Raw genomic sequence first — 144,179 nt, forward strand, 5'->3', positions numbered from 1 at the left:
GTGTCAGAATTCTTAGAAATGAATAGATACACTGATTTAACAAATTTATTTTTAGGAATATATCCTAAGGAAGTTGGCCAACTCACAAAAATGTTTTTTCCCCCCCAAATGGCTTATTTCAATGTTGTTTGTAATGGCTAAACAAAATACAAAAAGAAAAAACAAAAACAAAAACAAAACCCCAAACAACAACAAAAACCCACAAAACAATGTAAATGCCTAACCCTGAAACAAAGGATTGGTTAAAAAACACAAAGGCACTGCCACCCACTCAGATGCTATGTAGCCATTAAAAAGAATATGAATCTATACTTACTGACATGGAGATTTTCCCATAATATATTGTTAACAAAGAATAAGAGATTACAGAGAATTATAGCAGGATATCATTTTTGAAAATACTTATTTTATGTACATAAAAAATCCAGTAGGAAAGATAAAATATTGTATCATTTTTCTGATTATAGTTTGTAGTTTTTTTCATTCTGCTCATTTTTATTTTCTCAGTGTTTTACATCAAACATGGATTAATATAAAAATAATTCAATATTATAGCACATTAAGGTGATTAGCCTCAGGCACAAAAGATGAAGGGCATTCAGGAGGCATTTGCCATAAACTAGGTAAGAAGTGAGAAAGGCTTGTGCTGGACTCCAGTGGTTTCCAGTCCTAGCTATACTTTAGAAACAACTAGGGAGGTATTAAAAAGTACTCATTTCAGGCACAACGCAGAATAATTAATTTAGAGTCTCTGGGATGGGACCTTGACACTGGTATGTTTTAGTGTCTGCCCCCTGTCTCACCCCAGGTGACTAAAATTCGCAGCTGGAGATAAGTCCACTACTCCAAGGCAGTGGCAGTTAGAAAGGAGAAGAGGATTTGGACCTGAATTATGTTCTAGGGGTGGGATCTCTAAAAAGGGTATAAATCTTAAGACATGAAGTTGGCTTTAGTGGGTTTCCTTTCATTCTATATAGCTCTCAAGGTCAAGTGCATTGCTGAGGAATGGACAATAGCCTCTGCTGATTCCTCTGGTCTAAGCTGCAGCTGGCATGGCAGCATCGGAGGCTGCATCCATTCTCAGCACATTTGGAGTGCAATGATGCTGCAGGAACAAATCGCCCACCTTCCAAATGCCCTGTGAGTGAGTCAGTGCTCAGCAGAATTGGCAAGGTAGAGCGCTATAACTGCAGAGAAAGGATGACATCTCATATACATGTGTGAACAGGACTGTTTACTCATCGGATGGTTTTTTTTTTTTTTTTTTTTTTAAAGGAGAGGTTTGGTTTTCTAAGGTCCGTCAAGTTTGTTTCATCACTAATCGCAGTGGGTGTAGGTGTTAGCTGACATACCGGTAACTGAATGTTCTTAGCAATACTGCAATAGCTTCCCTTAAGGTTTAAAAATTATGATTTAATTGCTACCTCTCTTAATAGGTGTTACTCAAACAGGAAGGAAAATGCCACATACTCTCACTGGTTCTTGATGCCAGAGATTACTAAAGCAATTTGGAGAGATATTGAAAAGGTGTCGAGAAAATACAGGTGAATTTTAACACATGATGTGTATTGACATTTTTACTCTAGGTAGCAACAGAGAGACTTCTGTATTGCTGGAGAGGAATTATATGAGATTTTTGGCTCTGGAGACAGGATTTCTCACTTCTTATTGGCTGAAAAAAAATAAATGAAGCCATTATAAGCAGTATTGAAATATTAATCATACCTTCCAAAATTAAACACCCTTTTAAAAATAAAAGTTACACAATCTGTCTTTCACTTCATCTTTGACTTTCATCCCAACACTGGTGGGAGGAAATAAGCTCTGGTTAAAATCAAGACTGAAAGTGACTCTGACTTCGCAGAGAACCACTAGTGTCAAGGCGAAGAACTTGACTGTATCTTCTCTCCCACTTGGGGTCAGTGTTTAGGCAGATGACAGAAGATGAGGAACCAGGACAGGAAATGGCAGCGTTTCCACCAAAGGTCAAGGGGAACATTAAGATAATGGGCTACATTCCAGACCCAAGGCTGATGATCCTCTTCAAAGGAGTCAGTGGTGGAAACAGACACAGAACCACTCCCAAAAGGTACGATGAGGTCAGGAGCATTGAAGAGAGGCAGTGCACAGGGGGAGGTTGGGTGAGCATCTCTGAAGTTACCTTTCCGGTTGGTCTTTGACATCAAAGTGCATATGTCTGCCTTTCATGGGCAGGTAGAAATGCTGTGCAGGTGACAACAGGCCTCTGGCAAGATAAGAACAGAAATTTTTGAGCTTCAAATTATAGATCTTTATGCTTCACTGAAGCTGGTCTTTACAGGCGTGTCATTCCCCACTGTGACTGACCACAAAACCCTGCAGGGAAGAGGCTGTGGGGTTCCCTGTGTGGTCTCCAGACCCTAATATGGCCTTGTGGCTGCCGAATATACATCTCTATTTAAAATGTTCAGAATCTGTGTACGTGGTAAGTAAATTTCAAACAATACCCTCTCTCTCTTCTGCTCCCTGTCTCCAGACCCCCATTTTCCCTCCCTGGAGATAACCACTGCTAGTGCATTTTTAGGTTTCCTACCAGTGATAGATATTCTTGTACCGTTTCTCTGTCCCCGACACCCCACACGCACGTAAATGCATACGCACACATAAACATAACATATACATATTTTTACATAGAACTTCACACACCATTCTGTACCTTGTCGTGTTCCCTTACGTTCACTTATCAATAAATTCTGGAGATCATTCCACACCATTCCATACAGGACTGATTCAATGTGTGCATGAATGCATAGCACTCCACTACAGAGGTGAACTACAGTCTGTTCAACCAGGCCTCTCTAACTGATGGAATTTAGAGTTTTTCCAATTTTTGTCAACATTGCAATAAATGTCTTTGTATAACTATTTTTATGTCTGTGGAAGTATTTCTGAAAGATTAATTCCTGGATATTAAATTTCTGAGTACATGCACTTTAAGTTCTGATTGATATTGACACATTTTCTTCAAATATCAAGCCAATTTATACTCTATCAAGAATATACGAGGCCTTGAGAATATTAAGGGAAAGAAGGCCACAAAAGACCACAGAATATATATGATTCCTATATAATGAAACATCTAGCATAGGCAAATCCATACAGAAATAGATTAATGGTCACCAGGGGTTGGGGGAAGGAAGGAGCTAAAGAGTAACTGGTATTGGGTGCAGGATTTCATTTTGGTGTGATGAAAATGTTCTGAATTCAGATAGTGGTGATGCTCCTACAACTACAAATATGTTAAACCCTACTGAATTTTATATTTTAAAAGGATTAATTTATGATATGTGAATTCTATCTCAATAAAGCTCTTATTTTATAAAATGTACGAGAGTGCCTGTGCCTTCCACACCCCTATTGACAGTGTATGTTCACACTTTTTCATCATCACCATTCTAATTACAACATCTTGCTTCATTCCTTCTAAAGGAGGACTAAGCAGGAAATAGATTGAATGGGCCAACTAGGGATTTTAGGATTTGGGCTGTCAACTTTATAGTCTAACAATGGAAATGTCTAAGATGGAAACAATCAAAACAGTCAAGTTGTCAACAATTGCCAATGAGTTCAGCAGCCTAAACGAAACAAGCAAGGAATGAGACTTAAGAATTAAAAACGGGATGAAGGACCCAGTTCTTCCAGCCTAAAGGATTTTGCAATCTGTTTGCTTAACCACGGACATTAATGCCACTTCTCCTGAATGCAGAACTTAATCCAGCAGCCTGCCTTCAGTAGAAAATATGCTGAAGCTCTATGTAGGTGAAGAAGGTATGCGAGCTGAGTAAGACATTATTTTTGTACACCATTCTAGAGCTACTGATAGGCTGAAAAAATTAACCATTGCTTGCCCCTCTTAAAACTCATATTTTCATTGAGATGGGTTTCCTTTGGATTCCATTTCACCCCTTTTCACCTCTCACCTCTAGATTAACCCTGCTAAATACTTCTTTTTCTATGATGTCTTATATTTCAAACTGCTTGTGCCTTGTGGGATTAAAAGCTAAATACTCTTTAACAAGAGTAATCCCCTAAGTGGACATGTTTCTGAGATTGTTAGGCATTTGATCACAAGTGAAAGATGAGAATGCAGAGTGAAGGTATGAAAGCGCAGAGAGTAGAGAGGTTCAGGATTTTCACCTTAGTAATAATTGATTGCAAAGGGGCTCTCTAAGCCAATATTTGCATGAAAATAGGCCCATTCTTAATTCAAGAATAAGCTCATTTTTCTCCTTTCCATTGAGAAGCAATATGACCCCAAGGAACTACACCCCAGCAAGGGAGGCCTTGACACACTTGACCTTTCCCAGTTTTTGACTCAGCTTATGTGGCTTTAATAATTAACAGCTAGCACTTACAAATAGTGCATTTAATATGTGGCAGGCACTGTTCCAGGCACGCTATATATACTGGCTCATTTAAGACTCAACAATCTTATGAGGAAAACACTATTTGTCCTGCTGCTATGGACTGAATTGTGCCTCCCCACCCCTGTAGAAATCATTATGTTGATGTCTTAACACCCAGTGTAGTGATATTTGGGGATGGGCTTTGGGAAGGCAATTAGGTTTATATAAAGCCATGAGGGTGGGGTCCTCATAATGGGATTAGGGCCCCTGTAAGAAGAGGCTCCAGACAACTTGCTTCCCTCTCCTGTCTCTGCCATGTGAGGACACAGGGAAAAGCCAGCCATCTGAAAGTCAGAAGAATTTCTCACTGGGGGATCAAGTTGGTGATCACCTTGATTTTGAACTTCCCAGTCTCCAGAACAGTGAGATATAATTATTCATTATTTAAGGCATTCAGTCTATGGTATATTGTTGTGGTAGCCCAAGTTGACTAATGTAAACCAAAATTAAAATTCTAAGGCCCCCCAAACATCTGAATGAACTCTTCCTCTTGGCCAAGGGCGTTCCAAAGTTAACCTGAAGAACAAGTTCAGGCTATGATGGGAAACGGGAGCTGGACATGCCTCATTATGCCCTCCTCCCTTTTGGAATTACTGGTAGAACAGACTCTAAGTTTGATAAGAAACATTTACAGTTTATTCTCTCTGAAGCCTGCTACCTGGAAGTTTCATCTGTGTGACAAAACCTTGGTCTCCATGACCTCTTATTGTACCCAGATATTCTTTTCTATTGTTAATAACTCTTTCAACCAATTGCCAGTTAGAAACTCTTTAAATCTACCTATGACCTGGAAGCTCCCACTTCAAACTGTGCTGCCTTTCTGGACTTAACCAATGTACATCTTACATGTATGGATTGATGTCTCATATCTCCTTAAAATGTGTAGAACCAAGCTGTACGGACCCCACCACCTTGGGCACATGTCAGGACCTCCTAAGGATGTGTCATGAGTGTGTCCTTAACTTTGGCAAAATCAACTTTCTAAACGGATTGAGACCTGTCTCAGGTACTTTTGGTTTACATAAATATAACTGCTATCTTATAGAGGAGCAAATTGAGACCCACAGAGGCTGTCATATCTTACCTAGGGAGAAGTAGAAGATGATGAAGGCAGGATTCAAACTCACATAGTCTCGCTCCGGGGTCTGTATTGCTCATTACTATGGTCAAATGCCTGCAGTGAAGGCAATAGTTTGTGTATTCTGGCCTCTTCTTCTGCCATCTTGAAACTCCAAATTTGTGAGTCGTGTGGACTCACAAAAGATTGTGTTCAGGCTTCCACTGTATGTCTCATGTGTTTTGGAGTTCGTGCCATATACTCCATCAGGGAGCCTGGTAAGGGCTGGTACTTTTTTTCATTTCCACTCCCTCGATTCTTAGTACAGTGCCTGGGTAGGTGTTTACTAAATCTTGTTAAGTGAATATGTGTAAAGATGAAACAGCCTAATCTCACAAAGTTTTACAAATAAGAATAAATCATGTGAGTTCTTTGAAAATAAGAATATTGCAGTATGAGAGGCTGATTTGGTAATAACTCAGCTAAGAGACCTGCTTAAGCAGTTACCCAAGCCCGAGAGGGAGTACTTTTGTGCTGTCTTATGATAGTCTGAATGGACTTAGGGGGACACCAGTTTTCTATTTTGCCCTTGGCCCGTTGCTCATAAAAAGTACTACTGCAGGTTGGGCTGCCACAGAAGTAGGCTCTGAGATAGAATCTAGTGTGCAGGATATTTATAAGGAGGGTCCTTGGGATCTATGCCTGCTGCAGGAAGAGACTAAGGCAGAACTGGGTAGAGGAAGAAGTTGAAATGTGGTCCAGGCCCAGTGACAGCCTGGCCGAGCTCATGAGAGCTCTTGAGCTAGAATAGTCTTGCCAGAGTTGAGCCAGATGGCAAGGTCTTCTTACTCCAAAGCTACCTAGTCACTAGATATGGGCTGCCCAGGAGGGGCTTGATAGTGAGCAAGGCAGCTTGCCTGAAGGGGTGGCAGCTGAAGGCTGTCCGTTGACAGACTCCCAGCAGCTGGGACAACAAGCTCTTATTTCAGGGAGGTCTGGGTGGTGTATCTCAGGGTCCCACACATGAACATTACTTTGGATGGAATGAGTGTTTCCACAGCACAGGAGCCCAGCATGGTGAGTATTCTCATTATTACAGAATGTTACTTTCATCTCTTGAGCCAGATTTTCTTTTATGACTCTTGGCAGATGCCCAAAGATCCTATGTCTGTGTAGCATCTTTTTGAAAGGTTTTTCATACATAATATCTCTTGTATGAGATTCCTTTCTAAGAACACTTCACCTCCCAGAGTCTGGCTTTAAATTTGTTTTCTCATCTTTCCTTCATAGCCCAGAAGAAAAAGTTCCCTCCCCCTTTCTCAGGTTAATTTTTCTTCTATAACTTTGACTTGACCCTTCTTGGCCTCCTACAAAACTTAGTTCTTTCAGTGAGTCTCAAGTCCCCTCAAAGCCTTTCCTCTCCTACGCAGGGTAAGGCCCTAGAATATTATTGTATAGGAAATTGGGTCTTAGTAAGGGAGTAAACACAGTGATGTCTGGCCCTAGAAGCAGGGAGGCCAGGAATGAGATGCAGTTCTGCTAATGAAATACAGTGTAACACACTATAAGCAGGGGTTCTTCTAGGAAGTTTTGATGAATAATTCTTAGTTGCTTGTTCCTCTGAGGAGTCCCTGAGGGTTGTATCAGTGCAAGGTCTCATGGTGAAGTAGAAGGAATGTGGTTTTTGGAGTTATTCAGGGCTGATTTTGACTTATAGCCAAGCCACTTGCTAGCTGTGTAACCCCCTCAGTTTACTTACCTTCTCTTAGCTTTAGTTTCCTCACCTGGAACACATGGCTTACAAAGTCCTCCCTCAAAGCGTTGCTGTGAAGGGGACACTCAATGAGATGACACAGGGGAAGACTTGCATAGCATCTGGCACATAGTATACCCTGTCACGCACACGCTGCTTCCCCACTGAGGCAGTTGCACTGGGAATCCAGTTGGCCAGATGCCAACTCTCCTCTGGCTCATTCACACACGTGGGCCCCACTACTTTTTGATTTTACATTTAAACCCCATGCTCTGAATTCCTGTCTTGCCTTTATTGGTGAGACATCTCCATCTCACTTACAGCTGAGCAGGTGCATTATGAGCTGAGTGAATGCAAGATTGAACAAATAAAAAATACAACATGTAAGTAAACTCAAAAAATGCTTTTGGAGTACCCTGAGTTCAAATGGTTTGTGCCTATTCCATTCACAGATGACACATTCTATCTGCAGTGACTACCAAGCTGAGTATGGCAAGATGGTTTCTTAGCATGATAAGAGACTAACAGGACCTACTTCTCATTTGTTAACCCCTCACAGTGTACCAATATTAAACAAGGTATTTTAAAAAGATCTGTTCCTGCCTTTGTGGTTAATTTTTAAGAGTTAAACTTCTTTTTGTTCTGTGAGCCCCTGAAAATTCATTTTAAATCAACAGGCAAAGAGCCAGCTACAAGGAAGGGCAGAGCAAAAATAAACTTTATCCTGCAGTCATGTCTTAGGGAAAGAATTGGACAAACCTGTTCCTTGTTTCAGTAGAAACTTCAATCCATGCAGCAGAATTAAGGAACAGCTAGACTGGTGCTTGTAGAGGCAAAAAGATAGAGAGTAAATATATTTAGTCAGGCTAATCAAGCACACATCTGTAAGTGAATTTTAAAAATGACTTTGCTTTGAGGAAGTTGACTCTCATTTTGGTTTATTTCGTGATTGACTGAATTGTTCTGTCTTGCATGTCACCTTATTTGACTTGACACTAATCTGACAGAGGGATGTAGAGGAAAATCTATAGGCCTGGGTGTCAGCCCTGAGTCAGGACTCTGACTCTGTTGCTTCTTAGCTATGGCACCATGGGTAAGTTACTCAATCCTCTGACCTTCAGTTCCTTCAAATAGTAAAATGAGGTTTTAATACTTACTTCTTTCTACTATAGTGTGTATAAAATGTAATATACACAAAGTGCCTGGAGTGAAGTAGGTATTAAAAATGCGATAGTTCCTCTCTCCTTGCCTCCTAATTTCCAAAATATCCAATGGCTTTTAGTCATGTGATAAATTTTGGTTGCTACCATTTTTCCCTATTAGGCACTATTTACTGATACAGAATATTCTATACTTAGTGCTGTTGTCATAAGCAAGTCTCTAGACAAAGAGATGAAATTGCTGAGGCAGTTTAGCTCGATGGCTTTGAATCCAGGCTCTGGCACTTGTCAAATGTTTGACCTTGGTCAATTAAACATTTTGTGCCTCAGTTTCCTCATCTGTAATATGTGGATATTAAACCTCATTTCCTAGGGTTGTGTTGAGGATTAAATGAGTTAATCTATTTGAAGCCATTAGCATGGTGCCTAGCAATTGCAGGAACAATGTTGATGTCAGCTATTGAAACTGCTGTCCCTCGTTGCTATGTTTGTGGCTGCCTTCCTACTCACAGCTCTCATCTTCAGGAACTGCTTCCACCCACGAATCACCTCCCTCAGTGTTGTCTGTGTTACATAAATGGTGTTCCCATCCAAGCCCCAACTATTTAGATCAGGAGTGGACATCTTATCTGAGCTGGAAAAAATCAGAACCCTCTCTTTGGTTTGGGAACAGTGAGTAATTGAGAACAGCCAGCTGTGGGCTGTGGAATTGGAAGGTTGTATAGACTCAGGACTGAGGCCATCATCTGGGTCTTGATGGATGAATGGAGAAAGCTTTCTGCTAAAAGAATCAGGAAAGTGGGGACAGATATAAGAGAAAACCAGAGAGGAGAAAGTTTATTGCCCATAAGAAATGATGAGAGGCCTGGGAAGATGAATTTTCCAATTCCTGAGACCAGGCTGTGCTGAGCACTCTGTGCTTACACTCTTGAGATGCCCACATTCTTACATGATCACATTCCAATTCCCAACCCCTTCTCGACACGCTTAGGCAACTCTGTCTTCTGTGCAGGCAAAGAAGCTGTGATGAGAACACTGAACTTCAACAGGAAGTGATCTACATCCTTGGTCTACAAATGTTTTTGCTCACATAGTTGCAGAATTTTTAAGAACTATGTACCCCTATACATTTTCAAATAGATATCTAAAATTTATATCTTAAGTTTAAATGCCACAGCCCATAGAATAGTCCATTGATTGCAAGATACTATATTTCTTTCATAGTATTATGAACAGCTAAGAAAAAATAAATGCTTACCATTTTTGTAAGATACACCCCAACTTAACAGATGTTAAAATGAAAAATATTATGTCCCTTAGAATCATTGAAATGTGAACATTAAGGATATAATCCTTATACATGATAAATACTGACATTAAAAAAGCCTGCTACGTTCTTCTTTTAACTGTGTCCAAAGAATCTAAATACTATAAAGATTTAATATTCACATGATCCAGTTAGTAAACAGATGAGCATGATCTACTCTGACATTTGGAAAATTTAAATCTTTTTTCTCCCTTGAATCTAGATTTTCATCCTATTACCCATACAAGATTTAATGTAAATGTATATAATGTATTTTTATGTAAAAATATAGTAGTCTTTAAACTCTTTTACCAATTCCCCTATCATACATTTTGCATACATACAAGAAAAATATGCATATGAACTGGAGATTTGCTTTATTCTCTGTATTCATAAGGCTGTAATCTGCACTATCCCAATATGGTAGGTAGCCTCTAGCACCTGTTGCTATCTAAATTTAAATAAACTAAAATGAAATAAAGTTAAAAATTTAGTTTCCCCATATTAGCCACAAGTGCCTGATAGCCACAGTGGCTCGTCAGTAGTTGATGTATTGATACAGATAGAAAACATTAGTATTGATGCAGGACATTCTACTGAACAGAGCTGCTCTAGAGGTTAAAAATGCCTTTCAGGTTCACTTTTTATTATACTTATTATAAGTATTCAATTGATCAAAACAACCTAAACATATAACATAGTTTTATAGATAATTTAATTGACACAAAGAGAAAACATTTTAAGCATTTGTGGCTTCTAATCAAATAAATGGAGCAGAACTTTTGGTTTTTAAGTAGTTTCATGTGTTCTGTGACTTATTTCTATTTTTTAGTTTTATAAATGGAAACATTGAGAAATTTTCTTTTCTTTTTTTTTTTTTTTTTTTTTTTTGGAGATGGAGTCTTTCTCTGTCGCCCAGGCTGGAGTACAATGGCTCCATCTTGGCTCACTGCAACCTCCGCCTCCCAGGTTCAAGCGATTCTCCTGCCTCAGCCTCCCTAGTAGCTGGGATTACAGGCTTGCATCATCATGCCCGGCTAATTTTTGTATTTTCAGTAGAGACGAGGTTTCACCATGTTGGCCAGGCTGGTCTTGAACTCCTTATCTAAGGTGATCTGTCTGCCTCGGCCTCCCAAAGTGCTGGGATTACAGGCATGAGCCACTGCGCCTGAGAAGTTTTCTTCATGAAGAACTTCATCGCATTTCACTTCTTTGAACTTTTCCTGAGCAAAAAAAAAAAAAAATCACATAATGATCTATCATCAAAATTTATATTTAAGGATAATTTAGCTGACAACTTTGTTAGGTACTCCTTTCCTTCAGTTCTGTTCAAATCAAGGAATTGGAAACCACTTTGCTTGCAAAATAGTTTGGCATTATAGCCATCTGCTGTCTCAATTTCTGCTAAGTCCTGTATATCAAAAACATACCAGGATTTATTAAATGATCATCAGTTGAACTTTTTGAGACAGGTCCTCCCCTCTGTTGCCTAGGCTGAAGTGCAGTGGCATAGTTATAATTCACTGCAGCCTTGAATTCCTGGGGTCAAGTGATCCTTTCCCCTCAACTTTCCAAGTAGCTAGGACTTTCCAAGCAAGCTAGGTGCATGCCACCACACCCAGATAATTTTGTTTTAAATTTATATTTTTAGTAGAGATGAGTTCTCACTATGTTGCCCAGCTGGTCTCGAACTCCTGGACTCAAGCTATCCTCTTTCCTTGGCCTCCCAAAGTGCTGGGATTACAAGTGTGAGCCCTCGAGCCATTATACCTGGCCTAAACTTTTATTCTTTCACTTATGGGCACTCTACTTAACTATATATATATATATATATATATATATATATATATATATATATTAAGTTAGGAATATATTACTGATTTTGTTATATTTTTGCCAATACTATCTTTTTCTGCTAAATGTTCTTTTCTTATGCTTTAAATACATATTTTTTTCCCAGAAGCTGAAGATACAACTCATTTAATTATGGGAAATGTTGGTCATGAACTCTAACTGGCAAAGTCCAAATTAACATTCAAACAAATTAGCCAAATTAGAATTACTTCCTGTCAAAAAAATGACTTCAATTTTCAATAAACATATTAATATGTTTTATCAAATATTATAAGATCTAAAGAGAAATAAATTATGAAATGCATCTTGTAAGACAAGTCAGCTCAAGGTTAAAATGATGACAAATATAATTAGCTCATTTTTATAATGTAAATACAGAATGATAAATGATAAATATGCTTTTTTTTTTCTTTAAAGATGGAATCTCGCTTTGTCGCCCAGGCTAGAGTGCAGTGGCGCAATCTCAGTTCACCGCAACCTCCACCTCCTGGGTTCAAGCGATTCTCCTGCCTCCGCCTCCTGAATAGCTGGGATTACAGGGGCCCACCACCACACATGGCTGATTTTTGTATTTTTAGTAGAGACGGGGTTTCACCATATTGGCCAGGCTGGTCTTGAACTCCTGACCTTGTGATCTGCCCACCTCGGCCTCCCAAAGTGCTGGGATTACAGGCATGAGCCACCGCGCCCAGCCTTATGCTGTTCTAATTGATAATAATGCGAGGTAATTTGTAAGATAATAAGTTATACATGACACAAGGAGTTCCAAAAATTTATTGGTAATTGTCATACTTTTTGGTAAACGTATGTGCATGTATGTCTTAAACTCTGATTTTTAGTTTTGGGAGAAAAGGTAGAATCATGTATCAAAAAATAGCTATATTAATTTCATTAGACATTCACCCTTATATTTAATGAAAGAGAAAAGTATATACTAATAAAAGCTAATTATTTGGCAGCTAGCATATAATTACTTTTTTGGAATATGAGATAGAAAATATTTAACATTAGATGAAATAAGACAAAAATTGACCACAGTTGGGATATATAGCTCATGATATAATTTGATAAAATATATTTTAGATATCTTATTAACCACATACATCCAATGTGAAAAAATTAAAATTATCCAAGAGTTTTCTAGTGTATTTTGAAAATCATAGTAATGCAGAAGAAAGAATAAACGCAGAAGTCTATACTATTTTGACTATTAGTGTTTTTCTTTCTAGGGTCGTGACATTCCAGGGAAGACTTTGAGAATAGCTGAACATTATAACTTTTATTTAAACATGGGGTGGGGGAAAAGCTGTTTCTGGAGTTCAGTATTTTTCTGTGCTTTTTGGTTTGGGGTCCTGGGACTCTTCCTTGGGAGTGAAGCATTCTGACCATAGCTGGGGGGCAGAAGAAGAAAAGTAGTAAAAACAGTCATTATTCTATCAAACTGTTCCACCATAGATCTGAATTTAGAACATCCAGGTGTGGGCCAAAATGCCCCTACAGCTGGGAAGACTGCAGTCCTAGGGGTTTCCGGTGCCCGAAGAATACATCCCCTTTGTTTGTTGCTCTGGGAAAGCCTTACCACTGCTGCTAGGATCCAGAGTAAGATTCAAGATGTGTGAGCAGTTGGCCTTTCTTTTATATAGACCAGAGAAGGGCTTTGGGAGATACAGGCATGTTCTCTTTCTTGGAGCAAGTTAAATTTTTGGAAAAAGTACAGGCAGAAGTTGAAGATCTGGAAAAACAAATTCTCTAAGAACTACATGTGATCACCTTGCTTTTGGGAAGTGTATCTGTCTGAAAATACTAGTCCACATGTACATTTCTTAAAAAATATATTTTTCTTTTTCACAAACTATATTGTTAAAACTCTTAGGACAGCATGAAAGGGACTTCCAAAAAAGGAAAAAAATCACAACTTCACAGGCCTTAAATAACTACCCACATTTTCTCCTAGGCTTCCATCATTCATGTACACATTTCTGATTAACAGTCTTAGAAATCTGAGATTTTTGTGTTCTGATTATTTTCCTGTTGTCTTTTTTGACATAATGCTAAGAAATATTCCAAGTTGTACTCAGAGCACATAAAACCACTATCAATGATAGTCCATATGTCTATGCTAATAAGACCTTGTATTCCTTTTGTATTGTAGCTATAACAAATTATCACAAAATTAGTGGTTTAAAACACCACACATTTTTTATCTTATAGTTCTGAAGATCAGAAGTCCTAAAATCAAGGTGTCAGCAGGACTGTGTTCCTTCTGGAGGCTCTAGGGGATAATCGTTTTTCAGCTTCTAGAAGCCACTTGCATTCCTTAGCTCATGACACCTCCTTTCATTGTCAAAGCCAGTAGGGCACCATTTTCAAATCTCTCTTCGATCCGTCTGATTCTTCTATCTGTATCTTTTTTATTCATAGAACCCTTGTGACTGCATTGATTCCACCTAGATAGTCCAGGCTCCTCTTCCCATCTCAAAGCCAGCTGATTAGCAAACTTCATTCCATCTACAGTCCTGTAGCCTAACATACTTAAAGGCTCCAAGGATTAGAACACAGACATCTTTGGGAAGCCATTATCTACCTCCGACAAACCCTAAAATCAGCTTAAGTGTCACTAAATTCCCCTTTTATTTCTGGAAAAATAAAAGAGGACCATTTGGTGTTGTTATCATTCCATGTTGTTTGCCGGCCAACAATACACTGAGCTGTCCACAGAAACATATTTAGGAGCAGTCTCCGCTCAATGTGCTCAAAAAATATGATATTGTTAATATTGTCATTATTTAACATTTATTGAGCACCAACCATGCACTAAGTACTCTTCAAAAGATACAATTAGTCATGGTTGATGCCCAAAGGGCTTACTACTTAAAATTAGAAAGACACATCTAATATTAGACAAATGCTAACATCTACAAATAGCAATGCTTTGTGAAAGAACTCAATATCCCAGACAATTCAAATGTAGTGCTTCATATTATGTGTTCTCCAAACTCATCTGTATTCGCATGAGACCTAGAAATGTATACTCACCAGAAACTTTATGTAGACAGGAAAGAAATTATTGTATACATGCTACTTACAAGCAATGTTTTAAAAGTTTGGGACAGCTGCATTGTGTTCTTATTTCAGATCTTGTGAGGGATAAAGTCTTTTTGTGTTCTATGGTTAATAGGATTCAGCTACAAGCAGAAAATATCTCATAAAAGTTGCATAGTATAAAATTTAATTGCTACTGGAGAAATAAATTTTCAAAAACTGCTGTTATAAACGACAAGCCAAGCTCCTACAGACCCATAATCATTTGGGAGACTGTTTCACACTGTACCTCAAGAGCCAGGAAGCCATTTCTACAGTTTAGAAACTTGACCCAACCTTCATGTTAATGCCTTATGTTGGCTGGTTGAAGTATAAACATGTATGTACTACTTGCTCTGAGTTTATACTGCTTCTAATGTGTTTCCTGGCAGTAACATGTTCCATGTACTATTCACAGGAAAGAGGATTAGCAGGGGGCAATTCAGTTTATGCACTTGCCCTTTTTTTAGAAAATGGAAATATGTTTACAATAGCATTTACTATGCCATTGTAGTTTCTTTGATGAATTCTAGGGACAAAATCACCTCATTAATCTAATGATGAACAACACACTCTGAGGTAAGGTGAATTAAGGTCATAAAACTAATTGACATCAGAGCCGGAACTAGAATCATATCACCTGTGACCCTCAATGGACGTTTTACCATTTCACCTGATGCTCACTGTCTGCCTCTTACCCTGACCCTCCCTAGGTCTCCTTCTCCCTCCACCACTACACACCCTTTGCCTCTAACTCTTTAGAAGAGAGTTTCAGTAATGCCATGTGTCTGTTATCATTGTTTTTTTCACCAGATGTCCTGTTGCAAGTTGTCAAGTAGACCGTGGAAATATCAACCCACAGCTGCAAGAAACAGCTCAAGTCATAATGTTCCCCAAGAACAATGAATGACATGACTCTCCCCAGTCACAGTGATTAAGATTTGAGCTTGCCTGGATGAGCCGGCCAGTTAGCACTCTGGGCACAGGCATAGGTGGAGGCCTCAGCCTGTTCTCACTCCAGAGGATGGGGCTGCCATGTTAAGCAGCTGCACCAGAACAGGCCATATACATGTGTTTTTGGTGTGTGGATGTGTGGGACAGATTGTTATCTACATTAAATAACTTAGTGTTCACCCAACCATTTTTCCAGAATGAGAGTAGCAGATGGAAAGGCTGGAACATGGCTCTTTATTTCTAGGGACCAGTGCTCTTATTGAAAGGAGTCTCCAGGACCAGTTTCACCCTTTCTATGCTTTCACCACAGGCTGAGCATGGAACTCCACCTTATCAAGTCAACCTTTAAACTGCTTAATGCCACCTCCCCCTGCCCACCCCCACACCATGCTGATTATATAAGGAGAATTGCCTGGATTTTAATCCAGCTGTATTACTTGCTACCTGTGTGAGAACTGGTAAGTTTTATTGTCTATCTATGCCTATTTCCTCAAATGTAAAATATAGGTGATTTTGTATCTACCTGATAGTTCCATGAGAGAATACAGGGAAAGCATCTGTAAAAATGATCAGACGTATATTAGTGTTCAATAAATGATCCTATTATTATCCTTATTATTCCTTTGATAGATATAAATTGAGCAACTCATTAAGTGCCTGGTCCTTAGAGGGAGCAACACAGGGCAATGATTAAGCTATAGGCTTTGTCTTCAAGAAGTTCGCAGTCAAGCTGCAGAGGCTCTGTTATAAAAGATAAAGATCATTTGGAGAGACATTAGAAGAAGCTGTCAAAGTAGGTGGTAAATATCCGGGGAGGTAGGAGGAAAGAAAGGATCAAGCAAGGAAAAGAACCAATGGCCTACAGAGAGATGGTATCTCGTATGCATCTCCAATGCCTAAAATAGCTCCTGATCCTATAAGAGTTTAGTGGCATGTAGATTCCCAATTACATAATTTTTTTTTTAAAACTGTGAGCCAAGTGGAACAGTTAGGTCTAGTTTTAGTAACTTACTATGTCATGGAGAATGAAGGAAAATCACTTTGTACCACATCCCCATTGCCTGTAGGTCAGGTCTAAAATAGGTTTTTAAAGAAGGTAGGTAGTTCCAGGCAGTCACTAAACATTTTTTGCTGGATCCTCTAAGGAAATGTTAACTGACAAAAATATAATTTGGGTCACATAGACAATTCCACATTTTCTACTAGCCACATCAAGAAAAGGAAAAAGCAGGTGAAATAAAATCTAATACATTTTATTTAACTCAATACATTAAGAATATTATAATTTTAACTCATAATCAATACAAAAACTATCAATGAGATTTTACTTTTTTTGTACTAAGTCTTTGAAATCCAGTGAGCCAACTATACCTTACAGCATCTCTCAGTTTATTCTAACCATATTTTAAGTGTTCAATAACCATATGTAACTAGTGGCTACCATATTGGACAGTGCAAATCTAAAAGTTTTAGTGAAATTAGAGATTAAAAGAAAAGCATACTTGAAAACATTTCAGAAAATAAATTCAAATACACGTGTTGGAGGATGCTGTACAGTACAGTTTTCTGATGGCAGAGTGCGCTGAGATTGTTTCAGTAACCTCTGCTCCAACAACTTTTAAAGAATAAGGGCAAACAAATCCAGTCTGAGGACTTGCTTGACGTGGTGATTAATTAAGACATATGGGTGAGCATAAAGCAAGATTTCCTCCTACAATCCGTCTTCTACTGACTTTCATTAAGGACAAAGAACATTTTAATGGATGAAGCCTTCACCTTTAATAAGCCTTTACTCTGTTATTTCCTATGGAACCATGCATTAGATTAACAAAACAATGGTAGCTGGCTAATGACAGAGCTGTGGTCAGAACCCCAGGGATAGCCTATGTCACTATTAGCGCCTCAAGGCAAAATGTCACTTGGGCCACCTCTTCCAATCCAATCAAGAAGACTTTGACCTATAATTGCATTCAGAGAGTTCAAGAGCTCAAGAGGTTACAGATGGGGTGAGTGGGCCCATGCTTTGCATCATCAGATCAGCTTGAGGAAAGAATATATGAGAGCATAAACGGGGACTGATATGGGTAAGGGGGAGGCATATTTGTCTCCTGTTTCCAAATGATATTTGGAAACAGAACAAACATTCCTGTTTATCATTGACTACTTAGGAGAGGTATATTTGTTTATTGTTTATATACATTTTTATTTTGGAATAATTTTAGATTTACAAAAAAGTTGCAAAGCTAACGCAGAGAAACACTGTACCTTTCATCCAATTTCCCTTTACATAAGGACGTGTGGTACATACGTCGAAACCAAGAAGTCAACATTGGTAACATTACTACTAACTAAATTCCAGCTTTTATATTGCATTTTTTTCAATCTGCAGCTTTAAATTTCAGTCGGAAGAAATGTGTAAAACAATAAGATATCAAATCAATTTTAAAGAACAGATAACCCCTATCTTGTAGAGACTAGGGATAGAGATGAAAGATAGCATGAGGCAAAGTGGTGATATTAATCCAGCAACTTACTTTTCTTATCATGGATATTTTAGATGAACTTTGATCATTCTGATGCAGATCAAAGGGTACCTCCTCTGCGAAGCCTTCCCTGGTCTGACATCAAAAATGATATTGGAGTTTCCAGCCGAAAGAAAGGGACCAGAATATTCTCAATGAGCAGTTATTAAAGCTTCCCCTCCCCTACTTCTTGCTACCTTCCAACTCATGTTACCGGATGTGCTTCCAGAAAGCATCTCTGAAGGTTTTATGCATGAAGAGTTTTTGCTGGGTCTTTTGTCTTTTAAATGATAGGAATTGCTGAAGCTATATATCCCTGAAAATGTCCAGTTCAGGAATCATCACGAATAACACATCTTAGCACATTTAGGTAATAGGTAAAGCTATTCACATTCAAATGTGAGTTTGGGGGGAATTGGGCTTACTCAGTTTACCTCTGACCAAATTTAACAAATAGGAGGAACTGCCACGAATTTTTGGCACTGAGCTCGCTATGGCTTCACTGAGGATCACTCCTTTCTGAACAGACACTCTAAATGATACTGTAGATATTTCTCTCTACTAAACTAAGTTCCTGATGATAGGGACTGTGAGAAATGTGTCCCAGTCTTTAACCTTGGATCCTCATTGCCTGAAACAATCCCTAGTATTTAACAGATGCTCAATAAATGTTTTTGGGCCAAAAATGGACAAATAACTATTGCATGGATAGATGGTTGAATGAATGCATAACCGATGAGTAATTCCTCATCTCTGCCTTTAGGAGCTTACTCTCTGGAAAGAGACATAGAGAAACACCAGATGATTATAATGCATGGTGGAATGAGGTAGTAAGTGCTGAGAGAGGTGAACATGCTAAAGAAAATGCTGTTTAGGTTCCTAGAAGGTGGGAACTACAGCCCCTTGGAAAATAAGCAGAGGTAAGCCATACTTGAGATTGTCCAGGAGGAGATGCATAGGATGGGATCAGGGGTGGGATAGGAAATAAGAACATTTCTGTAGGAGGGAACAGAGCACACTAACCCAGCAAGGTGGGAAATCAGGAACGATTAGCATTTAGTTTAGAAAGCTTATGTGGCATGTGGAAGTAAGGGAAAATAAATGAAATTCATACACTGAATTTCCACATTATGCGTGTCCTTGAATGCCTGTTTGCCAATTTGGAAGCAATGATAGACAGATAAATCATGAAGAGAAGCTGGCTTGGGGTGGAGGTAAGTTTGTTCATGTACATCTTCCAAAAACATGTTAGGTCTGAGAAAAATATTAGAACTGCAGGGAAGAAAAAAGTATTGTGATAATATGATGATACCATTTAGTCATTAAGTTCTATGGTGACAAACCAGAATTTTCCTATGTTTGTAATGTAGAAGGCTATGCTGTGTTTAAATTATCTGTCCAGCCAATAAAATGCAAAGAAAATCAGTAAAGCAATTTTGTTAAAGAAGCAATTGAAGGGCTGGGCACGGTGGCTCAAGCCTGTAATCCCAGCATTTTGGGAGGCCGAGGTGGGCGATTGCCTGAGCTCAGGAGTTCAAGACCAGCCTGGACAACACGGTGAAACCCTGTCTCTACTAAAATACAAAAATATTAGCCAGGCATGGCAGCATGTGCCTGTAATCCCAGCTACTCAGGAGGCTGAGGCAGGAGAATCACTTGACCCTGGGAGGCGGAGGTTGCATTGAGCCGGAATCGCACCACTGCCCTTCAGATTGGGTGACACAGCAAGACTCGATCTCCAAACAACAACAAGCAATTGAAATAGCAGTTTTTGAACTTAATACTTTTTCTTTCCATGTTCCATTAACAGTTGCATGATCAAGCTGATTTGAGGGTTCTGAACAGAAGCTGACCAGTCTACTGCACATTGTGAAGAAGTTAAAAACCTGGATTGAAGTGCAAAATGTACTACTCAAGGAGTCCAAAGAATAAAATATGAGCAGCTTGTGGGGGTAAAGCATTTGTAGGTAAAGAAAAGGCCCATGAGCATCATGTCAGTGTCTTTTAACTTTCTGTTGCAGTGGAATAATCCTGTATGCATTTATGAAAATCTTTGGAAAAGAAGCCACGTCACTGGGTGGTTCCTATTTATTTTCCTCTCCAGGGGCCTTTGCTGCTCTTGCTGGGTGCCTCAGTTGCTAGCTGCATGAGCAGTAACACCCCACTGCTCCCAGCTCCTTGCTTGCTGGGTGTGAGGACAGAGGCTATCATAGCAATAATTGCTGGATGTGCTGTGTTTGCACATCTGTGGTGGCCTTCTGAATTGAGTTTCGTGCCAGAGCCAGGCAGCGCCCCCCACCCCACCCTCCCACCGCCCCTTTATTTTCTGTGTCACACCATTAAAGGAAATGAGATTATGGCACAAATCATCATTCACGTGACTCTAGCATAGAAGGTTAGCGAGATATTGCAGAGATAATTCCATAGCCACCATGGCCCCTGACAATAATTACAATGTGGCCACAGGGGATCACCTTCTAATAGGCTTTTGTTCACTCAATTCAGAGTCTGTTGTGTGCTAGAGTTTGGATAATTAAAGTTGTGTCTCAGAAGCCACATGTGGTAGCTCATAATTATGTAGTCGAGTCTAACAGAAAACTGAGGTGACTGACACCAGGCCAGAGTAAGGAACAGGGGTCCTGGTGACAAGGAAGAAAGAAACCAGTCCTCTCATTTGGGGACAGGGGATTGGTGTTCACTCCATAGCATCAACTGCTTTATTTATTTTAAACAAAAATGACTAATTGTAGCCCTTTCTGGTCCAATCCCTCACTCTCCACAGGGACTTTTCCTAACCCTTTCCTATTGCTGCAACAAAAGAGTGGTAGCTGGTCTGAGCAATGAAGAAAATATACATGGCTTATTTAAACAGCATAATGGTTTAATTATTTAATCATTTGCATGTTGAGTGATTTGCATAACAGCAGGGAAAGGCCCATGTTGGAATTTGGCCTGTTCCTCACTAGAGAAAAGATTCTGAAACTTGGCCTCGTTGAAGCCCTTGAATTTTAGAAAAAAAAAATGTGAACTTTGAAAAACTTAGATTTGTTATTTCAAGGATGCAATATTTGAAAAGAAAACAAATCCAAAGACTATATCCCATTGAGCCATATTTCTCAAGTCAGTCTATAGCTGTCAAATAAGCAGAGTAGCTAATTTTCCCTATAAAGTATGCACTTGAAAAGCTATCGTCCTAAGTATAGGCAGAATGCTTTGCTAAGTGGGTGCCTTTTCAGCATTCTAAGACTGGGTCCCACATTTTCTAACAATTCAATGTGAAAGAGATGGCTATTTTACCATTCTGCTTAAAATCTGAAACTTTAGTCCAGCACATCTCTTATCTTAAATCTTTAGAATGTTTAGAAGATTCTTGGAATGCACTTCTAAAAGGCTCTGAATTTCTGAGCCTTAAAAGTAAAATTCTGCTTTGTTCTAACGTAAGACATCTTTTCCTCCAAGTTTTGCCAGGTAGAGAACAAACCCCTTCATTTTGTTTCAACATCATGGTCTCTTTTGAAGCACAGCAAGTTTATTCTTCACCCAATGTGGAAACAACAATTGATATTCAAAACGCTACCCTTTCCTAAGGCTTTGCCTTCATGAAAATGAAACATATTTCATACTGAGCACCATATGGTGTTTGTGAAGAGTGGACACGCAGATGCCTCCTAATTAAAGCATTAAAGTTTGTCATGAGAAATGGCAGCACAGATGATTTTGGCTGGGTGTGTGTGTGGGAGGGGGTAGGCAGGAAGGGGTCCCAGAGAGTGGATGAAGTGGTAGGCTGACTCCCAGTTTTTTCAAACACACACTCTGATTGGTCCTCAGGGAGCAGATAATGGCAAGAGGCAGTTAATTTGAAGATAATTGAGAGATCTCTTTCCTGTCTTCACACAATAAAAAAAGGTGTCGGGCCTCAGCTGGCACTTGCACTCTGGCAGGAAGAAAAGGGCTCGAATTGGTCTGCAAAAAGCTGCCACCTCCTTTTCACTTCACACAAAGCTGGGAAACCCCTTTCGTATCCTACACCCCTCCTTCCCCCACGCTCCCAGCCGTGCAACCATGTTTATTGTTTCAACACATCAGACCATAAATAAGAGTTTCCAGAGGGAGAGCATATTGGAGGATGAGGGAAGATCTATTCTTCTGGAAAACATGAGCTGTGCCTCTAAAAACACTACCTCCCGGACAGGCTGAAGGGAAGCATCCCCTCAGATGGGGGTTTACTGGGAGACGGCGAACTGGTTCTTTGAACCATTTTTTCCTCTTTCTCAGCATCTCTGGTACTATGTGCTAAGCTGTTCTCAAACCCGTGCAGTCTAGAAACCCGGAGGGACTTTCCAACGTTAAGGGAACACTCATCTGCCCACCTGTGTGTAGATGGCAGATAGAAGCTCTTGAGGTGTCGTGCGGTAGGAACGGTCTCAAGCTGGGCTTCACACTTGCCTCAGCAAGTCACACTGCAAAAGGGAAGAGGCAATCACATGTGAGGGGCTGTTTGTTTGTTTTTTAAGGAAACTCTCCCTCTGGCCTGCCAAACTTCGCAGCTCCTTTTTATATTATAGCGCAGCTTGCTTATAAATTCTAGGAAAATCTTAAGTCGGCACTTAAAATAATCTTTTTTAAAAAACACACCCACGTGAAGAATTACTGGAAATTAGGATTACGTAAGTGTGAAGAAGAACATTGCTTTTTCCCTCAGAACGGGGAAACTGAACGTTGACAGGCCTATGGGAATGACAGTGCTAAGGGAGACTTTAAAACGTGAGAAGAGCTACAGTCACCAGTTTGTTCCTTGTCAGTAAAGCCCCAAGAAAATGGATTTGATGGAGTGGCAGAAAGGCAAGAAAAAGAGTGGCAGGGGCAATGCTGAATGAGAAAGCCAGTCCAGGAAGCTAAATCAGCTGATGAACAGGATGGTTTTGGGGGGTCATTAAAAGGTAGCTACACAACTGGCTTTGCTAATCTGATTGAAAAAAAAGTTTTCTGAAGTAAAGTGTATTTTTCGGTCATTCTGGTAAGCTGGTCAAGTCAAGTTTTTCTTCTCTCTGAGCAGTGAGACTGTGATGGCCTCTCCACCAGAGGGCTGCCTTCCAGTTTGTTCCTGGGGAGTACCTTGGAGGTATGAGTCTTGGTCTGTGTTGGCATTTCCGTGTTGTAATTATACAGAATGGGCAGAATGGGAAAACCTAATAAAGGGCTGGGACCATTCAAATAAAGAATAATAAGACTAAAGTTAGAAACTTCTGTTTATCTAATGATATCATAAAGAAAGCAGAGAAACAAACTCCAAACTTGGAAAAGAGATTTCCAATACATAAACCAACAAGAGTTTAGTGTGAAGAATAAAGAATAAAAGGTAGGAAATCAATGAGAGAAAAATAGCTCAGGAAAAAATTTGTGTAAATGACAGAAATAGACATCTTAGGGTAAAGGAAATGCAAATGATTAATATATACTTAAAAAATGTATATATAACTGATTAGTAGGCAGGAAATGCAAATTAAAACCCAAATGAGATCCTATTTTACATCTAAAAGATTGGGAAACAATTGGGAAGTTTGATAATATCCAGTGCTGATGAGGACACAGACAAAGGAATTTCTTATATGCTCTGGAGCATGTTTATTCTTTGGTTCTACAACACTGGGAAATGATTTTTAACTAACCCATAACTGTATTGTCGGACATATCCCCTAGGTAACTTCTGGCACATCTACAATAATGGTCATAACACACTGTAAGACCCAAAATACTATATCTGAACAGTTCAAAGGCCATTAATAAGCAAGTATGCAAATACATTGTGACAGTGGAGTACTATACAGCAGGAAAAATGAATGAATTAGGACTATGCACATTTTGTAGAATCTCACAAATAATACTGTGGGAAAATTTTTTTTACAAGGTTTCATACAGTATGATGCAATGTTTCTAAAGCGTAAATTAAACAACTTAAATAATATCTTAAAGATTGAGTAGATTCTCATTTGTAGTGGTTATGTTCTATGAAGTTGGTGCAAATACTGAATTAGCAAATACTGAGCCATTTCTCTCAGGGGAAACCTACAATATCTCTGTCTGTATTTATAAATACACACAATATAGAGTTGACCCTCTGTATCCATGGGTTTCGCATCCCCACGTTCTGCATCTACAGATTCAACCGAGGATTGAAAATATTTTTAAAAAGTAAAAAATACAACATAAAAGTACATATTTTAAAATACAACTATTTATATAGCAATTACGTTGTATTAGGTATTATAAGTAACCTAGAGATGATTTAAAGTATACAAAAGCACATGCATAGGTTATATGTAACTACACCATTTTTATACTAGGGACTTAGTCATCTGCGGGGAAGTCCTGGAACCTATCCTCCATGGATACGGGGAACGAGGGATGACTATACGTGCTCGTATATATCTCACATAGATTATAATCTTAAATCTTAAAAACAGCTCTTCCTGGTAGGTTCTATTTTCCTTATTTCACAAAAAAGATGAGGTTCAGAAGTGAGTTACCTGAGGCCCCCACTAACATGTGCGCACCATGCACTTGCCCCAGAATTGAAGCCCTCTTACACAGCACTGCACTGCCCCCGATCTCTGTCCTTGTCCGCTCTGCATGGGAGCTGAAACAAGAAGCCAGAGCATCCCCTTTTTTGAACCCAGCTGGAAATGGGAGCCTCACTGGAAACCAGTGAGTGACTCAAATTTTTCATCACTCTGTGCATGTCTGCAAATGACCGCAAGTGTGCTGTATTGATTTAGGGGTTACAAATACATTTTAGCTAGTAAGTGAATTTACAAATACAGAATCTATGAGTAATGAGGATCAACTGTACACAAATAGGTGCTAAAACAAAGGTCTGGCTTGGAGGTTAGATGGTGGATCAGAGGCTTACTCCTGTTTCACAATCCCAACGCTCTATTCTTCTCTCTATATAATGCATGCATATGTATTTGAGTATATTATACATAATTGTATATAGATTGTGTATATATTATACATACTTATGAATGTGTGTGTTTGTGTGTGTATTGGAGAGAAGCGACTCTTTGAAGTCCAGTCACAGTATGTACATTTTACCATTTTAAAACCGAGGTGGCTGTCAGCCTGCCAGGGCTGAGGAATGTAAAGATGGTGTAAAATGAGCCCCCTCAGATTCAAGAATCCTCCTTTCTGGCAAGATAATAAATATTGGGATTATTCCCATTTAAAAATAATTTTTTAAATTCGCAGGATATCCACTAGAAGTTAAAGAACCTTGCTTTGCAAATTTCACTTTTAAGAGCCTGATATAGTTAGAATTTTGTCAAAATTCTGGAGTACATTTCATTACCTATTGAGGTAACTTTCAAAATTGGACAACCAATAAAGTGGTTCTAAGTATTTTGAAATAAAGTGTTCCTTCAATATTTTATTTTTAATTTTTTTGAGATGGAGTCTTGCTCTGTCAACAAGGCTGGAGTGCAGTGGCACAATTTTGGCTCACTGCAACCTCTGTTTCCTGGGTTCAAGCAATTCTCCTGCCTCAGCCTCCTGAGTAGCTGGAACTACAGGCGTGTGCCACCACACCCGGCTAATTTTTGTATTTTTAGTAGAGACAGAGTTTCACCATGTTGGTCAGGCTAGTCTTGAACTCCTGACCTCAGCCAATCCACCCACCTCGGCCTCCCAAACTGCTGGGATTAGAGGCATGAGCCACTGTGCCAGGTCTCCTTCAATCTTTATGTATTTGTAGAATATTTTTTAAAATGGGTTAGTGCATCAAAATGTAAAGTATGATCCAAATTCTAGGGTAAAAACAAATATATATACGCAAGTTATCCAAGACTTCTCAGGCCTCACACGAATATTAAAAACTCAGATTGCACCGGCTCTTTTCCCTACTACTCACCTAGGATACCCAGGTTTCCCCAATATTGCCTACATGCCACTTGGAATCCCCAAGGTGTGTCCCACAGGTGCTCACACTCTTGGAGGAGGCTGATGGCCTGCAGGCATCACTGTAGCTCAGGGAGCTCCCCTTGGAGTCCTGTGTGGTCATAGGTGGCAGGCAGGGAGAACACTGCGCTTCTCTGGGATTGTCCCCCGCTAGAGCCTCTGAGCCATGTTTCTGGTGCCCACATCCTACAGAGTTGTTGGGAAATATGTTGCTTTTTCTCTTCATAGGACCTAAAGGTGCACGCAGGGACTTGGGCTGGGGACAGATTTGGGCGACTGACATGATTCTGGACTCTGGATCACCCAGGTTCCACTAAGGTTTTGTTACCAGATGAATTAGTCACATCTGGCTCCTTTGTCCCTAAGAGATCTCCCTTAAGATCCAAGAAAACTCTTCAAGACTGGTCTTTCAAACTACCTCAGTAAACAGACACAATATTACATGTTTTGACCGTCTATCAGACTGCTGGATATGTCTAGTTATACCTAAAACTTAGTTGTGAGAACTTTCCAGACATAAGCCATCTCCTAATAAGTAGAGGTGTGTGTGTGTGTGTGTGTTCACACAAAAATACAGAGGATATCACTCAGTACTGTAACGCCCCTCTCTCAACCTTCTAAATTTCCCTCTGGTTTCCACCATGTATTACATTTATGAGAAAAATAAAATGGCCATATACTCCAAGAAAATTACACAAAGCTTCAAATACAAGTTTTCCCTCTCATTACTGTGAAAAGAAAGTAGATTATAATTTTCACTTGTTTCTGAGAGGATTTTTTAAAACCCATTTCCCATTATCATTAGAATTTGTAGATGATGTGGAGCCACTGAATAGTCAACGTGCCTGCAAATATCAATAGACTTTTCTAGAGATCAGCCATTATTAGATATAAAATAAAACGGAAATAGATCCCACAGTCAATACCAGTAAAAGACACAAAATAACTAGAAACTCTCAACAAGAAATGTGTGAAACCTAAATGAAATAATGCTTTATTGAGAGATAAAATAATTGAATATCCCAGGTACTTGATGGCTGAATGGCAATATTGCCTGTCAAAATTGTGTCAGTTATTCACAAATTAACGTGTAGTCATAAGGCAAGTATGACTAACACCCTAGTGAGGATTTTTGGAAGAAACTGACAAAGTTATTTTAAACTGTCAGGTATAAAGAACAAACATAGCTTAAAAATGTGGAAAATGAAGAACATTTCTGGCTCTTGTTAAGATGGTGGATTCGCATGGCCTGCTGCCACCATGCCCAGTAGCAACCCGAGAGAAACTATTGGAAGAGAGAAGAAAGCAAGGAGCTAAACAAAAGTGAGACCCCTGTCGGGAGTGAAACCTATATGTGTGTGTGTCTTTGTGTGTGTGTCTCTGTCTCCGCATGTGTCTGAATGTGTGTGTCCTTGTGTGTGTCTGTGTCTATGTGTGTGTTTCTATATGTGTCTGTATCTCTGCATGTGTGTCTGTATGTCTGTGTGTGTCTCTTTCTACGTGCTTCTTTGTATCTCTGTGTCTGTGTGCGTCTTTGTATCTGTCTGTACGTGTCTATGTGCTTCTTTGTGTCTCTGAATGCGTGCGTCTTTGTGTGTCTGTCTGACTGGGTGTCACATAGTGTGTCTAAATGTCTGAATGTGTGTCTGTGTGTCTTTGGTGAGTCTGTATGTGTCTGTGTGTGTGTGTGCCTCTCTGTGTATGTGTGTCTGTGTAGGGCTGGGGTAGGTGAGACGGCTGCAGGTTGGACACAGAGCAACCAGTGGCAATTGATAGAAGACAGATTGGAGAAAGAAAATTCTGCTTTCCCACGTGGCCTCTGTATAAATCTCCCTACCCTAACGCCCTAGAAACAACCTCCACAGCTCAGGGCACTGACGTCCTGGTTATATCAGGGCAGCCACAACACTACTGGGAGGAGCACTTGATGAAGGACATTCATGCCTCTCTCCTTTTTTCATATCTCAAAATTTGGTGAATTTCTATATAAAAAACTTTGCCTTCTAACAATGTTACTTCTTTCCAAGAGTTTAAAGGAACACAGATAAAGCAGGTCATTGTATACACAGCTTAAAATACATTTATTGGAAAATAAAAATGGTTAAAAGCAACACTTAGCTAAGGATTTATCTCACAAGGTGCACAGAAAGCAACAGAACATTCAAAGAAACAAGAAACAAAGAAATAAAGATAAATATATAATGTGTAAAATAGTGCATGTATCTATACCCACACCTGCAAATGACAGAGGTTAACTAAGTCCAAAGTTAATCTCTTTAAAAATATTCACAATATAGACAGGTTTCTAGAGTGAATAAATCAAGAAAAAATATGCAAGTAAACCAAGTATGGAATGAAAAGGGAGAAATTTCTACAGAAAACACAAGTTTTTATAAAAAGAAACAAAATGACTAAATTTGAACTTAGTGAAATGTATACATTTTTGAAAATATAATATTGCCAAAATCAGTATAATAGAAAACTCGCATGAACCAGTAAGTATGAAAGAATGAAATATTAAAGTATTAAGAAATGACAGTAAAGCACTTTTCTTTCAGAATCTCCAGTCCAGAGAGCTATACAGTTGGGTTGCTATTTTTAAAAGCTCAGTTAATTGATGATTTACATAAGTCGTTCCAGCAAGTATTTGCAAAGTACGAAAAGAGCAAAAGTTTTCTAATCTAAACAAAGGTATATATTAATCGTAAATTTTTTCTTTTGCAATCTTTAATTGAATTTTTATATTGAAATAATTTTAGACACAGAAAGTTTACAAAAACAGAACTGCTTATATTCTTTAGCTAGCTTTCTCAAATGTTAAAAATCTTGCATAATCATAGCACAATTATAGAAACTAAAGCATCCATACAATGCCGCTAACTAACCTACAGATGAATGGGGACATTATGTTTATATGTCTTGTTACTGATGTTAACCTTAATCTTTTGGCGATGTCTACCACGTGTCTCCGCTGTAAAGCTCTATCTTTCCCTTTGTAATTAGTAAAGATTTGGGGGAAGATATTTTGAGGTTGTGCAAATACTGTTTCTCCTTAAAGTTTTGCCCACTCGTTTTAGCATTCATTGGTTGATGTTGCCTGCAGTAATGATTACTGTGGTATTCTAATGGTGATATTCTATTTCCCTCATTTTTTCTAAATGTATTAGAATTCTATTTTTTTAAAAAGCCATCCTTTTTCTTCCATGAATTAACTACTTAATATCAGCATGGCCCCATGGACATTTATCTTATTCTATGGGTTATAATCCAATACTGCTGTTAAATATTTTGTTGCTCAAGTTGTTTCAGTTTTGGCCACTGGGATCTCTTTCAATTTGGCTCCTGCGCCCTTTGCAACAATGTCCCCCCCCCCCCATCCTTTCTCAAGAACTTTCTTATTTTCTGTCATTACAAGATGCTGAAGGCTTTTCTTACATTTTTCCCTACTCTAGCTTGTTTTATAAGCCTAATGTAATCTTGGTTCCAACAGCAGATAAGAACAACGTGGAAAAAGAAACACAGGCCTATTTAACTTGTGAATATAGAAACAAAAAATTCTAAATAAGATAGAAATCCAGCTATGCATAAAAAGTAACATTGTAATCAAGTGTTGTTAATACAAGGAATGCAAGGATGCTTGGCATGAAAAACTCAAATAGTGGTATCATGTGATCCAGCAATCCCACTTCTGGATATGTATCCAAAAGAAGTGAAATCAGGATCTCAATCTGTTCTCCCATCATCATGGTGGCACTATTCACAATAGCCAAGATGCAGAAACAACCTGAGTGTCCACAGACGGATGAATGGATAAAGAAAACATGGTGTATACATATAAGGGGAATATTATTCAGTCTTAAAAAAAGAAAGTAATCCTGAATTTGTGATGATATGAATGAATCTGGGGGACATTATGCTAAGTGAAATGAACCAGTCACAGAAGGAAAAATACTGCCTAGTTCCACTCACATGAGTTATCTGAGATAGACACACTCATAGATGCAAAGAATACAATTTGTATGACCAGGAATTACATAGGAAAGTGTTTAATGTCATTAATCATAGGGAAATGCAAGATAAAACCACAATGACATACCATACACCCACTAGAATGTCTACAGTTTTAAAGGACTGACAATGCCAAATGTCAACAAGGCTGTGGAATGCCCCACACTTTTATACAACGCTGATGGCAGCGATGAATCTAGGGTGAGGGGGAGGAAGTGGTCATCCGGAGCAAAGGTTGTTGGGAGGTGGGTACGTTGCCTTCAGAGAATTTTAAAACAATAATAAACCCAATTATAAGTCAGTCTGCTTTTTATTATCAACATATGCTGGCAATTCTAAACAATATTCGTGATAAAATACTTCTCCCTGAAAAATATCTTTTTGTTGGTCTAAGGAAAACCTAAACAGTTGTTGAGGTTGCTCTTGAATTTTAATAATGTATATGTAAGCATCAGATTAGCACATTTTATTATCTGTCCTTTAATAAACACTGCATATTGCACGGAAGTCCAGTTACTCCCAGTTATACAGCCAGTCCCTACACATTCAGATTCAGCTACATATGTTTAGAGAATGAGCCTCTTAAGGTTTGGAATCTTTTCAGCTGCCTTCAGAGCACAATTTTAGTCTGCAGCCCGCTACATATATGCCTGCATGTAAACAGTAGATTGAAATAAACAATGAAAGCACAGTGAGTACAAAGTCAAAATAACAGAACTTTAGTTACTTTAATTCTGTCGTTCTATGTGACCACTTGGAATTTTCATTTGTGTTTAAAATTTAAAACAGAAATAGAGTGCAAACTGCAAGGTATTATGTTTCTGCTTAGATATGTGAAAATTTTAATTCCTGCATGAACTATATATTAGAATAACACTTTAAAAATTGAACTTTGTTTTTTCAATGAACTGATCATTTAAAACTTAAGAATGAATCAATAAAATAATGATTACCACTGATTACTACATGAATGTTACTGAAAATAATTTTGTTATATAGAAGAAAATGCTAAAAATTATCTACTTCAGGTGTCAAATACTCTAGATATACCACTATCCAGTGGGTATATAAAATGATATGCTCACTTTTAAAAAGGTTTGAAAATTTCTTTAAACATACATCTACCTACCCTTGGCCCAGTAATTCTATTCCTAGGTTTTTATCCAAGAGAAATGAAAACAGGTCTACAAAAGTTTGTGCAAGAATGAACATAGCAGCTTTACTCACAATAGCAAAAAACTGGAAGCAGCCCAAATATTCAATAAATGGAGAATGGCTAAACAAATTGTAGTAACCATAATTGAAATGCTTTTCATCAATAAAAGAATAAACCACTGAAATATGCAATGTGGCTAAATCTCAGACGTTATTAGGCTGAGTGAAAGAATATAGAAAAAAGAGATAAGTACAGGGGTATTTATTATTCATTAAGCTATTCTGTTTTCTTTGTATATTTTTTAAAATTTCCCATATTGAAAAGTAAAACATATATAAAACAGTGCATAAATATGTGTTTTACAAGAGCACATATAAAGAAAATTATAGATATCAAGCATGTTAGAATTATTGCTTATGGAGGAAGTAGGAGATTTCAGTGTGGGAAGGTGGAGGTACTACGGAACAAAGAAGTAAAACGAGATTCTTCCGAAACGAAACAATAGTGTGTTATGAACTGTGGAGGAAGATGATCCCAGTCCTCTAACCCAATGTCTCTCCTCCTGCCCACCCCCTGCAAAAAAAATAGTGGGGTATTTATCTTAAATATATATCATAGAACTATAACTATTAAAGCAGTATGGCATTGATGCAGAATTAGAGCTATAGATCAATGACTGACAAGAGATAGTTCAAAAACAGGCCCCAGTATACTCCAGAATTTAATATTGGACAAAGGTGCCATCTTAAATCGATTGGGAAGAAAGTGGTCCTGGAATAACTGAATGGCTATTGTGGGGAGGGTGGCCATATTTAGAGAATCAGCTCATATGAAATGCAAATAAATATATTATACTTTTCAAACATCTGGATTGCTACATTTAAAAGTGATAAGAAAAAGAAAACATTAGAGATTTTCTTGCAAAAGAGGTTAAAATATCTTCATATCGAAAATAGCATAAAGAAAACCAATATAAATACAATAAACTGAAAGAAATATTTGGAGCTTTAAATAAATTTAGAGGGGTCATACAATTTGATAGTCAAAACACCAACTTTCCAAAAACCAATAGGTAAAGGAAATGAACAGAAAACTTAGAGGAGGAAAAACAATTGGCAAACTCAGTAGTAATAAAATAAACGGAACTTAATCAAGTGTTACCATTTTTCAGTTTATTAAATTCACTTTTATAAGAATATTAAAATAGCACAGTAAGATGGGTATTTCCATGCCCCACTCTAAGTGAAAATCAGCAGCCCAATTTTTATAAAACAATTTTACATATAAGAAATAAAAGGAAATACATAAGTAAAACAACATCTTACCATGCTGTCTTCTTTTTCTCATTATTCAACTTGTAGCAACTCTAAGGAAATAACCCAAACTGTAGTAAAGTTTCTATGTGTAACAAATACAGTGTAGTTACAACCTAAATATCTGTCAATAAAGAAATATGGATATAAATTAGTTCACCCTATAAGATATTATCTAGCTGTTAAACTTTATGAATACTTTTTAAATTTTAAAATTTAATACACATATTTTAAAAATTCAATTGCATTCAAAGTCTCATAGCAACCCCCAGCAGCTTCCTGCTCCATCCTTCCTCCCTCCCAGTTTATCCCACCCCCAGAGGCAGACACTTACAACTCTCCTGAGTCTCTACTATCATAAACATTCGTATTTCTAAAACCAAGAGTGCTGTCTCTTGGTTTATTAATCTGAGGCTTAATTCTTGTCTTCCTATTGTGCTAGACAAAGATTTAGGTCTCTTTAATCTTTTTTCCCATGACATCCCCTTCCTTAATTCTCTGAATAATTATGTCACAATTATTCATTTAAGTAAAAGACAATGTTTATATTATTACTATGTAAATATTGTTTGTTAGTAAACCAAATAAGAAACTATGTTTACATTTCCTTATTTGTGGAACATTTGTTTTTCTGAGTTAATTATTACATTGACATTATTTTGCTAAATTTGCCATGTGTCTGTTGATGAACTTAAAAATTAAATTCTAGGCCGAGCCTGGTAGCTCATGCCTGTAATGCCAGCACTTTGGGAGGCCAAGATGGGAGGATCCCTTGAGGTCAGGAGTTGGAGACTAGCCTGGGCAACATAGTGAGACCACATCTTTACATAAAATCGTTAAAAACTAGTCAGGCATGGTGGTGTGTGCCTGTAGTCTTAGCTGCTTGGAGCACTAGGGCTAGAGGAGTGCTGGAGCCCAGGAGTTCAAGGCTGCAGTGTGTCATGATTGTGCCACTGCACTTCACCTTGGGTGACAGAGCAAGACCTCATCTCTTAAAAAACAACAAAAAACCCCACATCTTTCAATTATTTTCCAAACACCCCGAATATTAGATACCAGTTCATTTTTCCCTGGGAGACCCCTTCCCTGTCTCCCTGTTCTTCATCCGCCTGCTCTGTACCCAGGGCCCTCTCAGCCTGAGGGGCAGCTGTCCACCTGGCACTTCCCTTTGCCAGGGACTTGTGTTGGGTCTCTTAGATCACATTTTCTTTTTTCTCGATTAGTCCTTCATATTGGTAAAGAGCAACCTCTAGCAGTTCCTAAGAAAGGGTGCATGGAAGGTAAGTATTTGGAAGCAATGCATGTCTAAATGTTTATTCCATTCTCATGGTTATAGAATATGTAGAAAATAATTTCCTCTCAGAATTTTGAAATCCTTCAATATAGTCTACCTCCAGATATTGATGTTGTGAAGTCTGATGTAAATATCATTCCTGATCTGTTCCCTTTCTCCATGGGTGCTTTTTTCTTTTCATTCCCAGTGTTCTCAAGTTTCATAACAATGTTTTTGGCCTGGGTATGTTTGCCTTCATTGTGCTGGAAATTTTATGATCCTCTTAAATCTGTTGACTCATTTTTTCATTATTTCTTTAAAAATTTTCTCCCATTTTCCTGGAAGTGTGCTTAATTAAGCATTGGACTTATTTGATGCTCTAACTTTCTTGTCTTTTCTCTGTCCTCTATTTGCCTTTTAATTCTACTTTCTGGGAGAGTCTCCTGACTTCATGGTAGAATGCTTCTGTTGAATTTCGCATTCAGCCCTCATTTTTCTGATTTCCAAGACCTTCTGTTCTTGATTGTTCTTATCCCTTACTTCCTTGTACTTTACTTCCTATTTGTGTTTGCAGATGCCATATCTTCTCAAAGTGAAAGAAGTACATTTGCATTTAAACTGCTAGGCCAGGAAGTGACACCAATGACTCTGCTCACATTCCATTGGGAAGAACCAGCATTATGGCCTCACCTACATGTAAGGGGCTGGACAATGTACTCTAGTGGAGTGTCCAGGAAGAGAGAAGAACATTAGCAGCGTCTTCCACAGAGGATTTCCCTGGTTCGATTATCTCTGGTTTTCTGTTCATTTTTAAGAGTTAACTACTAAAAACCTTGTTGGAAGCCCTGTGTGTATATGCTAGACACGTCATTCCTTAACTGGAGATTATGTGGTAACAAGATGGCTTCTTTTTTTGTTGTTGTTGGGAGACCATCAAATATCAGTATCTGAAGTTTTCTCCAGGGACATTTTTTATTTGTTTTTGCAGGGGGCGGGGAGTACAGATTTAGTCATTAGCATTCTGAAGCAGAAGGAAAAGAGCTAGGGAGGGTTCTTCTAATTCATACCTAGAATTTCACTTAATTCTCCTGAATTTATGTCCAGATTTCTTTCTCCTCCTCCCCTTCTGTGTTTGGTTTCTCTGAGTCCAGATTTTCTCTGGTTCAATTTATTTAGAGACTAAACTTCAGGTTTCCTGCGCAAGAGGAGGGGGCTGAGAATCCAGCTTGTTTCACGATAAGACATGAACCAAGTCCTCCTGCATTTGGTTCTGCATCTTATTGCAACCCTCAGTAATACCTGCTGCCACCAAGTCCTGGGCCTTCCTGAGTTCAGTAGGGTGAAATAGTCATTCTTGGGCTGTCTACCACTGCAGACCTTGGGGTTGTACCCTCTGCTCTGAAAAATCATAACATCGCTTCTCCATGAGCTCCTAAAAATGTATGCAGAGTCTTACTTGCTGTTGTCCATCTCTAATTCTTTGTCCCTATAATTGTATGTTTTAAACTCCTTTATTCTCATTTTAAATGGATTTTAGAAGGGAGAGGATATGAACAAATGTGGTCAATATGTCATATCTAATGAGAAGCTTATAATTTCATAATCCTCTGTACAAAGAAGACCTACAAACTATATAAATAGTGTGATCCCAAGCAGGTTAAAATGTATAGAATATAGGAAAGAATACATAAAATGTGAATTTTTATTACTTATGCCTGACTGATAGAATAATGGTAATTTTTAGTTTTCGTTAAGTCTTTATTTATTGATTTCTTTCTTTTTTGAGATGGAGTCTCACTCTGTTGCCCAGGCTGGGGTGCAGTGGGGCAATCTCGGCTCACTGCAACCTCCACCTCCTGGTTTCAAGCAATTCTCCTGCCTCAGCCTCCTGTGTAGCTGGGACTACAGGCATGTGCCACCACACTCAGATAATGTTTTTGTACTTTTAGTAGAGACAAGGTTTCACCGTGTTAGCCAGGTTGGTCTCGATCTCCTGACCTTGTGATCTGACCAACTCGGCCTCCCAAAGTGCTGGGGTTACAAGCTTGAGCCACCGTGCACAGCCACCTTAAATCTTTTATTTCCAAGTATTTTCATTGAGCATGATCGACTTTACTATTACTATTATTTTTGAGACAGAGTCTGGTTCTGTCACCCAGGCTGGAGTGCAATGGTGTGATCTTAGCTCACTGCAGCCTCAATCACCTGGGCTCAAGTGATCCTCAGCCTCGGCCTCTTGAGTAACTGGGACAACAAGCATGCACCACCATGCTGGCTAACTTTAACAAAATTTTGTAGAGACAAGGTCTCGCTGTGTTGCCCAAGCTGGTCTCAAACTCCTGGCCTCAAGGGATCCTCCTGCCTCAGCCTCCCAAGTCTCTGGAATTAGAGACACAAGCCACCATGCCCAGCTTAAGTATGACTGACTTTTGTAATCAGAATGAAGTGAATATTTTAAAAAAATACTCTTTAGAGAAAATATTAAGCAATGAAGAGATTATCTCACAAGTGTTTTTCTCTAGGTATAGCATATACAATTGAAATGGATCCTGTGGATTCTATCACCAATGAATAAGTAGACACACATAATGCTAACATCGTATGTTTGCTGTATGTCAAACACTTTACTCTGTATTTCATGTAATGGTTATAATGATTCCAGAGGGAGGCATTATTTTCTTCCCCATTTATAGATGAGGAAACTAAAGGCACAGATGTAGGAAGTACATGGTCCCATGCTGGTATATGAAGAGCCAGGTTTCGGATCTACTAAGTTTAACTCTAAGGAGATACCCTTAATCATCATATTACAGTCCCTTACCACATTTGTATGTGTTTGCATATGTTCTTAGTTAATTCTTTATACATAATTATGCTTATATCTATGCATATATTCATTTAGTCAAGAATATGCATAGGCTGTTGAACAAGTTATAAAGTGAGGACAAGAATAGAGGTCAGTAGGGCATCTGAGAACTGTGATAATATACACCAGAGCTGGCTACACAACTACCTGGTTCGGAATCATCTCTTTCTTTCCTCCGCACTTTTCCATACCAATAAATAGTCTCCCACCCATGGCACAGGGGAACACTGGGCTTCTGAGTGCATTCAGGAAACAAGCAACACTTACACCTGTTTAGCCTGACGTTTTCTAACAGCTTTAGAAGTACAATATGGCCCTAGGTCTTTGTTTCAGTACAGTAGGTGGAGGGGGCTTCTTGCCAGCCAGAAAGCTTTAAAAGTTCATGGCAGCTGCCTAGAAACCACTGCAATGTTTCCCATAAAAGATGAATAAGCTAGTTTAGACTCCCAAGTATTTCCAGGAATGTAGGAGTTTTTGATCTGTTGTTCTTTTCATTCTATTGTTTCAGAACTCTAATTAAATAATGCCACATATAAGATTCCCCAACGCCCTAAGAAAATATATAATTTGAATTATTTGGGACACCCTAATTGTTTTTTCTTCCCCCCCCCTCCCCGCCCCCAGACAGGGTCTCGCTTTGTCACTCAGGCTGGAGTGCCATGACATGATTATAGCTCATTGCAGCCTCTGACTCCTGGGCTCAAGCAATCCTTTCACCTCAGCCTCTTAACTGGGACTACAGGTATGTGACACCATGCCTGGCTTATATTAACTTTTTGTAGAGATGGGGATCTCATTATGTTTGCCCAGGCTGGCCTTGAATTCCTGGCCTCAAGTGATCCCCCCACCCCTGCCTTGGCCTCCCAAAGCACTGGGATTACAGGTGCGAGATACCACATCCTGTCCTAACTTTCTCTAAAAAGTTTTTAAGACTTTCTTATCTGTAGGCAGAAATTCCTGGTATATCGATGATATTCCAAATGTGAATGTATTCCTGATGGCCACCTTGGGGCCACATGCTTGGTTCTAACTGGCAAAAGATTTATTATTATGTACAGGTTTTGTCTATATATTTTTCCCTTTGCTTTGTGAAATAGGGTACACTCTCAGATTTTTTTTCCCTTTTTATAAGAACGTTGTTGAGATTCACATGCCATACAATTTTCCCACTTAGAGTGTACAATTCAGTGCTTTTTAGCATATTCACAGAGTTGTGTGACCATCCCCACAATTTTAGAACATTTTCATCACTTTAAAAAGAAGCGCCAAAGCAAAGCAAGTGCTGTGATCATAGCTTCTAAGAACATTCTCCAATCAAAAGATCCAGGGGTCCTTAGAAAAATGGCTGATTTTAGGACTGGGACAGGAAATATGAGATGAGCCTGGGGCATCTTGTAGTGCCAGAAAGAAGAGAAGTGCTTAATAAAACAAACAAACAACAAAAACAGGTGTAAAACTTACCAAACCCTACATTCATAGGGGCATATCAAAGGGATGCAGAAGCCAACTGAAATAGCTCCCAAAGGCCAAAGCTGGAAAAATTAGAGCAATAAAATAAAGCAGTGTTGGATCATAATACAAAGTGTTAAATATCCACGAGTATATCCATACTGATATAAATAAATGACTGAATAAATGGGGCAGAAAAGGCAGATTACCCTTACAAAATAATTTTAAATAATTTATAAAGTTATTTTTACCTCTTTATTAATATTCTGTATTTGAGGAGACATTGTCATTATACCTACATTGACATTTAAAAGCATGGTTTCCTGTAGTGTATTGAAGCATTTCTTCTGTGAAATTCAACATCTCCCTCTCACGGGGAGTTTCTGTTGCTTGCTTTGCTCCCTGTGCATGGGTCACACTTAGGTTTTTTTTCATGTCTCATACATTTTTGATGAAAATTGGACATTTTAGGTAATATGCTGTAGCAACCCTGGATACCAATTGCCTTTCCCTTTTTGGGGGCTTGTTTTTGATGTCTGCTTGTTTCTTTGGCTGGTCCATTTTAGTGAAATATATTTCCCACTAAATGTGAAGCTTATAATGTTTTTTCTTAGAGGGTAGAGACTTGATCACGCACAGGGTAAGCCTAGGATGACAGTAGGTTAAGCAGGGCTCTGTCTTGTTTCCTGATCTGTGAAAATATCTGTTTTATTTGGTAACCCACTCAGCTGACAGTTTCCTCTAATTGCTGGCCAACTGCACTATTGTTTTTGAGCATGCCTGGGGCATAAATTGCGCCACAGTCTGATCCTATTAATATATCTAGTCCCCTTGGAGTTTTGAGGTTTGTTCTAACCCTAGGAGGGCTTTGCTCAACTACTTCTTTCCCTTCTTCTCTCTGGTCAACTTAGGCCCGCAATTTAGTTGGCTGCTCTCAGAGCTAGCAACTGGTTTTTAGCTGCTTGCCACCAAAATATCCATTGTTTTCCTAAGTTCAATCCTTAGGCTTGAACTTCTCACTCTGCTTCAAATAAAGTCAGTTTCTTTGGGGAGAACTTCAGAGGTCTCTGTTTTTGTGGTCTCCCTTATCTCTTGGGTAAAATCTCTGAGCTCTCTGAGCTACTGCTCCAGAAATAAGGATGAGGGTGATACACCTGCCTTATGAGCAGAGTGTGGGGCAGGGGCAGTGGCCTCTAGTCTTCTTAGCTTGCCCTTCCCAGCATGAAATCTCCATCCTATGAGCAAGCTGAGGCCAGAGAAATTAGGGCTCCAGTATCCTTGGATTGCCATGCCTGAAGCAGAACCTCTGCCTTATGAGTAGCGGTTGTGGGAAGGAAGAGGGCAATCTCTTGGCTGCATTTGCCAGAAATTTAGTAACTTGGAACTAAAAGAGATGAGATATGCTGGTGGCTACTGCCTCTTGGTGAAACACTGTATCCCTTGAGTTGGAGCTGAGGGAAGAGGGAGCTGCTTCTTCTTGGCTACACCCACCCAGAGTGGAGCTTAGAGAGAGGAGTTGTGGCTGAAGTGCCGCAGACTCTTGCTTAATGTTTGATTTGCTGTATGACCCGACAACAATTTCCAGAGACTTTAAATGGTTGCTTTAAAAGCAGTTTTCACTAGTTCAGGTTGTTTTTGCTAGCGTATGGTGCCATGGAGCTTCTCACTCCACCATCCTCAAAGTGGAACTCATTTTATTTTCTTGCCCTGAGTCTAAAGCATAGTTTATTTTTATGTATTCTTATTTATCTACCTACCTGATATGAATCTAGATTGTCTACAGATCAGTTTCTCAGGAGAGTGAAATAGGGCAAACTTCCCAACAGAGAGAAGTGGAAGGAAATGTGAGTTTTGTCTGGGCCAAGTCTACCCAGGTTGTTCTGATTTATCTGCACAACATCCCCAGTGTGCCATGCTCAGTGATTCCAATACAGACAGGAGGCAGGGAAATACCTGGGCAGAAGAGGGTAGTTCCCTGGCAAAGACCCACCCTCAAACCTGGAAACTGTGGCACTAAATTAGAACAGTTATCCTTGTTTTCCCACCCAAAATGTTGCTTTTTTTCAAAACCACCCTAGCCTGCCACACCCCTGATCCTGTGCCCATAAAAACCCCAAACTCCACTGGCAAAGGAGCAGAGAGGTGTTGGCAGAGAAGGAGAGAAGATGTGTCTGAATGTCGAGAGGAGTTCCGCTGGGGACAGTTGGAGAGGAATTCAGCCCAGGACAGCTGAACTCCAGGGGAAGATTATCTTCCCACTCCATCCTCTTTCCAAATCCCTATCCTGCTGAGAGCCACACCTCCATCACTCAAAATCTACGTATCCTTCAAATCCATGTGACCTGATTCTTCCTGAATGCTGGACAAGAACCTAGGTACCAAGAGGGCAGGGTATAAAAGGCTGTCACCCTGACTCTTCATTGAGCTGGTTAACACTTAGCTCTCTGTGGACAGCAACTACTAAAGGAACATTAATTGTAACACACCCTAGGCATTGCCATGGGGTTGGAGCCTAAAAGCACTTGCCCCAGCTCCTGCAACCACTCACTCACATGCTCCCCCTCCCACCAGGGGTTTGAGCGAAGGGTGGCTGGGTAAATGAGCCACACCCCTGCTGCAAGTCCCGTGAGGGGTTCAAGGGAACTCTCTTGTCTCAATTGGATCTCCAAGGAATGAGGAATAGTAAGGCTGGGGATTCAGTGATATAAACCCTTTGGACTGAGGCCACACATCAAAGAACTCTCCTCTACTCCCTCCAAATTAGCCAATCAAAAAATCCAGTTGAACCCTGTCACAGACTATAGAACATGGGATAATTTTATATAGTTCTGGACTTTTTTTATTGGTTATTCATAGGTTTACTAGAAGAATAGAACTTATATAAAATATATATAGAGTTATATAGAAGAGTGCTTCTTGGCGTACAGAAATATTAAAATTCATGACAGGTGGCAATTATTGCATGGTTTCCCTTTTAAAAACAAACCAACCAACCAGTTTAGAGTCCTGTATATGTGCAGGAGTGTAGAATGTGATGCTGTGGTTCCATTTTATTGTTTCAGTGCTCTAATTGAAAAGTGTCACATCCATACTTTATTATTCTCCAATCATCTAAAAGATTGGATATGAGATTGTAAATTTTAAAGATGACATGCACAAACTCATACATATACAAAGCCCATTAAAATTGTAATTCCACAATATTGTTGCTTCAACAAGGCTAAAATAGCTATTTTCTTTTTTCAAAGTAAGTGCATTTAAAAGTAATTGAGAGACATATCAAGGAGTGTAAAGGTTGTATGAGAATGATTGGATTTTGAAAAAAGGTATAAATATCAGGTAAAAATTTCACACGATACCAAATCTGTTTAGACAAAAAAATTAATCAAATTGGTTGTTTGACTACAAGCATGATAAGAAGGGGCATTCAGAGTTCTTTCTTCTAATTAGTTACACTGCACAGCTTAAAAAATAGGGGCCTCAAACAGACAAAAGGGGAAAATAATGGTTCCTCTTCTTCCACCCACACAGCTTTCTCATTTGTAGCTCCAGGTACATCTAATCTTTTCCTTTTCATTCTTGTTAAGGCACTATCAGGATTAGCTTGAATGAGCAGATGGCCTCAGTTAACTTAAAAGCGGAGAGTCTGCAGGCCCCTGCTGAATTATACAGTCAGCAGGACAGAGGTTAATTAGGAGCCGACCAGCAGAGTCACAGTTCAGATGGACCTGAAGCTTCCAGTCAATTGGTGATAATAGCATAATTTCCAAGTTTAAGAGCAATCTTCGAGGGAAGGCTTGTGATCGCTTTTTTGGGCCAGTTGTTACCTAGACCATTTATGTATATAAACTCAAAGCATTGTTTTGTTTTCATCTCTTTTGTTTCAAAGTGTTGCTCCTAAAGTTGTTTTAAGATTTAGAAATTTGTCAGATCAGGCTGTGATAGAAAATAGTTGTTATTTCAGCCCTAGACATCTTCAGGCTGCCTGGTGCACGATTTCCCCATGACATAGATTTAACATTTGTATTTCACATTGCTGATCTGTTTCTTCTTAGTCAATCTTGCCCCCACTTCCTGCCCTTCTTCTGAGTAGAGGATCAAGTTTCAGGGAAATGGACACACTCAGCACAATCCCCCCCACCTCCTCCATGAAAAGAAAAGATTTTTCTGAAAACCAAGCTTAAGCAAACATCATCAGGAACTTACTTCTCCCCCATCCTTCAATTTAATGCCAACTGTCTTTATTCACCTTTATCTTGCTTAACCAGTTTTGCCAGTGAACTTCTAAGTGACAGCATTCACCAACATGAGTTTTCTCTTTCTTGCCTCTTGTTGCCTTTGTTAGAACAGCTTAAGAATGAGGCACAATAAGGATACAGAATGGAGAAATCAAAAGAAACAATGGGTCTGGAAATTTCTTGAGAAGAAAGCATTGACTACAATTATTATGAGATATACTTGTAGTAATAATACATCACATGTAGGATGCATCCTATGGGCTGCCTCAGATTCTCCTGGCCTCACCTGTGCCCTTGGCCAGCAGTTGAGAGGGGAATGATTCTGTGCAGAACCTCATGGTCCCCCCTGTGTTGTCTTCAGCTCTTCCCTCACTTTCGATCTCATAAAAGGCCACTCCATATGGTACAGGGTCTGCTTCCCCCAGAGGTCTGCTGCCAAAAGGAGCCAGGTGACCCACCCAGAACTACAGGAGGATTAACTTCCATGGGGTTCATGTTGGTAAATGGGAATGAGAAGACAAGAGGGAATCAGCAGGCTTTCTCTCCATTTATCCTTCTGATGCATTGTTCTGAAGTATGGCTTTCCATACAAGCTTGTCCAGAGACATCCTGCACCTGTGAAGCAACTGGGTGTCACTTTGTGGCTTATTGTGGCACAGTGGCCAAAGCCATCACTCACATCCTTGCATTGGCTTCCTGTTTCCATTCTTTCTTTACTTCCCCTTCCTCTCTGATATGGTCATACTTTGTGTCCCCACCCAAATCTTATCTTGAACTGTAATCCCCAGGTGTTGAGGGAGGGACCTGGTGGGAGGTGATTGGATCATAGAGGCAGTTTCCCCCATGCTGTTCTTGTGATAGGGAGTGAATTCTCAGGAGAGCTGATGGTTTTATAAAAGGGCTCTTCTCCCTTTGCTCACTCTCTCTCCTGTTGCCACGTAAGACAACCCTGCTTTCTCTTCCACCATGATTGTAAGTTTCCTGAGGCCTCCCCAGCCACGCAGAACTGTGAGTCAATTAAACCTCTTTTCTTTATCAATTACCCAGTCTCAGGCAGTTCTTCACAGCAGTTGTGAAAAGACTAATGCACTCTCACTCTTGCTTTTCCCGTGATTATACTTCCTACAGAGCACTCAACTTTGCCTAGGCTTGTCCCTCTCTTTTCCCAGGGAATCCCTTTTAAAATATATCCTAAAATTTCCCAGACAATTCCAAGTCGTATTTCTTTTTATCTCTATATGTTTTTGTTTGCTGAAGTAGGTAGTACAAGCTTGTCCAATACATGGCCCATGGCCTGGGACAGCTTTGAATGTGGCCCAACACAAATTCATAAACTTTCTTAAAACATTAGCAGTTTTTTGTTTTTGTTTTTTAGCTCATTAGTTATTAGTATATTTTATGTGTGGCCCCAGACAATTCTTCTTTCAGTATCTCAGAAATGAGATGTAGAAGACAGTAGTGGTCCTTTAATTCAAATCTTAAATTTCTGTCTTTTGTTGCCTTGAGTTTAATTGATTTCCATTCCCTCCTTTTTTGTGTGTTTTCTTCTCTGTCTGGCAAAATTAGACTTATCCTTCAAAGCCCAGCTAAATGTAATCTACTGAGTGAAGGCTTGCTTACCACATCTGCCTCCCATGCCAATCTGTGCCATCTCAAGCCTGGCATCACAGAGCATATATCTGTGCTTCCTAGAGTCCTGGCATTATGTTTTTGTCGGAGCCAACTTGACCATGAGTTGCCCCTTCCTCATTGAGTCATACTCATCATGTTTTTCTAAATCTCCAGGACTAGCCCATAAAAGATTTCAGCACTGTTTGCTGAATGAAGGTAATCTGGGTTCTCCTTTTTGCATCCCTCATTGTTGCATCAATCCCAGTCCAAATAGGCCTCCTCACCCCAGACAGGACACTGACCATGGCCATGGCCTTACTGCTGTCAGTCTCCTTCAGACAATGCAATCTGCATAAGACCACCAGGCTGCTCTTTTAAAAAATTGCATCCTCTCACCACTAGACCCCAAGGGCCTTTAGGAAAGAGGCAGTACAGCAGAGAAAGAATGTAAATGCACAAAGCATAGACAGCAATAACCCTTACATATTAGGTACATCATATCTGACATCAATGCCTCTGGTCTGGTCATAAGGTCCTGTTCAGCCTAACTCCTGTGCTCTGCTACCCCATACAAACTCTCCATTTGGGTCAGGCTTGGCTTCTCATCCCCTGCCTAAGCCTGCCCAACTGTCCCCTCCATTGGAACAACTCTTACCTCTTCTGCACCTGTCCAAATCCTGTCCGTCTCTCAATCTCTCACCCTCATAGATGCTTCAGGAGTTGATGTAACCAGGGACATGCTCCCTTATCTCAACTTTTATGGCAAGGATGTACCACCCAGTTTCTCAGGCTTGAGATCTGACTGCCTTAGCCTTTTCCCATTTTTTCCTCCATAAGACTATAAGCTCTCCAAGAGCAGGACTATGTTTGATACTTCAATAATCCTCCTAGTGCCCAGGCAAGTAAAGATTCAACAATTAGTTGACTGATTCGTAGCAATGGAAATTAGCCTAACCAAACCTGGCAGAAGAATTTAATGACAAACTACAGCCTATAATTTAGAGGTTATTGTTAGATTTTAAATTTTTTAAAAAGGCGTTTTCTGTTATTTTCACTTATGTCAGCATCTGAGAAAAATATGACATAATTTTCTATATGTGTAGGAAGAGAAATACTACTATATGTTACATTAGTTCATTAAAGCATTCTTCCACTCTCTTTTATAACATATGCTATGAATCTTCATAGCAGTCAGGGTACATTTTTTTCCAATTAATTTTTCTTTTTTGCTTTACTGGCAGTCAGTTTTACTAATAGTCATTTTTCTAAGTCAAACACTTTAATTAAAGTTGGGATGAAAAATCTGATTAAAATCTAAATTGGCTCAAGGAACTGTGATCTTTTGGTCTGCTCTTTGCTGTAACATAATTTATGTCCCAAAATTGTTACATTAGGACTTTCAGTACGTTTTCCTTACCTAAGGCATTTAGAAAGGTCTGGAGCTTTGAACCAAATAATCCTAATTTAGAAGTTATTGCATACCCAATGTCAAGAATTTCAGGACTAGCAATAGGTTAAGGAGTGAATTTCTAGAATGATTTCATTTTTCAGCAATTCCAAAAGACAGGCACATGATTTATTTTCTGTTGGTTGCCTTTCCCATTGTAACCTGTTATTTAAATAAATTCAATACTCATCCTAAAATTCATTCTTGGTGATAGATGCTCTGCCACACTCCAGAAGAAAGCAATTAATTTTGAATATATAAATGAGTAGTCAGTACGGGGGAAAAACAACAACAACAACAACAACAACAAAAGCAACCAAAACTGATGTGGCTTATTTGGGCTTTTTCTATTTTCCAAAAGTTATTCTGATGATAAAATGTTTAAAGGTAGGATCCAAAAACCCAGAAAAAGCAATGTTGTGTGTCTAAAAACAAACTCAAACACTGAACTACAGAGTAAGTTGATAAATCTGATTCCCACTTAGTGTCTCAGGTGGATAAATTAATAATTTCATAAAAAATGTATGAGACCATTAGGGACATCTGAATTACAACAAAGCCCGAGAGAACAAAGCTAAGGAAAATGGGGAGCATTTATGAGAAAGACATCGAAGTTACTCGAGCGTGTTGTTTTTCGGGCTCAGCTTGTAGGGGTCACTGAGGGTAGTGGGTCCTATTGCTGTTGTCTACAGATTGAAATTGGCTGCCGTGGGCAAAGGTCACCCCACGGTATCAATTACTTGCTGCTACCTGGAAATTTTAATTTCATGCCCTGCAGTAGATCTGCTTTCTTCTCTAGTATTAATGGCAACTGTCTCCGATTGGTAACAAGAATAACTCATTTCCTCAGGGTCATTACACTCTAGAAACTTCTTCATTCAGAAAGTTGATTGCAGATTGCCGGCACAACCAGATCTGCGGCACAAATATGCTGAGTAAGTAGAGTAGAAACTGTTTGCTCTCTTCTTAACCTTTTAAGATGTGGTTTTGGTTTCTGCTTTGTAGTGGGGTCAGTCTAAACTCTGAAGAACTGATATTTAGGTCAACGTAGACTTTCTCTGTGGAATTCCTCGAAGAAAGAGATGACTAGAGATCTTAGCAAACATAAAATGTCTGTATTTTTAAATAGTAGGGAATCTGGTTGAAGGAAAATTTGTAGTGGGCTTATTTTTGCCTGGAAATACTGTTAAGGGTCTATAAATAATCTTACCCAAATTGTAGCCTTTGGAAAGGTGAGGTGAGACCTATTTTGACCACAAGATTAATATTGTACTAGGAAGCTGATAGAAATATTTAGAACAAAAAGAACAAACTCTTTCCATTTGGTCTGTTCCATTATTGACCTGGCTTTGAGTTAGAATAATGAGAATGCAAAACTGCCAGAAATACATGATAGTAAGTGACCAAAGGAAACCCTTTTAAAACACATCATGTAAATGCTCCTCATTTTTGTTAACTTTTGTTCCCTTGGCCTTGGTTCTAATTTCAAAATGTTCCTGGATAGTTTCATCAGCACTGCAAAGAATAAACTTACAGCTCAATTAAATAGCAATGGACGTTCCAGAGTATCTAAAATTTTTAAATAAGCAGAAATGAAAAATTTGAGTTATTAAATGATGTTTCTTCCAGAACCTGTGTTTGAGGATGTTTGCACATATACACAACAAACATAACACCCTAACCATGCAGTTGTGCTTGCCCCTAAGAGTCAGTGGGCAACACACAATAGAACTCACATGCAACTTCTTCCTCTCCAAATCACCAATCACCCTGCCCATTCTCATGCATACAATCAAATCTGTCCAGGTCATAAAGTCATGTAAGTGAAAGAGAATCTCCGCATTTTAGATGTTGGGCATCTCAGTAGGTAAGGAAATAAACGATGGGGGAGATGAGGGAAGATTACGAGGTGGGTGAGAATTGCTTCCTCTCTGGCCATTAGTTTTCAGAACAATGGCCCAACTGAGAAGGGCTATTGTCAGAGGAAGCAGCAAATATTACCTGCTGAGGTCAGAGGTCTTCAAGTTATTCCATCCTTTTTGATACAAAAGGCCATGCTCTACGCCTCCTTCCCCCCATGTTAGGAAATAAATGAACTAGTCATGTGTTGCTTTAGACTAAGTAACCACTATTATGGCCTATTTGAATGATTCTTTTAAATGCAAGTAAAAAATACTCACAAAACAAAAACCAACACGTTTTAAAAGCCTTTTCAGGAAAGGAAGAGAGGTAAAATGATGAATCTTGGTTCTTTTAGACCTACACATAGAAAAAGAAAGTAAAGATTTTCTAGTGCCACTCTCTCATTATGCAAAGTGAGAAAATAGGATTCAAAAAGCAAAATGACCTGCTCCAGGTCACACAGCTTCTTAGAGTAAGACATTTTATGAAAAGTCCTTGTTTCTTAAATCTGGGACAATTTGAGCTCAAAATAAGTGATCATAGTACACTCCAACCGAGTGAATAAAATAAAACTCGATTCCATACCATACTGATATAAGTAGATAAACAAGTAAATTGGCAAAAAGGAAAAGCCCTTCTTTAGCTCGAATGCCAATTAACAGAGAAAAATAATAGATTTATAAAACTATCAGTGGATACGAAAACTAGAGAATTAAAGTTTTAATGAGAAATAGGATATCTGCGTAGTCTACAAGGATTTCACCCCAAGGTGGCAAGGGTAGCAGCAAGTTTCCTGCTGGCACCCCAGACAGTCATCCCACTGCACCACAGGCTCTGTGCCACATGTCAGGAAGTCTTCCAGGCATGGTTACTCCTGTTTCTATAGGGCCTTTGTTCCATGATGCTAATGGACCTTTCCAATTAATATCCTCTCTTGTCTCAGAAAGATGTGTTAGCCACATGCCCTCCCTGATGGATCTTAATTTCTGCCAGATAAATGGACATCCTTTGTTTGAACAGACCAGTATTCTAGCTTCCCAGGGCCCTTTACTCAACTTCACTACTGGTGGAGGCACGTGGAAGGCAAGAGTGCAGTCAATATTGAAATGTCATATGGCCTAAAGAGTTTAAGAAAGGCTCTTCTTGGGAGATGTGCTATTCTACATTCATGCTACAAAATTCCAAATGGCAAAATTAACATGACCAGAAAATGAATTGTTCACATTTTTCTGCATTTGTGATCATTAATGACACCCAGTAACAACATTCAAGAGTGTCTCCAAAAGCCAGTGTTTACAAACTGCTTGATGAATGATGCAGTGTCATGGAGAAAGAGGTAACCGATGTTAAATCGACACCTGTAGGGAACTGCAGAGGCGAGCAGATCTATATTGTTTCAATACAAACAGGTTCCGAAGTCACAGCACTGTCAGTAATAATGGCAGTGCTACCTCTTTCTTGTGGTGGCAGACATGAAATTAGCCAGAAACAGTGCATTTGACAATAAAGAACATAAGGAGATAGTTTAGTTCCTAGACTTGAGCAGGAAGAGATGGCGTCTGGATACTATCAGGAATCTTCACCTGCACTTATTGAATGATAAGCAAATGCATAAGGGCCTCTTTTCTACTTTTTTCCAAATCTCCATTAATAAATCACAGTATATCACATGAGCCTATGAATGTTTAATAAATATGTTAAAATCAAATTGCACAGAGCCCCTGTCTATATAAACAATCTAGTGGAGGGGTGGAATGGGGGAGCTGGCTGTGGTGATATCTTACGTTGATATGATAGCTTAAGAAGGGTTACAAAACGAATTCTTGAGAATTTGTAGTACCTCTCTGGGCCTCAGGTTTCTCACATAGCTGGTGTATATAGCTAGAAGGCCAATTTATTATTTTGCACTTAGAAATATCATTGTCAAGCCCAAGCCTGCATACAGATTGGCTGGCCAAAGCACTCTTTCCTTATAGACAAGGGCCAGGGAAGCAAAGTTATGGGATCAGAAATAGGGGAGTTTATTCTACAATGGGAATGTTTAACGTCATCCTCAGGAATTGACAGCCAGATGTATGTAAACGCATTGGGATTCTAGCTTTGCCTTCAAAGGGCATCTTCTCTCCTAAGCGGTGCTAAATGGGGCAGCAGTAACCTTCAGTCTGAGATCATCAAGCATGGCAGACAGCTGTCCTTCTCTGGCCTGAGTGTCCCTTGTGTAGCTATGTTAACATTTTCAGATAGATTTTGCCCTGCAAGGGAGTCAGAGTCATGTGGACATTGTGTATTTTCATTTGAATTCTTTTATCTGATCCTTTCTCTCACCAGGGGCAAGATCTTACAAATTCTTCATTTCCAAGTTCTTGGGAGTGGCTCATGGCTGTCTTGCCATGAGGGTTCACTTGTGCTACAAAGGATGTGAGTCTGTTAAAGCTTAAATGATTGTCTGTTATGTCTCTATTGGAGAAAATATGAGAGGAAATGAAGTTTGTGTCTCAGCTTGGAAAGTCGGTTTCCTCTGATCACCAATCATCTCCCCAATTTTCATCCGTCCCAGCCAGGTAGGCAGATCCTGCCTCCCATGCTGTATTAAGGGCACATTCCTTTAGGATAACACTTATATTTCATTATGCTTATTTTACAATTCTGCCTCCTCTAAATCATGAGTTCATGAGAGTAGGGACCATGTTTTACACACCTTGGATTTCCCAGAGCCCATATAGTGGATCAAGAGCAGTCAAGCTCTTGATCTCTGGAGTCAGACTGTCTAATGTGGGATCCTTGCTCCTGTGTTTCTTCCAAGTTCCCTCAGCCTCTGTTTTCTCACCTATTAAATGGGGGATATTAATAATAACCGCCTTGTAGATTATTGGGAAGAGTTGGAGATGCCATATGTAAAATGTTTAGCACACTAGCTGCCATTTGACACACATGAAATATTAGTGTTTAGTTAGTAGTAGTTGGTGCATGGGATACAGTTACTCAAAGAAATGGCACTGAGGCCAGGCATTCATGCCTGTAATCCCAGCACTTTGGGAGGCCAAGGTGGGTGGATCACCTGAGGTCAGGAGTTTGAGACCAGCCTGGCCAACATGGCAAAACCCCGTCTCTACTAAAAATACAAAAAATTAGCTGGGCGTGGTGGCAGGCACCTCTAATCCCAGATACTCGGGAGGCTGAGGCAGAATTGCTTGAATCTGAGAGGTGGAGGTTGCAGTGGGCTGAGATGGCGCCATTGCACTCCAGCCTGGGTGACAGAGCAAGACTCAAAAAAAGAAAAAAAGAAATGGGTACTGAGTGAATGGATGAGAGATGCAGCCAAGCCTGTGAACAGAAGTCACGACTAGAGCTCCAAAACCACAAAATGGGTCCCCCTATCACAGCCCATTGACACTGAAAGGCATTTAATAAATGGGGTTGCAGTAGGAGGAGAAATTCTGGTGACTACAACAGATAGGTAAGTCAATCTCTGGGCTTCCTGAGGTTTTCAACATCTCATTCTTTGCCCAAAAGGGGCCTTTCCTGGGAAGTCTCACGAAGACTCAGCTCCATTGCATTACAGAATTAATGTGCAAGGAAGGGATATTAGAGATTGTGGAATTCGACCCATCTCACTTCAGGAAAGATTTGGGTGCAGAGGGTTAAGGATAATATTCTTCTGAGGCTTGCCTGCCATCCCTGTGAAAAAGTCAGGCGACAGTGGTTGGAGGCAGGACTAGAGGCATACAGTGAGGTGTGTCTTCAATGTAAGGCCAAAGGCTAGCTGCCACATTTTAAGGCCCTTTTCAGGGGGAATTTTCTTAAAAGGGCTGCCTCAGCACAGATGCACTGGCATATGTCACCGTGGCAGGTAGACACATCTTAAAACAAACCTCACAAACACAATTCAAAACACACCGAGTCTGTAAGGACTGGTTCCTTACATTAGCTCATGAGTTCATCCCCTTGTCAAGAAGAATCGACTCTCTAGGTAGAAGGCAAAACACTTGATCCTCTCCAGAAGGCCACGAGAATTTAACTTCTTTCCCTTTCAGAACTGATAAGATCTCACATCACCACTCAGTTTGGCCCACAGGAGGAGTGAGGCCTGGCTCTGCTAAGAAGCTGGTAGTTGTCAGAGGGAGCTTGAGACCCCCAGATAAAGGGATTTTCAACTACCCGGCTGTACTTACATTTGGTTTTATTTCAGGCTTTCACACTCCGTGCTTACCTCACTGGCTTGTTATGTAGACCGAATGAGATGTGCATAACAGTGGGTTTAAACACAACATCTCTATGCAGATACGATCTTTCCCCATTGTTAAGGGCACTGATAATACAATGCCCTTAAAGAACTTTTGGTTTGAATCAATTTATAATCTGTATATTCATAAGCTTTGAGTGTGTGTGTGATTCTGATAAAGTGGGCTTGGGTGAGAGCTCGTTCCCATGGGAGAGCACGGAATGGAATAGGACATTAAAGGCAGGAGCTTGGCGCTACCTGCGTAACTCAGATCTCCCCAGGCCTCCCAAGCCTAAGGATACATAAACAGTCATTACCCCAATTCCACCACCTCTTGCTCCCACTTGTCCAGGAAGGGCTCTGTGAAGTGCTCCTTCAATATTTTGGTCTGTGTCAATGGGTGTTACCACTCTGCCACCTCCTACTGGGCCCCTTCATTTTCCCCTGCCAGGTCACGCCCTCCGCCTCACAAGCATGCTTCGTGGCACTGTGTTTGTCTTATGCTTCATTCTGTGTCCCACTTGGTTGGAGTGCTCTCACAGCAGGACTGCCTGAGCCCCTTTATTGTCCAGAGTTGAGGAGAAAAATCTCTTCTTTTTTATTTCCTGGTCACATCGTCCTCCCACACCGAGTCCAGTAGGCTCCACTAGGAGCAAAGCTCAGGGCTGTGCCTAGAATGGCCCTTCCCTCTTGATGGCTAGGACTTTGCTTCAGCTCCTACGGGCTGTACCTTCTTTTCTCAGAAGGCTTCTCTCTCTCTCAGGCAACAAACTTCTACCTCTCAAGGTCTGTGCTACCCTGTCCCACTCATGTTTTTTCAGATTTCCCAGAGGCATCTGTGGAGACTTTACTTCCTTTTTCCCTTGCCCCACCGCCCCAGCCTTTCCTAACATTCACTCATTCCACAGACTTCTTTGAATAATATTTGAACTATATGAAATGTTTTTCAAGCTGTCAAATAAAATTGTGTTTTAACTGCAAACAGTGCTGAAAACATCCTATAACTTAAAACCCTGTAACCCTAAAAGAAATTGCCTTGTGGAAAATGGAAGGACTTTGTTCAGTGATAATTTTATCACCTAAATTTCAGTTTTAAGAGATGCTTTAAACTTGAACACTGAGCTATATTTAAAAGGTTTTATTAAAAATATTTACTTAAAAATTATACCTTAGTGGAACTTTTCCTCCCCTCTTTTCCTCCTCCCTTCCTAGTTCTCTGGAGGTGAGTTCTGGGTAGAACTGGAGGTCTACAGAAGTTGGACTGGAGAGTGGTTCTGGTGTTTGCTCGGGGTGGTTTGGTGGGATGGGGAAGGAGATGAGCCCTCTATGCCTCTCTAACTTCCTCTATTCTCCAGCCCCTTAGCCTCTAGCTCTCTAGTATAGCCCTAACCTATTCTGTCTGCAAAATAGCTTCACTCAGTGTATAGTGGATAGAAAGATCCAGAAAGGGGAGAAAGAGGGCACCCAAGACAAATTTCCTTTATCCTGAAAATTTTTCCACATTTTCTCCTCCAATCAGAGAGCAGATTACAAGTTGACCCCATAGCCCCTTGTGCTGCTTGAAGAGTCTGACCTGAGAATGAGAGAAGGAAGGGTGGGCAAAGTCGTGCCTCCCTGTCGCAGTCAATCCTTTCTTTTGCAATTCTCTCCTCCTCTCCCCTCTGGTCATTGCTCCATTTCAACACCTGTAGGTCCCTGCAGTAACTTACAGCAGTACGAATCAACACCTTCCAGGAGAGTCCTTGGTCTTCGTGGCTTTCTGAAATCAGAACACCAGAATTCCTGTGCCTGGATTAAAATAAGTGGAGATGGAAGTTATTGGGGGAAATGAAGAGGTCATTTTTGGCCTGGGGTGCTTTCAGAGAGGTCTGGAGGAGCTGCTATGGTTTACATTGGAAGAGGATGGCGTGAGAGATCTGGGTCTTGAGAAGTCTTTTACGAGCCTCCCAATTCTGGGTTAGGTGTCTCTCCTACCTGCCCCCACAAGGCTTCTTCGCTTTACTACTTATCCCCCTGCTGGCTCTTGTATGATCTCCCATGACACAGTAAGCATCCCAAGCAGTACAGTATCCCCAGCCCTCGGTCCTAGCTCAATATAGGTTGCTTGTCACCCAGCCTATAATCCAGCACTTTGGGATGCCAAAGTGGGCAGATTGCTTAAGTTCACGAGCTTAAGACCAGCCTGGGCAATATAGTGAGACCTTGTCTCCACAAAAAAAAAAAAAAAAAAAAAAAAAAAAAATTTTGTATTTTTAGTAGAGACGGGATTTCACCATGTTAGCCAGGATGGTCTCGATCTCCTGACCTTGTGATCCGCCTACCTCGGCCTCCCAAAGTCCTGGGATTACAGGCGTGAGCCACTGCACATGGCCAAAAAAAAAATTTAAAAACTAGCAGGGTGTGGTGGCATATGCCTGTAGTCCCAGTTACCTGGAAGGCTGAGGCATGAGGATCACTTGAGCCCAGAAGGCAGAGGCTGTAGTGAGCCAAGATCATACCACTGCTCTCCAGCCTGGGCAACAGAACAAGACCTGGTCTCTAAAAATGTTGCTTGTCTATGAATGAAGTGGGCTGCCAGATTGGAAAGGTCACAGCACTCAGACTTAAAGACCTACTGATTTTTTGCTCTATCGTTTACTAACAAGGTTGAACACTCAGCCTCTCTAACCCTCAGGTTTTTTCAGTAGCAGAATGGGTTCAATTTATCTAATTCTACTAATAGGATCATGGAGAATGAGATTAACATATGTAAAAGGGCTTTATAGACTGTATGTTGCTAGTCACATATAAGATATTATCCAGATAAAGTTTGAGCAAAGAAAGTATCATATTGGCCATTTTATATAAAGCAATTGTCTTAGTCTGTTACAACAAAATGCCACAGACTGGGTGGCTTACAAACAACAAATATTTCTTGCTTACAGTTGTGGAGTAGGGTGGCTCATAGGGCAGCCTAAATAACAATCTGTGTCTCTTGCTTTCACTAACACTAATTCTGTTTTTTGTCTTTGATTTTTTTTTTAAATGAAACTCTAAGGCTTACAGGTGATTCCATTCTTCACAGGATTTGCACTGGTTCCAGCCAAATGTCCCAGAGCCCTTCTCTACTTGGGGCATTTTCAACCATGCAGGTGCTGTAAATTCAAACCTCAAAACCAAAGAATGACAAGCACAAGGCTGCAAATTTTCCAGAAAGTCCTTTTTTCACCACTCAAAATCCATATAGTCATTCATGTTTTCTTGTCCTCTCCCTTTTTCAATACACCGTTTTCCCCTTTAATCTGTGCTTTGACTTCAAAAGTCCCAGGTTTTGACAGATCTCCGTTTCACCTCCCCACCTGGCACAGACCCTGTCTCCTGCATAGTTAAAACCCAAGGGCACCCAAATTGTACAACACCCTCAGGACAGCCTGGCCTCAACACCTGCTTCCCACTCGGGTTTCTATTTCCCTCTCCATTTTTGGTAGCTTGGGATTTCCCCAACTTTCTTGTTTGTTGCATTTTCCCTAGCATTTCCAGGTATTTTGTAGTAGGAATGTTTTTCAGAATAGGTAGTCTGCTGTATCAGTAGAAACTGAACCCCTACCGATATTTTTACACAAGTAATGTCTAATAATTAACATGAGAAGGGGAATAGAACAAAGAGCCTGCCACCAGAACAAGTAGTAGCCCTACTCTTCAAACCAAAAGTGAATATGTATAACTACAAGATTTTTTTTTTAATGAGTTCAAGGGATGGAGCATCTAAAATAAGAACTGGTCCAAGAGATCCATAGGTATAGGGATGATAGCATCACTGCCGGGGTAAGCTCATGATGACCCCTGACCAACGAGAAAGTGTCTCCAGAGGCCAGCGGGAGGGTCTGCTTCTGCCTGCTCCCAGCCCTGACTCCCTGACCTGCTCCCCGTCATCCAGTTTCCAAAGAGGAGAACCCTGAATTTCTTGCCCTGGGGAAAAGCCTTGAGTGATTCAAAGGACAGGAACTGCCAAACACGAGTATGGGTTGAAATACTAAGTTTTTCTGCCCCTGTTTTCTTAAAACAGTTCAAAAAAGGATTCAGAGAAATTGGCTCTTGCTACAGGACAAATTGAATACTTGAGTCAATCATCCAATGATTTGTCACAACACTGAACAAACACCAGAGCCTTTGCTAAAGGTAAGGAGACAGATGTTCTTGATAGAATCATATCCATTTGTTGATCCCAGGAGTATTCCTAAACAAGTTGATGGTCTAACTTTGAGGGGCTTGGTGGCAATGTAGAGGTGTGGATGGTGAGGAAGGGGAACCACTCTTGCTTATTGTCTTCCATGATCTTCAGACCAATGAACTGTGCACACCCTCCCTTCATCCTGCACTTAGTCATACATGAAGCTTCCTTGTCTCAGTAGATCCCATTGGATTTTCATCTTTGTTATTAAATCAGGGCATTTGGCATGCTTATTTTATAAGGACCATCTTATGACATGTAGGTCCTTTGGCTGAGGGAGAAGAAACGCCTCCACAAATTTAATTACCCTCAAGTGAGCAGCACTGGGTGCTTGTCACATCAGAACACCCCAACAATTGGGAACAAATCTGTATTTAACCTAGAGACAAGACACTTTGAGCCTCAAAGGATAATGCTCTCAGAGTTTACTTTCTCCCCTTATTCCCTTTCGGGCTACCAAGGTTTTTAGCCACTGCTGAAGCTACTTTGTATTTTAAATCCAGTCCTTTGATTAATTTTAAAACTGCAAGGTTTTTTCTTTCCTCTCACCCCTAAATTCAAGGCCCAGAAAGGCCTGGTGCTGTACCCAGAATCACATTTCTCACCTGGGGCAGAGTCTCCAATTCCTAGGGCAGTTTCAGTCCCCTATCTCCTCAGCGCTTCCCAGAAGATAGTAATGGATGACATGAACCTGGCAAACACCTGGGAATTACTGCCCTCTAAAGTGGTGGAAGGAGTGGATCTGAGGGCCTATCTTGGCCGACGTAGATTTGGTATCAACACCTGTTGAGTAGAGAGGCCAAACAGACCGCACCCAGCTCTGCCTATAACTCTCCAACCTAACTCATGCCATGCCTTGTGAGGAGTTAAACAAATCCTCGATTATGTTCTTCATAGGATCAAATCGCTCAGGGTACTTGTAAGGTGCGGACCATTATTTTATAGGCATGTAATGCTTCCACCTCTTGCATCCTTCCCTTTTTCAAAGGCTGTCACAGCAACAAGGCCCTTCTCTGCAGGTGTCAGGAGACCTTCACATTAACTTTCCTTGGACAAGTAACATCAGAACAAATTCTCCTTTGAACTTAGGTCAGAGAAATCTAAACCTCATGGAGGGTATGAAATGCAAACCATCTGTATGAATTAGTCTTTGAGTGCATTATGATATTGGGAACTTACTCTTTTAAAAAAAATTTTAAAAATTATTTCAGTTTTTTGTTAATTTTGTTTTTGAGATTGGGTGTTACTATGTTGCTCAGACGGATCTGGAACTCCTGGGTTCAAGCAATCCTTCCACCTAAGCCTCTTGAGTAGCTGGGATTACAGGTGTATGCCACTACACCCAGCTAAAGTTATTTCGTTTCTAATTGACACATGATAATTGTACCTATTTATGGGATACAGTGTGATGTTTCAATATATACATACATTGTGTAATGATCAAATCATAGTATTTAAGCATATCCATCACCTCAAACATTTATCAATTCTTTGTGGTGGGAACATTTGGAATCCTCTCTTCTAGCTATTTTAAAATATACAGTATACTATTGTTTACTACAGTCACCCATCTGTGCTATAGAACACCAGAATTTATTTCTCCTATCTAACTAATTTTGTACTTGATCAATCTCTTCCCATCATCTCCTCCCTATTACACTCCTAAGCTCTGGTAACCACTATTCTAGTCTGTATTTCCATGAGATCAACTTTTTAAGATTCCATGACTGACATTGTATGGTATTTGTCTTTCTGTGCCTGACTTCTTTCACTTAACATGAGGTTCATCTATGTTGCTGCAAAAGACAGGATTTCATTATTTTTTATGACTAAGTAGTATTCCGTACTATAGATACACCACATTTTTATCCATCCATCTGTTGATGGATGCTGAAGTTGATTCTTCATCTTGGCTATTGTAAATAGTGCTGCAATAAACTTGGGAGTGCAGGTCTCTCTTTGACGTGTTGTTTTCATTTCCTTTGGATAAATATCCAGTAGTAGGATCACTGGATTATATGGTAGCTATATTTTAATTTTTAGGAACCTCCATAGTTTTCCATAATGACTATACTAATTTACATTCCCATCAACAGTGTATTAAGAGGAACTCCTCTTTTTTTTGTTTTGAGATGAAGTTTTGCTGCATCGCCCAGGCTGGAGTGCGGTGGCTTGACCTCAGCTCACTGCAACCTCCACCTCCCAGGTTCAAGTGATTCCTGTGCCTCAGCCTCCTGAGTAGCTGGGATTACAAGCAAATGCCACCACACCTGGCTAATTTTTGTATTTTTAGTAGAGACGGGGTTTCACCATGTTGGCCAGGCTGGTCTCAAACTCCTGGCCTCAAGTGATCTGCCTACCTTGGCTTCCCAAAGTGCTGGAATTATACGCATGAACCTCTATGTCCGGTCATCTTTCCTTATCTTTCTCTGGAAAGAAGTAATTCTCAATTTTAGAGAAAGCTCTGTTGTGAATATTTAGCAGTTTTGCCTTTCCAGCATCTGAACTACACCTCCAGGCCACCTCAAGACATGTTGAAGGTAAGGCTTACCACAAAAGGTAACCTAACTAACCTGGCCCCTGGCGAGTGGGGTTGGATGCCACTGCCCTGGATTTTAAATCTGAAGCAGGTGATACAGGGAAATATGGGGTACTTAAAATTCTGGCAGTACCAGCAACATCTTAAGATTGCTTACTGGTGGGATTTCAGGGGCAGTTGCAGCGACATCCAGACCCTTCTGTGGCATGACCTTGGCTGTGTTTCTAGCACCTGGACTCCCTTGGCACCTGGACATTGCCCAAGCTTGGTTCTCCGTGCACATTCTCGGTTTTGCAAGTTATTCCATCTCCTTCCAATAATTTCCTTTTCTGCTTAAATTAACTAGAAATAGCTTGTTGTTTGCAACCATGGATCCTGACTAGCCCTGCCTCCTTAAAGTTGTTTCAATGGATGAGTGACTGTTTAATGAGTGAGCTATGCTTATGGCATCTTATCAAAAGGTACTGAAAGTAGGAGAGCTTCATGACTGAAGCTTGAAGGACTTTTACTTCTCCAGCTGCTGACAGTGGGGAACAGGAAAGGAGGTCATTGAAAGCCAGCAGGAGGTGGTGGTCTATGTTAAATCACCCATGTGACTTTGCTACAGCTCCCACACCCCCAACTTAAAACCAGGTACTGACAGGCATCCTGTGGATTTATTTTTCCAGCTCTGCCCTACCTCTTTTGCTGGCTGTCCTTTCCAGTCCAAAGTCAGGCCCCACAGCTGGATGAAATAAAATGGTTATATTGGGAGGCCTTAAAATTAGCATGGTTCAATATGTCTTAAAGTTGGGGCCATTCCCTGGGTAAAGAATGGAGGTTTTCTCACTTTCTCTGCTGCAGCTGCTGGGGATAAAGTCAGGAGCTGTCTGCTCCAAGGGCTCCCCCAACCAGGTCTGACTCTCTCCCCACTACTTTCCAAATTCATTCGCTGCTGCATTCACCATGTACCACAGTGAAAGACAACCCCACTCCATCAATGGCACATTATCATGTGGCTTTCCATTTTTCTTAATCACCTTATTCCTTTGCTCTTCCAAAGTTGAGGATAAATTATTTAACAAGTCTCTAGGGTTGACTTTATGAGAACTTAAAGCCAGTGCCCATCTGCTATAGGTTAGGGTGAGCCAAACGCTGAAAGTTAATCCTTCTTGTTCCACTCTGGAAAACACCCAGCCATGCACACATACACGTGTGCACACGTGAGCAGTCACAGACCCCCACACCCTACAACAGCACCTCCCAGACCACATGGCCCAAGTAGTAAAACATCAAGGCTTGAATCACCATACTCAGGCCAATAAAAACTTAACTTTGCACTCTCATATAGTTGAGCTTGTGCTTGCAAAATTCCCTGCATGCGCCTGGCTCTGTGATAGAAACACTGTCATGCTTTTCAGACAAGGGAATAGGTAATATTTAAACATGAATATACACCTATACCTTTCTGACACATGCATTGAATGTGTGGCGTATCAGAGATGAAAGAAAAGTATACAATATACACACACATATTGTATAATTGTATAATTTATTAATTTCATCACATTTAGTTTAAGAGGCAGAGATCAGCTAATGCAATAGTTTTCAACCTTTTTCAATAGAAGTGGGTTTGAAACTTGGTCCAGCCACATTCTTACTGGATGGCCTTGCTAAGCCAAAGCTCAGTTTTCTTAAATCTGTAAAACAGGGATTAAAAATAGTATGTACCTTACAGTATTACTGTGACAACTAAATGAAGTCTTAGCACAGAGCCTGGCAGACAGCCAATGCTATTACTGGCTAAGAACATGGTAGCTATTATTGTTATTATTATTCACCCCTGAATGGATTCTATTTTGCAGGAGTTTGTCCACAAAACTGCATTTATGAATTAGTCATGAATTTACTCTCGCTAACTTCTAGTATTCAGAAACATTAATATCACCTCATCAGAACTTCTCACCTGAAACATCAGTTATAACGTCAATAAAAGATAAAGACCATTTCTAATTAAGTTTAACCTGAGTAGTCTTATTGTCAATGAGTTATAAACATTAGAATTTTAATAAGGTTTTTGATATTTATGTAGAACTGGCTTAATGCAATTTCATGTTTCAGAAGAGGAAACAGATGTCCAGAGAGGGGACTGTGCCTCAGGCCACAAAGCAGCAACACAAACCCAGATCTCGAACCATGAGGCCCCCTTCTGTCTACTTTGGCTTGTATTTATATCCAACTAAGGGCCTACGGAAGATCTGGTATATTTTACAGGCCATGTCCTTAATCAGGAACCATACTGAAAACCTATTGGATTATGTGTCCAGCAACTTACCTCATCCTAACCCTAGCCGTTTTTGGAAACTGCTCTCCCTTCATTCCCCACCATGGTGCCTGGTGGCCATGTTTGTAAGATATGAATCAAGCCCGGTCACAGTCAATGGGCCCAGGTTGGGCCCAATAGTCACTGGGTCAGGTTGCGCCAATAGGAATATTTCTTAGGAAGAGGGAATGAAGTGGAGAGAGATCTAGTCTTCTCCAGGTGGATAGACATCATTATTGGTTATATTTTCAAAGGTGTGTCCAGGGAAGCAGAGGAAGCCAAGGTATAAAAAGAGAGAAGAAATAAGACCTTTTAAGACGAGAGATAGAAGATTCAGATTCTTTATGGCTGTGTCTCTCAGATTCTAGTTTATTTTGAGATTCACTGCATGCTTGCCCTTGGGTTTTGGGAAGCATTGTTGAGTAAATTTTTGAGACGGAGTCTCGCACTGTCGCCCAGGCTGGAGTGCAGTGGCCGGGTCTCAGCTCACTGCAAGCTCCGCCTCCCGGGTTCACGCCATTCTCCTGCCTCAGCCTCCCGAGTAACTAGGACTACAGGCGCCCGGCCACCTCGCCCGGCTAGTTTTTTGTATTTTTTAGTAGAGACGGGGTTTCACCGGGTTAGCCAGGATGGTCTCGATCTCCTGACCTCGTGATCCACCCGTCTCGGCCTCCCAAAGTGCTGGGATTACAGGCTTGAGCCACCGCGCCCGGCCGCAAGTAAATTCTTTCCTGGTTTAAGCTAACATGAGTCTTTTCTCAACTAAGGATTTGAGAAATGGGGTTATATTCCAGAATGCTGGAGCAGTAAGCAATCAACACTATATTGCCCACTAGAGCATCATACCTATGGCGAGAGATTTTTCTCGTCCATCTGTAATGATCCTTTCATTGCTTCAAATCTCTTGAAGGTGTGGCATGCCTCTGGCCATGGTCTCTGAAGACCAGGTCTACAATTATTCAGACCCCCAACTCCTGTGATATTTTGCTTGTAAAATGTCTAATGATTTTTACCAGACTGTTCTTTTCTTTCCACTTCTACCACCCATTGCCCTGAAGGCAACTTGGGCTTCCACAAAACTTGCATTTCACCATCTAGTAGAATACTCTTTGCTTCAATGTGGCAGGTATGGCTCCAGAACTTGTGCCTCTTTTGTCACTCATGTGGGGTCAGAACTCTTCCCCCAGAACACAAAATGAATGACTAGAGAGAGGTCACAGTGGAGGGAACCACACACATTACAGAACACTCTCAACTCTGGAGCTCATGTGGAGGGCACACTCACTGAGAGCACATCTAAGTTTGAGCTGGGGATTCTGCCTAGTTGTAGAGCTGACTCAGAGCTCAGGGAAAATATAGCTCATCAATTGCTGAACTGGGTAGTTAAGTATAAATATGTACATAGGTGTATGTGTATAGAAATATTTTAAGAAGAATATTTCAGAGGCAAATATTTTAACAAATCAGCCCTCTGTAACACATCGGGACCATGTGCATTTGCAATCCAAAACATGTTTACTTAGGCAGGAAGTAAGCTTGTTAGAAACTATGTGAAACATTTGGACTCATCCATTCAGCAAATATTTTGTGATTACCTACTATGTGCTATTTAGCTATGTACAAAATGAATACAGTTCCTTGCCATTGTGAAACTTCTATCTCCTAGGCATGAAAGCTCAAATGGAAATATTAACAATGGCAAATAGTAATGAAAGTGCTGTCTATTCAGCACCCTTTATTTCAAAGTATTGTGCTAATACAGTTTTTATGTTATTTCTTATGTTCCACCAGAAGATATACTTTGTAAGTGAAGGAACGGTCTTTGTATTCGTCAGTGTCCAGTGCTTCACCCATATTTGGTCTCAGTAAATATTTGATTAAATGATCCCCCCATAAATTCTATGAGTTTGGTATTATTATGCCCATTTAACAGGTGGTAAATTGAGGATCAGAGAGGTTAATAATTTGGCCCAAATCACGCAGCAAAAAGAGCCAGGATTTAAACCTAGAGTGTTTTCCAATACACCAAAATATTACTTTTGCATATATTCGTTGGACTAAAGTGTTTTGGAGCTCATGTCACTCTTTACAATAAGTTGGGTTTGTAGTGATGAATTATAGCACTTGCAGTCCCTGGAATACTATTCTGTGCCAACAAGAGAATGCAATCTCTGATCAAAGTGTTAACTTTATGTTACTTGCATATCCCAGGCTTCACCAGCCCAGCTAGTGACTAACAATGAGCTATGGTTAACATTAATAACCCAAAGCCCCTGTTTTTGCCCGTCTGCAGGCTCTTTAGCATCTCTTTCCTTAAATGAAGCCAACCACCCACTCCTGTTACCCCATCTCCACTGTGCACACACAAATACTTATTGAAGTTGTTGAAGATCAGCCTACATAGATCTCAAGCCCATTTGTGAGTTAGTCAACAGCCACCATGAGATATCCACAGCTTTTATCTTCTACTGCAGCTTTGCTTTGTCAACCTCTACTGTGAAAGAAGCTGTTGAGGGTAACTACACTGTTGCTGCTGTTAATAGTGCATTTTGGAAAAATAAGGACGATGCCTCTCAGCTCTCCCAAAGCTTCCATCCCTGAGGATGCCAGATGGAGCTGGATTCTGTGAAGAGCCCAGGAGAATGGCCCAATAAATCATGTGTAACCTGCTCCTGAAGCAACACTCATGCATCCTGAGTCTTAGTGTCTCTTCTTCATGCCAAGCCAAAATGCTCTCTATATGCCCAAATCCAGGGACAGGAAGCCTGGGGGAGTGCAGAGATTCTAAACATGTTCAGGTAGCAGAAGACCAGGAAGCATGGCTTCCCATGAGCTCTGGAAAGCCGTGAGAGTCATTGATGTTTTAAACTAAAAATAACTAAGTACTATGGTTTTGCTAAATGATTATCCTGGCCAATATTAACAGAAAACAAGAGTTTAAACACATGCCCACAAATACACAAACTCCTTACTGAGGAAATTCAACTCATTAACACTGTACATGTGTAAGTGAGAGAAAGATTGAGATTGGGAAAATGTCCATGTTATTGTACTTTAACTGCATGGCAGACACAGGCCATGAGGCGCCACTGTTCTGAAAAACACTCAAAAAGGGCTGAGCCCAGGAGTTATTCAGGTGATTTGGGGAGTGTTATTTGCATCTCAGAGTCTATACGATGCCATTCCTCTGAACCTCACATCCTACTCTGTAAGATAAAGTGGTTACACTTGATGTTTTATTGGTCTTCATCCTGCTTTAGCTGTCTGAGACTCCCATTGAAATTAGTAGGCCAGGGTATAGAAAGTTTTGGGGTAAAAGAACATGCTTCAAGGAGAAAAAGCCAAGAAAGGAGGTTTATTGGGTGGTAAGAAGTTTATGATACAGCTCAGAACCTCACTGTGGTCTATATCTACAAGGGTGGCACTGTAATTATAAGGAATTTTACAGGGAACATTCCCAGCCAGGAATAATATACTTTTAGCCTTTTACCCATACTTCTCAGTGCCTATGCACAAGAACTTATTGAGCCCCGTAGACTCCCAGAATGGGTTATAAGTATCATCGTGTCTTTCTCATGCAATAAAAGGAGTGTTACCTCTGGGCTCCCAGTTACCCACCAACTCAGTGGTCCTCCAGGGGTGGTCTTGGCTCCCCCGGTGGTCCTTCAATGGACTTCCAGGGGCCTCTGAGTCACCCTCCTGGAGCAGTCATGCTTGTCAATAGCATTGTCTCTGCTTATGCTCCAGGAGGGATTTAGAACTCACTTGTGCTGTGCCTTCTGAGAGTTAGCCAGATTTTAACACCATTCTTTTTGTTTCCCTTAGGACATCGTCCATACCCACCCTGTCCTTCATTTTTACAATGTTAAATCATTGAAGCTGTTAGATGGCCTGAGTGTTCTCTGGTTCTGGCAAGGTAGCTCTTTCCTCCAAAGTGTTAGATTCTCTGCTTCATCCTGGCTTTTGGCTAACATAATACCCTGTAATGCTGAATTTCACACCTTCAAGTGGGCATGGCATTGTTCAGAAGTGTTAGCACAGAAGTCATCTCCTGTTAGAATAACAGTTGTTTTTCTCATCCAAAGGGAAATGTTGGTTGTCAAGATATCATCCAGACTGTGCTACTTTCCTGCCTCCTAAAAGGCCAAGAAAGGAAACCATGAAAAAAATAGAGAAATTATTTGTAGGTCAAGGTTTGTTATTCAACATTAAGATTTCAGTTTAGTGGAGAGACAGGAAGGAAAAGAACATACACAGGCCCACCCAAACAGTTTATTAATGTCTACATTTTTTTTCTTGTTATTGGCTGTTATTTCAAAGGCTCTTGAGTGGATACAGAGTCGTATATTTTTCTAAAGTAGTAACTGCAAAATTTTATGTTTTATATTGAAGCTCCTATCTATTGGCTCAATTTTTCAATAAAAGAAACTTTAAACCACAACAACCTGAGATCCCTGGAACATTTAAAAACATATTTTGTTTGTTTGACAATAAAATTTCACATCTGGGCTGACAAGCCTGGTGCCAAGTTTCAACCTAATACAATGTCAAATTGATGAGCTATTACGTTCAAGCAAAAGCAAGAAAACTCAGGCCTCTGATGGTTGCTTGATAGCCCTTTGCCCACAGCCTGATGCTATAATGACAGTGTAGCTCTGCTGAGTGACCAATGAACTCAAAGTCCTGCTAGAGACCATCTTTCTAGGAAAGAAACATCGCATTTTAATTTACTCTTCATTAAGAGGTTATTAGGCAGAGCCCAAGTATCTGGCCTTTTCCATTTATATCATCTGTGCCAGTAAACGCTCTCATAAGCCTAGTTGTAAGACTCTAGTTAAATGTGATTTGGCTTATTCAAACTAGTCCTCCTTCAGAGGCTACTGCTTCTGTACTAATTACTTCCTGTTCTCTTTCCTCTGCACAGCAACAGTACTTCATTTAAAACTGAATGTAAGTGGTCTATAACATCAACAAAAAAAAAAACCCTAAATGTGTAAGGGCTCAAGGTTTATTATTTCTTGCTTATATAAAGTTCAAAATATGCTCTCCATCAGCATGTGAGGCAGGGGCCCAGGGTCCTTCCCCTTGACTCTGCCATCTGTCTCACATGAACTTTCTGTATCCACCCAGCCTACGGGAAACAGCACAGCAAATCACATCCTGAGGTATTAAGGACCAGGAGTGGGGTGTCATGTATTACTTCTGTTCACATTTTTAGTCACAAGACCAAACTGACCACAAAGCCATCTAGGAAATGTAGCCCAGCTCTGTGCCCAGGAGAAAATGGGATTGGTGAATCATGATCTGACCTCTGCCCCACCCCAGCTCTAACCATAACATTGAATGTTATAGCATTCTGAACCCCCACCCCTACCCCTACCCCATCACAGAGAGTATAGGGGCCCCCAGCACAGGGACTATCAGAGAATCATATCTACTCTCAGTTCTGATCCTGTTCTCTGGGTGAAAAAAATGGGTGGATTTCAGCCAGAAAAGGAATAGTGTAGACATATTTTATAAATCTTGGACCTCTATTATGAGAACAGACTATTAGAGCAGATGTAGCTGATAAGGCCATCTTTTGCAAAATTGAAGAAATTGTCTTTTCTGGTTATAAAAATAATATGCGTTCATTGTAAAAATTCAGAAAAATGCTGAAAACGTTTTAAGAAAGATAAAAATCAACAATAATCTTTCTCCAAGATATGCTAAAAAATGTTTATATACACTGATAGATTTCTTATGTACATATAATTTGAATTAATTTGTGTCTGCAAAACAGATCATATTGTGTGATATATACTATTTTGCAATCTGCTTTTTCACTTAACAAGATATGTTATGAACATCAATACATGTAAATAAATGTAGATCTGCATCATAATTTTTGGCTACATATTTGATCATATGGACATGTGTGAGAATAATCATATAATACATTCAGCTTAGCTGAACAAGTGCAGACTTACTCAGTTAGACCTGGGATTATGTCTATCAGTTTATCCCCAGAGCATGCCAAGATATCTTGCTTGTTAAATGAAATTTATAAGAGGCCATGGTTTGGACTAGCCTCCTGCAAATCAGACCAAACGGGAATGGAGTCACTCATGCTAGGTGCCACCTAATCCAACTGAACTCTGAAACAGGCCAGTTTTCAAAAAAAAAAAAAAAAAAAAAAAAAAAAAAGAAAGGCCAGGAGAGTCATAGCAACCAATCTCAAGGGGCCCAGTTCACCTCAGCCAGCAAGCTAAGGAAGTCCCCTCTGTTTAAACCATACAAGAAAAGTAACTTTGAAATAACCAGTCTGATTTTCCTTTCTCTGTTTCTGCTTTCCTCTGCCTTTTTCTGTCTATAAAGCCTTCCTCCTCTGCTCAGCTCATGGGAATACTCATTTTATAGAATGTGGCCTGATTCTAAATTGCAAATAGAAGCCAATTAAGATCTTTAAAGCAAATTTGTTATACTTCTGTGTTTTAATATGCTCATGATAGATTCTCAACAGGGCTCAATCAAGCAGGCCTTTGCGAAATTGGGAGCGCCTCTCAGGCTTTGGTGTGTATGCACATCACATGGGGAGTTTGTTTAAATGCCAACTATGATATAGAAGGTCTAGGTGGGCCATGAGATTCCAGAATTTCAACAAGCTTGCAGGAGATGCTCAAGCTGATAGACACTAAATAGCAAGGATTTAGACTACTGGTTCTCAACTAGGGGGGATTTTGCCACCCAGGGGACATTTGGCAAAATCTAGAGAAGTTTTTGGTTATGATTATGTATAGGAGAGGGAGGAGACGGAGGAGACGGAGGAGAGGGAGGAGAGGGAGGAGAGGGAGGAGAGGGAGGAGAGGGAGGAGAGGGAGGAGAGGGAGGAGAGGGAGGAGAGGGAGGAGAGGGAGGAGAGGGAGGAGAGGGAGATACTGGCATCTAGTGGGTAGACTCCAGGGATGCTGCTAAACATCCTACAATGCACAGAGCAACCTCCACAACAAATAATTATCTGGCCCAAATTGTCAATAGTGTCACTGTCAAGAAACTCTGATCTAAACTAGGCTTTTTCAGATAATATTTCTCATCTGAACCATAGAACACAGAAACATTTTTTTGACTATTTTCTCAATTCTCTGAAGGATGAGTAATAGTAATCTAAATGTATAAGAGACAACTAATTCATTACATACAACAGATGCTTTAGGGAATTCCAGCTTAATTCTTGTCCAGAACTCTTAAAAACTCTTAATTCTTGTCCAGAACCGGGTATGGTGGCTCATGGCTATAATCCCAGCACTTTAGGAGGCTGAGGTGGGTGATCACTTAGGCTCAGGAGTTCAAGACTAGCCCAGACAACATGGCAAAACCCTGTCTCTACAAAAAATAAAAATAAAATAAAAATATATGCCAGGTGTGGTGGCATGCACCTGTGGTCCCAGCTACTTGGGAAGCTGAGGTGAGAGGATTGCTTGAGCCTGGGAGGTCAAGGCTGCAGTTAGCCAAGATCATGCCACTGCACTCCAGCCTAGTGGCTTAAGGGAAGTCAAAACCTCATCGTTTTGTTTTTCTCTCTGCCTCCCTATTTCCCTCTCTATCTTCTGTTCTCCCTCCCCTTCCACTTCCCTCCCTTTCATGAGAAGAGGGATCTGAAATGACTTTTTGCACTTTATGAGTATAAAAATTCCCTTGAGGGCTAAATAATTGATTGGAAAAACAAATCTATGGAGTGCATGGATTGGTTTGGTTGAGAGACAGTCTGAAGAGCTTTTCATAAATCTGTGACCCTACTAGACCAGTCTTAATGCAGAGCTGTAGCCAATAAAGCAAGTCCAGCCAAAGGTATTCAAGATCTGTACTTGAACTTCTTGAATACCACAAAAGGGATAATAGAACATAATATTTCAATACAGAGGAAATGTAAACATTTCGTTTTCTTCATTTTCTCATATGTAGCTGTTCCCTCCCTTTTCTTGATTGAAATACCACTCAATTTCTCCACCAGCCTTACCTATTCTCAGACCTTTTATATTTCTCCCCAGTTACTCCCAATTCTGTGTCAAACAACAACAACAACAGAAAAAACAACATTGCTGAGAAGAATCTGCCTTCTTTATTAGGTAGCAAGTGTAAGACTCAGGATTCCAAGAAATGACCATCAGCCAGGAGGATTTTCAACAAACTCTTCTAGGTTACATTTCTACTCAAGATACCATGAGGTAAAATTGCTCAGTCTTCTGCTGATGAGACACCTTTTCTTGAATAATTTCGAAGTTCCAAACAGATCTGGAGACTTCAAGAAATAGGTCCATTTAAGCCCATGCTCCATGGACATGACCTCCCTATGACTTCTCTCTCCACAAGGTAACCAGCTTTCATCATCAAAAATGAAAATGACATTGATGAGATGCAATTGAGGCTGGAGAATAGGGTCTGGAGGCAGGAAACCTAAGGCCAATTTGTGCTGACTTCCTAGAAATGAATCAAAATGAAAACTCCAACTTTCCACGCTTAAGTAACAAAAGAACAGAGGCTGCTCCCTTTGCAAGCCCCACCGCTTTCTGCATCGCAGATGAGAAATGGCCAGTACCTCTGCTTGGTCCCCCTCCTGCAACCAACCAGACATCTGCATAGGGTATTACTTCATAACTTCACTTCAGTCTCTGACTGGTCACCTTCCACAACCCATTAGACTGGTTGTGCGCCACTCCTTCATTTACATAGGCTGTAAACCAACTAACTACTGGGAAACCTCTAAAGGGTATGTAAACCCCAGAACATTCTGTAACCAGCGCTCTGGAGCTGCTGGTGCGCGTACTCCCACTCTGTGGGGTATACTTTCGTTTCCACAAGTCTGTGCTCTTGTTGCTTCGTTCTTTGGTTGCTTTGTTTCTTTCGTCCAGTTCTTTGTTCAGAACGCCAAGAACCGGGACATGCTGCAGTCAAGACCCTCCACCAATAACACAATTAGGACTCTTCCTGTTTGGCAGAATCAGACTTCCTCTTTTCATAAACAGAAATACGAAGTAGCCAGCACGCCAAAATTGTCATAACATTGAGTGAGAGGTAAACAGTGAAGAACGCCTGGTGATTTCCTTGGTTCACCTTCTTCCAAGCCTTACTGTGCCATGTGCTCCTGGCGGCAGGTTACCCAGGAAGGAAGCATTGTAACTTTGTGGCTGACCAGGCAGGATTGTCACACGGCTCCTGGCGCAGGCCCAGACATATTCACGAATCACTCCATAGTGATTCTGATGTGCTGCCAGAGTTGAGAACTAAAGATTAAAGCCCTTGGCTAGTCAGGAGGATTCCATTCCTCCCCAACATGGGCTGTGCCCTCATTTAACCAATGCCTTGCCAGCCCATGTTAGATGGATGTAATGGTTAATTGTAGGTGTCACCTTGACTGAATCATAGGTGCCCAGATTAAACCTTATTTCTGGGTATGTCTGTGAGGGTGTTTCCATGTGAGTTTAGCATTTGAATCAGTGGACTCAGTAGATTGCTCTCCCTTAGTGTGTGTGAGCACCATCCATTCACTGAGCGCCCGAGGAGAACAAAAGTCAGAGAAGGGAGAAATTTGCACCTTTTTCTCCCAGCCCGCCTGCTTGAGCTGGGACATCTCATCTTTTCCTGCCCTCAGACTGGGATCTATACCATCTGCTCTCTTGGTTTCCTGGCCTTCAGACTGAATCTGAGTTATACTACCAACTTTCCCACATCTCCAGCTAGCAAACAGCAGACAGTGGGACTTAGCCTTCACAATCATGTGAGCCGATTCCTCATAATAGCTCTCTCCGTGTGTGTGTGTGTGTGTGTGTGTGTGTGTGTGTGTGTGTGTGTGTGTGTGTATAAGGTCTCCTATTGATTCTGTTTCTCTGGAGAACCCTGACGAATACAATGGCCATCCTGTCTCTCCTAAGAAAATGGTGAGCCACAAGCACCTCCCCCCGCGCCCCCCCCCCCCACACACCCTTCCTTTGGTTTCCAGTTGTCTGGCATTTACCCTGGAGCAGAGCTTAAGTCCTTATAGTTGCATAATGCAGGAGCACACACAAAAATGACATTAGCAGAGAATATTTGCTAAGCAAATTAACAGTGCAAATAAGATTAGAGGGAGGTAAGGAGTGGGTTTAAATGTTAAAATGCTTGAGGACAAACTGCTCAATTATCTTAAAACCATCCATTAATGTGTAAGTAATTTATGATTAATTGCAAATGCTTTTGCATTTAATTGCAGGCTCTGCACTGTTGGAATATGTGTGTGTAATTGCTAATATATAAAGATTTCTAAAATGTATGTATTGTTAAAATAAGTAAATGACTGCTTTCCAACTGTTCTATGATTCACACATTTATACCGCAAACATCCTCAACATCCCAGTCTGCATCTATAGATTTGAATGAAACGGCATGACCACTACTACCCATATTTTGGAAACACCAAGCCCCCAGCTGTTCTTACAGCACCTTGCAAGGTCCCCCACATACATATGGAACTTCCCAAAAAGTTATTTTCATCCATCTGTGAGTCACCTTAGGAGTGCTGCCTGTCACTGCCTCTGCTGGCCAAGTTCGGCCCCAAAGGGCCTCTGCTACCTCTCCCACCACAGCCCTGACCTCCACCAACTGCCTTGGCCTCTGTTTGCAGCAGTTGCAGTCTCCTGCAGATTCTGTCTCCCTAAACCCCATTCTTCCCTTTGACCTGGACCCCTTCTCAAAGGGCCTCTGCCTGGCCCAGGTTCAGCTAATTCACTCTGGCCACCAGCACCATCAGTCACCACAGGACCCTGACAGCCTCAGAGTCTCGTGTAAATTAGAAAGGAAAATTCACTGCTTCTATGTCACCTTCAGATGGGTGTGTCCCACAGCACGGTTCCTTGGGCCTCAGATTATTGCCAGGTTGATTGTAACACCTGTCAGTTCACACTCCCAGCCCCTATTCTTCAAGGAATGGAGAAATGCCACCAAGGCAGCAGGGATGTGAGGATTCCATGGCCAGATACCATGCTGTGTGTTCCAGAAATCCCAACTCCACTCCAAACAGCAGGCTGACTCTGTGGCTGAGTCTGGCTGGTCAGGCCATATTTATCCTTTTAATTCCATATATTGAATTTTCCCTTGAGGAATCTACTCTTTCTCCCCTCTACCCATGCACCCCCCACCTCACCTTTCTAAATATGTTTGCACACATTTGAATCTCATTGAGGACATGGTTCAGGCAGGAACTTGCCTCCAAGTTGATCCATCGCCACCAGTAGATTTGGGAGTAGGAGAGAGGTGGGATGGGGGCAGAAAAGGGTGAGGTATTGATATTCAGCACTTCTCAAGATCAAATACATATTTAGTAAACTAAGATTTTAGCCCAGTCAAGACACTAAAAATGAATTCATGTAAGCATTTTCCTTAATCTACATCAGTGAGGTAACAAACTTCAGAAGTTCACTCATGTTTTCCCCTCATCAACTTTTATGTTCCAGGGTACATGTGCAGGATGTGTGGGTTTGTTAGAGGTAAATGAGTCCCACAGTGATTTGCCCCACAAATCAATCCATCACTTAGGTATTAAGCCCAACATCCATTAGCTATTTTTCCTGATGCTCTCCCTCCCTTTGCCCCATTGTGTGTTGTTCCACCTATGTGTCCATGTGTTCTCATCATTCAGCTCCCACTTATAAGTGAGAACATGTGGCATTTGGTTTTCTGTTCCTGTGTTAGTTTGTTGGGGATAATGCCTTCCAACTCCATCTATGTCCCTGCAAAGGACATGATCTCATTCCTTTCTATGGCTGCATAGTATTCCATGGTATATATGTACCATGCTTTCTTTGTCCAGTCTATCATTGATGGGCATTTGGGTTTTCATGTCTTTGCTATTGTGAATAGTGCTACAATGAACATATGTGTGTGTGTACCTTTATAATAGAATAATTTATAATCCGTTGGATATATACCTAGTAATGGGATTGCTGGGTCAAATGATACTTCTGCTTCTAGCCCTTTGAGGAATCATCACGCTGTCTTCCACAATGGTTGAACTAATTTACACTCCTGCCAACAGTGGAAAAGCATTCCTTTTTCTCTGCTACCTCACCAGCATATGTTTCTTGACATTTTAATAATCACCATTCTGACTGGCATGAGATGGTATCTCCTTTTGGTTTTGATTTGCATTTCTCCAATTATCAGTGATGTTGAGCTTTGTTACCATATGTTTGTTGGCTTTACGAATGTCATTCAGAAGTTCATTCTACAGTACTTATAAGACTTCTACTCTAGGAGCACAAACAGAAAATCCTAGTGTATTGGGGTAACGTTTTGAAAAATTAAGGTATATATTTTCCATTACATATAGAGATAAATTTTTAAGTTGTAAATTGGTGAAAAATGACATACATGTGAGGTTACTGTTCTGAACAAATAATTTAAAAGGCCAGGGAATGAATAATACAGTACATAAATATAACAATATGTTGGTGTGGATCTTTTAAAAAGCTATTTATTCCACATTTACTCCAATTTCCCAAATCTTGATTTAAACAGCATCCCAAGAGAGCTATGAAAAATAATAGTAGACTAGAACATTGTAAGTTGACGTCTTTGAGTACCACCTTGTCCCATCAGCTTCAAGGAAAGCTTCTACTGGAATGTTTAGAGAGCTAGGAAAAGAGTTGCCTAGACTTCGTCTTTGATACTTTGGTTTTACCAGCTACTATCTTGTCCTTAAGATTTATCTTTCGTGGTTTCAACTAACACTCTTGCAAAAAGTGATGCTCAAATCGGTCTCTTCAGCCTTGATCTCTGCTAAACCTTGGATATACAACTCTAGGCCACACACCCGACAGTCCTTCTGCCTTCACCTAAAGCACAATGACTGATACCATATTCATTCATTTCCTTCCCCCAAACCAAGTCTGTCTCCAGACTTGTCCATTTTCAACCCAATCATTCTATTTTGTAATTTTAGTTACTGTAAGAAACTTAGTAAATATTTTTTCAAAGGACTGGGGAGCTTTCATAAGAGTTGTTTATTCCCTAGTACTGAGGTGAAAGTGTTTCTCTGTCTCTTATTGCTCTTCTGGGGGAAGGAACAAAGCAGAATTATAAGCAGAAGATTATGATGGATGTGGGAAAAAGCTTGAAGGAAGACAGCTACTATCTCTGTTGGCTGAGATGGTGAGTAGGCAAGGACTCCAGCACCAGATGCCAATTTGAGATGAGGCCAGTGACCTAAAGCCACTGCTCCCACATTCCCAGCATCCCAGGGAACAGGTTGCTGGGTATGGTACCTCTCCTGGATGTGATACAGGGTCTCCACTCAGCATGGCCACATGAAGATGGGCACTAAGAATACAGTGATGTCACCAAGCATAGCTGCTGAAATGTCTGCCTTAGAGTTTTGATCACAGCCTGGCTTAGCCTTTGTACTGTTACTGGCTGGGCCTGAGCACATTCTGTGCTTTCTGGCCCTTTCCACACCATGCTCTGCTTTCCCCACCCATTTACTCCACAGCTGCTGCTACTCATAGTCTATTCTCCATGGTCACTTTCCATGCCAATGTTAAGAGCAAGAATGCGAACTGACAGCTGATATTGACTGGCTCTTTGTCTTCTTGTTGAATTAAACATATTAGAGGGGAGTTGAACTATCCCAACTTTTCCTTTTACATTCTTCCAATTTCCAAATTTCCCTTAGTGGCTGAGAGCACAGACTCTCTAAGCCAGGCTGTCTGGGTTCAAATCCTGTCCCCACATTTTTATGAGCTATTTGGTGTTGACCAAATTACTTAACTTCTCTGTGCCTCAGTTTCCTCATCTATTAAAAAGGGATAGTTCTTATCTCAGTGAGTTATTGTGGAAATTTAATGATTTAATATATTTAAGAAACTTAGAACTCAGCCTTAACAAGTGCTAGCTATTAGTTTTTATTACAGAGAAGGTATTCACTTCACAGTAGTGATCCATACCACAACTGAAATGCTAGCCTTTCTAAGAGTGTTCATTAACAATAAAAATAGATGACATTTCTATTAGCTAAATTGTAACATGTTGCAATTGTAAGGCAGTACATTCACTATCTCACTAAATCCTGTGACATAGACAAAACAGAGGCTTTTATTTTACCTAACATATAAACTTTAATAACTTGTCTGAGATCAGAGTTTATAAGTAGTAGAGTTAAAACTTATATTAAAGGCTTTTGACTCCAAATTCTATACTCTACCATACTAAGTCCCCTCAAATTTTTATTGATCCATTCAATCAATATTTGTTGTGTGGACAAAATCAAGTGTGATGAAGGAATAGCTGCCAACGGCAAGACTAAAGGTGGACAAACTGATTTACAACCATCCACCCAATAGTTGTACTCTTCATATGTATAACATTTAATTGGTAAGTTGAATAATGGATTGGATCAGCTCACTAAAGAAACTTTTTAAAGAGAGTGACCTCCTAAATCAGTCAGGGTTTGGTCAGAAAATCAGAAAGTCATTCTAGATATTTTAGCAGGAAAGAATTTAATTCAGGGAATTATGTGCCTATTAGGAAGCATGTAATTATGTGCAATTAGAAGGACTCAGGGAAGTAAATGTCACAAAGAGCCTCTGTAGCCTTTCAGGAAATTAAGTGCCTCTGGCAGTTCGAAAACAGATAGATCATAGAACTCACCTGGAAGCCACGACAAACCTCACATCTACCATAAGTCCACCTATTGCTGCCTGATGGGGAGTCATGATGGCTTGTTCTCTTCTGCCATCTAAATCTCACATCAGTGCCTTTTGTTGGATGAATGTGAACCAGAACTCTGCTGGCAAAGATGTCTGGGAAATGTAGTTTCTCAGCATCCAGTTATGTGAAACAAGGGAATAGGCTTAGAAGGGCAAGAACGTTACTGAATATTGATAAACACTATGTAGTACTTCTCCCGTTGATTTGTAAAAAATGCCTAGTGATGGAGGTGATTCTCTTCCTCAAGTGCAGGAGGCTGAACATTGTTTAACGGAGATAGGTGTCACCAATATCTAGTCCCATCACAGTAAAAGTCTGAAAAATTTCCCCTTGCCACCGTCTTAATGGCCACAAAACTGCCAGAAGGTATGACTTTTACAATACTCTCCATATATTGGGCCCATATAAAGGAGAATGTTCAAGTTTCAGAAGATCTTGGGGACTTGGGTTGTCATTTGTGTTTCACGATAAGTATGTAGGCGATTTGCAACTAGTAGTCAGGGAAAAGCCCTCACATTGTTCATGGCTCATGTGGCTCTTCAGCATTGGTGGTGGGCCGTCTTCCCTGGAACAGCGCAGATATTTCACATTCACAAACAAGCACCTGATTCCCATGCAGTTCTTGTGATTCTCGCTCTCCGTGCCGACTCTTCTCCCTACATAGTGCTTCCCTCAGAACAATCTCCCAGTCTTTGGCTGCATGTGCCCCATCCAACTCTCCTCCCTCTTCCCACCCACAGTCCAGTAAGCCTCTAGGGCTAAGGACCTCCCTTTACCGTCTTTCTAATTCCAACCTAACACACCATTCAGTTTCCTTTCAGTTCTTAAAGGCTTTTCCTCTTGAGAAAACCTGATTCTAACAAATAAAAAAAGTTGGTTTTCAAAACAACTGTTTCTGGTAAAGGCTACAAGAGCTTACTTTGTAAGACCAAAACTGCACATCAAATATTTCTCTTGAGATATTTTCAGAGTCAGATCCATATATATATGTGTGTGTGTGTGTGTGTGTGTGTGTGTATATATATATATATAGTCACTTGACATGTGAGGCACAATAAGAAAAGGATTTTTTTTATGTCATGTAGAAATCATTAGATATCCATATAAAAAACTAACCTTAACCCCGACCTCACATTATACTTAAATATTAATTCAGGATGGACAATAGCCTTGAATGTGAAAATAAGTTAAGCATTCTAAAAGAAAATATGGAAGAGTATCTGTATAACCATGAGACAAGCAACAATTTTTAAAAATTCGGACACAAAGAGAACCAGCCATAAAATACAATGCTAATAATAAATTGGATTTCACTAAAATTAAGAACTTATGTTCATCAAAAGGCACAAGTAAAAAGGCAAGCTGCAGACTGGAAAAGTATTTTTTTACAGTATATATGCTTATTGAAAGACGGGCATTCATGATAAAGAACTCCTATGGATCAATAAGAAAAAGAAATGAATATATTCTTGAACAGGTACTGCATTACATATATGTATATATATGTATATACATATATACATATACATATATACGTGTGTGTATATATTTACACACACGCGCACATGCACATATATATATATATATAAAATGATTTATGAATTACAAAGAAGGTAAAGAGAGGCCCTTAGCCTTAGAGGCTTACTTAGAGGTGTATATATATACCATATATAAGTAAGGTATATATACTTAGAGGTATATATATATATACACACACACACACACACCCATATATATATATTTCCATATATACAATTTCCATATGGTTACTTAACTATATATATATAATATATATAACAATTATATATATTGTTGTTATATATATATAATATATATATAACAATTATATATATTGTTTTATATATATTATATATATATGGTTAAGTAACCATATGGAAATTGTTCAACATTAGTCATCAGGATAATATAAATTAAAACTACAATGAAATACTATTACACACTTACCAGGACACTATAATTTTAAAAAGATAGACAAAACCAATTTTTGGAAAGGTTGGGAGCAACTGAATGCTCACATATCACTGGTGGGAGTAGAAAATGGTACAATCACTTTGGAAAACTGCTTGGAACATCTACTTGAACTAAACATACATTGTTTTCCTAGACTTATACCAAAAAGAAAGAAAACATTTACCTCAAAACAAAAACATTCACAAAAATGCCCACAGAAGCTTTACTCATAAGAGTCAGAACTGGAAATAACTTAAATATCCATCAACAGTACAATGGATAAATAGTGACATATTTATACAATGAAATACTACACATCACTAAAAACATGAACTACTGCTCCAAATAGATAAATCTAAAAGACATTATGTCAAATGAAAGAAACCAATAAAAAAAAAGTACATCCTGTAAGATTGTATTTATATGAAGTTCAGGAACAGACGAAATTACTCTACAGTGATAGATGTTAGGATAGAAGTTACTCTCCAGAGTGGCTGGGTGTTGACTGGGAAGGGGCCAAGTGAGCCTTCTGGAGTTTGTGGGAATGTTTATATCTTGATCTGGGTGGTGGTTGTATGGGTATATACATTTGCAAAAATCCACTGAATCATATGCTTGAGATTAGTGCACTCACTGTAGGCATGTCATACCTCAGTTTAATAAGAGGGCAAAACAGCTGATTTGGGAAATTTAAAGAGAAACAAATTTTTGTCTCTTTTTCTAACAATTTAAATTTTTCTCCAAAGAATGCATATACCTCTGACTGATTTAGGAAAAGGGCCGCAAAGAAGAGATTCTGGAAAGAAAAGAGCACACATTTGTTTTTTCTTGCTATATGTAGACAGACATATGTATCAGGATAGGTGATGGAAGGGCAAAACAAAACAACCCTAGCCAGGTTGCCCTGGATGGCCCTAGTGTCTAGCATAGTGCTTTATACACACAATAGCAAATAAACATTTGCTAATTATCCAACTGAGTGTTTATAAGCAAACTTGGCCCCATTAAAAGCCTAGGAAGCAAGCATGAGGGCATCAAAGTGCACATATTTCACATGCTCCCCTAGAATGGCCTTCTCCCCTTGATGCTGGGCTAGCCCACGCTAGCCCACACTCCCCAAGCTTCCAGTTGGTTAGCATGGCCCTCCTTATGGAGAGGATGGACTCACCTGATTGTTGCCTCTGGAGCCTGGGAAAGTCCCTTCAATGTCAACTTCCTGGCATGCCTCCCACTGCTCCTCCGGCTTTGCTTGGTGGCCTCTGGGCAAACTAGACAGGCTACATCTGAACAATCCCATCGTCAGCAGACATGCTTATCTCAGTCTAGCCATAGACTTAAAAGTACCTGCACTTTACATTTTGAAAAATCCATCCTGTGTCTACAGAAATGAACGTCCCCTCCCATGAACTCCTAATAAATATCTGGAAGATCTCAAGAAGTGAACCTTGGCTGACCCACTTGTGCACATCTTTAAAATCCCTCCCTTCCGCACTTTCTGTGGAGCCAGGCGAAGGGTCTGAAAACCCTTGAACACTTTTGTGAACCATAAATTCAGGGAACTGTTAGTTTGGGGATTTGAGGAACAGATTTCAGGAAGTAGCAAGGAATAATCATGTTTGGGGTCATTTCATCATTGTCCATTCCCAAGGGTTTACATATGTTCTTTGTCTGTATCCCTACAGATCTGCATTTCCTGTTGGAAGGAAAGGAACCAAAGTCAGTATTCAATTTGCAAATGACATTAATCAAAATTGTATTTTAAGTGACAGCTCTTGGTAATGTGGGGATAGCTCCATCTCTCACAGAAGATCTATTTTGTCTGCTTGAACATGAGCATACAGCAATGCATGTCCTCTCTGCATAAAGAATCATCTCATAAATATGTATTTCTTTCCCATATGGCACATCTTTTCAGGCCTAGTTGTATGTGCATTCAGAGGAACAGCTAGCAGTAGCTGAGCTGTAAGACCAAGTTCATTCTATTTTAAGAATCTAAGCCGGGCGCGGTGGCTCAAGCCTGTAATCCCAGCACTTTGGGAGGCCGAGACGGGTGGATCACGAGGTCAGGAGATCGAGACCATCCTGGCTAACACGGTGAAACCCCGTCTCTACTAAAAAAATACAAAAAAATAGCCGGGCGAGGTGGTGGGCGCCTGTAGTCCCAGCTACTCGGGAGGCTGAGGCAGGAGAATGGCGTGAACCCGGGAGGCGGAGCTTGCAGTGAGCTGAGATCCGGCCACTGCACTCCAGCCTGGGCGACAGAGCGAGACTCCGTCTCAAAAAAAAAAAAAAAAAAAAAAAAAAAAAGAATCTAAGACTTTGACCTCAACTCAGAGCTATACTTCAAATGGATAGATTCTATGTCTTATGATGAATAAGTGGAATTCTTTACTTGATGAATTTATTTCATCATTTCTCTGGGATGGAATAAATGAAGACAGTGATAATTAGAGAAAGATTTATTATTTTTTTTTATCTGTGTAGAATTCACAGAATCTGCAAGTTTGGGGTTATAGTGCAGAATTCACAGACTCTGCAAGTTCTGGAGTTATAGCCTAGAAGTAGAATCCTCTGGTGTTTGAACTTTTATTTTGGTCAAAATATGACTACAGGGGAAAAGGATTAGAACATTTTTTTGAAAGACTTCCAAAAGCATCTCAGACATCAAAAGGGTTATATAAAACATTTTAATGATTTAATATAAATGAACCAGAAATTGATATATTGTATTTCCTTTAGATATACACAGGGCTTAAAATTAAAGGGAAAATGCTATACAGTTTCTGATTTTATTGAATCAAAAATGTTTCTAAGACTGATTCTATGTAGGATAGAATTAAAGCAGAGTAGCTTGCTTTTCTGAAGAAAAATAGTAATTTGGTATATTTTTAACTTATGAGTTCTATATCATTCCACATCCACATTGTTTAAATATAAGTCATCTCTACTCATTATTGAAAATGCTTAGGCTACCATGGTAACAATACGTTTCATTTTCTTCACACTAAATAGCAACTTACAGCAAGTCTGAAAAAGAGTGAAACGTGGGTGTCAGCAGAAATTACAAGGACATATCAAGGCGGAGGTTGCAAGCTGGTGGCCCATGGGCTGAATCTATTCTATACTCATGTTTTATTTGGCCCATAGAGCATTTAAAATGTTCTTGAATTATTTACTAGCATTTAAAACTCGGGTGATTTGATTAAAAAGATTCCTAGCTTTTTGATCAGTGAACAATCTGGTTATAGTAAACTAGACTGCTGCCTGGGTCTGAGGTCAGGATGCCTCTTCAGATGAACATGAGCTCTCTGGTTCTAGTTTGCCACAGCCCCTCCTCAGCTTCAATTGGTTAACATCACCTGCCTGGTCCCTCTAGTCTGAGTGTGTGATCCATATGGAAGAACAGAAGTAGAATGCAATGCCCTCTGAAAACTGCATCCTTCTTAGGAAAAATATAGAGCATTCCTTGCTCTATGTTCTTCAAATGAAAAATCATCTCCAGATTATTCAAAGTTTGAAAAATTCTCAAATGCAAATTCTTTGCTTTATACCTCTGCTGCATCCCAGATCTACCAGCTTGTTCATAGACCCTTCATCAGAGGGGCAGAAGAGTCTACGGGAGCCACATCTCTGGTAAGTATTTTAGTTATTGACACAGCTGCTGAAAGGACTGGCCTTTGAAAATAAAAATAAATTAAGGAATTGACTATGACAATTCTTTAAGTTGTATCCTCAGCCACTGAGTATGAGAAGCTACATATTTCACTGAGCTATTTAATTATTGCCTGGAATCTTTGGTAGACATGAAACAGCAATTAGTTCAGTTGGCCCAAATGTTTGGTTAAAACTTTATCCTGAGGAGGGCAAGATAATGAGATCAAGTATGGCATGGTCCGGTCACATATTAATGACCACAGAAAATACCCTAATATCAAGCCAACTACCTTGCACAAGTAAATTGTTTATCACAAGGAAAGAACATAAAAAGTGTACCCGAATTAGGAAAACCCATCATTATCATGAGTAAATAACTAAAAACATAGTTGTAAGCAGAAAGATGTCATCTCATAACAGGGTTAATTTATTTATACTTGCTTTATAACCGTGATTTGAATAAAATGGCCAAGGCTATGCAATATGTCCAGTTTTATAACTCATAAGACAGCCACTTATTACATCCTAGAATCAGTTCACAATATAAGAATCCTACAATCACAGGGTTAGGATTTAACATGGCATTGGTTTTAGTAGAACTCAGTGCTAAAAACAAAATTTGATGTCCAGAGTTTGCCAGGATTCACCTTCCTGGCATGAACTAGAATCCGTGTTTGGTTCCTTTCTAACTTAAACTGATTCCTTTCTAACTTAAACTGATGCAGACAAAACTCACTGTCACCACAACTATGCGAGGACATCATTATCTACTCTACTTGTGCTTATCTTTGACCTTTCTTGGGTTCAGATCTTGCCACTATTTCTCCTCAAAAAACTCCCTAGAATAGCCCCTTCCTCTCCATTGTGCTGAGCTCAGCGATGGGGCAGTCCTTGGTATTCCTTCTCAATGACAGTCTTAGGGGCACGGCAAAGAGATTGGCATGGAAGTTAGTCTTTAAGATCAGAAGTTGTGATTTGTTGTCATAATTGAGGAGGACATCTATTTGCTTCCCATTCTAGGTTTATTCAACAAATATTTATTGACTATGTACTCCAGACCAAATATAATTCCCAAGAGAAGACACTTAAATGATTTCAGTTCTTTTTCAATATCTACAGTGATGGAAAATGGAATCTTCACTCTGCAACTCTTGCTAGCGTATTATCCACATTATTAAATAGTTTCTCGTGTCTAGTAAGAAATGTTTGCACTTATTTATCATATTTATTGACTTAATAGTACTCATTAACTTTTTTTTTGTTTTTGAAACTATTTCACAAGACCATATCATAGATAGTAATCAAATAACTATGGGATGCTCCTTTATTTGCCTTCAAATGAGTTGAATCAATTTAGTAGAATATTTTTGATGGGTACTTTGTCACCAAAATGAAGGAAAAAGGTCATTCCTTTGTTGTTTTCCACATGAAAAAAAATTAACATTAAAAAATGAATCTTCTGCTAAAAGTCACAAACACAATGTTCCATTTGGAAATGCAAATATGCTACTTTATCACTACCAATTTGTGATGTGTCATCAGGGCACATTTCAAGGATGGCATTTTCATTGCCAGCTCTCCCAGACTATCTCAGTAATCACCACAGTTGCCCAGAGTTGCAGAAGGATCTATGGAAGACAAGAGGTTCCTACCAGCTGAGGAGTCAGATAAGGAAATGCAATGCCACTGTAATGGTGTCCCCAGCATGATGGAGATATCACAGCATCATGCTGCTCTAGGCGACTCACTCTCTTCAGTAATTCAGATTTCTACAGCCTGACTTTCATGAGGCTCTGTGTATCCATAGGACTTTCCAACAAAAGACATCTTTCAAGGCCCCACCATAACTCAGCTGCACAATGGAAAGAAAATTATAAGTAGTCTTGGACACTGGAAATTTAGACACAAGAAACCCCAGGAGAACATAAGAAAATTCTTCCACCTTTCTCTCAGGATGAATGCTTGGTTTCTTTGAGATTCAGTACGTTGTAATGGGATCCCGTGTACCATAAGATCATAGTAAAAGCCAGTTACTAATGATTTTAGTTAAAGATGAACCTCACAGAGACATGGAATACTCAAATATGTTGAAACATAAGTGGAGAAATATGTTTTTAAGTTTGGGCCCCAAATTAATTGTCATTTATACCTATTTTCATGAATGTATCTTCTGCTAAAAGTCACATAAAAAGTACACTTGAGACAAATGTTCAGGTAAGAAACCCTAGCAGCAGTTTCCATACCACACGGCATAAATAGGAAGCACATCATGAGCCTAACTGGAGCTTTGCAGTCTGCATCCCCAGCTTAACCCTGTGCAACAGACTGGCCAGCTACCAAGGACTAAACTTAATTTTTACCCTTGAGTATATATTAGTCCAACACAGGACTCCAGACCTGCGGGACTCCAGAGCTCAGCTCAGACTCAGCTTGCCTGAGTCCCACCATGCACTGCAGCCAGGTCTCTTAAGCCCATCAGCAAATTAAGCTAACTTCCTGAGGGGAGAATTTCAAACGTATAGGGATTGACAGCAGTTAAATATTACTGAGGTGGTAGGCAAGGAAAGGGCCATATCAACTCTTGAAGTCTCAGATATCATTTCTAATTTTATAAATCTATTACTAATTCCTACAGGACTGTAAGGCAAGTCTAAGACATGGAAGTTATATTAAAGCTTTATCTTTTGTTGGAAAAGGCTGTTACATATATGAAAAAATTGACTCAAAAAATGTTCAAACTAAAACTTCAGAAGCATTAGGCCAGCCCATACTGAGTATAATTAGATTAATTACTCATTTTGAGAGGAAGGTAAAACACCATTTCTGATACTGTCACCTTTTTTGCCTAGTGAGAAATTTAGGACAATTATAGCTGGAACAGGAAAAAAAAAAAAAAAAAGATACGGAAGAGAACCTCAGTAACAAATGACGCACCTTAAAAATAACCTGAGATGTTATTAGGAAATACTAAAGGGTCCGCAATAAAGTAGGAGTCAGGAGTTTGGGAAAAACAGTAAGTACTCTCCATTGTTAGAATTGCACACTGGTTATCACATGAAAAGTGAGGATGGCTCTTGGTTCTCATAAGGAAATAAGAATACATGACCACAATGTTAAAACTGATCAGCAAGAAATCAGAGATCTCTTGTCAACGGGAGTGGAGAATTAAGTGACACCTATAGAAGGCCCATAGGTGTCATTCCAAATAACATTACATTATCTGGGAAAAGCACCCAATGAGCCCCTCTACAGAGAAGCTGTAAAGAGAAGCCTGGGCACTGAAAGGTAAGGTTAAATATAGCTTACGTTTCACAGATTAGAGAAAGGGACAAACCAGTAAATTGAGATGACAAAAAGACAAATTGCACAATGTTAATGAAAAAAGAATCAAAGTTACAGCAGAGCAGCAGTTGGTGGAGCTCTGCAGAAAGATTAGAGATGTATGGTGAATGATCAGCTGAGGACATATGAACAATGTTGGCTGCCCTGGCAGATGCTGTACAAAAGGTACAGTGGAGTGGATTGTAGCACGGTTGCGCAGGTCTCACCTGAGGGTAAGCTGATGAAAGTAATTGACACTGAAAAAGTTTAAAGTACTGGATGCACAGAGAAAATATAAAATATATGGTTATATCCAGGCCAAAGGAAAGAATGCTGTAAGTGGGTTTTTGCAATTCCCCCTGCCCTGCCAATGTTATCTATAGACAGATGCATTATTTTTCCAATGTATGCACATGGAAGCATGATGATGATATCAAGAATGATAAAGGATCTGAGATTTTACCCAACTTGCAAAATGATAATTTAGCCTGCCACAGTTTCATGGATGCTGCCAGAGGACGTAAGACTCCTGGTTCAGAGACAAAAGACATTTTGTTGCTTCTATAAATAGCTATAGCTTGAGTATAATTTTCCTGTGTCAGTTCCCTAAGCCCCACAGGGGTGAGGTAATGAGGGCCAGGTGACACGTGCACATGCAGTAAATTGTTTTTCAGGAGAGGAATTGTCAAGATTCCTCTTGAAGGAAGGAAACTTGAGTCCTCATAGTGGGCTACAAACAACTCTGCCCCTTGCTCCAGAGGGAACACTGTATCCTCAGGGCTTGATTGCTATACCGTCATCCTTGAAATAGTCCATTAAAAAAGTTGCCAATTCTTCTGCCTACAAGATGTTCAGAAACACAACAGACTAATGATCGTCTCTCAACAGACAATATATAAAGATTCACTGACTATGTAGAAATTTTGCATAAGTCTAATTTTTCCATCAGTGAATATAGAAAAGTACAACTGCTAGCCTTTATTTCCATCCATGATATTCTTAGAAACTTACATCACCCTGTGAGGTGGGCAAGTATATTGGGCACACTAGAGACTGCTTTGTAAGGATTGCCATACCCAACATCCCCTTTTAAGCTGAAACTGCCTCATCCTTAGAGACCCTGCCTTTGATAAGCAGTGTCCTGATCCATAATGACCAACAAGAAACTGTTTCTAGAAACATTGGCAATTAGCCAAGATAAATGAACTAAGACCCCCTAAAAAATTGGGGCTACCAAGTGCTCAAGAAATAGGCTAAGGAGAAGTGAAAGGAGAAAGATGCAGATACTCAAAGGCTTTTATGAGGAAGGTCATGCAGTACCTGTGAAAGAAATGAAGGGAGTAGCAAGTCCCTGGAGCTACTGCAGACTCCCCAGAGATCTCCTGCTTCAGATCCAGTAGAAAATGTCTTCTCAGCAACTTCCTCTTTTAGTTTTTCTTTCCTTTTAAAAACAATTGTTATTATTTATGTACGGAAAAGTGTAAAAATCACTTTTACAGATGGAACTCACCCCGGTGTCCAGCACCCAACCCTCCAGAAGCCTCTATCCTATTCCTTTCCTTTTTGCTAACTCCCACCTTTCAGGTCACTATCCTGTCTCCAACAACATAGATACGTTTTGCCTATTAGCAGGTACTCTTTGGTGACTGGAGTTCTCTGTCTCAATATTATGTTCATGGGATGCATTCACATTGTCGCATGTAGCCTTGGATTATTCTCATTGCTGTGTAGTATTCCATTTACGAACATGCCACAGTTTATCCTTTATCCATTCTACTACTGATGGTCATTTGGATTCTCTTTAATTGGGGGTGGTTATTGATAGTGTTGCTATGAGTATTGTAGTACATGTCTTCTGAATAAACATATGAATGGGTATCTGTTGGGTACATCCATACAGGTGGAATGGCTGGGTCATGTGGTATGCATATCTTCAGCTTTTACAGATGCTGCCAAAAGTATTTTCAAAGTGATTGCAGCAATTTGCACTCTCCAGAAGTGTATGAGAGTTCTGGCAGTTCCTCATCCTTGCCAACACTTGATGTTTTCCATCTTTTTTATGTTAGCCATCCTAGCAGCTATAAATGGCTATTAGTGAGTGTTAAACTGAGTATGGTTTAAACGTGAAGCCGTTTTACCTTTCTAGCCCCTGCTCTCAACGATGCGGTCAAATCCTACTTTCCTATCACTTAATAATGTGGTGGGGAAAAACATCTCATAACTTTTGGGTCTTTTTCCGCTATTGAAATGTAGTTGGGCTCAGTTTAAATATCAGTCTCCAATTCAGAGCTCATTCCCTCTTCCAGTCCAGACTAGACCTATGGCTTAAGACCCTTAGAATGGAGATGCACCCATTTACAGACCACCCTCTTCTCCCTTGTCTAGTTCTGGTTCTAGTTTGGGGGCAGGGAAGGAGTTTTTTTGAAAAGTCTTGCTAATTAGTTATGTAAGGTCACAGTCATCTCTGGTTGGTGTGGCAATTTTCTGGCTACAACTCGTGTGGTATAATGGGAAATATTTCTCTTTGTCCCCACTTCCTGGCAGTTTCACAAATCCTTGGAATTTCCTGAGTGATAGAAATATCTGTTATGCTAATGAGGTGACTGATGGGTCCCCAGATAGCTTTGGGATAAGAGATCTGGTCACCAGAGAGACCAACCACATTGCTACAGAAATGGAACTTTAGACCACCTGACCTCCAGGAAGGTGAGAGGAGGTGGAGATTCAGTTAAATCACTTGGTCAATGACTTAAGCAATTGTGTCTAGTAATGAAACTCCAATAGGAAATCTGGACACTGATGCTTAGTGGAGCTTCCTAATTGGTAAACACACATTAATGTGCCTGACATAAATAGCTATAGCTAGAGTATCATCATGTACCTGGAGGGTGATATGTCCCGACTACACTTTCTCTCGGAATTTGCCCTATATGTATCCTTTCTAATAAGACTGTAATGGTAAGTACAGCCCTTTAGTTATGTGAGACATTCTAGTAAGTTATTAAACCTAAGGGAGTTGTGAGAACCTATTTGTAACTAGTGGATAAAAAATGTGAGTGGCCTGGGGACCCCACGTGCAGCTGACATCTGAAGTGAAAGAAGTCTTATTGGGGACCATATCCTCAAACCTGTAGATTCTGATACCAACTCCAGGTGATGTGCATCAGAACTGAATTGCAATGCATCCCAGTTGGGGTAGAAATGGAAGAACTGGTTTGTCACAGTTGTCTCCATGGCCAGTGTCTAGAGGCTGGCTCTGTGATGGAGTTGCACAGTGAGTTCTACAGAAGACTGGGAGGCCTTTTTGTGACGTGTAAGACCTAGCTCCAGCTTGGCCACTTTTAGCTCTCAGCACAACTGGTCTTCTCATTAGCTCTTTGCTGCTGGAATGCCCTGGACAGCAGGCAATCCTCTTAGGTAAGAGACTGACAATACAGGTCAAGTCCAGCTCCCTTCTGCTGTGTGCCCCTGAGACCCCCAGGAACCTCGCATGACAGGAGGGTAGAGAGCTTCACCAATGCCCCCTCCTCCTCCCACCTGGCATCTCTCTCCAAGTCTTTTTGTCCTGTTATGATTTCACAAAGGTGGGGCATCCAACTCCTCAGTAAGCAAATGTCCCATGTGGGATATGAAATGCCAGCGACCCCTTCCCGTAGGTACACCAAAGTCTCTAAAAATGATTCTCTTGGTGCTCTCCTACTCCCCACTTAAGGAAAGAAATTCATTCCCCCTGTTAAACACTCATGCCCCATAAAATGTAGGTTTCCAGCAAACTCTCTTTCTCTTCCCAGTCTGTTTTATGGCCCGGGTAGGGATTCTTGACTGGTGTTAACAGGAGTTGCCCTGTCAGCTGTTGGTAAAACCTGCAGGGAGATGCCTACCTCTCACTAGAATGTAGGACATTCACTTAGAACCTCTAGTTTTCAGCTTTGAGCTTCTGCCATTTTTCCTGGACCAAGAGTCCTCTTATGAATTCACAAATGCTAAACAAAAACAGGCCAGATCAATCAGCAAATATCTTTTTAAGCATCTATTTTATGCACTAGGCTATGGAATGGAAATGAATCACAGGATTAGTGGTGAGGGACCTCAGTAGATTAAGGGAAGTTAGATATCTATAATAAGAGATACAGTTAGAAATTGTAGATGAGAGAGAGAATTGGTCCTCACAGGGGACCAGATGTGGTTCTATGTTGGCAGTTTATTAGTTTCCTTTCCCTACTTCCCTCATTGTAGAAGCACTAATAACAGGCAGGGGAAGGCGAACTGTGCATAACTAAATTGGATTATTTTTATTGTTTCCACAGGAACCACACCATGTGGGGAATGTTTGTTCAGGGAATATGCTGTGTTTGTGTTCATTTCATCCAATTGTCCACAAGAGTGATTGAATTTTATGTTCTATGACTTTAATACCATGAAATATGCTTGAAGTATATTGGTTCTAAACAGGATATGAATTTCAAAACTCCTGAGCTATTCCTTTGCACTGTCCTCCCATGTACTTGTGTTATCAATATTTTGTTAAGTTTATCTTCCCTCTTGCCCTTCCATTCAGCTTTTAAAAAATGTGAAAACATGAAGGCCATCTTCAAACCCCTGCTGTTGGATTTGAGGCCTCCACTTTTCTAGCTGGTGGTCGTTACCCTGATAAGGAGAATAACTGATGGTGCTGAAAGGGGATGGGACAGCAAGCAGTAGAATGTCCTGGTTGGGAGCTCAGGCTTAACCTGAGCTCACATTCAGGTGCCACCACTTAGCAACTCTTATCTGGGGAAGTTGCTTACACTTCCTCCGTTTTGTTATTTGTATAATGGCAATAAAAATACTACCTCCCTAACAGGACTTTGGGGAGGATTAGATGAGAAAATGCAGGTAAATCCCTTAGGAGAGTGCCTGACACATAATAGGGCTTAATAAATATGCCATGTTATTCTGAATAATGGGGTAGGGTGGGGAGAAGGAATGTTCTTAGTAAATGTGTACAGAGTCACTACAAATTTCATAAGTGCTATAGCATTTTTGCGGACTGTGCTGTCTCCAGGAGGGATCTATAGCTTTTCATTAGGTTGGAGGGCCTTCTTGGTGAAGAAGGAAATTATCTCATCAGGGTTCATGTTCCGTGGTTGCAGTGCCTGCTGATGTTGATTTAGCTCACTTACAAAGCCACACACCATGAAGCAGTGTTCATCGCCCTCTGCATTAGCTTATTAATCCTCGAGTTATTCCTCTGTGGTTGAAGGGCATATTTGCTTTTGAGTGGAGGCACCAAGAGGTAAAATAATGTGCCCCAACTGGGACGGAAAGGGACTGGTTGAGCCAGCTCTGTTTCTCCCTTAGCCCACCATGGTTGGAGGTCCCATTTGCGCTGAGGACATTTTATCCCTGAAATTGATGACTTAATTGTAGGTGTTTTATTTGCTAAGTGAGAAAGAGGCAGTGGGGGATTATAGAGTATAAACTTGACCAGTAATCACTTTGGATTTGAGTCCCTTTCCTGCCGCCCTCTCTGCTATTCAACTGGGTGCAATTAATCACATTTTCATTCCCACATCTATACAATGCAAGATCAGATGTGAGCAATCCTCAAGTCCCCTTCCAATGCAATCACTTCATGTATTCAAGATTTTGGAGAAGGGAGATTACTATTAATGACCCTAGTATCTTATTAAAGTAGAAGAGATTTTAATGTTAGCACTTTCTGCTTCATAATTAAGTAATATGAAGCAAGTTTTGCTCCTTCTGCAAGTTACAGTCAAGCGCTGCTCTGGGCATCTTCAGACCCAAAGGAAGCACAAGGCAAGTGATCAGAGGGTGTCCTGACTGCACCAAGGCTGAGGATCCTGCCCTGGGCCCACCCTGACCCCCTTGGCTTTTTCCTGATGCTGTGGGTGGTGCTGCTTCCTGCAGAGCTTCCTGGCAGCTGCTGTTTTTGGAACCCTGTTTCTATGGGTTGCCAAAGACAGTGAGCTCATGGCATGGCTGTCTGGCCCAGCATTCGGCTCCAAGATCTCCTTTCTGCAAAGGCCTCTCTCCATTCTCCTCCCAGGCAAATGTACAGCTGGCTTCGGTTGCATCTAACTGTAGTATAATTACTCAACTGTTCTCCGAGAATGTCGGGGGCTCAGTGCTACCCTCCTCAGCATAGATATGTGCACCCTGACAGACAATGCCTGTGGTTGTCTCTCAGAGTCGCTCATGGTAACATGCCGCTCTTTCTCATGAGTCTATCGCATAAGGGAGAAGCCCAAGGAAGCCAGTGACTCGCAAGTCTGTATCCATTGTCCCAAAATACTACTTTCCCTGGGCTTTGGCTTTGGGTTTCTGGGGAGAAGTCCTGGGATCATTCTTTAGATTTTAGAGCCTGGGTCATTTTCCCTCATAGCTCACTGCAGAAAAGGAAGGTACATTCTAATTTCCCTGACCTCCTGACAGCCCGCTTTTCTGTGAGACCATATACTTGGCTCTTCAGGCCAGAAAGATCACTTTCTGATGGGGAAAGGGAATGGGGATAATAGTACTAAGAGCTACTATTGGTTTGAGCATCGTGTAGATTGAGCACCTCGTGGGCCAAGCACTCCTAATAATATTATCACCATCTTAGAGATATTGGGCCTAGAGTAAATGATCTTCTTGGGGCCACAAAGCTTGTAAGTAGAAAAACTGGAATTTAAATTAGGCTGAGTCTAGCTCCAAAGCCAAGAGGGAAGGTACCAATGACAGGGGCTGATGCTTACAGGGCAGCAAGCCTCTGTAGCCCAGGAAACCACAGGGAGTCTTGTTGTATAGACAATCAGTGCCCTCTGCTGCGTTCGTCCACTTACTCAGGCAGTTGTCTCTGAAAGTGCTCACCAAACTCCTGTTTGACGTAATCTGAGGGTGGCGAGCCCTGCCCAGTGCTGGAGAATGAAAGAGGCCTGCAAGGGAAGCTTCTGCTCTTTGGTAGAAAATGCTCCATCATCCAAAATGGTCGCCAAGGGAAAGCTGCTGGGAAACCCTACAGAGTTGGAGCCAAGTGTTCTATGGAAGAACCAGATTTGTGGCACCTGCTCTGGTCCAACCTCCACTTCCCAATCTTAGATTATTGCATGTTGTATATATTTAATATACATGTGTGTATATAATAAAGTACATATATTCTAAGTATGGAGCTTGAGGACTTTTTTTCCACAAATTGAACACACTTGTACTAACCAGCACCCAGCCTGAGAAACAAAACATTAACACTACCCAGAAGTCCCTCTTTGCTTCCCATCCACAAAAATGATCACTATCCTGACTTCCATCACCATAATTAGCTTTGGTTGTTTTTGTGCTTTATAAGTACACTATAATATATAAGTAAGCTAATACCCATGTGTTCTTCTGATTTCTCCACACAGTATCATGTTTGTGGAAGGCATCCAAGGTATTGCATAGAGCTGTAGATCATTCATTCTCCTTGCTATCAGTCTCCTTGCTGTTTGTGTGAAAATGGTAATTTTTATTTATCCATTCTTCAGCTGATGCACATGGGGGTTTCCATTTTGTGGTACTATGAGTAGTCATATATCTTGACTTTAAAAAAGTTTTTGATGAAGTGTCACCCTAGGTGCTGAGTAATTAGGACTTGAGAATGATCACCTCTGTCCTGGATTAAGCTGGACTTAACTGGGGGACATTTGTGGATGCTTTGAGTTAGCAGGTAAAGTCAGTGAGTCCTAGGAAGCCTATGATGCCAATTTTACTTCACATAACTACTGTCCACATTGAGAAGCTTAGGTGGGAAAGGATATGGGTCCGCTCATGCCATGAGATACTACTAAAAACTCGTGGGAGCACAATGTCTTCTGGAGGCCAAGAATCTTGGTCTGTGCCCCACAGAGAAGTCTACATTACAATCAGAAGTCTTTGAGACAATTAGGAACAGTATAATTAATGGCCTAGATCACTCAAATTTCATGACACAGTTGGAAGATGGGAATCTTGGGGTCTGTAGATTACATTTTGAGGTAAAACTCTATAAAACCACAAATTCAATGTTGTTCTCTACAGTAAACATTTCAGGGAAGGCTTAGCTGAAGGCAACCTTGAATGGCCAGCATTTTAAACTACATATTTTAAGTCATGGCATGGTTTGTAAGTAAGAACTACCTAAATAAATGATGTTCAAAAGGTCATTAGTCTTTGGAAAATATCCAGTTGCATACCTGATTATGTTCAGAAAACCAAAAGAAACAGACTAAACTGGAGAACTTGATAGTCACAGAGTACAAGGAAGAACAGTATAAACGGAGGCCCCAGGAAGCCTAATCATATCTGAATCATACAGGTAACTATGTGAAACAGAACTACAGATTCGAAACTATTGCAATCTAGTAAAAATTTTTTCATTGCTCTTTACACCTTTCCAAAAATTGGTAATAAAAAATTTCTGACCTAATGGCATTAAACATTTGCTGACCCTTAACACATGATCTTTTTAGAAAAATTGGATTATCAGAAATGCATGGAGGAAAACAAAATTCATAATCCCATCATCCACACTTAGCCTGTGTTAATATTGTTTATTTTTCCCACCTATGTTTATCTTTGTTTCACTTAGTCTAACTGGGTTCATATACTGTATGCTAGCAGTTTAAATCCTCTTAACTTTCATATCGTGAAGATTTTCACGTATTTAGACTTCGAAAGCATTACTTTTATCTATTAGTGTATCACATGCATGTGTCCAATTTGTATAACTTCCTCCTACCCCATTTTATAGATATTATCTACCTTGCTGCATTGCTGGGCTCCACTTTATCAGATTCTCCCCCAAGTTATAATTTAAACATACACAAATTATCCTCATTAGTAAATACAGAATACAGCTGTATGCTTCTTTCCTGTTTTTCTCCTGTGGGAGGCAAATTGTGATTTACGGCCTTTTCTTTAGCAAACATGTCTGTTCACAATTGTGTTGAGAATCTGCTTATATAGCTCTCAGTCGAAAAGCCCAGGAATTTGCTACCCAGAATCGTGTCTGCCAGGAGGGAGCTCAGGGGACTGGAATCCTTAGGGGCTGGAGGCACTGCCTCAGTTCTCTCCACACTCAAGCCTGTGCATCTCACAGAGGACCAAACACAGCCACATTCTGTGTGCAGTTGACAGTGTGGCATAGGCTTAAGTACACTGAATGATCCTGTGATACCATCTGAGCCTCTCTCCCCAAGCCAATTGCTCCTCTCACCCGATATCCAGGAGGTCCACTTCCTTGCTACGTCCCGCAGACCAAACATGTGAAACTGATATCCAGCTTACAGCAAGTTCCAGGGAGGCACACGCAGGTTATCGGAGCCAGCAGCTACCCTGAGAGGAAGGAAACTGACTTCATAGGAAGGTGGAGTGGGGCTCCCTCCAGGATCAGAAGGGGGTCCAACTCAGCTCCAGCAGCCTGTGCTATTCACTGGCCAGGACAATTGCCCAGAGGATGCAGTCTATTTCTGGTGAAGTCCGAACGACCTCCATTAATCCATCTAGGGCTTTATAGTTGTTCAGTTCCCTCAGTGGCACTGTCACATTCAGGGAGGGCAAAACTCAAGTCGCTCAATGTATACACTCATGCACACATGCCCCAGCCTGGCAAAGATATGGTCCCTGAACTTCAGACAGGCAGAATGCAGTAAGAGCTCAACTACTCCTCCCAGCAGAAGTGAATGGTCTCCAAGTGTCAGTGTCCTTCCTTCAGTGTGCAAAGCCACATCAGCTCAGCCAGGGCTACTTATCCCCCTTGCTTCCCCTTCCAGTTGCCTCTTTCAGCCAGGTTAGCATTGGCCTCTTCTCACCCTCCCCGCAGGATTGCTCCTGTTTGTGCAGGAACATTCCTGCCACCTGGAGTCATCTCTCTGTATCTTTCCTCTTTGTTTCATTTTGGTTCACGGCAGGGCGCCGCAATTTTCTCTTTCTGTTAATAAAAATTAAGCAATCAATTTCCTTCCCCTCCATTACACCTAATTCCCTCTGTAACTCAATTATTATTGCAACTCTGGCAAGTGCTTCCCGAGGCAGATGGCAGGAAAGACACGTTGCCAAAATAAAGGGCATTGTGTGCAGAGGAATATTGTTTACATGGAGGTGATGACACTTCCCTTCCAAGGATAGATTATTTTTCTAAAATCAAATTCATGTAACTCTATTAATGTAATAAGTTTATTCAAGTGTTGCCAAGGTTAATATAAGCACATGTAACAAAGTATAGGAACCACTATAAATGCTTCTTATATATTCCTTTTTCAGGGGTTATGACAAGATAAATCTATTACATGATTTTTTATTCCTAGAACAATGAATGCAATAAATGCACTGCCTTTTGAGTTCTAAAATACCTGATTTGTAAAGGTGTTCCAGGTTCTTGTATTTTCATAGTGCAGAGCAATGGAGGAAGATTAAGAGTATGGTCCTTTGTAATGATACTGGGTCCCAGTTTAAATGCAAACTCCAGTTGATTGATTGATTGCCAATGACTGCCTAAGCTGGGGTGGGAGAGACATGAGAGAAGGGGACCAGAGTCCTAATAGTCCTGCCTCCTGGGGATGGCCAGAAAGAAGGTAAGGGTTATCATCCCCAGGTAGTCCTTCCTGCCCAAAGGTGAGGCTCTGCCTAGCTTCACTGGGCTATTTCTGTACCGTATTGGATAGGAGTATACATTGGAGAGGCTGTTTTCTACAGGACGGCTATAAAACCAGTCTTATTTCATGATTTCATTACATTTATAACACTTTCTGCTGTTTACAGAACTACCTTCATTTCTCCTTATTCTTGCCATCCTGTGTCACGGATTCTAGTAATCTGGTTCTCCCAGAAAACAGGGGAGTTGTTGAACTATGGATCTCAGAACCAAGACTTGCCAGTATAGGGGTTTGATACCACATCTGCCCGCATTTAAGAAAACCTGGACATCTGTGTCCATTAATTCCCAGAGTAGATGTGAGCTTATCAGGACATATGAAGCTGGAGTATCTGGCCAGGATTTTCCTTCTCGGTCTAAACTTATGTAATTCTTATCCAAGTGATTAATAGAAATGTGTAAAGAGTATATTTCCTTTGTACAATACTTTTACAACATTTTGACACAGCAGGAAAACATTGTTGAAAACCCAGAAAATATAAGTATAAAGAAAATGAAATCATCTATAATTCCACTCCATGCAGATAATGGCCATTAGTATTTTATTGAATCTCAATTGGTTTTTAAATGTATACTCTTTAAAAATGGAATTAGCCATATATGTTTTCCATAGAAATCTGCTTTTTTCCCTTCAGTACTGTTATTGTTTCCATTTTATCAAATATACTTCTGCCATCATTTTAATGATTACAAAGTACTCTGGTACATGCATATTCCATAATTTTAAATAGTTCCCTATGGTTTACATTTAGAGCTTTTCTGAAGGCTAATTATACACTGTGATTAACTTTCTTATTGCTAAGACTTTGCATATGTCAATTATTACCTTAAGACAAATTACTAGAGGTGAAACTGCTTAGTCAAAGATTATTCACAATTTCAAAGGTTTTGATAAATTGCCAAACTGACCTTCTGAAAGGCTGGCTATATGATGCTTCGTAAATTAATTTTTCAAGGCTACATAATTTGATTTTTATTTTCAATATCTGAAAAGGCACTATATGTTTTGCATATATTCTATTCAGCCATATAGTTAGACATCCTAGGCATTAATGTTCTTAAGAGCAATCATTTATTACCCATTTATTTCTTTTTTCTTTCGAATTTACTCAGACCATTTCTTCTCTAGAAGTAGTATCCCTTTTAGTGCAGCAGTGTTTTGAAGCTCAGTCATTTTGAAAAGTATTCCCCATTTATATAACTATTATCATACTTAGCATTACAAATCAGTGGCCCTAGGCTTGCGATGGGATTCAGATGTCTGTTCACTTAGAGTCATTTTCATAATTTATTTGAAGAATTTTGCTCAATATTCATAAAGCCAAATGTTCAAATAGTTTATTTGCCAGGCTATGATGGCCTTGTCATTGTATGAGAGGCCCCTGCATCTGAGGCAGGACCACGGCGGCGCCCCAGCTCCGAGGAGCACAATACAGGTAACGGAGCTTTGGCTCCACTCCCAAAACCACAGCACACAGATGGTGGAGAACAAAAGGCCGGCGTGGTCCACCACGTTTCAGCTGTTCTCCCAGCCTCATCCAACCCTCCCGGGTCTGCTCCCTCTCCCCATCTTCACTCCCCTCCAGAGAGCACCTCTGCTGCTCTTGGGCTGACAAAAGGCCATGCTCAAAATATCACAAATGTTGGTCCAATATGACAAAGCTGAAAGGAGAGTGATTTAATGTCACTCAGTCCCTCTCATTAAATGTTGTCTTCATCCTCCTCTTCGAGTGTCAGAGAAATAAAGTCCATCTAGGTGCCAACAAATCCTTCTGATAGAGCGGTTGCTATAGCAACTTTATAGCGATGAATTCAACAGCAAACCATTCAGTCAGAAGGTGCTGGCTGGAAAGCTGCCCCGCGTGGTACAGCACCTTCTTTTGAAACTAGATTGTTCTCTGTGACCCGGCATCTATTTTCTATTTCTGGGTTTCAGACACAATCCTTTGTTAAGGTATTTGATTTACTGTGGAATTAAGACTCCCAGAGGGCAGAAGAAGAGGTGGGGTGGAGAATAGCTGAAAGACTGGAAAAATATGACAAATACAGGAGGAAGATTTTTTAAGAGGGAGCAGGAGGGGGAAAAAAGCTTAAATAGAATCAATTCACTCCAAACCAGGTGCAGAAGACTAATGTGAATTCTGTGCTCTGTGAGAGGGTAAAACAAAATCAGCTCTATCGAATGTTGGGCTGGTTTAAAATAAACCTCATGCTATTATTAATATAATCCCTGCTTTGTAAGCCATGACATTTAACCAGGTAATTAAATAATAATTGAATAAGTCTGCAAGGCATAAAAATCAGGCAGGAAGGCACATTCCCCTGAGGCGATTTTTATCAAATATTGACTTACTCTTCAATATTAATGATGGGGATTTAATGTTATATTTTATATTTACATACCCGACTTTGTTTGAAAGACCCTTTGTAATTTATAGGTTCTCAAGTTACACATGTGACTTGAATTAAAATCACAAAAGAAAAATCCGAGGGAGGGGAATGTGCAAATGTAAGGTGTGGGGTGGGAGGCTAACCTTCGCTGCAGTTCTTGCAGCTGCTGGGGTCTGTCACCTATCACGGTCTTCATATACTTGTTGTAAGTAACTGTTCCTACTCTACAAAGACATTCACTCCTTGCTGGGCAGAAATGAAGCTCCTTTTTTGAGCAGACTTTCTTTTGCTACCCCTCTGGGAACACTGGATAGAGACGAGTATTGTATCCCAAATCTAGTGGTATTGAAACATGTCTTTGTTGTTTTACTTTCATCATACTCAACCTAAGAGAAGAATAGGGTCAATATTCATGTAGAAACCATACTTGCATAGTTACATAATTATATTGTAGGTTGAATAAAGATATGAGTTCATAAAAAGCAAAATGCAATCTGTGAGAATGCATTGACTTTATGGAATTAAGTTTTTTTTTTTCTTAAACTGAGCTACATATCCTTTACACCAGTAAAATTTAAAGTTATGTACATATGCACATATTTTTTTCTTGGGAGAGCCGATTGTAAACCATTTACCAGCACACCACTAGATTTGAGATGTGCTCTCTTTGCTGGATGAATCTGATTACGGCTTTCCAATACTGGAAGAGTATTCTGCCAGTGTTTTGTGCCATCCACAATGTTAACAACTACAGACATAACATGCTTTTAAAGCTTCAACTCACATTAGAATTAGGGATGTGAGGAAAAATGTTAAACAATCAACAATAAATTAAGCCCTTATTAATGTCTAATAAAATCTCTACTCTTATCTTGGCAAGCCACCAATAACAATGCCACTAAACAGAGTTAAGAGATGAGCAGTAGCACACACAGTTATATAGTATTTTTGCCATGCAGATACAAAGGAAATAACCTCAAGACTATAGAGAATAGTCAAATAATTAGGAGTTTTAAGTATTTGAGCTTTGTTCTTAATATGACTTAACTGTTTGATTATAGTAATTACTGTGTTACAGAAAATTTCAGACATTCTCAGAATTTCTGAAAACTTAAAAATTGGCTTTTGGGAGGTGGTAAGAACTGGCTTTGTCTCACCAGTGCACCCTGACCCCTTCCTGTGTTCACCTCTGTTGCAGCCTGTGTCCAGGGCTCTGCCGAAGCTGCTCATACTGTTGGTATCCTCTGCCACCTTGCACTCTGGTGGTCCACCAATAAGCACAGCAACACCTACAGAGAATCGGCCACAAACTCTGTGCTGATTACCTTGAATGCCCAGCTAGTCTCTGGGGCTGTGGCCCTGGGTAGCCTCTTGGCTGTCCTATGCCTGAATCTCCATGTCCTGCAAAAGCGCTCCCCCTGCAAGGTGCACCCCAGTTCTTCCTGCCCTGCCCCCTTTCTGCCTGATTCAAGGCCTTGCTCTACTCTTCCTGAATTCCTTCCTACTGGCCATGTCAGTTCTGTCCTCTCAACAATCAGGGAATTGAATATAATCCCTAATTTTTTCTGCTTTGACTCAGAATGGAATCTGGTGTTCTCTCAATTCCTCTCCAGGGCATCCTTTAACTTTCTTGGGGGACTCATTGTCACAGTGCAGTGTCCCTGTACCCCCCGCCCATCCGTTTTCAATTCAGGATACACTAACCACTCTCAGATGACATGATTAGAGGTAGCTGGCTCAGCTTTCTACCAGGTATGTAATTCAGTGATATACCAAGACTCCCCCTCTGTGTGTGTTGTAGGTGAAAAAGGCAAAAGACACTCATCCCTATATTAGGCCAAACTCTTTTGGTAACCAATAACAACCAGCTTAAGCAAAAAGACAAAAGGGATGTATTGGTTCATGTTTAGGATACCCAGATGTGAAGGTGGCTTCAGGTAAAGCTGGATTCAAGGGTTCAGATGAAAATAATGTAGTGATTTGTCTTCTCTTCCTCTCGTTTATCCATCTTTCTTTTGTCTGTTGGCCTCATTCTTTCCTCCTGCAACTGAGCTCCCCAATGGGACCAAGGAAGGTGCATAAGCAGCAACTCTAGGCTGACATGGTCTCACTCAGCAACCACAGTGGTGAGACAGCATCTTTTCATGCACAGAAACCAGAGGACTTGCATTGGCACTGCATGGGTCATGTGCCCAAGCCAGCCCAATCCGCCTGTGCTCTGGTGGACCCAGCGTCTAGCAGGGGAAGAGAGTGGGTGGAGCAGATGCTGTCAGTACTCCATCATCATCCCCTACCCTTTCCTCTTTTCATGATCACCTGCCACACATTCAAGCATTGGCCCCTGTGTCTCTTTGCCTAATGGCTCTGCTGTCTTGGCCTGTTTGCAAGATTGACCAGAAGTGCCTGGGATCAGCCCTCCACCAGGAAGTTGGTGTACAAAGACCCCAACTTTCTTGCCCCTCATTTGGGCCAGTGACAGCCTCATGCTTTACACATTGTTGCTCCCCAGGCTTTCCCAGCAGGTTTGATCTCCTTGCTCACAGTGGTAACCAGCTTCAAGACACAGCGTTTACTGGATTTCTTCCTAGTCCTGTCAGGTCTCCACTCTCTTCCCAGTGTCTGCTTGCACTCAAATCCTTGTCTCAGGGTTTGCTTCTGGGAAATCTCAAACTAGAAGAGAAAGAACCCAAGTTCAGCCCCCTCCAGGGCCATATGGAGTGGTGTGAGGCACTTCCCTTGAGGAAAGAAGGCACTGGACAGAGTAAGGGAACAGAGGCCTACAATCCCTGCAGCCATCCTTACAGTCCTGGCACCAAGACCCTTCTCTTTCTCTCCCACTTTGTTAGGGGACAGGATCCCACTTCCAAGATGCCCACAATCACTTTCTTTTCTAGCATTCTGGGTTCCTAGACAAATGGCTTCCAATTAGTCCCCACTCTCCCCTCCCTACCATGGAAATACTGAAGCCTGGAGAGGCTGCTCCACTCACCCACAGGGGTCCTCTAGGCTCACCCATTCTTTCACTCCAATTTCAGACAAATGCTTGATTTTTCAGATTTTCCAAAGGATATTTTTAGGAAATATATAGTGAAAACTCATGTCTTAGTACTGTGCTTCTCCTCACATTGCCCTGCAACTGACTTTGAGATACCCCTAAACTGTTAGTAAACCAAGACTCATTGGCAAACTGAGGACAATACACACATATTTGTCCCTCTGTGTTCTGTGACAGAACCTAGGGGGGTTTTTAGATTTTAATTTCTGCTTATTCTTTCCAGGGATTCAAAATAATTCATATTTTATTTTTGAGACAGCTGGAGTACAATGGTGTGATCTCGGCTCGCTGCAAACTCCACCTCCCAAGTTCACACCATTCTGCCTCAGCCTCCCGACTAGGCTAGCTGGGACTACAGGCACCCGCCACCACACCTGGCTAATTTTTCTGTGTTTTTGGTAGAGATGGGGTTTCACCATGTTAGCCAGGATGGTCTCGATCTCCTGACCTTGTGATCCACCTGCCTTGGCCTCCCAAAGTGTTGGGATTACAGGCATGAGCCACCACACCTGACCAGATTTAACAAAAATTTTTCTATCAAAATTTTCTTTCAAGTATCATTAGCATTCATCAGAGAAAGCAAAGCCCAAACCAAAAAACCAAAACCAGCTCAACTTATGATTTAACGTTGAGAAATTTCCTCCATTTCTAGACCTCTGGCTTTTGATTTCATATGATATCCCACATTGGTTCAAAGAAATTCAGGAACTTGCTCCATACATGCAATGTTCAGAGAAAACTTCAGTCCCTTGTAGGACACAGCACTGTTCACACCTCTTAGAGGTCAGCCATATTACATAGGGCCACATGTACAAAATACTAGGGGTGTGTCAGAGGGCGTGACCCTTTTCACTATATACAAGTTGATGATGTAACAGGTACTATAGGTGCCCTTGGTGATATAATTTTAATTCGCTATATCTGCTGTCTTTGGGCAAGTTGTATTTTACATTGTGAATGTAAAAATTTAAACTTAAATTTTAAAACATTTATGAACATTTTTGGAAAATACTTCTCAAATATTTTGCATTTTTCTGTGCCTTGGAAAGAGGATGGTGAATGCATTTTGACTTAGTTTGATGTCTTGATTTAGGGTTATGATAATAAATGCCATCACCACCATCAGCTAAGCTATAAGACAATGGTGTTATCAAGCACTTCCAAAGTAAGTAGAGTTGTTTGATGCTCCCTTAGTTAGACTAGTGTGCTTTATGAAGTCCCCTCTTTTCTGCTTCCTCTCCCTCTTTTTTCTATGATTCCCTAGCCGACTTTCCCTAAAAGCCAATGTTTTCCTTTGCTCTCATTAATTAACAGCAGATAGTACTTAGCACCCACTCTGTGACCAACACTAATGCAAGTCCTGGGACTTTGGCAGTGAACAAACAGAGCAAGTCTTTGCCCTCATGGAGTTTACATTCTAGCAGTTAATGCCTAGTTATCTTTAGCTCCTCTCTTTTCTTTGTCCTCATATTCCAAACCAATGAAACAAGTAGAATTATGTTTACAGCATAAGCTCTGAACAAGGGCACAGGGTCTCATCTCAGTTCATAAATTTCAGTGCATGAAGCATGTAATATCAATTTTTAGGTACTGAAAACTCTTCAGTTCTGGTTTCTCATTAGTGTGCCGGATGTTTCAACTTATGAGACAATAGCCTTTGGATAAGTAGTGTCATTTGATCTGATTCACATAATTATACTTTAACAGAAACACTTCCCTTTCTGGCCCAATGGAAAAGACAGTGGCACATGACGTAAAAGGGTCTTATGAATTTTTGCTTAATATTCAGAAGAACTTTGGAGAATATGTGATAAGAAGTGCAAACTGGGGCTGGTTTTGCTGGTGCAACTCCGAGTTGGTTTGGCATGGAGCAGATTCCAAGGTGAAATCATAATGTTCCCAAAGCTATCTTGCAGCCCACCCCGACTATGCCTGTGCTGCAGCTTAGAGAAGAGAATCAGGTCCCAAGATCAAACCGTACTCTTTGGATTGTCCCATTTTGGGGAATGGCCTGGCAGCTGCCACCTGGTCAATGTCTCCATATTTGGCGCCTGGAACAAGGCAGCCTGCCAACCTGCCACCTGAAAGCTGTTTTTCATTGCTGACTTGGGTCACCGATTTTTTTAAAATTCTACTTATTTTCTTATGTGTTCAAGTTTGGCCAAAGGAAAAAATAGTCTTCAGTTATCCAAGTGATCATGCTGTGTATATTAGGAAAGAAAATCTGAACTTTTTCTGGCTGTCTTACTGACTGCTGTAAATTGTCCTCCAGCATACACAGAGTGTAGACAGAATTTCCAAAGAAGGACTCCAACCAGGAAAATCTGGATGTGCCTTGCTTTTTAAGAGAACTGCCCTCTGCTTTTTGGGCCCCCGGGGCCAACTCCACCATCCATGGAAAAAAAATTTGACTTATTACGGTTGTTTTAAAAGAGACATTGTTGACTTCAGACAGAAGCTAGACTGCAATCTAAGGACCCAGAAGTGAGCAGAACTTCTAAGAAGTGAATCAAAAGTCAAGGATCCCACACACTGTCAATGACAAAGGCAAAAAATGAAAGACTCTTAAAAATATTTTTTGAAGTCATACATGACATTCTATTTCTGCAAACCATTTACCTGTAAGTAATTTTTAAAAATCTCCCCCAAGAAAGTACGCAGTTTAATCCTACCATATGAGACTTTGAAGTTTTAATTATGGGAAGATAAAGGTAGGGAAGGGGATCATAGGATTCGATTTTCCTCCCTCAGCACCTAAGCTACTGAGAGGCACTCACTACCTTCAGTCAAGAGGGATGCAAAGAGCCCCCACCGGCTAGCTTTTGAATCCATAAGACTTCTTGGTAGTGCAATAATATGAAACTTTTCCATGAGGGCTTAGGAAGAGAAAGGGCCCCATGTTTCACAAACTTCTCTGCAAACACAATCAAGTTGCCAAAGACAAGCACCAGTTCTGAGTTAAGACAATAAATCTTTCATCTAGGTCTATCATACATAGCATGGCAGGAAAGGGGTCTCCTACCCAGCTAACAGTTTGAGGAAGGTCCAGTAGTCTTTGAGCATGGGGTGCTCTTTTAGGTTCAAAGTGAGGTCAGTGAGATGGATGGGAGGTTCCTGCTTGCCTTACAGGAGCACATAGGTTAGGGTGAGGTGGAACAACTTTATTCCTGGGTTTCAAAATGTAATTTTCTGGAAGCAGGTTAAAATATAGCTTTGCTAAGTCACATTGTAATTACATAGAATATTAAAATTTACACAAAAATTCTTATGTGACTTGAAGTAATGCCTTAAATTGTGTTTCTATTTATGTGATTAGTGAGTACTGACAGTTGTCTCAGTTTTAGTTATTGTTGCCTTTGAATATCTTGGCTTTCACCATGTTAATTGTATGTCTCATATTTCCAAGATGTTAGAGCTCTTTATGGCTTCAAATAATACATGTTTTTCAGAAAGATACAATGCTAAAAGTTTCCTAATTGTAGAGAGAATTCATATTTAAATTTTCTTCCCCTTTGGAGTATGAATTTTGTTTCTAAGCACAAAGTAAATGCTAAAAGCCTTCTTTTAAAATTGTTTTACCTTATAGGTGCATGTCTAACTCAAATAGCATCTCTAACGTGATCCCCATTTGCTGCTCATTGATTCTCATGATATAACCTAACAGTGATATTTCTGAAACCAAATCATTTGGCAGTAATTTGGAAATTGTTTCTACTGAGGAAGAAGTGAAGCAGGTATGTACTAAAGAATCTAATTTCTTTGAGCACTGATTGAAGCCAAACCCAATTCCAAATCAAAGTTTTGTTTGGAATCTGTTATGAGTTATCTAGAATAGATAAATTAGATAATTATCAGAGTGACAGGGTAAAATAAAGTTTTGCCAACCAAAATCTCAAAGCCTTTTGACCTTCCAATGCTAGAACTGAGAATTTCAGAACTTCAGTCCCCTTCCTAGCACCGAAAAAAGGAAGCGTGGAAAGCAGATTCTAGGTTGGCATATGGACAAGGGTCTTCTATTGTTAAGAAACGTTATGGCACACCTCAGTTTCTGACTGTATTTGCAAGGTTAGGAACCCACACGTGTAAGGAAAACCTGTAGTTAGTCCAGTGACTTGGTGGATTGTGGTAGATGCAATCATTGCTAGTAAGGTAGGATTGCAGACCAAGAGCAGAAGAGCTGGTCTTCCATTGCTGCACCTTCTCATTCTTGCTTTCGATTTTGTAAAGTTTCCTCTGCTTCATCACTACACCCTCCCCTCCCCACATATACTCAACATACTTACCATCTGTGCAAAGATGTAAAATCCAAATGCTTTAAAAAGATTAGAAAATCTCTAAAATGCTTAATAAAAGTGCTTAGCTATTTAACAGATGAATAGGGCACCTTGTGAGAAAAACACGGCTGGCATAGGACTGTCATTACATCCCTCACGATCACGATTTTGCACCTGCTCATCTGCTCAGGCAGTACTGCTGGCAGTTGGCAATGCACTTGGGTGCAATGTGAAAGACCCACAAAAGTTCCAAGCAGCTTTCTGTCTTGCTTTCTGAACATCACAGTGCCCTTTTTGATTATTCTCCCACCTATTCCTATGGTTTAAATGCAACCTTATTTTCCCCATATTGCCAAATGCTTACTTCTAATCAGTCTCCATTTAAAAGTTAAACATGAATAGATTTTACAGTGTGCATAAGTGAGAAGACATTTCAGGCTGTGCAAACAGACAGGGTTAGACAACTGAGGGGAGTCATGTACAATCCAATGGGCCATGACTTGAGAGCAGTGTAGGAGGGTTGTTACCAACTGGTTCGTAGTGGGTCTGTTTGGATTTGAATACCACCCTCCATCATTGTGGCTTTGTGACCTTTCCATCAAAACAGGATTTGTATTAAATTAAAACACAGTGTTGGCTACAGTTTACAGCGCTCAAGCCAAAATGAAAATGCAGGCTTCTTTGCTCCAAAAGCAGGAGAAAGTGTCATTACAGGTACTAAGAAATTTCTTTTCTTCTGCTGTTCTGAGCATGGGATACTGCTGGTGCTAGGTGACCACAGACTCACACACTCTCCCAGGTACCTGAGGACCCCTCCTTGTGACTTGGTGCATGCATGTGGACTACTGGCTGCTGAGCTCTCCCTCTTGCAAGGCACTAGCTGGAGGTAGGGAAACTGGGTCAGGCAGCTCCTCTTCTCATGATCCTTCTGTCCAACCCATGGCAGAGAGGCAATCCCCTAGGGATTGCAACCTCTTTAAAGTGACTCAGTACATGGATCAGGGGTGGGTAAGAAACTCTCCCCAGCAGAGCCACCTGTTGCTCATTGGTTTGCCAGTCCAGCATGGGGACAGTTGCTACCATGCCCCCAAGACACCATGGGGCACTTGTGCCTGATCCCCACCCTCCTTGTGCTAAGTCCCTTGTCAGGGGCTAGAGGGCCTCAGTGTTTGCTGTATGGGAGCTCAGAGAGGGGGCAGGGTTTGGTGCAGAGAAAGAGTGGGAGGCTGAATGATGTTTGAGCTAAGTCTCTTAGACCCTGGTGCATGCATGCTGCTTTGTCCCATTGGATGGCACTTTAACACAAATTCAAATATAAAATTGGGGATTTTAAAGAAATGCATAGCATTCAACTTCAAGTGCGAGGCTCTTCTGGGGATGGACGCTGCATAATTACACTGGTCACTCACCCATGAAGCCAGCCCTAAAAATACATAGAACTCTTTTTGTACAATGCCAGAGGCAGTCAGGAGTTAATATATGCTGTTAGCATTGTTATTAACTAGACGATCTACACAGATTAGAACATAACATGTTCCAGTCATGTGTATGGATGTGGATATGTTGGTGTCTGAGCAAGCAATAACAAGAATCCTCAGTCCTAGGAGGGTTGTGACTCAACTTCCAAGTGGACTCTTGACCAATTCTAGAACTGTGTAGCCACATGCTGACTTAGCAACAAGTCAACTGAGGTACCAGCAATTGCTTCAGCATGACTTGGAAATGCCAGAGAAGACACATACGCACATACACGCGCACACACACACACACACACACACACACACACATTAAGTAGAGAAAAGTGAGTTTTTCCAAGTCAGCAGCTAAAGGCAGTTCCAGCTCAGCTCACCCTTAAAAAAAGGTGAAGATCTAGTAATAATGGGATTCAGCAAAGCCTTTTCTATGTCTTCTCGTTCTTGTCTGCAGCTTTCTTCTGCATTGCTAGGCAAATTGACTTTAAATTGCTAATCTCCAAACAAACATCCTTTGGGTAAAGAATCATCTTGGTAATAAATGTCAAACTTTTGCTGGAAGCTAGGTGAGCCCAGGTGAGGTACCAGCTATGCACCAAAGCCCCCAACACTTTGAGGGCCTGCTTTGAAGGAGTCAGGTTTTCCCATAAGCCTGTGAAAATGAGTTTACACACTTTCTAAGCACATCTCCTTAGACACTGTCTAAGCAACGTTCATTTGGAAAGCTTGATTTCTCCTTGGTACACACAGATACACACCGTCACAACTATTCTGGTTCTGTTTGCACAGGCTTTTTAAATATGTGGCCCAGGAAATCTAGGGTATCAAGTGACTGCCTCGACAGAAGGATCTTTCACATCCAGAAATCAGGATAGGCATGAAAGAAGCTGCCAAAGAAGATCCTTGAAACATCAGGAATTTCCCTTTGAAAATACATAGGAAAGGGTATCTAATGGGAGGGAAGGCCTATTGTTTCCCCACTGAATAATTCATTAAAAAATAACTGTCCCTATAAACACTCTTCAGAGAGTTGACCTTTTCATGGTTAAGTTCAGTTAAAATTTCCCTTATGACTAAGAGAGGTCAAAGATATTCTAGGCTGGGCGCGGTGGCTCACGCCTGTAATCCCAGCACCTTGGGAGGCCAAGCCGGGTAGATCATGAGGTCAGGAGATGGAGACCATCTTGGCTAACATGGTGAAACCCCGTCTCTACCAAAAATACCAAAAACATCAATCAGGTGTGGTGGCACACGCCTGCAGTCCCAGTTACTGGGAGGCTGAGGCAGAAGAATAGCTTGAATCAGGGAGGCAGAGGTTGCAGTGAGCCGAGTTGGTGCCTGGGCGACAGAGGGAGACTCCAAAACAAACAAAAAAAAACCCCAAAAAACAAAAACAAACATATAGATTCTGGTCTGCAAATGGAAAAGGTTGCACACAAGTCATTCTGTAGTTTTCTGAACTGAATAACCACCATAACTATAGTTGAGCGACACCTGCTCTATATCAGGTACTGTCTTAAGTCCTTTATAGAAATTAATCCACAATCTCAACCAGACAAGGAAATTACTATAGCTTTGAGTAACTTGCACCACGTAACGTTGTAGCAAAGATTTGAACCCTCCAGTCTGTCTTAGAGTGCACACTTAACTATGTAGCGTAAGTTTAAATCAATGATAGTAAAAGGGTTTCATTTAAAGACTCAGCCTACAGGAGGTACAGTAAGTCTTCAATGTCATTGACTGGTTTTTGGAAACTGGTACTTTAAGCAAAACATACAGAAATCAATTTTACTATAGGTTAATTGATATAAACAAGAGTTAAATTCCTACGACATATTTCTGGTCACAGAAACATCACCAAACTTTGAAATAAAAACCAAAACACTTCTAATTTTAAACTTTGAAATAAAGGTGACTAATACGTATAAGATTAATAAAAACAAAATATTTACCTAATTATTTCAGTTTGGGGTCACATGTGACAGGACCCTATCCTGGCAGTTCAGGGTGCAAGCTGGGAACTAACCTGGACAGACCACTACCATCCCATCTCAGGGCACACTCACACCACACAGATGGTGATAATTTAGACACTAATTTGCCTCATGGGCTCAGCTTTGGAATGTGGATGGAAACCACAGTACCCAGAGAAAACTCAGACATGGGGAGAACATGCAAACTCCACACAGACAGTGGCCGTAGCTGGGAATTATTTTCTCATCAACATAAGGAAATGATATTGAACAAAACAAAGTTGTTGGAGGATCTGCTGCATTTTTAAGCCCAACCACTGTGATACAGAAGTTACGTTTTGCTGGGTTTTTTTTTTTTTTTTTTTTTTTTGAGACGGAGTCTCGCTCTGTAGCCCAGGCTGGAGTGCAGTGGCCGGATCTCAGCTCACTGCAAGCTCCGCCTCCCAGGTTCACGCCATTCTCCTGCCTCAGCCTCCCGAGTAGCTGGGACTACAGGCGCCGCCACCTCGCCCGGCTAGTTTTTTGTATTTTTTAGTAGAGACGGGGTTTCACCGTGTTTTCCAGGACGGTCTCGATCTCCTGACCTCGTGATCCGCCCGTCTCGGCCTCCCTAAGTGCTGGGATTACAGGCTTGAGCCACCGGGCCCGGCCTTGCTGGGGTTTTCTTAAAGTTCAGTACGTCTATATACCTGCTATGTTATCCATATAATGGTCACTTGTTACAAGTTTTAAAAAAGTCAACGTTGTATAGAGTTGGAGCAAAAGCCTAAGGACACACAAATGTTTTCAGCAGTGGTGGCACCAAGAAGCACCTCTCATTTCAAGGGTACCATCTGATGACATTGTCGAAGCAAAATGGCTGGGAATCACCTGGATCATTCCAACGGCTTTATTAAGAATAGACTGCATCAGAGAATGCAGAAGCTGAGAAGACAGTTAAGAAAGGACTATAATAATCTACCACAGAGATAATACTAGTGTGGACCAAGGTGTCAGAAATAGAGATGGTGAGAAGTGGTTGGATTTCAGATGTAAAAGACATTAAAGCCATTCGAGTTATTTTTTGAGACGTAGTCTCGCTCCGTCATCCAGGCTGGAGTGCAGTGGCGTGATCTTAGCTCACTGCAAGCTCTGCCTCCCGGGTTCACGCCATTCTCCTGCCTCAGCCTCCCGAGTAGCTGGGACTACAGGTGCCTGCCATCACTCCCGGCTAATTTTTTGTATTTTTAGTAGAGACAGAGTTTCACTGTGTTAGCCAGGATAGTCTCGATCTCCTGACGTCGTGATCTGCCCGCCTCAGCCTCCCAAAGTGCTGGGATTACAGGCGTGAGTCACTGCGCCCAACTCATTGGAATGACTTGGAAGATTGAAGTGGGGTGTAAAACTAAAGAGAAATATTGGATGACTCCCAGGTTTTTGATCTGAGCAATTAAAAGGCTGAAGTTGCCATAGATTGGAAAGGGGAAAATCATGGAAGAGGTAAGGCTTTGGGAGAGACTCTTAGGAGCTCAGGGTTGAGCAGATTGAGTTGCCATTAGCCATCAAAGCAGGGAGGTCAATTAGACTCCAGAGGTCAGAGGACAGTACTTGACTAGAAATGCAAGATACAGTTTTCAGCATGTATTTAAAACAGTGAGAGTGCATAATGTCACCGAATTGAATAACGTTAGAAAAGTTTAGGTAGTGCTCCTCAAAATACCAACCAATGATCAACATCAGCACCACCTGGGAACTTGTTAGATATGCAATTCTTGGGCCCACCTACACCTACTAAATCAGAAACACCTGGAGTGAGGCCCTGCGCCTTGTTGTAACAAGCCCTTCAGGTGTTTCTTTTGCTTACTAAATTTTGGGAACCACTGGTATAGAAATTAGGGAGATAGGAAGAATCTGATAAGGGTCAGCCAGGAAGGAAGAGGAAAGCCAGAGAATGTTGTATTAGAAACCAAGCCAGAAAAATGTTCGAAGCAGAGGGGAGTTGATCTGCTGGGTCACATGCTCCTGAAAACTGTCCGTTAAATTTACACATTGTCTACAGCCTGGAAGTCGTTGGTGTCACCTGTAGGTGAACTTTGGTAGAGTTGTTGGTGGACCAAGCCTGATGAGTGGAGATTGAGAGACAAGGGGTGGAGAGGTGAAATTAGAGACCACAAAAATAAGACTTGTTGGAGTTTTTGCCTCAAAGGTAAAGAAATCAATAAAAGCTAGAGAGGTAAGAGGAGTTAAGAAAAAAGCTTTTTTTTCCCCTCCCTGCCCCTTCCTCCCCTTCCTCCCTCCCTTCCTTTATCCCTTCATCTTTCTTGTTCTTTTCTATTTCTCCCTCCTCCCTCCCCCACCCCGACCCCCCTTTAAAAATAAAAAAAGAGCGCTACAACAGTGTATCTTCATGACGTTGGAGCTGATCCAGTGCAGACGGCAAAGGTGAGAGCTCAAGACAGAAGGGAAGGCGCACGAGAGCAACATCGCTAAGCAGGGCGGCTATAAATAGGAGTCGCCAGGTGATGGGCCGGCTCTACGGAGCATGCGTGGGCGTCTTCCACCTCAACAAGCAGGAAGGAGGATTAGGAGCGCTATAAGCAGGAGGCAGAGGGTGGTGGGTGCGTTTGACGCTGAGATGAGAGCCCACTGAGGGAGTTATACTCGGATTTCTTTTCTTTACTGGGTTGTTTAGGAAGCCAGGTCACCAACTGAGGGTGAGAATCATATGCAAGGACCACGGGGGAATAGAACGACTGCCAGGCAGCGGAAGGGCCCACTAAGGGCATTCGGTTTCGAGAGACTTAGCAAGCATCAAAGTAGTGATTTTTTGTTTTTCTCAAAGAAGCCTTTCAGAAAAAAACTGAATCTGGTGCACTGTATCTCTCTCTGTCACACACACACTCATATGTAGAAGAGGGAAGAAACATCAGAAAGCCACGGCGAAAAACCTATCCGAAACAAACGTGGGCTCTGAATTGCCATAGCATGGGAAGAAAGGAAGGCTTTTGATTGAAAGCATGACCTGAAAGGTGACATTTGAGCATGTTCCCCAGATGGGCGTGAGATAGGAGAGAAAGGGCGGGGGGAGAGAGAGAGAGAGAGCGCGCGAGCCTCTCAGCTACACAATGGACTTGGGCAAGGGGTAGATCTCGGCACGTGTGGTTTGGGGAGTAAGGGATCAGTAAGAAGAAGGAGATGGAGACACAGCCAGAGATAACCAAAGCCAGAGGTAAAGGAAGTCGAGAAGTAGAATGAGGCATGACTGAAGGAGACAAAGCACGGATGGGCTCTAGAGGAAGATGTTTCCACCTGAGCCCCAGTTCTCCAGTTCACAGCTGTGTGTCCTTGGTCAGGTCACTCGGTTTTTGAGTCTCATTTCCCTCCTCTAAAATCACATCAGAGAGCATAGCATATACGAAGTACTCAGAAAAAGCTATTAATACTATTTGAAGTAATAGAACGATAAGGGAACGAAGAAGAGTTAAAAATGAGAAGCTGAAGGGAAAAGAGGGCTAAAGAAGAGAATTATTAAGGTGAGGAGGAAACGTAAAATAGGAGAAGAAAAAATGAAAAAAAGTAAATAAGGAGGAGAGAAAAAGAATTATGTGGACAGTGGGCCAGGTGTGGTGGCTCACGCCTGTAATCCCAGCAGTTTGGGAGGCCGAGGCAGGTGGATCATGAAATCAGGGGTTCGAGACCAGCCTGGCCAACATGGTGAAGCCCCGTCTCTACTAAAAACACAAAAATTAGCTGGACGTGGTGGCAGGCTCCTGTAATCACAGCTACTAGGGAAGCTGAGGTTGCAGTGAGCCGAGATGATGCCATTGCACTCCAGCCTGAGCTACAGGGCTGTGACTGTCTCGAAAAATAAATAAAAACAATTATGTGGACAGTGAGACTGAGAAACATACAAATAGGAAAACAGAGAAAGGAGAAAAGGAAGGTGCAAATGCAATACACAACTTTATAATCTCAAAATGAAAACCCAACCATATTTTTGATAAAACATGAAGGTTCTTAGAGCGTCATGACTTGCCAGAATGTTTTGACAATGTACAGGTTTGAATCCCAGACTCAGTGTAAATATCATTAGCAAAACATTGAATTTTAGGAAATTCCAGGCTTTGATTGATAGCTTTGGCATCCTAAGATGACCACATCAGGGTCCAATAAGTCACTTGATGGCACGTTTATAATGTTTTCTATTTTTAAAGGTTTTTATGCCATTTCTTAGGCAATGATCAAAACACCCTGAGTGTAGGATGAAGCCCATTCATATTAGCACGGTTCTGTTCATCCTTTTCAGATGAGGAGGCGTTTTGGAACATTCACCTCACCTGCGGTGCTCCAGAAAATCGGCCATGCCGTAGATGTCAAATTAGGAGGAATCTAAGGGGGCTGTGCAGGCTCTGTCTCTGAACTCCTTTGAGGACCAAATGGGCAGGTTTGTTCTCCTAACTGATGGAGGCTTAAGGGAGCCAGGATGAAGGTTTTTCCAACCTCAGCACTTTGCCTACTGTGCTTATTACCATGACCTGTGTGCTGTTTACAAATTTTCGAAAGCTAGTAATAAATATGCCAGAAATGTGGACATGTGGGAAAGGTGAGTTTCTGTGACCTTTCTGAACCTATCTGAACTTCATTTCCATTTCGAGCCCCATCGCCTTTCCCAGGATTGCAGCTAAGTCCCAGTTGATGACGTAGTTCTAAGGTGTTGGGGAGGGGAGAAATGAGTCTAAGTCCTGCCTGCCTTCTTTGCCGGCTGACATTCCGAGATGTATATTGTTCCATCCAAACTTCTGACATCCGAGCAAACAGCCTAGGGCCCAGAACCTTCCTGAGATTCTCAGACCTGACTGGGACCTGCCCAGTGGTGGGGAAGGCCTCGCCACGGTGACCCACTGGACTGCCATCTCCCTTCCCTTCTGACTGTCCTTTCTCTCAGTCGGGATAACTTTCCCTAGTCCAGGGTAAGGGATGGTGTCAGAGGGAAGGGAAAATAATTCTAATTACATAGTTATCCAAATATTTTGTTTGTCTTAGGCCTAGGCTTCTGAATGGGAGATGCCAAGCGTTTGATTCTCTTGTCATCCATGCTTGGGCAGCAGCATTCCTTCCTGGGGGTGATAGAGACAAAATTCCCAGGTGTTCACATTGTTGCTGAGGTAGGGGTGTGTGTAGGCAAGCAGGGAGCAACGACCCCAGGTTGCTATCTCACGGTTGCCCAGCTACATGGGCATGGATGCCTCATTCTAAAATTACTTCTGAACGGTGAAACCAACACAATGCTCAGCAGGCTGTGACGCTGGCTCTGGGATGCCTGCCCATCGATGGTGAAGGGCCCGGGTGCCCTGTAGGACAGTAGGATGGTCCTGATAACGGTCATTTGAGGCAAGAGCCCCAAGCAAAGAGTGGAACATATTCTCACATGAATTCTGGAATCCTGCTCAGAGCACATTTTCCAGTCCTGGGGAAACTTGTTTTTAAGTTTCCATGTGATAGAGTCTACCTGGGAGGCCCCATCTCACTTGGCACCATCCCACACCAAAGAGGCCTCACTTGAAAATCTCATTTTTCTTACAACAGATGCTGGGTTTCAGTCCAGATGCCTTAGACATGTTTTTAGTGTATATGCAGTACTAGGCTGGGATGGAAATAGAGCCAAAAAATGGTGGGAGAGTGTATGAAAGCCTCCCCCTTCTCCTGCCTGGCTCTTTGAACATATTTGTTTTCTCCAAGAAAATTGGCTGGAGGTAGCAAAGGCTACAAGAGTTGAGCCTGTAAGGAGCTAAGGCTAGCAATCTGGACTAATGATAGCTTCCCAGTGGAAAATACTCCTGGGGATCTTAGCAGGACTCTTCCATCTCTGGGGCAGCGGACAGCTTTGTTTGGAATAGCAGCTTTCAAACTTTAATTAGCACAACAATCAGGGAGTTTATCAATAATGCAGATTTTCAAGCCTCCCCCTCAAGATAGTCTGGTTCCTTGTATCTGGATTGGGGTCCAAGAATTAGCATGTTTAGTAAGCACCCCAATGTGATTCTGATACAAATGTTCCCAGATCACAAGCTGAGAAGCACAGTAGTGGGACCTCTTTGGTGGCTCTTCTTGAGGCCAGCTATAAAGACACCTGAGTTTCTACGAAGCCGCCTGGCTATTCCCCTCCTGTAGCTAATCCCTAAGCCCCAGAACTCACCTATTCTCTACAGCCAGGTGGATCCACACGCCTCTTGTACCTGCCCACCTGTTTTCCATTAACAGTGAACTAGCACTTGGGCAATTGTGAATAACATTTGAGTCCACAAGACATCTCAAAACAGGTATCTAGAAGCCAATGTAAATAAACAATGGAAAAGAAACTTTTGGGCTTGCTTTTGCAACTCTGAAGCACTTAATTGTCAGTCCCACACAGTTTAAGACTTGCTCATATACTGCCTGGTCTGTTTGTTTGTTCTTGTGTGTCTTCTTCATCTTCCAAATAAAATGTAAGTTCTTGGGAAGAAACCTCAAACTTTTATTTTCCCTACAGCATCTACTGTGAAATTCGTATTCAAGATAGGATGAGAGTTTCTGACTTATAATCAGGTTACTTGCAAAGGTTGATTTTTCAGCCAGTTATTTGGATTTTGTTTCTCATTAGGATAAGGTTGTAAAGGGTAGTTATGTTCCCATACCAGCCCCCAAATGTCTATTTAATTGGCAATATAGCTGAGTAGTACTACAAGACCTAAAATCATCTACAACAGTGCTTTTATGGGGAAATGCATTGCAGATTCCAACTGATGATGCCAGGAGCTCATTTTTCTGGCGTTGGTTCCAGGACAGGCCTTGACCCATGTGCAGTTAGAACTATCCTCCTGCCTCTACACACACATATTACATATATTAGACTGGCTGTCTTGAGGTGCATGTTCCAAAGTTGGGGAAGGGGTGGCACGAGTTCCTGTTGGGAGACTGGATGGGGATACAGGGCAAGGTGTGCTCCTGCCAGAGTCATAACAATATCTGGAAGAAAGCAAGCACATTCCAAGGATATACGTGGGGCAGTGGTACTGGTGGGAGACTGGAGGGGTCCAGAGGGCACCGACTCCCTTGGCTGCAGTTGCAGAGGCCAGCTGGGGCTGTCTTGGCAGTCACAGCAGTGGCAGCGCAAGCTGTAATGGCCACATTGGCTGGGGTCCCATCATAAGCCTGAAGATATGTTTTGGGGTAGTGACATTTTAGTTATTTATTGCTATGGGTAACAAACCATTCTAAAATGTAGTGGCTTAAAAAAGCAACCATTTTATTTGCTAATGATTGTGTAAGTGGGCTTGCCAGTGGCCATCGTGTGACTGCAATCGACTGGTGGAGAGTTTAGGGGTCTGTACTTTCATGGAATGCCGGGACTACTGGGTTCTCTCTCTCTTCATGTAGTCGTGGAACTTCTCTATGTGGCCTCTCCAGTGGAGTAGCCAGACCTCTTACATGGCAACTCAAGGATCCGAGAAGCAAAAATAAACTTCTAGGACTCCGTAAAGGTAGGTTGACCACTGGCACAGTTTCACTTCTGGTTTAAGTGGTCCCAGGACAGCCCAGATTCACGGGAAGGGGCTTCACAAAAGCATGAATTCCAGGAGGCATGCTCCAGTAGGGGCCACCAAGCTAACACACACCGCATTTGGTGTTCTGTGAGAGGCCCTGAGGCCAAGAGTATTTAGTTAATACCTCAGGAGGCCAGCAGTATTTCCATTACAACCACCATAACCAGATTGCTAACATTCCTAGAAAAAGCCTCTAAATAATGTTTTCACTTCTCACATCTTTTCTAAAAGTAAGTCATCTTTCTGCAGAATCCATCCTGTCACTTTTGCCTTCACGTTTTCTCAATCCATTTTTTCATCAACACAGCTACCTACTTTACATAGGCAGAGTTTTCAGTCATAATGTCACAATACCTTGGCAAATTACAGTGGATTTTGAGGTGTGTCAGGATAATAGCACATAAATCCCTAAAGTTTGCAAATAGTTTATTCTTAAAAAGCCAGCTAATGTAGGTACAAGGTTAGCCCTATGATAATATTCCTCTTTGATTTATGTATCTACTTGAGGAGTAGAGAGAGGGGTGGAGTTGGTGATAGTGCTTTGGAAATGGGTGTGTAACCCTGGTATGGCAGAGGCAGACCTGGCTGCTTCCCCAATCTCCTCTTCCCTCTAGCAAAACTTCTATTTTGTGGTGGCAATGTGCCCAGCCTCCTCTCCAACTAAGTATGGCAATATGACTAAGTTCTGGCAAAACGAAATAGAACGGGAAATAATGTCTGAGACTTCTAGAAAGGTTGCTTAAAGGAAGCAGACTTAACTGGGAAGGGAGCCTTGCAGCTCGCTTTGGATTTCTTCCTCCTGTTGCCTGTACTATGGATGTAATGATTGGTTCACCAGCAGCCATTTGGGACCACAAAGTGACTTTAGGTTAGAAACCAGACTCCAGGATGGTAGGTATAGAGATAGATGGGTTAGTAATGACCATGGAGCTTTGTTCCAACCCTGGACTCTAGAAATAGAGATAGAGATCAAGATCAAGGTGGACATAGAGAGGTTCTTTTTGTTTAAGCCATTATTTTGGATTTCCTGTTATAATTAACCCTATCTTCTGTACTTGGTCATACCCATGAGGATATATAGCCTGTGGTGAATTCCATTGCTATGAATATTGCACCAGAAAAAATGGGTAGGAACCAATGGTCAAGGCTGTGGAGAATTTTCACCGGGACTATCTCTCAATCTCTGTGTTCATCAGGCCTCTTGCCAATCCTTAATGGATTGAGGAAGTATTGTTCTGCTTGGGCTATAATGATGCCCTTCTCCATCTCAAGGGCTTCCCATTCCTTTCCTAAAGATCTTTATCATCTGCACTCTTTCATTTGTGTGTGTGTGTGTGTGTGTATCCGCATTGACTAGCATAGCACCTGACACAGTGTAAGTTTAATAAGCAGTTGTTAAATGCATAAACAAACTTCTGATCTTCCCTGTGTCTATGCACAGAATCTAGAATGCCTCTTCCCTGTCCTGTTTACTACCACATTTCTATTTTGGCTGTATAGCTTGTGTTCACCAAGCCCAGGGCTGAGCCAGATAAGCTTGGTAACCAAACTCCCATTAGTACCCATGAGCAATACTTGCCAAGTGGATGGTGTGTTTGTTTCATGTTTAAGACATTGCTTTACTTGGGTTCTGTAAGAGGAAGGAACAGAGTCCCAGTAGAAGAGGAGGGATCATTCATTGCAAACCAGTCACTCTCCTAATAAAAGCAGAGATGAGTACGTGATTTTAGTCAGGACAGGGATGGGGGAATAAGGAATAGAAGTGACTGAAGAGATGACTACTCAGGGGAAGGGAAGAGGCATCTCTCAGCCTTGCCGTTGAGGAGACAAGGGCGTGGGGAGGTAGTTCCCATAAAGCAGGAAATCAAATGGCAGTGTCTGTATGGAGGTTTAAGCTGAAAAGCAAAACTTGGGTACCATGGGATGTAGGGCCCACCTACGTAGGCATCTCTCATGGGGCCATTCACCTGGTATTTTCCACATAACTGCATTGTAGTAGCCAACTGGGTTCTCAGCCTTGGTATCACTTTATATTTATTCCTATAGATTTTTTCTTTTTTTTTCTTGTTTATAATTAAACCATTTTATTTCAATTATTTGAATTATGAAGGTGCATATTTAACATAATCCAAATAATAAAACTGACAGTCCCTTACCTCTGTGTTAATTTTTAACTGAAGACTTTATGAAGATGATAAAAGGGCTTGATGAGAATGATTAGGCCCATACTCTGAAGTAAGAGCCAATGTAATTTTCAAATATTAACTGCATGCAATTAATAAGGTATACCCTAAGCTTTATAGCATTCCTGATTCCCTTCTCACAGAGGCCCCAGAGACAGCCTTTAAGCTGCGGGGCTAAGGGAGCCATCTCTCTTTTGGTCTGGTCTAGAGCCTCTTGGATGTTCCATGGCAATCTTGCCTCAAACACTATTATCCATGTTTAGGTGTCTGCTTCTTGCTTCGATGTCTTCATTATTAAATTTTACTTTTTGTCTTATAATTTGTCCAAATGCAGGTTTCGAAGATGATGTCTTTATGAATTGATTTCTATGGAAGATCCCACTTTCCTCTAATATCTTCTGCAAAATATTGGCTGTCACTCTAGGATAAGGTAGCTCTGTTTCCCTAACTTGAAGGCTTTATGATTATCTTTGCAAAAATCGGCATCCTCTGTCCTGGTACCATTTGCAAGCTCACAGGAGGAGTCCTTTAAATACTCATTGGTTGGAAAGAGGTTCTTTCTGATTGAACTTTAAAACGAAAAAGGAGAAATGCATTCCTGGGATCCAACCTGGTGGGCAAAGGTGTAAAAAACATGAGCAGACTTTTAACCCACCCATAAGGAAGATCTCCATGGAGTGCTAAAACCAGGAAAGTGTGTGTGTGATGTGTGTTTTGTGTATGTTATAATGGTTGTTCCATTTAAGCTTGCAATAGCCACTACTGCTCCTTATACCACATCATGTATGATATTAATATTTTCTATAGGTCCTTGCTTTGTTTATATTTATGACTAAACATGGTTTGGCTGGTAGTGCATATTTCTCTAATGTCCATCCTTGGGTGTGCTATCTCAAGTCTTAAGTTTTTAGAAATATAGCTCCCTGCTAATTTATTATATAGCACAGAACTCCATGTAAACATGGTGTTAATTTTGATGATGATAATTTATCAAAAACTTTAGAGAATGATACTGAGATGCCTTTGAACAAGGTTGAGGTTTTGGTATAGCTCCACTGCTGGAGTGTCTTCCTTCAAAAGATGTAGGCATTTTAAAACCAGATGGAAGCACAGTATAAAAAGCATTTGGTCACACTTTCCAAGGGATTAACTGAACTAAAAAAAAAAAAAAGCATAAACATCTCACACAGATTGGCAATGCTGCTGCCGATGACAATGATCTCAACCTTTTACTTTAAGGAATCTAAAACGTTTTTGGAAATAAACATATCTGGACTAGAAGCCAACCATGTAAATAAGAACTAGCCTCTATTGCTCCTGTCTGAAAAGAAATCTGAAGGGGTTGGTTGAGATTTGTTGTGCTTGTCTTAAATAAGTTGAATATCCTCAGCCTTTCCCTTCTCTTACCTTTATTGTTTATTTGATTTTTTTTTCCATAGGAATCTGCATCATTGCTCAAACATGGGCAAGAAAACAGCCTTCAGGTCTAAACATATTTACTTTCAGAGCTTGTATTACAGTCAGAGCTGGAAAATGAATGCCAAACATAAATTCCTACATGCAAAATGCTTCCCCATCTACATGGGCTTGACAATGACCAAGTCTGGGACTCAGGATGGTGGAGGCTCGTTTAGGCTGTAACCTCCATGAGGCTGCACCGGTTATGCTTTGAACTTTGACTGTAACCCACAAAGTGATACTTTTCTTTGTGCCTTGTTGAGTTTTGGAAATCTTTCAAAGTTACCATAAAATATTTAAGACACAAATAGAAAACTCTCAACTATTCCTGCACATCATTAGCATGAGATTGTGGAATCTTTTTCGCAGTGTTGACACTGTCCATTTTTCTGTGTACTTAAAAATGTTTATTTTTAGTTTCTTTTCAGTCTGCTTTCCAAAGATTACCTGGCTTTCAAATATCATTTTCTCCAGGGAGTCTTTACTTTTGCAAACACTCTGAATAAACATTCCGTGGTAATTAAGGCTGTCAGAGGAAAAAAACAATACTTGTAGTGTCTCATCATCCTCACCAAGTTGTCACCTTCTTGAGGAAACCAGTCTCAAAGTGACCCACTACATATTTTAGTATGTTGACTTTTTGAAGGAACTAGGATATTCATCATTTAATTATCCCCAGGGACCACTGTTTGACAAAACATTTTTAAAAGGAAAATTGGTGTTTTCAGGGTCAATTCTGCAATCTTAAACATTATTTAGTCAGCATCAAATACCCTTTAGAGATGAAAGGTGACCTCATCAGCAGCACACTGAGATTTAAGCTCAGCATATTTTTCCAGAAAATATGGATCTTACTCTTGGCTTTCTCACGGTGATCTAATTTTCATGGTTATGTTAAAAAGAAAATACACAATAAAAGGATTTGAAGAGCTCTGTTTCATGTTGGAAAAGCACTGTAATTTATGGTCATGTACTTAATCAAAATGCTTTATCTTAGTGTTAGGAACTCTTAAGTTTCATTTCAAAGGGATATCTGAAGATCACCACCAAATGGAAAAACCAGGATTATCTGGGTAAATTCCAGACATGTTCTTCTGCTGGAAGAAATCACAGCACAACTGCTTTCTAATGTTTGTCCTGGTGGATAAGGCTGAAGGCCATGTTCCAGAATATTGAATTCTAGAGCAGTGGTTCTGAAACTTGAGGATGCTTCAAAATCACCTGTAGGAGGGGGGAGGTTATTAAAACACAGATTGCTGAGCTACCCTTGGAGTTTCTGATTCAGATTTTGAATTCTTCCTGAGAATTGAATTTCTGCTAATGCTGTTGGCTCAGGCACCACACTTTGAGAACCACTGACCTAAAGTTTGGGCAGGAGATGTTCATCAGTGGTTCAAATAAAACAGACTGGGAGGTATCAGAACATAGAATTAAGTATATCAAGGGAATGAGGGGATACAAATTGAGGCAGGGAGGTCAGGCTTATGGTGAGATTGAGCAGAAAACCTGAAAAGAAGCAAACAAGAAGTTGGCACTGGAATATCACGTCTGCCAAAGCACCTCAGTCCAGTGATGAGAGAATACAGAGGTAAGAAATTCTCCACAGGCCAGATGGATATTTAGCATTAAGACAGCAGCTGTCAAGGTTCAGTTCACTCAGCTGGGGTTTAGGGATGGCTCCAAACTTGTAGGGACAACTGATAAGAGTATTGCAGGACCCTAGTCTTCAAAAGGACTTGGAAAAACCAAGAAGATTGCAACAGGTATTCAATGTATTGGTTAAGGTAACTCTTGCTGCTGTAACAGATGCAAGAGAACCCCCAAGTCACAGTGACTCAACTCAGAGTTAATCTCTTGCTCACATACATTTCAAACCAAGTATTCTTGATTAATAAGCACCTCTTTTTAAGGGGTGACTCAGTTACCCAGTGACCCAGGCTCCTTTCATCTTGTGGCTCTCCCATCATCAAGTGTAGCTTACGAGAGGAAAGCCTGGAGGATCACATGTAGGAGGTTTTTAATGGACCAGGGCTGGACGGGACCCTTACCACTTCTGCCTAAAATCCACTGGTCAGGAATTGACCACATGGCCACATTAACTCAGCAAATCTACCTTTGTCCACCGGCTAAGTGTCCAGGAGGAAGAAGAAACAGGTTTGCTGGCCAGCTAGCCTGTCTCTGCCATATTCAGATAAGAGGAGTAAGGCAGAATTATAGTTATTAAAATTGAATCACAAGAGGAAGTTTTGCCCACCAACAAGTGATGCACTGGATGCGCTAGCTGGGGATGTTAGCTCATCATTGCATGGATCCTGTAGGTAGGGAGCAAAGAGGGTTGCAAGGCTGCAAGACAAGGACTAGACATGGATTAACAGCTTTTTCTGAATATGGTTGAGGGAAGTTTGCATTCTTTCTCTGAAAACCTCTCATCTAAAAATAACACATCGAGGAACTCAATAATGTCCTACAGCTATAAAAGAAGACAAGTGTTTTCTCCATCTTACATCTTTTAAATGAATCCATCCAAAATATCCTGGATAAAGTTCATGTTATTAGTACAGGTACACTTTTCTTGCTTTGAATGTATTTTTAAAATTGTATTGTTGGAAATGTTAATTGATAAACATTACTGCCAGTTTTCCTCTCTCTAACACATTTAGAGAAGTTCTTCATGATAACACAATTACATGTGAAAGGTTTTCAACAAACGAAAAGACTGAAGACTATTCACTCTGGGGAAAATGAAGACAGAGTAAGAATATAATCACACACACAAAAAATAGGGAAGTATCTTAGTGTCCCAATTCCCCTTTTCACCACTGCTCAGGAGAAATAGCCCACTCCCTACTTCAATTTGCCTTGAAAAACAATATAAGATCTGGCAGTCTGATCTCAAAAAGCATGCAACCACAGAATGGTTCTAAAAAGTTTTAAAAGGCTCAATCCTTTCAAAAAAGTAATCTTGCCATTTTGAAATAATTAGGGATGATTCCATGCCATGCCTGCTATGGGGTGATAGTGTGATCCACAGGCCAGGTAAGTCGGGTTAGCAGGGTCATGCTTGAATCCATGGTGATGTCATAGCAATCTTACTGATTGCTCATGAACTTTTGTTGCTTTTCTTTTTAATTTTTAGTCATTGGTTACTTATTAGTTGCAGCTGTTTTTGCTTGGGGATGGAGTAATAATTGGTTTAAAGCACTAATTTATATCATTGTGCAAAAATCTTACATAAAAACATCTTTATAAAATCATAGTGTGTTTTTGATCTTATGCTCCCTAAACACAATGAATATCCTTAATGGCAATTAATTCAGATCTCATCATTTTGGATAAGCAGTCTTCTGCAACACAGTCTGCCATCCATATCTGTAGGCTCTGCATCCACAGGTTCAACCACAGATCAAAAATATTTTTTAAAAATAGGCCAGGTGCAAGGGCTCATGCCTGTAATCCCAGCACTTTGGGAGGCTGAGGCGGGGTGGATCACCATAGGTCAGGAGTTCAAGACCAGCCTGGCCAACATGGCAAAACCCTGTCTCTATTAGTACAAAAATAAGCTGGGTATGGTGTTGCATGCCTGTAATCCCAGCTACTTGGGAGGCTGGGGCAGGAGAATCACTCAAACCCAGGAGGTGGAGGTTGGAGTGAGCCGAGATCATGCCACTGCACTCCGGCCTGGGCAACAGAGCAAGATTCTGTCTTAAAAAAATAAAAATAAAAAATACAAGTAAAGGCAGCTATTTGTGTAGCTTTTGCGTTGTATTAGGTATTTTATGTAATCTAGAGATGATTTAAAGCATATAGGAAAAGGTGCATAGGTGATATGCCCATCATATACCATTTTATATAAGGGACTTGAGCATCCTCAGATTTTGGTATCTGCATGGGCATCGTGGAACCAGTCCTCTGAAGATATCGAGGGACAATTGTACTTAAAAGTGAATATGTGAGAAAATAACCCTTCAGATTCTTTAAAGGAAGGAATGGAGATGGCTCTTATACATCTTAACTATTCACATGAAGAAGTAAGTATGTGCTGGAGGAGAGAGGGATTTATATCTGGCCGGGATGGTGCTATCAACCCCAGCTACACTTGAAAATCATCTAGGGAACTTGTGAAAAAGACCACTCCCTGGGGTTCCTCCAGCCAATTAAACCTGAATCTCTGGGATGGACTCAGCATTAGTATATTTTTAAAGCTCAGAGAACCACTGGCCTGGAAGATTCTCACTCACCTCCCTTTGTTTACATGACCTATGACTGAAAGTGGAAGTGGGGGAAATGCCCGAAATGGGCAAGGAGAGCACTCTGGGAAAAGAGAAAGTGGTTGGGAAAGTGCTCTTGCCTTCTTCTAGTCCTACAAACAGAAGGGCCTCAACCTAATCTGACCCGTACACAGTCCTACCAACTGGTTTGGGCCTCCCATCATCTCTTGTTTTGTCATGAGGATCTCAAGGTTCTCAGATGCCAAGAATCAAGAGTCCAATTGTATTATGTGCATCCAAGCCTGCTGTAGTCATGGGTCATGGCCTGTTTCCTCTCAGTATGGTTATGAAGCTGAGATAGCTGGCTCCAGATCCAGAGTTTTTTGCTGACCGTATACTCAGTGGCATTCATCCATTTATTTACTCTACAGATACATTCACTTGCCTATTCTAGGTACAGGCAACTTGTTTGGCACCTGGTTTAATGTGTGTAGTGAAGTAACCAGATTCAAGGCCTCACACTGAAGCCCTGTGGTTACGATGCCATCTTACTCCTGAGCCTTGGTGATTGTTGCCATTGTCAGAGGCTGGCTCCTGGGGTGCAGCCTGCTGATGGGTAGTGACAAGCTCCCCAACACATCCATGCTCAAGCAGTGGAGGTTGCTAGTCACCAATACCCTGTATCAGGTTAATACCAACCAGTGCCACCTAGGGATTAGAATCTTTACAAGTTAAAATAACAGCTAGAAAGGTCCTCTTTGATGCTAACCCTTTCTTCTGGGCCATGATTTCAAAGGAAAGACATGATTTGGCATAATGTTTTGTAATTGAGTCGCTGTTGGACCGTGCAGAGTGGCTTTCTCCAGGCAACTATTAACCATTTCTGTTGCTAAAGAGGTCTCCATCTGACAGACACAAAAATAAATGAGGCTACATTTTGTAGCCTCTCAGAAGAACAATTCAAAATACTACCTTAGAGTGTGCCATAGGTAGATTATTTTATGCCCACAGGTAATACCTGCCTTTAAAAGTTTCTGGACCAAAGTTGCCTCACCTTTGTGGGAAATTTCAAGCTTTAATAGCTATTCAGGTAATTATTTACTCACAGTAAATTCTGCCCATATATATATATATAGCCTAGAACCTGGGAAAGGTAGGGTAGTCCTACTTTCCAGATAAATGTTTATCTCATGTCTTAGTCTGTTAGTGCTACCATAACAGAATACCACAGATTGGGTAGCTTAGGAAGAACGGAAATTTATTTCTCAAAGTTCTGGAGTCTGGGAAGTCCAAGACCAAGTCACTGGCATCTTGTGTGGACCTTCTTGCTATGTCTTCACATAGCATAAGATACAAGGGCAAGAGGGAGTGAACACCTTTCTTCAAATACTTTTATAAGGGCACCTAATCCCATTCACTAGGGAGGAGCCCTCATGACCTCATCACCTCTTAAAGGCTTCACCTCTTAACATTATCACATTGGCAATACCTGAATTTTGGAGGGAATGCATTCAAACCATACCATCTCATGATAAAATTTCAGTGTTGATACCTGCCATCAGAGCTTTGCTTTCAAACCACATAGACTTGGGCTCCCACTTCTGCCTAGCAATCAACACAAACAACTAATTCTCAAGAGTGAGCATCTCTGAGTCATGCTAACCACCATTTCTCTAGGCCCTTTGAGGTCTCTCTGTATGTCAAGATAAATCACCAGGAAGTTATGGGTCTAAACTCCCAAAGAAATATCTTCAGAGTTATGATTTAATAAACAGCTTGCTCTCAGTGTTTATTGCAGGTCAGTGTAAGAAATGGCTGCATGAAAATCATTTCTACATCTTTGTAAGCCACTTTTTAGTCTATATTGTCATTTATGTAAAAACCCAATGAAAACCTCCCTCAGAGAATTTATTGTCAGGAAAAAAACAAGTCACTACCAAAGAACTTATTAAGCTTCTCTTATCAGACACTGAAAATCATAAGGCTAAACATATTTCCCCTTTTCCTCCGACTGCTATGAAGCTTAGGGTTTAATTTCATGCTCAGTTACAGCAATTTTATTTAACCTAGGTCTCTGATGTATTTATCATCTCTCTCTTCTAATGTCTAGCTTTTAGACCATTTTGATCCTTATTTTATGGTTCTAATGCACCTGTCTTCTTTCAGAATGTGTTACTTTTGGAAGTGTGCTGAGGCATCCAAGCCTCACTACTTCATGTTCTGACTCTTAGTCTCAGAGAGCTCTCATCTCACCAAAGGAAGATCCCAAAGGAACAAGATGCAAATCGTGTTCATTTTGACAAGGTTTGGAATGTCCCATGTGGGTCTGGGCCCAAGAAGCAGGCTGAGGTGGGGGGGAGTGCCAAGCATCTTGGGAAAATCTTTGTCTGAATAGGGAGGGTAGGAAACTGAATGGACCAAGGTGGTAAAAAATGGGAATCCTGAAGACAAATGAGTATTCAGGTGTCTGTTAAAAGCATCAGCTCTGACTTGGAATATGTAGACTGCACATAGGTCTATCTTATAAAAATGACATTTGCTGGAAAGTTCATATATTGCAAAGTCATTAAAGCTGTACTTATTGGCACATTGTTTTTTATTTCCTGCTCATTAACAAATCAAAAGTAAGAGGCAGAGCTGTGGATAGTTCTACTAGAATGTGCTGCCAGGTCCATTGGTTTTGAATAGTCCTAAATAATCTTCTGAATTGGGGCCAAGTGGGTAAGTGTCCTAGCCCATCTCTGTTTTAATAACATGCAACCCTTTCTACAGGTATGTTGATGGCTACAGGTGTGTGATATTACTGATCGGCAAGATGATGCCTCTAGATTTTCCATACCTGAACTACTCACAGATAGGATGGAGGGGAAAGAAGGAAGAACAATCTGAAAGGCACTTGCAAAACCTTGGGAATCAAAGCAAGGCAGTAGGAAAGCCTTTACCCTGGACTAAAGGCAGACGTTTGCAAGTGGGGGGTTTAATCTGAAAGGAAGGCTGAACTTGATGAGAGGTGGATAGTGCATGGGAGCAGAGAATGGCAAGATCTTTGGAAACCCAAAGCAGAGGTTGGGGACTGGGGGCCTGCTGGCAAAAGGTTGAAACAGAGAAGAGATAATTGCCAAAGGAAAGGAGATGCTGAATGCAGACATTTCTTTAAAAAAAAAAAAAATCAACAAAGATCAATACACATGACCCAGGCAGGTGAAACCAAAAGAAGGATCTCCAAAAGAATGAGCAGGTAGATGTAGATTCTGGGGCAGCTGTTAAAACGGAATCAGTCAAGTTCATCTTGCCAAGTTGTAAAACTACTTGAACTGTGTGGGTTCTGGCCTGAATACAAGGTTTCTGTATAGACACAAGAGGACCTTCAGGTTGAAAGAAAACAAAATTATAAGTGGAGATCAGGTATATTTTTAGACATCAAATGGTTCCTACAAAATGGCATTTTGATTAGTTAAGTATAAATGAATCAAACACATGAAAAAAATTTCTCTTGAAGCATGTATGTAGACATTTTTAAAGAACTTCTGTAAAGCTGTTGTGTAAAAAGTTTCTGTAAAACAAAGGAAACTATCAACAAAATAAAAAGGCAGTCTGTGATTTGGGAGAAAATATTTGTGAAGCATATAGCTTGTAAGAGGTTAATATCCAAAATATGTAAGAAACTTACACAGCTCAACAGCAAGAAAAAAACCCCAAATAACCCTATTTTTAAACATGAGCCAAGGACCTGAATAGATCTTTCTCCGAAGAAGGCATAAAAATGGCCAAAAGGTATGTGAAAAGGTGCTCAGCATCACTAATTATCAGAGAAATACAAATCGAAACTGCAGTGAGATATCTCACATCTGTAAGGATGGCTTTATCAAAAACACAAGAAATAGCAAGTGTTGATAAGGATGCGGAGAGAAGGGAACCCTAGTACACTGTTGGTGGAGATGTAGGTTGGCATAGCTGTTGTGGCAAATAGTATGGAGGTTCCTAAAAAAATTAATAGAACTACAATATGACACAGCAATTCCTTTGGGTATATACCCAAAGGAAATGAAATCACCACCAAATAAAGATATCTGCACTCCCATGTTCACTGCAGCACTATTCACAATAGCCCAGAGATGGAAGCAACCTCAGTGTCCATCGATGGATGAATGGATAAAAGAAATTCTGGTGTGTGTGTGTGTGTGTGTGTGTGTGTGTGAGAGAGAGAGAGAATATTTTTCAGCTTTTAAAAAGGAGATCTTGCCATGTGTAACAACATGGATGAAACTACAGGACATTATGCTAAGTGAAATAAGCTAGACACAGAACGAAAAATACTGTATGATGTCACTTATATATGGAATCTTAAGCCACTAAAGGCATAGAAACAAAGAGTGAAACAGGAGTTACCAGGGGTGAGGGGAAATGGGAACACGTAGATCAAAATGTGCAAAGTGGCAGTTATGAAAGATAAATGAATCTAGAGATTTAATGTACAGTATGAAGGTTACAGTTAATGATATTTTAGTCTGGGAATTTGCCATGAGAGTAGATTTTTGGTATTTAACCACAAATAAAAACAGAAAAAAGAAAGACAACTATATGAGATGATGGGTGTGTTGATTTGCTTGACTGTAGTAATCACTACAGTCTTATAAGTTATAAGTATGCTTACAAGTATATCAAAACACATTGTACACCTTAAATATATATGTTGAATACTTTTACAAATGAAGTGAAAGTGCTCACATAATACATTTGGAAATCTGATAAACGGATGAGGTGGAAAACAGAGTTTGAGATGTTCTGCTCAACCCAAATGACTAGTGGGATCTCACTGTCCTCCCTTGTTATTTTCACAGTAGGATTTCTATCCTATCTCTGTGTCCATGTTTTGGTGTCTCCTCTTAAATAAATAACTCCAACATCAGTCTGAAAAGTTTCCCAAAACCCTTCATTATAGGTGTCTACTAAAAAATACTGAGATTAGAACAAGAGCATTGCCTTAATCTGTGCTGACTTAATATCTAACTCAGAATCTGTAGCTTTCCTTGTATCTCTTGGAAACAGTACCTTTGATAAACTGCTCTTGTCCCATCCTTCTGTGACATATTACGTGAATGTCTTTGAGTCATGCTTCTGATGGCAGAGACAGACATGCCCAGGAAACTGAGGCAGACGCCGTGTGAAATTTCTGGTCCTGGTGATTTGGGCAGAACTGGGGACTTTAAACACCAAGTACTCCTTTTGTTACTGTACAAGTATAAGTAAGTGTTGTACAAGTAGGTATTGAAAACACTTCACCAAAGGTTCTTAGACAAGTGCCATCCAATAGAAATATGAATCACAAATGTGAGCTACATTTTCTACTAGCAAGTGAAATGAATTTGAGTAGTATATTTTACCATAATATGCCAAATATTACCATTTCAACATTGAAGCAATATTAAACATTTATCCTGAGATTTTGCATTTTTAAGTTGGTACTAAATATTTGAAATCCTGCGTATATTTTATAGTTAGAGCTCCACATTTCAACTTCCCATTATCCACATATTGAACAGCCTAGCCCTGGACCTAGATTTTTAACACTGGCCCTGAGGTTGCATCATTGATGATGAGAGAAAGAATAAGATGTTGAATTAAAGAGAATGATGAAACTGGGGGAAGAGGAATCCATCTCTTTAAAAGGTGTGTTACTCAGAGTGAAATCTATGAACCTCATATGTCAAAATCATCCAAGAGGTGTATTAAAAATGCAGAATTCTGGGTTTGACCCTACCTCTACCTAATTATAACCCCCAAGGTTAGGACTTAGGAATCTGAGTTTTCTGGAATAATTCTCTTGCACACTTACCACTCTGATGTCTAGAAGAGAAATCATGAACATAGGCCATTTGCTATTCACAGAGTAGCTGTATTTTCTTCATCCTTAATGGGTTTTTAAATGTTTGAGTTGCTGTTTTAATATCAGGATCACATACAGCACTTTAAAATAAGCTCGAAAAAGTCTGAAAATCTATAAAGCTACTGCCTGCATTTCCACATGGCAACAATGGGCTAGGGGTGAACAGTTGGGCATTCTCTAGATAGGACAAGAGCTGACCAGTTTGTGATGGGCCCAACCTGGCCCACTTAACTCCTCCATATTACATGCTAGCTGCCATAGACTGTTTCAAATATTGTAAACATTTTTACAGGAATTTTAGATTTACAGAAAAAATTGCAAAGATAGTTCAGATATTTCCCATATACTCTTTACTCAGCTCCCTTATGTTAACATCTTACATAACCATAGTGTATTTGCCAAAACTAAGCAATTAACACCAGTATAATGCTGTTAAACTATAGACTTGATTCAGATTTTACCATTTCTACCTTGAAAGTCCCTTTTCTATTCTAGCATCCAATCTAAGATTCCATGTTGCACTTAGCCCTGTAGCCTTTTGAGTTTGATTGCTGGTGGAGAGCAGCAGACCTAAGCTGGCTACTTCATGTCCCTCCCCACCCCCACCCTTTTATTTGAACCTTCCCCAAGTCCTGTCAGGCTCATCAGGGGGAGGTGATTCTACTCAAGCAGTATGCAACCCCAGGCACACTTTAATTCCGACAGCTGCACTGGCTGTGCAATAACAGCTGCAGCTGCAAATTGAAGAACAGTCTTCACACATCCAGTGTGGAAAGAACTCTTCATTACAGGGATCTTTTAGCACACCTGCACTCACTGATGGCAATGCCAGTAGCACCGTCTTCTAATAAGTCAGACAGCATTATGATTTATCTATGAAGATTACTTATATGACTATAGTGTTCAGATGGGATATGAGCTGCTGGATTTGTGGCCACACAATTTTGTATGCATGCACTTTCTCCAAAGGACTACCTAACCTAATACCTTTTTGGTACGTAGAAATGCTTAAATACATTGCATCTGAATCTCCCATCCCAAGAAGTGAAATTTAGAAATAGAGAACTTTCACTTTCCTTTCTGGCTCTGTTTAACATGTAAATTTTCTTTCAGTCCAGTAGGACTAAACCTCTTGAGAAAGTGCCTTTATTTCTTGGCCACCTTTCCTTGAGCAGAATTCCAATTTTGCAGTGCCTGAAACCACTAACTAGAATATATGCTGATTTTGCCTTAACTGCAAGAACAAATCCAATTAACAAGTCCACAAGGAATAGGGTTGGAACTGAGCCATTCTTCCAGGTGGAAACATCTTTCTGTTAGACATACTTCTTGTACTATTCACCCCCGGTCCTCTGATTGTCCAGATAATCCATGGCCTGATTTTGGGGGGATTTGGAGTCTAATAAATTCATCTTCACAAACTCTGGGGATCAATGACTAACATATTCAATGACTTTTCTTTCTAATCTTTATTATTTCCAAGGCTGTCACCCTCTGACTCTAACACCTGAAATAATTTAATGAACAATTTAAAACAGAAGCTTTTTGCAAGTAGTGAAGTTCTGGAAAGGTTAGCTAGTTAAGATAGCATGAAAGTGAAGGTTCAAATAAATCAAAATAAGAGGTTGGGTTTCTATGGTTGAGCCATAAAGTGTCTCCTATCTTAAGCATCTGATACTGCAAACATATACAGTCACTCAACTTCCTGGATTACTGTCTGGCAGTTTCATCACTGTGTTTGTTGTATCATAAAAAAGATGAGACTTCCTAAAAATGCATGCACTGTTTATAGACAACTCTTCTTCCTTTTTCTTTTTCTTTTTTTTTTTTTTTTTTTTTTTTAAGAGACAGGGTTTGCTCTGATGCCCAGGCTATAGAGTGCAGTGGTGAAATCATAGCTCACTGCAACCTCAAACTCCTGGGTTTAAGTAATTCTCCCTCTTTAGCCTCTGGAGTAGCTGGGACTACAGGGGGACACCACCACGCCTTGCTTAAATCACTCTTCTTTTTAAAATAATTTCGACTCACTTCCAGTGTATTTATTGGTCCCTGATATCCCTGGAACGTCAGCTCTACTTTACACAAGACCAGGAAATTGCCTTAGAAAACAATAGTTCATATTTGTAGAAGACTTTCAGATTTTCAAAATCCTTTCAAACTATCATTTCATTCTTTCTCTCAGTAGCCTTCGAGGGAAGCATAAGATGTAGGGTAAGAATTATGATCTGTCAGATGGAGAAACTTCACTCTTATGAGACATCAATTCCTAAGGCAACACATCTTCCCAGCAACAGGCTGGAAATAGAAAAGCTGTCTCGAAACCTCTGTGCCCTGTTTTCTCTAATGGTACACCCACTGTGGGTTCCCAGGGCCTTTGTGAGTTCTCCCTTTTTCCTGGCAAAATGCTTCACTTTTTGGGACATTTAAATGGGCACGTTTAAAAGTGTTGCCCATCCTACTGCTATTGAATTCAGAGCTTCAGAATGAAGCTCCCACTGTAGGATTCACAGCCAGCCAGTAAGTAGAAGAGGCAATGAGAACAAACTCTTCTGAATCCACCGAAATCACATTGGGGCACATTGGGGCGGGGCGGGGGGCAGGAGGAGACTTTTGGTTTCTTTTTCTTTTTGTTTGTTGTTTTTGTTTGTTATTTTGAGTTTGGGAACAACAGAAAGGGGCTTCTCTTCAATGCAAGGCATCAGGATAATGCTGGCCTGGTGCAGACATACTGATTTTCTATCTTTTAGAACTGGATTCTGGTGGGCTCAACTTCTAAAATCAGAGTCAGTGACAAGTCTTGATTAATAAGGTTCTTAGATTTGTGAAATAAAGAAAACGAATTTTCCAAGGAATTTGTCAATTCCAAGTTAGCATTTGCCTTTGTTTTATTGCTAGCTGGACAAAGTCATTATGCTACTGGCAAAATAACTAGATAAAATCATTTTTAAATTATCTGATAGAATGAAAAGTTAATGGTACTACCCTGATCTAAAAAATATGCGTCCTAAGCCAAATAGTCAAACAGTATTGAAATTAGAAAGAGGAAGAAAGTGCCAGAACTTGAATATATTTTTCTGTCACATTTAACTCGTTGTTGGAGGACTCCTCCAATGTCTGCTTGGCTTCCTCTCCCTGAGGGTTTCCCACGGGTCCTCAATTTCCCAAGACCTCCCAGCACCTGGGGTCCCACTTACCCCTCCTTTTCCCAGCAGTGTCCTAGGGACCTTTGAGGGTAGGGGTAGTCTCATGCATTTAATCCAGAAGCTAGTGACCCTCATGTGGTTTGCATGTGTTCATAATGACATGCTCAGAGTGTGTCAGCCACTACCATCTGGGGCACCTGGAGCAGTGTCTGGGAGCCTGTGACAACTCAATCTCGGGCCAGAGGATGGGAAAACATATTGGATGATTCCAATTCCCTTTTAGGCAGGGAGACTCTCTGGCATTAAGATGTCCACATCTGCTAAACCCATTACAAAGTCTCTGTTCTTCATGAGTATTACAATAAGAATAGCCATTAATCTGGCTAAATCATGGCTCCTTTCTGGCCTGATCCAATCTGTTCCTAAAAACATGTTGGGGTGTGTTAGTCTCTAGTTACAGCTCCTGGCCAGTATTCTGGCTGCTTATGCTGGAAAAGTCGAGCCAGGCCACTTGGTACTGAATTTGACAGTCCCTGAAAAAGGCCAAGACCTGATGTCACCCTGGGGACTACTTGCTGGGGAAAAGTACATGTATCCAGAATTCAACGCTTCTGGCCCTCACAGCACTTAATCTCTTACCAGTGCTTCTGAGTGTTTAGAATGTATAAAAATTACCTGGAGAATTTGTTAAAACACCATTCATGAGCCCATCCCCATGGATTCAGATTCAGTGGGGTCTGGGGAGGGGCCTGGGAATTTGATGACCATACTTTGAGTAGCATTTTTCTATCCTGTTGCAATGCAAAGTGTGGTCCTTATCCCAACAGCATTGCCGTCACCTGGGAATCTCTTAGAACTGTAAGTACTAGGGCCCCACTTAGAACCATTAAATCTGAATCTGTATCTTAACAGGCATTCTTTGCACTTGAAAGATTGAGGCACACCAATCTATATTACTCATTCAGTGTCTAAAACAGAGCAGCAAATCATGGACTTGGAAGGACCCTTAGGAGTTCAAGTGCTTTAGGTCATTGCCTGCAAAATCATATGTTATTAATTCTATATTGCTTTTTGTTAACTTTCTGTGGATATCCATGTCTTTCACCTAAATTGTAATAACCTCAAAAGGCAGTGGCCATGTCTTAAAATTCTTGCGCAAAATATCCTGCATATAGTAGGCACATATCAAGTATTCATTTGTTGATTAGTTGGTTGTGAAAATATCCCAATAATATCTCATAAAATGAAGGGATGGTCCCTGTTTCATTCATTAAAAAAAAAAAAGGTGTATCACCAGTTGTGGTCTGTGCTTATTTTTAAATTTACAAAACACTGTTTTAAATTTACAAAGTAGAAAGCTGGGGAATAATCTACAATTGCAGTATCTGAACTCTCACTGGCATAGTCCCCCTGTTCTGAGAGTTTGTTGCTCATTGTTTTATAGGGAAGATATCAACGATAAATAAGGACTCGACTCTGCTGGGAAGCTATTGTTCCTTTCCATTTGGTTCAGTGCTGTATTTGGAAAGTTTTCCTTTAAGGAATGATGAAAGGAATCATGGGGAGAGGGGAATAAAACCTTCAACAGAAAATGGATCTTATCAGGCCTTGAAACCACTGTGGGAAGCTGGTATTGTTCTCTAAGAGCACAACAAGGCCCTGATAGATCTCAGGCAGGGGGAGTCATTATCTGATTCAGACTCAGGATATATGTTGTTGTTGTTGTTGTTGTTGTTAATCCATAGGCTTCACTCATGAACTTGGACGTAGGGTAGGGCTGGGTGAATAGGGGCTGAGAAATAGAACTTGAGAATAATTTCTTGATTTTTGGAAGATTATAGTGCTATTGCCAAGGTTGGGAAGGTAAAGGCAATATTGGGGGTAGAATCAAATGTTATGTGTCAGATGCCATGAGACATGTACGTAAAGAGGTGGGCTTGGCAGATACAAAAATCTGGAGATGAAGGCAAATCATGGCTAGAATTTGAATTCTGTAGCCTCTCAGATGCCATGTCGTACTCAACTTTAAGTGGCAGGCAAAGGGCCATTTGTTTCTAGTGACATTGAGCCATTTTCAATATTATGCTCAGTATTCTGTGGAAATACCAAAGCTCTGCATTTCTGAAGAGCCATGAAGTGGATAGTCCCATTGCTTGGGAATTGCTAAGAAGTAAACAGAAATGGACTCTGAGCATACAAGTTTCTTGGATCTTAGTTATTCTTATTTATTATTTATTTATTTATTTATTTAAATTGAGACAGAGTCTTGCTCCATCACCCAGGCTGGAATGCAGTGGCACCATCTCGGCTCACTGCAACCTCTGTCTCCCAGGTTCAAGTGATCTTCTTGCCTCCGCCTTCCAAGTAGCTGGGACTACCAGTGCATGCCACCACGCTTGGCTAATTTTTGTGTTTTTAGTAGAGATGGGGTTTCACCATATTGACCAGGCTGGTCTCGAACTCCTGGCCTCAAGTGATATGCCTGCCTCAGTCTCCCAAAGTGCTGGGATTACAGGCATGAGCCACCACGCCTGGCCTAGATCCTATTTATTCTTAATTTAGGCTTAGCCCTGCTATGTGTGATTATTCACTGCCCCAGACTGAAACAAAGGAGAATTATTTTTGCTTAACTTGTGGCTTATTTGCTGTTTGACTCTCCTGCCAGCAGGTATGCTCCACGCGGGTAGGCCCTTGGTACTGTGGTCTCCGTCTAACTGTCTCTTCTGCATATAGAAGCAAGCCCTGCCACACAGCAAGTGCTCAAAATGTAGTCCCTGAATAAAAGGCTGAGGGTAGGAAATGGTTCCTAGAGACAAACACAAGACAGTCACAAGTAAAAACCTAACATTTAGGGAAGAATTAGAAAAGTTGTATAGGCTCAATAAATCTAAGGCCCTGAGACCATTTACCTAGGAATTTTCCCAGTGCAGCTCATAACTCAACAGGCCCTGACGTCATTGTTTATCTGTAGCACAGTAACATTATTCATACTCACGGTGAGGACTCTGAGTCACCAAAAAGAAGATAAAATATGTTTAGTCAATAGATATAAAAATGGCAAGAAATAAAAAATTACATCTTTAAAATCATTTCATCTAAAGTGGTCAAGATGAATACTTTGGGCCTGAAGTCTTAGGATAATCCTACAACCCATACATGGAAAACGTTATCACCCATCGATGCTATCTGCACAAATGAGGCAAAACTGCATTCTTCTTCACAAATGATGACTGTCTGAAATCTACAGTCAGTTTCATTTTGTGATGAGTATATGCTTCTAATTACCTATAATATTCATCTGAACATTAACAGAAATTTTTTCTGGAAGAATTACAGACTCTTATTACATGCTAACTAGGATATTTTCCTGCCATACACAGTTACCACTGCAAACAGAATGCTGAAACTATCTGTCAGATAGTAAACAAACGTGAAACACCACATGAGGACAGGTAAGCAAAGGAATGAAAGCCACGTGTGTGATTACCATCTGGAAAGCCTGTTGGCAGTGGACTGATTCTCAGACCCCCTCTGGAGCAGAGGCTGTGTTCACATAGATGCTCCCAGCATGGGAGCAATACCATGTATGCTGTACCAATTGTAGGTGTTCAGTAAACACGTTTTTGAGAAAAGAGCATATATATATTTCTTTCCCATTTCCCTTGGAAGGGTGAAGATTATAGTTGGAGTCTCAGACAGCTCCAGTCCTATGAGCCTTATTGTATTCAAGGGATCAGAGTGGGTATTTAAAGGAAGTTATCTCTGAAGAAACTACTTAAAACTTTACAGGGCATTATGGAAATGGTATGTGATGAGTTTTGGAAGATTGTCTAAACTCCCAGGGTAGCACACAACTGAAATATGTTGAGTCTTCATGAAAGATAGCATTTGTTCACTATGTTCTTTTCCTTCATTGCATTAATCACACGCACGTACGTACAATGAACACTTGTTTATTGACTGTCATCTCTATTTGAACCTAAATTCCCTGAGGGTGGGGACCATGTCTTTATCCATGAATATTCATATATAGGGAGCTGTATATAGGGGCTGTGAGGTGAGATATGTTTGGGTTTGAGGAGGAGTTGTTTATTTCTGTTGATCTGACCTCATGACAGTATTTGTAAGATAATTTGGATGTTTTAGATTCAGTAACACCAAAAGCCATGTTTGTATATTACAGGGCAATTACACGACATTGGGATGTATTTTGACCACATCCCTGCCAGGCTGGCTTTTAGGTGCAAGCACCATCTAAAAACGTGCATAATATGCAGTTTAGAATGACTAGTTCTCTAGCCAAAATGACTCACTTAAATCAAAAATAGAATCTAGAAAAGAAGTACAATTAAGGGGAAAAGATCTTTCAACTCCCAATAACAGAGGCCCACTGAACCATGAGCTATAATCATAATGAAAAGTAATGATAATCTCCAGTAAAATTTTACAGAGGATTTCTGTGCTAGCACCACGCTAAAGCACATTCATGGAGCAGCTCATCTAACCTTTACAACCCCATGTGGAAGGTCCTATTCAGTCTCAACTTACAGTTGAGGAAACTGGAAGACCAAGAAATCAGCTAGGAGGCTCCTGCAAGGGAGGTGACAGATGATGGTGGTTGGAAGAGGGGCTAGCAGGTGAGGCTTAGAGAGGTCAGTGACTTGTCTAAGGTTAAAGGACAGGTGAGTGGTGGAGACAGAGACTGTTCTGACCATACTGCCCGTGCCGGGCCCAGGCTGGGCACATGGTAGGGCTCAGTGGTTAGTTATATCAAACGGATCCATTTTCTCCAAGCATATTCCTACTCACTAAAGCTTAAGTAAAGGGAGATATGGGAATACAAGCACTTAGCAGGGCAAAGAAAGTCTTTTTCAATTCTTCTTGTAACCGCTGGGCCAAATGTCAGTTTCTATGCACATAAGAATATGTTTCTTTGAATATTAAAATACCACCAGATGCACAGACATGTCTTTATGGCTACTCAGAGAATAGAAGTTTGATAAGACGGAGTCACCACACCCAGGAGGAGAAAAAAAAGTCTGAAACTCTAAACTTTTGTGAAATTGGCTAAAAGCCAAATGTCAGCATTTTTCACCTCTTTTCCCATATGGCAGGAGGCATTTCACACCACTTTCCATCATTTCAATAAATCTAGTAAATGATATGAGTACTCTGCATGCCAAGAGACATATAATATGTGTATCAAAATAGATGTCTAGGTCGGTTTGTGACAAGAACCAGATTTCAGCAACTGCGGAGAACAGATCTGGCCTGGCTTCGGTTCAGTGAATGGGTGAGCGCTATCCAGGATCACTTTCTGCTTATTTTCTTTTCCCTTAGTTTTTAAATAATACTTTTCCTACATTCACTTCTTCTCTAAAAATCCTTGACCATCTCAATAGTTTCTTTTTATTGGCATCCCCATCACCACCTACAGCCTTATGGGGCAAGTTCCAGCTGAGGATACAGGGCATTAGGACCAGGAATTCATTCATCCATTCAATATTTAGTGAGCTCCAGCTATGTGCGCAGAATTGTCTTAGGCACTGGGGATACTGTAGTGAACAAAAGAAAGTCCCTGTTCATAGATACAGTGGCTCACACTTGTAATCCCAGCACTGTGGGAGGCCAAGGCAGGAGGATGGCTTGAGGCCAGGAGTTGGAGACCAGCCTGGACCATACAGTAAGACCCTATCTCTACAAAAAAATAAGAATTATGCAGGCATGGTGGCACCTACCTGTAGTCCCAATGACTCAGGAGGCTGAAGCAAAAAGAGTTCAAGTCTGCAGTGAGCTATGGTTATACCACAGCACTCCAGCCTGGGGGACAGAGTAAGAACCGTCTCAAAAATAAAAATAAAAATAAAATCTCTGCTCACACAAAAATGCTGACAACAATCAAATGAACAAATTTCAACTTGATGCATGTCAGGTAGTGATCAATAATGTAACAACCAAAGCAGGGCAGGACAGACAGTGATTGGGGTGTCAAAGGCCTCAGTGACAAGATGGCATTTCATCAGAGACTACGAGGAAAGAAGGGAGCATGCTGTGAGAGGAGAAGATTCAGTGTTCTCCTTAGAGAGCATGGCAAGTGCAAAGACCCTGGGGTCCAGGCTTGTTTTTGTTCAAAGACTAACAAGGAAGCCATTGAGGTAAGAACAAGTGTAAGATGGGAGGGTAGTGGGAGGTAAGCTCTAAGAGTTAACAGGGCTATATGGGCCCTGATAAAGACTTTGGATTTCATTCTGAGTGAAATGGGAAGCTATTAGATGGTTGAACAGAAGAGCGAGATGGCTTGACATATTTTCAAAGTTTATTCTGGCTCCTGTTGGAGAATTGACTGAGAGCAGCCAGGGTGGAGGCCGAAAGGCTTCTGCAAAGTCCCCCTAACAATGACAGCAACTGGGCTGTTTTGAACACAAGGACTACATAGTTACTGATGGATGAGAGATTGAATGTGAGAGAAGTTAAGATAATTTCACATTTTGGGGGGAACTTCGGTTATAAACTTGGAAAAAAATATATTGCCTATGACAAAAAGATATGCACCCTCCAGCTGAAGACTCTTTTTGTGTCATATTTTGTGCAAACACATTTCAGTACACTAATAGGATGAATAAATCCCAGAGCACTATGTAAAAGCCTCTCTCATCAGGTTGTTCTAGAACTTTCCTAGGAGACATGTCCCTTTCAAGTTTCCATCAAGGAATTATTAAAAATAAAAATGGGTGGCTCTTTCCTGGAGCCATTTTAAAGGAGTGACTCTGCCTTGAATGGCCCTGTTGTGTAACATTGTTCCTACAGAAAAGTCAGGGAAGGAAAAGCACATTTTCAAGGAAATTTGCAAAATTGCCAGTTTGAGTGTCAATCAGGCAAGCTACGCATTACAGAGAAGCTGCTTTTGTTTCTCTAGAAAATAGCACTATTTTTTGATGTGCAAAAAGCACAAGGAAGAAGAGGTGAAGAAGTTTGCCAATGCTTGTCTATACCTTAAGTGAGTCTACAGCTTCGAGGCTTGTTCATTTTAAGTAACCTGGAGCTCCTTAAAGATGGGGACTGTGTCATAATTATTCAGAGCAAACAGTTTTTCCATGTGGCCTTGATTTTCCCAGTGGGTGACTGCATACACCCCTCCACACCCTTCTTCTCTAGGTGGTTACCACATGTTTTTGGTGCAGATCTAGACACCAGGAATATAGAGAGAAGAGAGACGTGCCTGGCAACCACCGAGCCTTCCCTCACTCCAGTTAACCCCTGCTGCTGAGAATCAGGGATGAAAAGGTCCCTTGCCCTGTAGTTTCTTACTACCCATACCTCCCAAAGATGACTGTGAATAGAACCGGAGAAACAGGTTCCAGAGGTTTCAGGGGGTGGACTTTGCTGCCTCCCCAAGGGAACAGAATAACAAAAGTAAGGTCGCAGAGGCAAGCTGTCCCCAAGGGAGCTTCATATTTTGGCCACAAGCCCCTTTCCCCTGATCCATTTTGTGCTTTGTCTCAGGAAGTACAGACATGGATTAGGAAATGACAGAGCTTCATAATGTCATGGGACAGCCTTGGGAGATGAAGCTGGATGTGGGAACAATGGCTCTCTGGGATGTGCCATGTGCTGCTGACAGGGAATCAGGGTTGGTTCCACAATCATATTCTGGAACCATGTTTGACCACAGTGGCTGGAGAAAGAGATGATGGTGGTTGAGTAGTAAGTTGGAGGCGGCTGAAGAGAGGATGACCAGAGCCAGTTGCCAAAGGACTTCTGACAGTGTGACTGTCCTGGAGGACCTTTCAAGGCTACCTGTGTCTCAGAGACCTTTGCCTTTACCCAAACAGGCACTAAGGAGATTCAAGAAAGTTTCATAACCCTTTGCCCAGCATCTGAGTGAAAAAGTTCTAAGGATACCTAATCTCCAGGTCCTATGTCTGATGTCTCCCTTCTGGATAACTTCCAAGTCTTTTTGTCTTCTGAGGTCACGTCCTTAATGTTCCAATAAAATGGCTTTATCTTTCCCCATCTAACATACTATGGCAGCCCAGACTACCCCATAGCCGCTTCCTTGTGCCAGTATACTTTCTATTAACAGAAGGAGATTGGAGTCCTACTTAGCTCTGAGATGGTTTCCACTGAGACCTGGATCTCTGCTGTCTCCTGGATCCCAGGCACCATTTTCAGCTCCTGCAGCTGTGCCTCCATTTGGTATCACTTTTGCCAACTCTGGACACTCCTTTTCCTTCCTCCCTGACAAGACCCCACTAAACACTAAATAAAGTATTGCGAAAACCAGACACATACTAAAGTTCTGGAGGGTCAGGGGGTAACAAAGAGAATTATAAAGCAGAAAAATTCAAGACAGAGAGAAGAGTCGCACAAGGGATGGCCTGTGAACCATGCCATGTTTTAGCTCGTCCTAAAGCCCTTTTCCTCTGAGAACCTTCTTTCTCTGTTTTACTTTGTCACCTGCCCAGACCCCTCAGCTCACTCACCCAGGCTGCCACCTGAAAAAGCCGAGGTTCTGTTACTTGAGTGAGAAAAACAGTTAAGCACTCTCATTCAAGCTGGATCTAAGCTCTCGCCAAGGAGAGCCAGGCTGTTCATTGCCCGTAACCACAAAGGCTCATGAAGCTGTGGTGGACGTGGAGTATAAGTGCTTGTCTTGCCAGACTCACAGTGTGAGCTCTTAACCACCGCCCCATACTGCTTTCTTGCCTTCCCTGCACTTTCCAGGCTCAGCAGGAAAATGGCAAGACAACAAAGGAACGCTAGGGGAAGAAATTCCCTCTTTCCCCATCTCTCTCCATAAGGCAGAAGTCGCCAGTGAGAACCAGCATTTCGACCAAGGAAACATACTTAAGCCTATACACACTCGTTAGGTCTCTGTCTGGGTCTTTATTTGCCCTGACTCCAGCCATCATCAAACTGAGGGTTCAGACTGGGTCTAGTTCTGGACTCTCTTGTGTGAACTACTCACAGAGCCCAGACAACTCCAGCTGAGCCTTTAAAGTTGTAGCATTGGCAGCCATTGGCACCGTTCACAGTAATCCCGCCACTGTGTCCCATGAACTCTAAGAGGCTTGTAAATGTTTACCATGCACAGACTGAGCAAATGTTTGCAGTGAACTTTTACACAGAACCCAGAGAAGCTCCCTAATCCATAGAAGTCTTCCAGCAAAAGCAAGCCCACAGAATTCAATGTATGCGCAGGCTGTAGCCTACACGCTGAATGGCTCCCTTCAAAGGCCATGAGGTCCGGCTGCGGCAGAGAAGTGTCCACGTTTGTGGTCTTTGCGATGTTTTCACAGTGAGGACCTTCGTTCAGACAAAGTACAATAATCTTTCATGATTCCCATAAATCAGAAAACTGAATATGTCAACGAGGGTTAGGTCGCTCTGGGGGCTCCCCGTCTGAAGCTTAAGAAACAGAAAAAAAAGGCATGTTTGAGGCAGTAACAGAATTGGGAGGGGAGGAATGTTATGAATTTTGTTCTGAAAAATTCAGCTCAACAGTTCTAATAGGGCCAATATTTAGGCTACAATATTTGGCTGGATCTGTTACATAATTCGTCTTCTCACAAGCAGACCCAAATGATCTGACCCAGAGCCAATTTATTTTTATGGAGTTAAATGAGTCGCTATTTATAAACTGAAGAGGTTCAAAAAGGCTATTTAAGGAGGGCGTCACTACTTTTTCCACCAGTGTGTTTGCCTTTTGATCCTTCTGGTTTGCTTTGGTTTGATTGTGGTTTCTGGGTAAAAGGGTGGGCACTATTTGTAAGCTTGGTGAAAATAACTTCAGCCAAGTATGTAGATCACTTATCCTTGAAATGGGAATGATAGGTTGGGAAATTGTACACTGGACAGGAATGTGAGTTGGAGGCCTGAGTCTGCTGTGCAAGTACAGCTAAATGGTACCTGGATATAGGTTTTAGTTAGTGGCAAAAAAAGTGAAGTGGGCTTCATTTCACAGCATGGCCTGGATCTCCTTCCCATATTTCTTTCCCCACTGGTACTAGATCTAAAGAAAGAGTACCAAAGGAATTACTTGACCAAACCTGTGCTATCTCAGACAGATGCCAACATTGCACAAAGACCCAGTCCTTGGGCTCCCAGCCAGCTTTTTAAAAATGACCCATCCTTCCTCACTCTTCTCTATTAAACTCCATCTTCGGCAAACCAATATTGGTGACCCGAGGGAAGTACGTCAGAAGATCACAAAGTGTTCAGCTGAAAAATCTTAGAGATCATTTGTTAAGGAAACTCCTTTTACACAATGGATGGCAAGAGAGGTAGGAAGCTCGTCTAAGGCCATATACAGAGTGTCAGTGTTAGGGCTAGAACTCAGCTCTCCAGATCAGTGGCCTCCCTCACATCTACCCAATAGGACACAGCCAAAGACGAGGCATTGGTTTGAGAAGGTGGGAGCTGGAAGTGTCAGGCTGATCTCACCATGCTGACATTAGACCCTCATCTTTCCATTCACCATTCCTGAAAAAGGAGGAAGCCCTGCCCAGATGATAACCTCCTCTTCCCCAAATCACCTGTCTATCTTCAGTTAAAGACCAGTTTACAGATCTTCTTTCCCAGGCCTAGGCTGCTCTAGGAATCAGTTCTTGGAACGATTCTCCTTGCTCATGTCTCTTCCTGGCTCCCGACTAGACAGTTTCTCTGCTCTCCTAGTTAGTGCCTAGTAACCAGAAATCACTTGTTTCTACCAAAATGACTTATTTAATCTGCTCCATTTCTGACTGGGCAGGTTCGTTCACCCCTTCTCAGGCAACCTAGTGGACCTCTGCTCCCAGAAGGTCGCCACATTGATGCTGAACTTAGTGTGGACACTCCATCAGCATAGCTTTCTATAGCCCAGAACTCCGGGGCTCAAGTTATCCTCCCACCTTAGCCTCCCAAGTGGCTGGGACTAGAGGTGTGCCACCATGCTTTATTAATTTTTTAAAAATTTTGCTAGAGATGGAGCCTTGCTATGTTGCCCAGGCTGCTTTTGAACTCCTGGCCCCAAGTGATCCTTCCATCTTGGCCTTCTGAGTAGCTGGGACTACAGGTGTGTCCCACCATACCTGGTAGCAAAATACCTTATTTGTATCCAGATATTATCCCTCCATCGAACAGGGTTCATCCAAATACTTGTAAACCACAGGACTCATGGAAGAAGTATGAGACAACTGTTTTGATGGCAGAAGAAAACAGCAAGTGCCCTTGGCACCATCTTCCTCCTAGGATGCTTCTTTAGCTGCCATTACTGTGCTCTCCAGGTGTCATCTCTGATCCTGGATCCTTTCTCCTGCTCTCTGCTCAGAATCCTCACATCTTCCTGCTTCCACCAGACAGGAATCCAAGAAGCTGCCTCATTTGTCCCCTCAGAGTTCTATGTCAAGTTTACAAAATACAAAATAAAGAGCCCCCGTATCTCCTATTATGTATTCCAAAATGCTGATTGCTAACAACAAATCTGTGAGCCCTGACTCAAACCAACTTTGTCAGAAAAAAATGAATTTTAGTCTCAGATTTGCCACTAATTTTCTATGTGACCTTCAGCAAATTACAACCTTGAATTATACCTTCCTCATCTGTACAATGGGGATGATGATAGTTTTTACACAGCAGCATTTATTGACCCCTGGTCCCCCGGTT

General features: G+C 40.8%; 1 long non-coding RNA gene across 1 annotated transcript; it reads right to left on the minus strand.

The window, feature by feature from the left end:
- Positions 1-484: 484 nt before the first annotated feature.
- Positions 485-69,758, minus strand: LOC135971113 (uncharacterized). The gene is made up of 3 exons (XR_010587194.1): positions 68,696-69,758; positions 50,047-50,175; positions 485-2,245 (listed from the first exon to the last, which is right to left on the minus strand). It is a non-coding gene; the product is annotated as an uncharacterized lncRNA (long non-coding RNA).
- Positions 69,759-144,179: the final 74,421 nt, after the last annotated feature.

The sequence above is a fragment of the Macaca fascicularis genome, chromosome 6, assembly GCF_037993035.2.
Source record: "Macaca fascicularis isolate 582-1 chromosome 6, T2T-MFA8v1.1".
Lineage (NCBI taxonomy): Eukaryota > Metazoa > Chordata > Mammalia > Primates > Cercopithecidae > Macaca > Macaca fascicularis.